Consider the following 119639-nt stretch of genomic DNA (forward strand, 5'->3'; position numbering starts at 1 on the left):
TACATTGCATTTATTCGGAGTCTTTTGTATCCGACTCTTCGGAGATCAGACCGACGTTTCCGAGACTGCCAGATTTTCACAGTTCCTATCTGAACATGGCGCATAAGAAATAACGGTTACCTCCCCTACAACACCGGGTTTGTAAGAACACTCTTTACAATGGTTAATAGATTTATGTGCCTGTTCATAATAATAACTCAACACATAATATACCAAGCTGTACACGCGTAATGGCTAACACTCGGGACTTTGAATCCTGCGATCCGTGAACAAGTCTTGGAAGAACCTGTAACGTGAACGAAGTGTTGGTACTGATCTCGACATCTTTCAAATTCATAGCGATGTGTGAATAGAGAGAAAAAAAACTGTTTATTATGTCAGATAAACCGTAACAGCGATTACGAAAAGACTGGCATTTCTTCGTCCAGTGGTTATTGCCTAGCTCTATGGTTCTATGACGTAATGGTTAGCACTCTGGACATTGAATTCTGTGACCGAATTCAAGTATCGGCAGAACCTAAAGACAGATCTAAGAAATTCAACTTTAGACTTTGGTTTGGATTTTAGCTTCTCTCAAATTCCTAGCGATAAAAAAATGATAATAGATACTATATATTGTGTCAGTCAAACCGTAACAGCTGTTACGAAAAGACTAGCATTTCTTCGTCCAGTGGTTGTTGTCCGCTTGACAACATCTTCATCGAGTTTGGCGGTAAGATCTTCCGACAGACTATTGGCATACCTATGGGAACTAACTGCGCCCCTCTGTTGGCTGACTTGTTTTTATTGAAGAGCTCATCACAAAGACCTGGTAAAGTCGTTAGATTTCACTTTCAGACATATTGATGACGTCTTGTCTTTAGATAACAAGAAATTTATTGACCACGTTCATCGTATAAATCCATCAGAATTGGAAATCAAAGACACGGCACTTCTACATCAGCTGCATATCGCTGTCTTCTCCGGCTACAACGAAACCAACGTGGACAGGGTGCTGATTTCAATTTCCCAATTTTGAACTATAGCAATATCCTTGCATTTCCAAACTGTGATATTAACATGTCACAGTTCATTCGATATTCAAGGGCCTGTTCGAATTATCACGTTTTTGTTCAAGAAGTCGTCAACTGACGAACATGCACGTAACACAGAGATTCAAAAGATGCAAATTAATGAAGCATATGGGGAAGTTTTGTGGTCTCCCTAGTGATCTCATTGAGAAATATCCTATTTCTTTGTGTGATATGGAGCTGGACGTTGTTCTCATTTGAGGACGTGATATTATTTACTTGGATTGACCAAAGTCTACATGGCGGGTGTTATCAACTAAACAGAAGATGTTTACTCTTCCGGAACACTTAGTCTTATTCTCCTTATACTTTTTACAGGAGTCTCCGTGTAAATCTTTCTTTTGTTCATATTTGCCCTAGTTTTATGGAATTTGAACTTGGATTATGATTATGTCGCCATGTAGGTATTTACATGAAACACAAGAGAAACAGCATATTTCAACCGATACCTAACTAAAAATTTAGCAACAGAAATCAAGATTCGAAAATTTGCTTATGAAATATATCAAATGGATCTGAAAAAGTCGCATTACAATACAGTATAGCTAATTCATTAACAAACTGCGTTACACATCTGTTTCGTCCTTCTTATATTTATCAATGATATGTTTTGCTAGCGTGGGTGTTGCAATATACGCGGCGACTTAGAAAACTCAATATTTAAATTTACACGGGTATGCCCTTTAAACGCATTGTATTTTGATCAATATCCTAATTTTGCCGTAGCAGTACCTATATACTTTCTTGTCGTTGCCATGGGTGATATTTTTGTACATTAGATTCGCCCTTTATCCAAACATTTATCCTAATTTAGCGACGAAATCACCAATAAAATTGGTACACTCATGTTGTGAAGGGTATGTCGGGCTTCACATTATTCTTCATTCTTTTTTTTTTAATTTTGAAGTTTACTATTCGGATAGTTGGTCTTGAATCTGCGTCTACATTTGAAAAGCTGCCTTACACAAGGATTTTCTTAATGTCAACACATGTTTCGCAGAAACGCGAGCACTTTACCATGAGAATGTCTTACAGTTTCTGTGACAGCACGATACGAGCCTTATGATACACGATATTCAGGGAGTTTGTGAACACATACTACATGGGGACATTTCCTCAAAATGACAAAAGGTCAAATCAGTTCACATTTCGCATGTACCTATTTGACTCCACTTAACAAAGCTCATTGAAACATAAATATTCAGAGATAAATATGCTTATTATGTCTGATAAAAAGTCTTAAAGATAACAGAAGAACTAGCATTTGTTCATCTTCATTTCTTCATAGATGACTAGCTATCTAAATGTAGTGCGATTTCTCCAGATTTCAATGTACATGTACTAGAGTGAGATCAACGTCTGTATTGACACTATTCATCCAGTGGTTGTGGCCTATCTGTTTTATCAAGAACAGACGCTTCCTATCAAATGGTTCTATGGTGTAATGGTTAGCACTCTGGACTCTGAACAGGCTGCGATCTGAGTTTAAGTCTCAGTAAAACCTGAAGAAAAGTACTTATTTTGAACGGCCAACCACGCGAATAAATATGATATCAATTTGCAGATTCATTTTATATATATCAATCAGAATATATCATTTACGGAGAGATTTATTATATATAGGTAGGACACATATATTTATAACTTGCAATGTGTTACATTACTGTATGCGTTATATATGATTAATATAATTTCAGGATCCATATTACAATGTTGTTCTGGATGGCATACAAGGGGCCTCCTGTATGTTGTTCAGTGAGGTATCCACTAGCTACGTCAGGGAGACATCGTCTCAAACTGACCATGACTGTTTACGGGACGATGAACACAACAAATAAACGATTAAATGACGGTAAAAATTACTTACTTTTGGAGACTGAAAACTTAACTGACTGATTTTCCAGATGTAAATTGATATAATTTCATAATTAATTCTAAAGTGCTGTCGTCGGGGAGACATTTTACGTAATTGTTCTAGATGGCATGAAATGGCCTTCCGTATGTTGGTCAATGAGGTGGTCACCAACTACCAAAACGAGACCCTGGCAGTTCACTTGGCGTTAAACCCAGCAGAAAAATAAACATTCACAACGTGAGGATTAAAATCAATCATCTTACTTCACCAATAATAGAAATTATATCAATCTGGTTTCAATCTTATTCATTGTGTTGATTAACATTCACGTTTTTTATTAGTATTTCACTTGATTATGGATGTCCTATTTCTGTTATGTCCATTTTATATCAATCATTTCAAAATATTGAAACACGTAAACTAGCATGATCTGAAATACAAGTAAGAAGCCATCTCATGCAAATTTTCCAGATTTTGATATACACGTACTACAGTTAGTCAATGTCTGACTTGTGATTCTTCAGTTCGCCAACAATGGAGAAAGCTTATTCAACATACAAAGAAAAAGAAAGAAAAAAAAAGTGTGGTGAATAAAGCGTGGTGACGTCTTTATTTTAAAGCACATACATTAATGATAATCTTCGTTGTCATTTTCAGTCAGAAATATTTCTGAAAAACATCCAAAGTAAAATTTAATTAACAAAAGTTAAGATACGATATTAGATTTGATCTGTTAGACTTTCGGTATTATGCTTTAATGACATCCGGCTTGAGAAAGGCTTTTCTATTGGTAGAACACTAGTTTTTTTATCAGTAACATTGCATCCGATTGGCTAGATCAGTGTGTTATAAATACGTCTCTTACTTCAATAGATGCACAACATTTTCTCGAACGAAATTTTCGTTAGCAGTTAAAAGAAAACATTGTTTCATCTTAAAGTATCTATGATTGGTTTTGTACCGCAACGTTTAAAAAAACATCTCACAGCCAAGCAAAGTTTTAATCTTATTTTACCAAGAACTGACTGAACATGAAATTAATAGCCAAACAACATCACATATAACATAGAAAACATGTACTCAAAAATTAAAAATGGGCGCTCAAACATCGAAAATGGGCGCTCAAACATTGGAAATGGGCGCTCAAACATCGAAAATGGGCGCTCAAACATTGGAAATGGGCGCTCAAAAAACAACTACACGATGATAGCATTATGCATTACCATAAATGAATATATGAAATTATACACGAGTTTCATGTCAGCATAATGCGTCAAAACATTGAACTGATTGTGAATTAATCGCCGATTTTTTTCAGTGAATAAAGCAAGACAAGTTGCGTCAAAAGAAATCTATGGAATCAAGATTAACAAAATGTTCGGAAATCTTTTCAATAAGACATACTAAAGTATTACATGACAACAATATTATCAATATTTACATAAATGAAGAAGCGTCAACACTTGCTTCAAAAAGTGACTATTTAAACAATATTTCTTTCGGTCAATAAACGGCAAACAGTCTTATACAAAACATGTATTACTATATAGGATGTGAAACCATAGAATATTCTAAAATGTTTTAATTAAGCGTAAGGTGCTTCGAATTCTTTCACAAAAACTGGCTTTTTAAAATTTGAATAAAAACGATTTCTCCTTCTCTTCCTAATTGAAACAATCTTCCTAAATGTTTAGTTATTATCACATAGCTAACTGCTGGGCGTTGACTAGCGCGGAGTACACTCCCTTTTGTGCTATAAGTTCTTGGTGTGTTCCTTTTTCCACGATCTGTCCGGAGTCCATGACATATATGACGTCAGCGTTTTGTATAGTAGACAGTCGATGAGCGATGACTATGCATGTACGTCCCTGTTGAACGTTGTCTAAAGCAGATTGCACGAGCTGCAAAGTACAATTTAAGCATTGTGTTGTTACATAACAAAGTGAAAAAAACATATAATTTAAATTGAACATTTTCTTAGCCGTGTAAAATTCTCAAATTCATAAAGATCCGGCATTTATATAATTAAGGATACCACTAAGATCTTCTAATACTATCCCCATAATATCAAGGATTCTGTGTTTGTGTTTACATTTTCCGAAATCAGTCACAAGACACCCTTACGGATATTAGTTCAATCAAACAATAGTTTAATGGACAATTCAACAACATTACACATAACATGTATTACGTTACAAATGTAGATAAAGGTAAACGAAACATTTAACCTGTCAACCGAAAATGGCGCGCTTTAAACATAAGGAACAATATTCATCTATTTACAGTTGATTATGTAACAGAATTTGATTAACATTTCATTTTTTAAAATTTTTATATTATGAGAAACCTTTTAACTTAGGTATACCTTTTCACTTTCAGTGTCTAATGCAGACGTGGCTTCGTCCAACAGGAGAATTTTCGGATTTCTGATGAGAGCACGTGCAATCGCCACGCGCTGCTTCTGTCCACCTGAGAGTTGCGTCCCCTTCTCCCCTACAGTCGTATCATATCCCTAGATATAAAAAGAACTAATATTTTAAACTCTTTATATATAACTTATGTGAATTCTTTATGGATAATACATGTGTAAACGATCTTCTGTTCGAAAACTCACTCTTACAGAACCATTAGTTTTTCAATTAGTACAAAAGTAAGCATTGAGAACATTCATATATCTTGACTGGTGTTGGTAGGTCAGATCTAGACAATTTATATGAAGAGAAAATTAAGTTCACGTCTAGATTTTTATATAAATTGTATAATCCATTACTAATACTAGCTTTATAACTCACCATCGGCAGTGTACTAATGAACTCGTGGATATTTGCTGCCCTAGCTGCCTCTATAACCTCGTCCATTCCGGCCATGCGGTCAAGGCCATATGCAATATTGTCCTTAAAGCTGCAGTCAAACAGGATGGGTTCCTGGCTGACCACGCCTATGTTTGATCGGAGATTGTGCACGTTAATTTCCTTTATCCCGCGTCCGTCCACAGACTGAAGTAAAGGTTTTTTGATACAGTTACAGACTTGACAAGTGTTGGTGAACTATTTGTATAACTCGAACGATGAAAGTGTAAACCAAGAACAGGATGAAATCTGGCCGATTGCATTACATGACCAAAGACATTTTTACAAACAATTGTGTATATTAAACTTTCTCGTGAATGATACTGGGACGAGTATAACAGAGGAGACATCAATAACTTTGAAAATCTTAACAAATCAAGTTGAATTAACTTAGCCTTGCTGTGTTTGTGTATCATTTTCTCCAAACGTATATAACTATACCTATGAAAAAAAAAGTAAAAAGCTGAACAGTTTTCAAATCAAATATGTTGAGATTTGATATTTTAAAACCAAAACGCGTGTTAGAATTATTTATAAATGAAATATCACCTTACATAGTATACTAATTTTAGACCAAAATATGAAGAAAACTGTTTTTATTTACATCAGTGACAATCATAAAAAGCTGAGTAATTTTCTATCCAACACGAATTTTTTTTATATAATTTATAAGTTATGTGTTGATACTATTAGATAACAACAGTAAAGAGAAGGAGTTTGATAACTTCACAGCTCAGTGAACAAACTAGTAATATTGATAGACGTATATCTACTAATTATTAATCAAAGCATACCAGGCCTCCGTCCATCGGGTCGTAGTACCTCTGGAGAAGGGAGATAACTGTGGATTTACCGCAGCCACTAGAACCGACGAGTGCTACTGTCTGTCCTGCCTTGACTTCAAACGTTAAATTCTTTAACACTTTGACCTCACTTCTCCAAGGGTAGTTAAAGTTGATATCTTTGATACTGATCTGACCATCCATCTTGTCCTGAAAAAAGAAATGACATGTTTGGCTATACTTGTGCTGTGTGAGCTATTATTATTATTATTTTTTTATTTCATTTATTTATTTTTATTTATTTATCTTTATTTTGTTCGTCTTACACCGAATACTTATTTCACTCATCTATGAATAGCATTTCTTTCTTTGACAAACCAGAGACGCACAATAGATGTTGCGAGAGCAACCAGGATCATATGACGATGGGTGCCGGGACCGACACAAAAAGTTGAAAATAAAGCACATTCAGAAAGAAAAGGCAATATAAGAAAGAAATAAAAATATAAAAATTCAAGATGTTGCAATGGGGTGTATTGGTCTCTTCAAAGTCCCCTACGTAGGAGACACGAGAAGAAAATATTCTGAAAAAGGGGTAGAGGGAGACGCTTAGTCGATCAAGTTTGCCCAACTGAATAGTCTTACCGCGTTTCACAGTAACATTTTATATGATAAGAGCTGATGTTTAGCTAAGAACATCGAGACTCTCTAGATTTATCCTCCCATATTCCGAATATTTCTTCTTAATCCAAATTATCTTGACGCGCTATCGACTTTTATACTATATCGATCTGGAGTCTATAAAATAAATGTCGACCCTAGACCTATATATTTCTCACAGGTATAGTTTTACATTGCAATTTTATGTAACAAAATTTATCCCAGATGCATATCTTAAACTTATATCGAAATTACGACTTTCATCCTGCCGCTATATATATAAGAATGTTGTTATCGTAATATTCCGAGAGAGAATAGTTATGTCGGTTTTGTAATGAAAACCAGATAGGAGACGAGTTGTTCCATTTTGTTCTGATCTGTCCACTATATGTAGATATTCGTAAAACGTTTATCAAAAAGTATTATTGGAACCGTCCATCATATAAACAAAGAAGTAATTTTGTGACTTGTGAAATTATCAGCAATCAAGTTTATTAGTACGGTCTAAATTCCAACTTTAACTTACTGTATTTTTTCACTTTGATTAACATCTCATGAATATTGTTTGTCTACAGAATTGTATATATCGTTGCCGTCCATCCCCTGACTGCACCGCTCTTTACATATGTATGCCCTGTTCGAGCCTTTGTTTGATAATGTTGATAGTAAATGTCAATGTGTTTTATCATTCTATTCTAGCTTATGTATTCCTATGTAAGGTCAATGGACACTTATGTTAAGGAACTATACAAGAGCTGTCCATCTTCCGTAAATGTCTTTCTTGTACATGATAATGACAGAGTATTTAACTAAATACGACGTACAAGATTATGCTGTACACATGATGATATAATGTCTTTGTATTTCATATTACTTATGTACCAATTATATGATGTTATGAATGCTTATGAGCTGTAAATAAACAATGAACAACAGACATAGATAAAACGTCAGAATAATTCTGACTTTCTTTCTGTGCTCTGAAGATTTAAGGAAAATCTATCACCACAGGTAATTAGTATACTGACCATATAAACACCCCGTTTAGAATAGATGTCTATCGGGGGGATGGTGTCGATGACTTTGAAGATGAGCCCCGCTGCATGCTTGGCTTTCGAGTACTCAGGCAGGAATGATGACGCTTGACCAATAGTGATTCCGGTAAATGCTATGGCGAAAAACACCCTGTAATACAAGTAGTATATAGTAAGGTCACTTAAGTATATCAAAGTTGACCGCCTTTTTTGAAGGGACGAGTGTGAATAGGATAAAGGGGGATGTTATCGTTTTTTGGCAGAATTCATGCTTTATATATTTTGTTGATGTCATATTGAATCAGTGACCTTAATCCATGTATGAGACTCAAATTTTTGATATTGGATCTTACATGAAATTTCATTTCACCGTATGAAAATCTCATATGATATGAAAACAAATTTAAGAGTCTTTTTGTTTTTATCACCTACATACTATGTAGCTCAGAAATAAGCATTTTAGCAGGTTTTAAAATAAAAATTTGACGACAAAATTAAAGGAAACAGTCGTTTTGATGCGCCATTTTCAATGCCAGACGTAACGTCAGTGGCCATATCATGACATCACAATGGATTTCTGACTGATGTAGTTAATGAAAAACGTTCTAGTGACACTAGTGACATATACAGTAACAATATTACATCGGTGAATTCACTTGATAACAGATAGATTATATGATAAATAACAATATAAACAAGCACAAATGTTTGGTTGATAAAAAACATAGGTTAAGATATTTACATGCAGCAACACGAAACAGAACCGAGTTTCTTGGTATTATAGACTGAAAACACAAAACACACACTAAAGCTTAAAATGTATAATGAGTAAGGATATTTCATTGTAAGGGCCGAGACCAAAATGGTAATGGTTCTTTCGTTCTTTCCTTAGTGGTCGGGGGATTTCAATGGATGATTACCGTATATTGCCACGCCTACCATTTCAAGAGTATGTTTTAGTTAATGTTATTTGTGATATCATTGACTACCATCCGTACAAGGAGCTCGTTAATTATCAGGGAAGATGATGTGTGGTCTTCCTGACGAGACTGGCTCATGTCTTTTAAATAATCCATACCATTCCCACGATCTCTCTGAACGACCCAGTAAACGATCGTCTAGTCTCCCCATCATACAGCCCACAGGTATAAGAAGGGCCACTGGTAAATTAAAATATTTCATCCATCTTTTGTTATTTCGACCTTTTAGTCTTTCAACAGACGACGAGAATGAGATACGATGTGGGAGGGAATACCATGGTAACTAACTTACAACACCTGTGGTTAGAATATATCGGGGTCGGGCATCATGATCTACCAGAGTAAGGCCCCTTTGTTTCACTGACTATACTTCGAGGGATTTATCTATTTAACAGGTTTTTAACTCCAATATAACGGCCTTTTGGCCATTCAGCACTGGCGGGTGTACAATGGGGCCGAGCGCCTGTTTATATTGTGATTAAACCAGGGATTGGGCCGAAGGAGATGAATTTTGTTATCTTCTTGTTGTTTTAATTGAGTTGGTGAACAAAAGACTTGTATCCGGGAACCCTAGTTACAAAAAAACAAACAAACAAACAAACAAACAAACAAACAAAAACAAATAAACTTGTCCACTCCCATTCCTAAATCTTTGATCATCACAGTAATCTGTCCAGAATTTTTTTTAAGTCCTCTTTCTTCTCCTCCCCTCCTCCTCCCTCCGTCTCGTCTCCCCAACTCCCCAACCATTTCGTGTCTTGAAAACTATATCGGACAAGCATACTTCACGGTTACGCCTTAATAGCATTTCATTTTGGATGTAGAATTACGCCAGGATTTATCTACAAATAGCTACTGTATCATTAATATGTTTAGTTTTATTAACCAGGGATCTGGGCGTCCATGCTTCCAGCCTGATGCACGGTTTTTTATGTACATGCTCTATCTGTGCGACATTTTAGAGCGATAATTAAACAACTGCTTTCCTTTAATCGGTAACTATCTGACATTTTATGAAGATAACAAAACTATTAATGCCATAAGAAACAGCCCCTGTAGCCCAGTATCTTGTAGCGCGTGCTGAGCATTAACGATTGTGATGTATGGTGCATGCATAACATGTAATGATTTAGTGGGGACTCCTCTATCTCTTCGTTCTTGTTTTCTTAAGATAGAAAGTAATTACTATCATACGTCCATTGTTTTAACCATTGACTTCGATATCTCGATATCGAAATCCATGTATTCATGATGTTGATCGTCTGATAAAAAATCACATCCGTTAGTTTGTCTGGTCTCAAGACATGGGTTATACGTATCACGCAATTTTATGTATATATGATTATAATTATATTTTCAATTCAGTTCAAATAGTCTCGCCCTCAGATAAACAACTATTATGTTTACGACATAAATAATCTAAAAATACATAGATGTCACTCTATTCAGAGTTACATAATTGCATACAAATGTCTTTAAGTCTAGCCAGAAGCAACATTAAATTCCATTTTGATACCACCTATGAGAAAATCAATTTTGAAGGAAATAGCAAAATTCAAAATGACGTGTCTCAGCTTGATTATTGAAATTGGGAGGAAACATAATACAGAAAGGAATATTACAATTTGTAATTTGTGGAACATTGATGACGCTAAAAATAACTTTATACTTAAAATTTGAACGATATGAATATTTAAGGTAACGTGTCATAATGAAATATTTTTGAAATAGACCTAGCACATTTATATTTATCCGGCTTGTCTTTAATGATTTATCAAATTCATCAAAACGTGTCAGTATGAGTAACAAGTAAAGAAAGGATTTAACTTTACGTGCGTAATATGTTGAATTCTTTCAACATCGAGCTAATTGATGGTATTTGTGTGTGTTGGGTAGGGTTGTGTTTTGTAGTTGCTCACACCTGTATATGTTGTATGTTATTTTAAACTGATGAGCCGCAAGGCTAGGAGTAATGAGAAATTGATCAGAATTGGATCTTTAGAGAGGCTCTCCATAAATCTCACCTGTAAGTTACCTGAACACTGCGTGATATCCCTTTTCATTGAAGGGTAGCTCCCAGGGATACTTTTCTAATACGTCGTTTTGTACGTCGTAGATAAGAAAAATCTAACCAATGTATTTTCAGAGCAGAGATTTTCCGAAATGATAAATATCTTTTTTTCCATTAGAACATTCCAAAGTCATTACAACATGGAACAAAATATAAATACTCGATATGTGAACATTTATTGCTAGTATTATCAATCTCCTTCAGCTTCTGTCATATTGAATGAGAAAAATACAAAGAGGATATAAAAGAAAATGTAACAGGAAAAACAACACACATGTTTACTTTTTAGCAGTTTTGTGGTCCAGTTAAAAATACTAGTCACATGACAAGAGGGAATCCCCCTACTGTGATAAGTTACTATAATTAATCCGCTCACGTGACTAAAACGACCAATCGGATTTTTCGTCACATTTGAACTCAGAAAGGGGGACCTGCTACTGTTGAGCGAACAGATGCCAATATTAACGAAACAAACAAGAGACGAAGAGGAACGCTGGTCGTTTCAAGGCTGAAGGTAAGCTCTTACTCAATTCCTCTTTAAATAAATTTTGATAAAAGGTTCTTATATGATGCAAAAATTCTAAATATAAAAAATTGAAATGAATAATTGGAAATCGGTCAAAACAGCATTACGTCGTTCATAGGATCAGCTGTGGATGACTATGACTTGCAATCAATACTCAAGGACCAACATGTGTCATGTTTGCTGATCACAGTGTGGTGCCTGTGGGATTTATTATGCAGCAAGTCACTAGAGTGCTACATTGCAGGTCTGTCAACGTCGGTTTACATCGTCGGTCAACCACAAGTAGCCGTAGACATGTACAGTAGCTGTGAATGTGTAACATCAACAGACGGTGCACGTGGTTAGCTACAAAAAACTAGCAGGGGTGATTTCTCTTCTTCTCTCCTTTTCTTGCGTATCATACAATCTATTTAATTTCAGCGAAATCTGGGAATGATTTTAACGAAGAAATCATTTAGAGCTTGTACCTGTATATGCACATAATGAACACAAAACTGTATAAGACAATCTATATACAGTCTATATATAGACTATCTATATACATGTATATATATTGCATGATGTCGTAACATGTATGTACACCACAGAGACATGTGGTTCAAATCTCTATAACACACACTAACTTGTTATAAGCTGAGATAAATAACAAACTAGTGTGAGTTGTTTAGTTTTGAACTTTATTACATGATCATGATTCTGTGTGTAGATAATTGTGTTATGTGCTATTTTCTCAATTTCACAACACATCATTATCACCACTGGGAACTTAAGATATGTTATACAAAACCAAAAGTAGATGAATATCATTAACAAAATGTACCTCGTCTGTTATATGATAAAATGGGGTAAATACCAAGTTTGCTATATATTCGTATTAGAGTCCCTTCTAGAAGCACTGAGAAGGGACATGAGGACTGACAGATGAGGGCAAACCTGTAGTCCTTCTGGTAGTGTTGGTGGGAAACTGACAGATCAGGGCAAATCTGTAGTCTCCTCAGGTAATACTGGTTGGAGGATGACAGACAAGGAATAATCTGTTATCTTATCAGCTGTTACTGATGGGGGTGAACAGACCAGGGCAAACCTGCAGTCCTCTCAGGTAGTTCTGGTGGGAAACTGACAGGTGAAGGCAAACCTGTAGTCCCCTCTTGTAGTACTGTTAGGGGGCCAGACTGACAGAGGAGGGCAATCATATAGTCCCCCAGGCAGTACTGTTAGGAGACCAGACTGACAGATGAGGGCAAACATGTAATACCCGCTGGTAGTACTGTTAGGAGACAAGACCGACAGAGGAGGGCAAACATGTAAGTCCCCTCTGGTAGTACTGTTATGAGACTAGACTGACAGAGGAGGACAAACATGTAAGTCCCCTCTGGTAGTACTGTTAGGAGACCAGACTGACAGAGGAGGGCAAGCATGTAGAACCCTCTGGTAGTTCTGTTCGTGGGCCAGACCGACAGAGAAAGGGCAATCATATAGTCCCCTCAGGCAGTACTGTTAGGGGGCCAGACCGACAAAGAAAGGGCAATCATATAGTCCCCTCAGGCAGTACTGTTAGGAGGCCAGACCGACAGAGAAAGGGCAATCATATAGTCCCCTCAGGCAGTATTGTTCGTAGACTAGACTAACAGAAGAGGGAAAATGCGCCGTCCCCTCAGGTACATTTGATAGTCTGGATCCCTTGGAGTAACCACACTTAAGTTATACATATTTTAATTCTTATTTCTCTGTAGAAATTAAATGTAATGGCTGATGAATATTTCTGCACAATACAGACTGTTTAGTTCATTTCAGTAATGTCTGATCTCTCTGTGTGTGATTATTTCTGATGATCAGTGAGATGTGACACAACATTACAGTGTTATCTCTGTAGAATTGATCTTGCACTTCCCCTGTAGAATACCTACAGAGGTGTTGGGCTATAAAATCTGCCACAGAAATCAATAATCTTGGATTGCTATCGCTGAGCAAAATATGGAATCTACCTATGTATGTATTAACATACAACACACCAACATACATAGTTGGCATTGCCCCTCCATCCCCCCGACCCCTCCCCCCCTCCCCCCCTCTATATCTCTCTCTCACCAACCTCTGTCCCCAGCTGCAAAATAATAAATCTAAATGAATGCAGTTTGCATCTAATGAATCATTTTTCTTCATCGATTTACAATTTAGAATCAATAAATGACAATTTGAAACAAGATCCCTTGTATTAAACAGAAACCAAATTTTGCTTCTTGTATAGATTTGCATTCTAAAAAAGGCATACAATTCTTTGTTTACACAAACAGTTTGTTTTCTAGTAAATAATGATGTAGAGAACCTTACATTACTTATTGTATCACTAAATCGTGTTCCATGTGAGAATAAATAAAAAGTTTAGCTTGGAAGTTTACCAGGAAGATCAGATTGGAATCAAACACACAGCTGTTGTATAGTCTTTATATATGATGCTTACACGAAGGCAAAAGGCACCAAAAATTGTGTTCTTAGGTCTGGTTACACAGTTCTGGCGTGTAAGGAGGTATAGAGTTTGTTGTTGTAGACAGGTTGTGAACTCTTGGGAATCGGAGGAAGTAATACTAATATGTAGCCCTCCCTCCAAGTGTTTATGGGATGAAAAGCTAATTGATCTGAGAAACTCTTAATAAATGGATGTAACATTCATGGTCTTGACTGGAACGATGAATACATGTGTCACTAAGATTGATAACAGTAAATTTGGCAGTAGGCATTTCAGTATGCTTTATAACAGCTATATGAATTTTATATAGTAGCAAGGTTTTGTGATGATGTTATAGACTTAATCTTGGGTATATGAAGGAAGTCTGATGATGATTTTGATGTATTTTAATGAGGCTTTGTAATATTTTATCCCCCCCCCCACCCCCATTTCTTTTATACACACTCCCGTCCCCCTATAAATTTGGGGTATGGGCCATTGTCTGTGTCATTCATGTTGTGTCCCATCCTGTCTGTCCTGTTTCAATGAAAGCTATGAGCAACTTCATTTTTTGACTTTGGTCAAACTTTATGCAAGATCAAGTATGAGTATTCTTTGGACATTAATGTGTTTTAGGAGTCAAGGACAAGGCCAAGGTCATTCTTGTTATATGTATAAAATCATCAACTGATTCAATTTTAACACCTAGCAACTTCGTTCTTTCATGGAATGTGGTTAAACTTTATGCAACAATCAAGTATCAAGTATGGACATTTATGTGTTTCCCAGTCCTATGTCAAGGCCAGAGTCAGTGCACATGGTGCCTTACCTATAGAAAATATAGATGGGGGCATTTAAGTCTTACAGACATTTTCTAGGTATCATTTATCCTACCATCATAAGATGTTGGGATATTCAAATCTCTCTACATCCATCTGTCCGTCCGTCCATCCATCCATAACCAGTTATTGTTATGGCTATTTTTTGAGAAGTACTGGATGAACATTTCTCAAATTTCATATGTAGGTTCTGCTTGGTCCCTTGTTGTGCAGATTTGATTTTGGAACTGATCAGAAAAACAAAATGGCCGACAGGTGCCATCTTGGATTATCACTTTGAAGTTTGTTATCGCCATTTCTTAAGAACTTCAAATTTCATGTGTAAGTTCCCCTTAGTCCCTTGTTGTGCCTGTGTGAATTTGGGACTGATCAGAAAAACAAAACAGCTGACCGACGGCTATCTTGGATTTTGACTTTGAAAGTTTGTTATCAATATTTTTTGAGAACTACTATAACGTCTTTCTCAAAGATCAGGTGTAGGTTCCCCTTGGTCCCTTGTTGTGCCTGTTTGATTTTAGGACTGATCAGAAAAACAAAATGGCTTCCAAGCAGTCATCTTTGATAGGAAGTTAAAGATTATTGTCGCTATTTTTGCAAGGGAATGTTCAAATTTCTTATCATTAAGAGCAAAAAGAGAGGGGAAAAAATCAAACTTTCAAAGAACAAATGGTTGGCACCAAGATCCGTCTTTGATATTTTGTTTCTCAAATTGTTTGGTAAAATCAAATGATTTCACAGGAAAATGACAAAAGGCATTGCATATATATGCCCTCTCCCTAATATTTTGTGATGATGTTGCATTAAACTCAGTTGTTGTGATGTCTATATGTGGAACATTCTCTTTGGTAAATTGTATAGGAATTATTGATGATGCAAAACGATCTGTGTATGTTCTTCAAAATGTTGCATCATTTGATCATGTGCAATTGTAAACCGAGTTACATAAATGAACAGATCACTTTTCAATGTCAACTTTTTTTTTGTTTAAAGCTTCTGGTAATGTCACATGACTCCTCTTTGAGGATGTCAGATATTAATTAACGAGAACTTGCTCATTACACAAGGCGTTATAATGAATTCTCAAAATACCCTACCCCAGTATGTATTTTTAACATTGTACTATTATGAAGAGAATGTTTGTGTGTGTGTGTGTGTGTGTGTAAGGTTGTTGGGACGACATGCTCTCCAGTATTGATCAAAACACTTAGGTAGAAGGTTGGTGGCAGGCCTGATTTTGCATACAGTCATCTGCATTAACCTTTCAATTCTGCATGTACATTATGTAATATGTGGACTTCCTGCATGCAACATGAAAGCCTTTTCTTGTAGTGGTATAAGCTTGAGTGAACTTTCTTTGTTAAAAGCTCCTGCATTACCATAACCATGAGTTCTTGTAAAGTTACATAGGCATTTATCCTATGCCTTGAGTTAAAGTCAGAATGTTGCTGTTGTCATCAATAATAATTCTTATATTTTCTCTTGTGGGGGAAGGAGGAGGGGGATGAAAAATAAAAGATAAAAAATAAAAGATTATAAATTTTGTAGAACCATTAGATTAAGAAAGAAAGAAAAAAATTTGAATTTTTATATTCGTGAAAGTAGTGATTTTTGTAGGACTCTGACAAGCAAGTCCACAGCACACATTCCAAAATTTTGATTATATTGTTCTTGTACTAGGAGAATTTGGCGTGAGTTCCCCAGGAAAAGGACTCGAATACTTGAGTACCAAAAATCACTGAGTCAGCGAAACACATTGAAGTGATGTTAGGAATAGTGAAGTCTAGCTACACTTACAGGGCAATGTTATCTATTGAAATTTTGATAAATTCTTCAGTGTATTATCAGCATCCGTATTGATATAACATACAAGATCAGTCTTACTGATGCACATGTACATAGGATTTGTAAACATATGTGGATACGAAGGGGAGCATATGCCGCCTCTAAAATCTGTCAAGTGACCATTATTTCCTGGACTAATAAACTAGAATTCCATCTTCACAACTGCATACACTTCTAGCAATACAACTCTTCAAAATCACATACGAACAACTCAGTTTATGGACATTATTTTTTTAGTAATTGGAGGAAAAAAAAGGGGGGTGGGGGTGTGGGGGAGGACGTTGGGCGATGCCTCCTAATCCACCATCATTTTGTAGTTTTCCTTTGATTACAGAAGAATGGATCCCATGGGGGTGGGGCACCTTGTCATTTATTTGCAGCACAGTCCCTTCAGTGATATTATAATTTTAGTTTAAGAATTTTTGAGGATTGGTTTGCTACATTTGTCCAATGCCAAGCTTGAACAATTTATAATGTGTAAAGTTGATATATATATATATAAAAGGAAAAAAAGGAAATGGAGAGGGAGGCAATAAGAAAAATACTGTCCAGTTACAAAAGATGTCCTCCAGTACCCTTAACCCCAACTGGAAATCCTGGATCTACACCTGGTTATATAAGTATGAGTATGTCAGACAAAGAACTCGTTCGCTGAAAGGTCGAAAGGCTGGTATAGTGGACGCAAATCCCCTTAATAAATTCAGATCCAGGAGCTACCAATACAACCAGTAAATACATGGTTAGAACAACAGGGCATTACAATTACTTTTGTAAACTTTTGCATGTCTGTCCAGAACACCATTTTTAAGATTTAATGAGTCCTTTACTTTGAAATATAGTTGGCTCCTAAAATTTGGGCAAGTCTAACTAAAAAATATAAGTCCAGAACTCTAAACTGTATAGAGCAGTTTCTGGTCCATCAACAGAATTAATGTACAAAGCACTTGAAACGAATTAAAAATTTCAGAGTTCAAGGCTGTCTTTTCCGTTTTGGTTTAGATGAACCATATTATTCATGTAAATGAAACTGAAATCTTAAAGATATAAAAGAAATTTTCCATGATGAAGTCAATTTTGGATAATCTATTTTTTCTGGAAAGGTTATCATGATGAACAAGGTTGACACACATATATAGGGAACAATTAAAGTTTATTGGTTACAAAGTAATCAAATTAAAACTTCATAAAAGGAGCTGGCATAAGATTGATAATGATCTCACATTCTTTATATAATTGGCATATTTCCTGATTTTTAATGGTAAAAGAAAATCAGTAAAGTGGACTTACTTTAATGGTGCATGACTATCAGATTGAGTTTTATGCCTAGCCAGTTTAAAATAAGTGTATACATACTTTAGGGTACCAATGGTCAGACAGGGAAGAATATTTTTTCTAAGTAAATAATTCTGTCTGAGTATTGAATGACAATCTCAGTCTCTTTGAAGGTCAAGAGATTTATGGATTTTAATTAAAAAAGAACAATTTTTTCCAGTTGAAATATAGAACCAACTTGTTTCCTATTTCTGTTTGGAACTCTTTAGTGATGCTAAGTGTGTGAATTGTAAAACTAGGAGGCCAGTGAGGAAAATTCAAAATTGCTTGAAATGAATGTAAAATATATAATGGGGAGATGCACTGATACTAAAAATCAATTAATTTTGTAACAATAAATATTAAAAGGCTTACAGATTATGGTATACTTTGTGGACTAAATGTCTACCAGGATGTACAAGGTACACAAGTGCATAGCAACTTTCATAGATATTTTGAAAAGAGATTACTTGAAAAAAACATTGTTTTATATCAAATATGTATAAACTCTAAGCATTGTTTGAAATGAAATTCATGTAAATCATATATATATATATATGATATTTATACATATGTAGGTACTATATCAAAAGAGGTTGAAACAACAGATAAATTTAAGCATTAGCAAATTTCTATTTCAAATTCCCATAGTATTTATAACTAGATACATTATTACTTTATATATTCTATGATGTCATATCAAGGGTGATTAAGCATGGAACTAATTTCAGTTGGCATTCATGCGCATATGAATGCCATAAGGTTAAGACCAAATTCAATGAAGAGCCTAATGTTGAATCTGCTGCTATCCTCTTGGCTTTGCATTCATTGCAAATGAATGCCAACTAAAAGCAGTTCAATGACTATATTTTCTGTTTTCAATTTTCATTGTATCATAAGGAAAAGGCAACTTAGATTTGCTTACATTTCTTAATATTCATGTATTGTTGGCAGTTCATGAACTTGTAATACATAACTGACTTTGATAAGGTTACATTGTAACAATGCAATGCAATATGAAATATATGCTTTGAAATATGAAAATGTACATTGATTTTTGCCTCTGTTTGAAATGTTACAAAGTTAGGTATCAATCAATGACTTAGTATAGCTAATGATTCCTACATTTGAATGTATAGTAAGAAACTTGTTCTGAATTATGGTTGAATGAAGTTGGAATATATGTAACTTCCCCAGAGTAGGAGTAATAGGGATCCCAAATGGGGAGGGTATGTTTTCATTTTTTTTTTATTAATTTTTTTTTAATTCTTTACATAAAAAATTGTATAAAATTATATTTAACTGAAACACAATAGTGAGTTTTCTACTTTCTTTCACAGACTTATTAAATTTCCTATGACTAATTATTACACAGCTCCACTGGCCGATCAATATCCAACATGACAGACATGACGTCATTTTCATGGGAAGGTGATTATAAATACACTAGTAGACATATTTACATGCAAGTGTTTTTACCAATAGCAACACTAGATTCAAGCTGGATAAAATAATGAAAAAATAATAAAGCAACTGATATTGACTTTTAGGGTAATGATGTCATGTGGTAGAAGCTGAGGGTTACACATTTTTTGTTTACATCATCCTTATAACAGATGAATAGCCAGTTTATTTGTGTATGTGTACAACCAGCACTAGTTTTGTGTACATTGTTATATTGTTTTATTTGATCAGTACCAAGTCTACCACGATCCAGTTATAAATATGATACAGTCGACTCTCTATGTTAATGGTGTGATTCATCCTCCTTGCATTATTGTCTCTCCGTACTCTACAGTCATTCTCCATGCAACTTGATGCAGGGAACATGCAAATTATTCCATTCCGATAATGTCACTTTATATATTTTTTTACCGTAATTATTCTTAAAAGACAAGAAAGTTTTATTGTTTATATTAATTTTGGAAAAGTTTTAGTTATCCACTAAGATAATTATGACACTGAACGAAGTATTTTTTTTACCAATATCATTCTTAAACCAAATGTGAAAAGCATTCCTTTAATAACATTACAGTGCCATTTCAAAAATGTATATTGATTGGAAAACTACTAAATTTGAACCCCACAAAACATCAATTTAATTTTTCTCCAAACCACTAAATTAAAACCCCACGAAATAGCAATTTAAATCTTTGTCCAAACCACCAAATTTGAACCTCATAAAATATCAATTTAAGTCTTTTTCCAAACCACTAAATTTGAACCTCACAAAATTCCATTTCAAATCTTTGTCTAAATCACTAAATTTGAACTTCACAAAATATTAATTTAATCTTTTAACAGCCATCGTTTTTCACTGATGTATACACAATACAGACATATTGAATATAGAATATAATGAGCCTATATTCAGCAGTCCTGGTCACTAGATCCCAGATCTAGGAGCCATTGTGATATATCAGTAGTCAGCTTGGGGTATGCATTTCATCAAGGGAACCCGTTCATAAGATCATAGAAGAACCTGTCTAGTATCCTCGGCCTCATTGGTGGTGATGAGGAAACCCTTTATTTGATAACTCTCTGATACCATGGTCTGCTCTGTAGTGTTGCCAACAATTGTCAGATATATCTATGGTTGCTTAGGAGGTTGGATAATGTCTTTTAGTAAAACTACATAACTTTTTCCCAGTATCAAACAACTAAAGGTGAGTTTTGTTAACACACTTGTCTTTCACCCAGACATCTGGGATTCGATTTTCCCAATCTGAGGTGAAAACATTTGTTCAGATAATCCAGTTTCCTTCAATACTTAGACCTGGGGGTATAAATTTCAGTTTTCTGGTTTGGGCTACTTCAGGGTTATTTCATTTTGTGTTTATCAATGACTTTATATCAATATATACAGGAATAACAGATCTTTTCAGAGATTTTCATAAAAATGTTTGTTTAGTACTTTACTTATAGATTTATTTTTGGCCTTGTCAACGAAATATTTTTTAAGTTGCATGATATATCGCCTAAACAAGAAGGTTGCTTTGACTGTTAAACAAGGCCTGGTGTAATACACTGTTTACATCAGGTCTAGATTGCGTAATAGATATGTGAGGTAAATGAAAGTTGTTTACACTTATTTAGACGTCAAGGATATGTGTCAACATTTGTTTTTAACTTTAATGTACCTGGAAATAGGGACCATCTCAAAAATGATTTCTTGACATCTGAATAATAATTTATGTTTCAACAATCTCAAAACAAAATACTGAATAACATTATCAAAATTTGAAATTCATTTAAATGTTTTTGAGTGTGCCACACATATTTCTTTCGATCGTTTATACAATTGGGAAATGTGCACTATATGTGGGTAATAAAAATGCCCTTAACAATTCCATTTCCCCGTCTTCTTACCTTGTTATGTCATATTTCTGTTTATGTTACTGACCTAGTCAAATACATATAATGTAATATTACATAATGAGACAGGTGTTAGCTGGTCTTCTTCAGTTAAATAGAAGGTACTTACGGTAAAAACCACAGATACACTTGAGATGTAACCAAGCCATTAAGTGCCCAGATACAACATACCTCTTCTAGTAATTTTTAATATTGGATGGAGATACTTAATTTGGTACAAAAACAAAGTGGATGATGGGAATTTATAGTCAGCTTTTAATGACGGCAATTAAATTCCCTTCCACAAAACTTTATACCATGTGCATTACTTACCTTCTCAGTTGACAAATGCTGATGTTTTTTGCTGATTATATTCATGAGCCCATATATTGCATTTGTTGATTGTTCAGTTAAGTGATAAAAATAAAAAAAAATCTTGATCAATTCAATGATTTCAGCCCAATATTGATTGCATTGCACTCATCTTAACACTAACCACCCCCCCCCCCCAACCCCCCACCCCTTCCCCCATTTAAGGAACTGAGTAAAAGATTATCATACTGTTCTAATGATAGAAATAAACAAGACATTGTAGGTATATGGCACATTGTAGCCTCAAAGTAAAAGTTTAGTCATATACAGGAATGTGTCAAGTAAAATTTCGCAGCAGTTGTTAAAACACATTCCACCATTAAATTATTTGATATACTCTGTTGTCATTGTACGAACTACATTTACTTTATAAACAACAACAATAATTCCTGGTCTGGACAAGTGTTATTGTTAGGGTAAGCTGTCAAGGAAGAATGAAGATCAAGGTGACATGTCAATTTATGTCAAATTATCCTTGCCATTCAGTCGTTGATTTCTAATTTCCAGTGAAAATACCATGGCAGGTTAATTTTGATTGAATGTGCATCAAATATTTTCATGTCATTTAATAAAAATTAAATCGATGTTATTAGTAAACACCATAAATTATGTATTAAATGAAATGTTAGTTACTCACAACACCAGACAAAAATTTATGAAGTTGGACGCTGGCTGTGCACAACACCAGATAAAAAGTATCAAATAAGAATTTGGTCATGCATAACACCAGAAAAAATGTATCATATGAGTCACTGGTCGTCTACAACATCAGAAAGAATGCATCAAATGGGACGCTAGTCTTGGGTAACACCTGTTCAAATGGGACGCTAGTCTTGAGTAACACCAGTTCAAATGGGACGCTAGTCTTGAGTAACACCAGTTCAACTGAGACGCTAGTCTCGGGTAACACGAGATCAATTGATACGATGGTTGTACGCATTTCTAGCACTATTTCACTAACAATCAAAGTTGATGCTGGAGGTTACAAATTCTTGACTTCAACTGGTTGAAAAAATTATAAAGCAATGATCCATGCTGTCATCATGATAAAAGCCAGAACTTAAACAGTGCTAATATTAAAACTAGAAATATTCTGTACAAGACACTAAATCAACCACAAGTTCTTAGTTTATGTTATATATCAGGAAACACAAAGAGACTCCAAATACTTAGTGCCACTGGCAAACAAACTTATCAAAAGACATTTATGTCTTCTTTATGGAGGAACTCTTTTGTAAATGGAGATGTCTAAATAAGGTTACACTGATGTCCTTAAGGTTGTTTTAATTTAAGCTTTTACTTTACAGATAACTATTATGATAACATCGTCAGATTAATTTTACACGACTCTGAGCATACTTATATCTCACATATACATGCTCATACAATCATTTCATATAATCATTTAATTGCACTCTTAAAATACATATATTTTCCATTTAAATTGTTCAAAAGATTTCTATTGACAAAAACTTTTATTGTATGTTGTGTACAAACATTTAAATCTAATTGAACAATTTCCCTTTGACAGACCAAGATAATAACTCGTAATTGTATGATTGAAGTTTCAACATACATCATGTACACGACAGATGAAAACCTTTTTACAATCTGGGTAAAGTTTACCTACAAATATATATAATATGATGTGTATACATATACACATTAAAGGTCTATAGGTGTACATGTGTTGTATTTACCTTAAGTAATTACATTGAATGTTCGTGATAGAAAGAATTTGATCAAATAATACATGGGGAAGGCTGTAGACCTCTGGGACATACATAGCTTTCTATAAACACGAGGTTAGGCAGACCTACTACACAGTGATCAACATGATGTTTGCTAGAAACATATGGTGTAGTGATGTGAGTTTTACAATTGGAATACAACACTCATTCCTGTGATTGATCTACAAGGAATACTCTCTTGAAGTGTTGACATGTGCTAGCACAAGTCATTTCAGAATCGGTCTGGTTTTTATATGTGTTCTTTAATGAGAGTTGGTGTTAGTATGGAATGCTGAATACGGTAAGTGGATACATATACATTTTGTGTTTACATAGTGACTGAGGTAAACAAACATCACATTGATATTTTTAAATGTACAGTTTTTTGCAAAATCAAAGGTGGCATATACCCCTGGATCATTAGCAGATACCAAATAAGAAATTATAACATGGAATTAGGTTCTGTGTCAATAGATGGCCTGCTGGAACCCTCTTCCCTACAACCCCATAGTTAAAACTCACACTCACCACACACACTTTTAGATAAACTTTATGGTACCCTGCTCCACCCCTCCCCCTCCAGAAACAACAAACATCCTTTATATGGGTCGTGTGGATGCCCTGCACTAGCTGCCTCCACCCCAAGATCACCCCTCCCCCTCCGGATACAACACAAGCCCTTTTACATGGGTCGTGTAGATGCCCTGCCCCCACCCTGTCCATAACCCCTGATCTCTCCCCCTCCAGACACACCACCTGCCCCACCCCTTTCCTTTCAAACACAACACACACCCTTTTACATATGCCGTGTAGATTCCCTGCTACCACCCCTTTCTTATCTCTCCCTTCAGACACGAAACATACCCTTTGGGTATAGATGTTCTGCCCTCACCCCATCCCCAAGCTTCAACTTCTCCCACCCAGGCACAACACACACCCATTTAGAATGGTCTGTTACCCTTTATCCAATGAGAAATTACATGCACACTGATCTGCCCCAAAACATGCGTATTGGGAGGTAATTCTATATGTATATTCTGGTATCTCTGGGTGCTTTGTAGTACCTAAGTACGGATATATAACACTATTTATATTGACATAAATCATGTAAGATTTCTTTTTATAGTCTACAGATATCAACTCCTGTCTAAGGAATTTTCTTAAACCAATTGAAAAGGGCCATGTTTTGGATAATGTAATGACCCTAAAGATATCAATCTAGTAGACGAGAATCGACGTCATACTTGTAATGATAACTATCTTGTAGACATATATACATGTTAATTTGATATGTAAACGGCAGTTGAAAATACATGATTAACTAGTATCATTTAAATGTTTAAACTGTAACTTGATACAAAATAAGCGTACTGTATAACTCTGTATCACAAAGTTTTTCCAAGTTTCTAGGGATTGCAAACACAAAACTTGATAAATTTTGATGTATTTTCTAATAACTTCAATGAATAAATAAAGAAAAATAAAAAAAAGGAAAAGAAAATAATAAAAAAGGAAAAAAATACATACTTGTCAGGAAATTTGTACTGTTGCATATATCTTTGATGCCTTTTTCATAAATATTCATGAGTTAAACCATCAGGGGAAATCATCAAGAAAATGGTTATGATGTATGTAATGGAACTGGCTGATTTCTATTATTGTCTTCGCTGAATAAAAAAAAAATGTTGAAAACATGGTGATGATCAGTGATATTGAAAATAGGATCATATGTTATATTACAAAAACTTAAAGCAATTAGTGGAATAACTATCAGACCTGTTAAACTGTTCCTTTATTATAATCTCTTGTGTTTAAGTGTTTCATACACAGACTTAATGTTCGTTTACACACTAATACTGTAACAGTTGTTTGGTGATAATCAGTCAATTGTTGGAGCGAGACAATTGAACTTTGTGTTCGGTGATTGTAAGTAGTAGTGTATGTCACACATGGTTGGATACACCTGGCCGATATAGGTGTATAAGTATATAAAGTCTTGTTAGGAATTTAAAAGGTCAACTCTGTGCCACTCAACCAAGAACCATAATGGTAAGTCATTTTACATATATAAAGTATATAAAACATAAATGGATTTATGATCAGAACAAACATTCATTTGCATACATATACTTTTAATTGTCTTTCTAGTCGTAAGCTGCTTCCCTGATGAAACAGCTTCAATATTAAAACATGAGTAGAGACCTTGTCTATACAAATGCTACGAATATATACATATATATTTGTCTTACCGTGATATTTTTTGTTTTGTGTTTTAGGTTGGGGTAATGTGGGGGGTGGGGAGGGGGGGAGGGGCGGGTTGTAGGCCCACCATTGACATTGGGGAAATGTGGGGGGTGGGAGGGGGGGTTGTAGGACCGCCATTGACATTGGGGTAATGTGGGGGGTGGGGAGGGGGGGGTTGTAGGACCACCATTGACATTGGGGTAATGTGGGGGGTGGGGAGGGGGGGAGGGGCGGGTTGTAGGCCCACCATTGACATTGGGGTAATGTGGGGGGTGGGGAGGGGGGGAGGGGCGGGTTGTAGGCCCACCATTGACATTGGGGTAATGTGGGGGGTGGGGAGGGGGGGTTGTAGGACCACCATTGACATTGGGGTAATGTGGGGGGGTGGGGAGGGGGGGGGGGCGGGTTGTAGGACCACCATTGACATTGGGGTAATGTGGGGGGTGGGGGGGGAGGGGTTGTAGGACCACCATTGACATTGGGGTAATGTGGGGGGTGGGGAGGGGGGGGGCGGGTTGTAGGCCCACCATTGACATTGGGGTAATGTGGGGGGTGGGGAGGGGGGGGGGCGGGTTGTAGGACCACCATTGACATAGGGGGAATGTGGGGGGAGGGGGGGGGGGGCGGGTTGTAGGCCCACCATTGACATTGGGGTAATGTGGGGGGTGGGGGGGGGTGGGTTGTAGGACCACCATTGACATTGGGGTAATGTGGGGGGTGGGGAGGGGGGGCGGGTTGTAGGACCACCATTGACATTGGGGTAATGTGGGGGGTGGGGAGGGGGGGGGAGGGGTTGTAGGACCACCATTGACATTGGGGTAATGTGGGGGGTGGGGGGGAGGGGGGGGGGCGGGTTGTAGGCCCACCATTGACATTGGGGTAATGTGGGGGGTGGGGGGAGGGGGGAGGGGTTGTAGGACCACCATTGACATTGGGGTAATGTGGGGGGTGGGGAGGGGGGGGTTGTAGGACCACCATTGACATTGGGGTAATGTGGGGGGTGGGGAGGGGGGGAGGGGCGGGTTGTAGGCCCACCATTGACATTGGGGTAATGTGGGGGGTGGGGGGGGGGAGGGGGGAGGGGTTGTAGGACCACCATTGACATTGGGGTAATGTGGGGGGTGGGGGGGGGGGGGGTTGTAGGACCACCATTGACATTGGGGTAATGTGGGGGGTGGGGGGAGGGGTTGTAGGACCACCATTGACATTGGGGTAATGTGGGAGGTGGGGAGGGGGGGGTTGTAGGACCACCATTGACATTGGGGTAATGTGGGGGGTGGGGAGGGGGGGAGGGGCGGGTTGTAGGCCCACCATTGACATTGGGGTAATGTGGGGGGTGGGGGGGGGAGGGGGGAGGGGTTGTAGGACCACCATTGACATTGGGGTAATGTGGGGGGTGGGGAGCGGGGGGTTGTAGGACCACCATTGACATTGGGGTAATGTGGGGGGGGGGGAGGGGGGGGGAGGGGTTGTAGGACCACCATTGACATGGGGGTAATGTGGGGGGTGGGGAGGGGGGGCGGGTTGTAGGCCCACCATTGACATTGGGGTAATGTGGGGGGTGGGGGGGAGGGGGGAGGGGTTGTAGGACCACCATTGACATTGGGGTAATGTGGGGGGTGGGGAGGGGGGGGTGGGTTGTAGGCCCACCATTGACATTGGGGTAATGTGGGGGGTGGGGAGGGGGGGGTTGTAGGACCACCATTGACATTGGGGTAATGTGGGGGGTGGGGAGGGGGGGGCGGGTTGTAGGACCACCATTGACATTGGGGTAATGTGGGGGGTGGGGAGGGGGGAGGGGTTGTAGGACCACCATTGACATTGGGGTAATGTGGGGGGTGGGGAGGGGGGGGGCGGGTTGTAGGCCCACCATTGACATTGGGGTAATGTGGGGGGTGGGGGGGGAGGGGGGAGGGGTTGTAGGACCACCATTGACATTGGGGTAATGTGGGGGGTGGGGAGGGGGGGGGGGGTTGAAGGACCACCATTAACATTGGGGTAATGTGGGGGGTGGGGAGGGGGGGAGGGGGCGGGTTGTAGGCCCACCATTGACATTGGGGTAATGTGGGGGGTGGGGGGATTGGGGGGGGGGGTTGAAGGACCACCATTAACATTGGGGTAATGTGGGGGGTGGGGAGGGGGGGGGGGTTGTAGGACCACCATTGACATTGGGGTAATGTGGGGGGTGGGGAGGGGGGTTGTAGGACCACCATTGACATTGGGGTAATGTGGGGGGTGGGGAGGGGGGGGTTGTAGGACCACCATTGACATTGGGGTAATGTGGGGGGTGGGGAGGGGGGGAGGGGCGGGTTGTAGGCCCACCATTGACATTGGGGTAATGTGGGGGGTGGGGGGGGGTGGGGTGTAGGACCACCATTGACATTGGGGTAATGTGGGGGGAGGGGGGGGGGGCGGGTTGTAGGCCCACCATTGACATTGGGGTAATGTGGGGGGTGGGGGGAGGGGTTGTAGGACCACCATTGACATTGGGGTAATGTGGGGGGTGGGGAGGGGGGAGGGGTTGTAGGCCCACCATTGACATTAACTTATCTTACTTTTTTAGTTGTGGATTTCAATATTTCTGTAAAGATTAATGATAACTTATTATAAAATTCAATTAGCCCACCATCGTCAGGTGAACATATAGTCAAAGAAAGCTGATAGTTTGTTGGGGGAAGTCCATGTGTGATGTTACAGTTATGGCTTGAATAAAAAAGAGGATGAAAAAATCTTTTTTGTTCTTCTTTTGAATACTCAGAAATTAATTTATCAGTGGACCAAACATTAATGCTGAGATTTCGGTGTAGACTATATAACAAGTTTCATTTCTGAATCAAAATGATACTCGATACCATTTATTACACACTTTCTGTGAAGTCAAGACAATACCCATATCTACGGCTCCATATCTGGGAACCTACATGCGCTACCGAATTTTCTACAAGTTTGTCTATTAATAGGGTTCTGCAGATAACTAGGAAACTCCCATCAAACAATACTTCTTTATATATTCATTGTGGTACAAAACATTTCAAAAGCTCCGCAGTAATTAGGGAATATTGTTAAAAGGATTCGTTTGCATGCATGTGTAAACATTTCAGCCGGCATGTTGGATATAATTGGACATGTTGTGTGTTATGTCTGTGAAGATTTAGCATTGTTTCTATCATAACATGTCTGTTACACATCTGTTGTAAACACAAGTAAAGGTCAAGTTGTCATATTGCCTAGCAGGCTATTAGGTGTTGAAATCTTCCAGACTCTACTGTACAGATGTTCGACTTGAGTATACAAAGATGGCTCTAATAACTAGAATCAAAAGACAGATTTCTTTCATAAATTGTCTACTCATAAACATTTTACTTTTGAACAACAGTTTATTGTGTTGGAGATCGAGGGAAGAATACAGGGTGCATTTTATCAGTAGGTAAAATTTTTGATAGATTGGGAGAAGCTGATCATACTTTAAAGTACAGTCAATGTCCCTGATGGTAGAATACCCAACTTTACCACAATGGCTAAAGCATTGTCAGCTTAATAGAAACAAAAAGTTCGTCACAAAAGAAACAAAAATACAAGTATGTACATTTCAATTAGATCTCTTGTTTTAAGTAAAATAAAATAAGATTCAACATCGATAAAATAAAGTATTATATGTATTTAGAATATACCAGTAATTGTGAGCATGTGCTTGTAAATTTGATATCATTGTGGATGTAGATGTTCTATTGTCTAATGTGTAACCCACATATAGCAACCACAGAAGTAAAACTGATATCTATATATATAGAACATTATCCTTGGTGTAAATCAGATTTTTTATACAAATTTGATTTGATGCATTTAATATGAAATTGAAATATCTTTGCAAAATATTTCTTCTGATGTTATGGTTTTTCTTTCGATTACCAAACTATAAATAGATGTTAATATTCACTGTATGTATAGTGATATGCATGCAAAACCCTGTGCAATATGTTGAAAGGATTTACCAGTTTGACAGCAACTCAAAAAATCATAGTTTTATAGCAACTCAAAAAGAGTCATGGTTGTATAGCAACTCAAAAATTCATAGTTTTACAGCAACTCAAAAATTCATAGTTTTATAGCAACTCAAAAAATCATGGTTTTATAGCAACTCAAAAAGTTATAGTTTTACAGCAACTCAAAAAGTTATAGTTTTATAGCAACTCAGAAAGTCATGGTTTTATAGCAACTCAAAAAGAGTCATGGTTGTATAGCAACTCAAAAATTCATAGTTTTATAGCAACTCAAAAAATCATGGTTTTATAGCAACTCAAAAAGTTATAGTTTTACAGCAACTCAAAAAGTTATAGTTTTATAGCAACTCAGAAAGTCATGGTTTTATAGCAACTCAAAAAGTTATAGTTTTACAGCAACTCAAAAAGTCATAGTTTTATAGCAACTCAGAAAGTCATGGTTTTACAGCAACTCAAAAAGTCATAGATTTACAGCAACTTAAAAAGTCATGGTTTTGCACTAACTCAAAAAGTCATAGTTTTACAGCAACTCAAAAAGTCATAGTTTTATAGCAACTCAGAAAGTCATGGTTTTACAGCAACTCAAAAAGTCATGGTTTTACAGCAACTCAAAAAGTCATGGTTTTACAGCAACTCAGAAAGTCATGGTTTTACAGCAACTCAAAAAGTCATGGTTTTACAGCAACTTAAAAAGTCATGGTTTTGCACTAACTCAAAAAGTCATAGTTTTACAGCAACTCAAAAAGTCATAGTTTTACAGCAACTCAAAAAGTCATAGTTTTATAGCAACTCAGAAAGTCATGGTTTTATAGCAACTCAAAAAGTCATGGATTTACAGCAACTCAAAAGTCATGGTTTTACAGCAACTCAAAAAGTCATGGTTTTACAGCAACTCAGAAAGTCATGGTTTTACAGCAACTCAAAAAGTCATGGTTTTACAGCAACTCAAAAAGTCATGGTTTTACAGCAACTCAAAAAGTCATGGTTTTACAGCAACTTATACTGACATCTTTCTCTAAGGTTTATTGTACTTTAATTCATCCTCTCTTTATTTTATTTTATCATACGAATGAAAATATGATGATATTCAATATTACAGCGTAGGAATGCAAGGCGTAGACAAAAGCTGATCCAACTTAAGCTAATTACATGTTATTCTAGACTCAGTCATATCCTGTCTTAACACCTGAACGCTGAGGTTCAACCAGTAGAAAACCATATTTATAGACCTAAAAACTGACCCATCAGTTACAGTTAGGTAATATATTGTCATTTAGGTAAATAAATACTATTGTTTACTGCAACCTGTCCGTCTCATGTTTTGTAAATTACTTCTGATTTATTGTATTTTAGTGGAGGATGTTAGGGGTCAGGGGCTAGAGGGGAGAGGATTTTGACAATCATTAACAGAATTCTTCATTGTTATTAAAAGTAAAATTTGATGGCATGTCGTGTTTATCCAACCAGACCATGCCTTGTAATAAGCCCACCTACAGGTATATCTTTCTGTGTTCAGTAGCATTACTATTAACCAGCCATTGCAATTTTTAAAATTATTTAGCCCAACCTGTGAGTCAACTGTGAGTCAGAATTTTAATTTTGAGACTTCCACAGCGTTTTTGATAATAAACATGGTATGGTGTTATTGTCATTTAAAAAGTGGAATTTTAAAAAACAATATTCATTTTGCAATTGTCTGAGACATGAGTTAAAAATATGGTATATTTTGTAGGTTTACTGGTGACAAAAAAATGGTTAAATGGAAAGTCAGTAAATTGTTCATGCTGTAATGTATCGCAGCCATTACTTGTGTGTAAACAGTTTTTTAGCTATTAGTATAAGACGGCAATGTTTTTTGATTTATTGCTTTGTAGGTGAAAATGTTGGATAAAAATTTGTGTTTGTTGGGTGTTTCCACACATTCAAGATATCACCACCTCATCCTGCAAGTACAGCTCTGTAATTGATTCATATGAATCATTTACGCTTAACGAGACAAATATCTGAGGCTGTGTCCGACAATAACCTCAAAATATCCATCACGATGTATTGTTACTATGAGTAACAGGGAATGAAGAGGCTTCTATTCGACAACAAATGTACATTGTTTATTATGAACTCCCTAAGGATCTGTAAGAAATCAGTTCAGTGTGTGTAGACGAGTTTGATGTATCGTTAGTGTTGTAGAAGATGTTTCTTAACAGGAGAAGAGTAATGGTTCATGTGTGCTAACTACATAAACACTACATCAGAACAGGATGAATTGAACATGATTTTCTTTGAATTATTATAGTTTGACTAATACACTATGTGCACGGAAATTTAAAAGAGTTTTTGTGACTTGGAACAGACAAAAAAAAAGAACATAAAACATTCTCATCCATTTACTCGTTTTGGTGAACTCTTATTCTGTTATTTCATGATTGAACAAAAATATTTTGTTGATGTGAAAATTTTGATGATCTATCAAACATTTTCCAGCAATATTAGGTCAACATGAACAAATGTTGCCCACATTTAGCTTTGTTTAGATGAGTTTTTGTTGGTCTCATGAATCACATTGACCTCCTTGCCCCTTCCTAACTCCAATAGTATTCTAATGATCTGAGTCACCCACCTACACTCTTCCTCAGACAATTTTCATTTCTGATCCCTACCTTGCTAATGGTATTTCTGGTCATTGTTGTTCCAACTGTACTTCCATCTGACCCCACATTTGATTGCTAGCTGACCCCCCCCCCCCCTGTCCCTCACCTCTCCATTGTATTCCCCTGACCCTCACCTTCCCAATAGGATTGCTAGCTGACCCCCACCTCCCCATAGTATTCCACTGACCCTCACCTCTCCATAGTATTCCCATCTGTCCCTCACCTCTCCATAGTATTCCCATCTGACCCTCACCTTCCCATAGTATTCCCATCTGACACCCACCTCCCCATAGTATTTCCATCTGACTCACACCTCCCCATAGTATTCCCATCTGACACCCACCTTCCCATAGTATTCCCATTTGACCCTCACCTCTCCATAGTGTTTCCATCTGACCCTCACCTTCCCATAGTATTCCCATCTGACACCCACCTCCCCATAGTATTTCCATCTGACCCTCACCTTCCCATAGTATTCCCATCTGACACCCACCTCCCCATAGTATTCCCATCTGACCCTCACCTCTCCATAGTATTCCCATCTGACCCTCACCTTCCCATAGTATTCCCATCTAACACCCACCTCCCCATAGTATTCCCATCTGACCCTCACCTCTCCATAGTATTCCCATCTGACCCTCACCTTCCCATAGTATTCCCATCTGACCCTCACCTTCCCATAGTATTCCCATCTGACCCTCACCTCCCCATAGTATTCCCATCTGACCTTCACCTTCCCATAGTATTCCAATCTGACCCCCAACTCTCCATAGTATCCAATCTGACACACACCACACTGTAGTATTCCCATCTGACCTTCACCTCTCCATAGTATACCATCTGACACCCACCTCCCTAATGTATTCCCATCTGACCCTGCTCCCTTACTAAAGTATCACTTTTATCACTTCTAACCCTGGCTCCATCCTATACATCCAAAAGGTTTATATACAGGCCTGGCCTCTGACAAGTGTTTACTGCTAATTGCATTGCTTGATTCTGGTGCCTGCTTGCAGACAGGGCAGATAGATTGAGTCATAGCACACCAACTGATAGGAGATACAGATCAGTATGTGTATAATGATCAATTATCATATCAACTATCTAATCAGTTTCTAATAAGTAATTGTCACTTCAGACAGGATTTGAACTCTAGTATGACCCTTGACCCCTGTCTATCTACATTTACATAATGGATAATTCCATCACATGGGTTAAAATTATGTTGGAGTAGGTAAAATACCATAATTGTTCAAACAAATGCACACTTACTCAGTATACCAATACACATGGATATAATATGGGCATTAAACACAATGAGGATATTTCTCAACACCAGTCTTTAGTGAGACTCGATGGTAGATACTTCTTTTGAGACAAGTTTAATTGGTGGGCACAGAAAGACATGACTTCTCATCAATGCAATGCAGAACAAAATGGTGCTATCACATAAGTTCAAGGGCAGTGACAGAAATGATGGTCTCCCAACAAAGGTTCTAACCATAACAGAACTTATGGCCTTTCAATACAAGTTCTAATTCAGTCACATAAAGGATGACTTTTTTGGCCTCAAGGCAGGTTCTAAAGCATTGATGGGAAGCCATTTAATCTTGGGTCAAATTCTGTGGAAGAGCCAAAGTAATGCCCTCTCATTAGAGGTTTTAGAGCACTGACAGAAGTAATGGTCCCCCAACACAGGTTCTAATAATGACAGAAATCATGGCCTCTAAAGGCAAGTTCTAGGGCAGTGACAGAAAATTTTGATATCTCAAGAGAGGTTCTAGTATATAGTGACAGGAAATGGCCTCTCAACACAAGTTCTATGCCAGCAACAGGAAGCTGTGGCCTTTCTAGAGAGGTTCTAGTGTAGTGACAGACATCATGGCCTCTCAACACTATGCCTAGGTTATTGACAAAACATCCTGGCCTCTCAAGAGAGGCTGTATAGTGACAGAAATGACAGCTTAACTTTTAAGATAGGTTTTGGGTCCTGGTTTACATGTAGTTTGCAAGAGGACAGAAGTGACAATGGTGGTTGGTAGGCTATAGATATTGTGTCTCTAATACATGTAGGTCTCAAACTAAAATTGTAGCTTTCACTTCCTTTTCTGTCACAACTTGTGTCTGTAATAAGGATTCCCCACAGGTAACTATTCATCTAAATTCAAGTCCCTACGGTTAGTTTGCAATTAGCCTTTGAGGTGACAGTAATTACATCCACTGGGACAGGAACATGTTATCTGGGTAAGTCAGTGACAGGTGATCCTACCTGTTAGTCAGGTCAGTACTTATAGATAGTGAGAAGATGGACAGGCACACAATATACAGACACTCAGACAGTACTTATTACAGTACATGTATATAGGTGTTACAAGTTCAAAGGTCAAACCCATTTAGATCATATATTGTGTTAGCAAGTCATGTTCATATATACATGTGATGATATTAAGGGTGGGACCAGGTGAAAATACCTGTAAACCTGGCTTAACATTAACTAAATAATGATAGGAGATGTCATAGGCAATATACCTTTTGTGTCCATCAGACCAGGTAAGTGCAGATGTTTTAAATTTGAGATCAATAAACATGTGTTATAGGTAAAGTTTTCTCTAAAGTTGACATAAAATTCATTCACACCTGCAAACATCAGTGAATTCAAATTTAAACATTCACTTTTGTGTCTTACTTGGAGGGTGATTTTTAAAAATTTTTTTTTTGGGGGGGGGAAGAGAAAGATTAGAAGATTAGATACATTAAGTGTGGTAAAACTGTATACAATAGGAGTTGTACAATTTACACATGGATGCATCTACACTAAATACAGTTGTTATTCTCATAATCATGGCATGTATGTGCTTGTGATACAGGGTGGTTATAACCATGTTTCAGGTGCTCTGCCTTATAGATATGAGAGTATGTACAGGTTGTGGGAGAAGTTCACGGTCGGGGTTGAAAGATGATACAGGCATGTTCTTGTGGGGAGTGATTCCCCATCTCTCAGCCTCTGTATCTGTCAGTGTAAGCTACTATCTAGCTGGTATGACAGATAGCTATCAAACATGACAAGGGGTCTTTACACTTGAGAAGTTGAGGAGGCCTGGTACCAGTTTACATAAAACTTACCTTGTTTGTTTGGAGAAGTCTGTAGGCGTGTGTTTATGTCATCCTATACTTTAAAGGCTGAAACCCCCCCAGGAGTCCATGTGAGTATGTTTAGCAAATATATGTGATAAATGTTCTGACAATAATGGATATTAATTATAGTAGAAAGGCTTTTTTTCATATAAATGTTTGCTGTTTTTTAACAAATTTACAACATTATATAGGAGATTGTACAAAAGACATGAGTAAATAACACTTTTCAATACAAATATAGATTTAGATACAGTAGACCCAAAAGATGTCCTAGAACTGGGTTATTGACAATAAAGGGTCTAAATTTTATACACTAGCCACATAATTCAACAAATTTCATTATTTTAGGAGAATTCCAAATACATTTGTATATTGTTATGAATGTGATCATGGCGATACTGGAATCAGTTCATTTCATAATAATCAGTCTGCTTATGATAACCATGGTAACATTGAAAATAAAACAATATTATAAACCAATATTATTCATACCACAGAAACAAAATGAAACATTCAAATGATATCAAACGCATAGCTTTGAATTTATATTCAAAACTGCAGCTAGAATACAAACAAAATTAAATGTAATATGTTTGAACAGAAAGTGTTATTATCAGTCAGGAGTGTTTCTTGCTAGCAAACTTTCTCTGACTTGAATACAGATAGCACACGATGTCACATATATATACTGAATTCTGATTGCTCTCAGGACAATATATTCTACTTTTATAATTATGGTTTTATGACGGGTTCAGATCTGTTTAATGTTATTGACTCTGACAATCTGAGGTCATATATTCTGTAATGTAACCCACACCCTAATGTTTATACAAAATGATATCTGTTAGGAGGAAGTAGCAGTTGAATAGAGAAGAAAATGTGAAGAAAACAACAGCTACAAAAAAACAAAAACAAAAAATTTGCCTCAATGTGGCTAAACAGTATTAAGTTGTTTTATGACTACTAGACTGAACTTTTGACATTAGGTGTAACCTTTGACCTTGTTAATATACTTCCCTGCTGTTTTGGCCCCATGCATGGCAGCTTGTCACAGCTTCAAGGTTAATTGAGGACCAGCTGGAGTTCTACCTTTCACCAGATAGAAGTTTGCCAGAAACATTTGAAATTAGTTGTATATGATTAGCATTGCCCTCTTTTGCACTGACTATATAACTGTTAAAAATCACGGGAGGTGCTATGATACAGCATTTTTATAGCTTTCAAGGAAATAATTTTTAATGATATAAATCATGAAATACAGAGATCAGGTTATGTTAAGTCATCAGTAAAGGTGATATTAACATCATGAGATCTTCCCTCCTATCTATGAACCTTATCAACCTTCTATATTCTTCTCTCTTCCGTTTCAATAAATGAGCTCCACACAACATCAGTTTTTGTAGCCATATCTCAGTAGGCCAACTTCCATCAATAGAGCCTGGCCTTCCCTTCCTAAAACCTGAGCTTATATCAATATAATATGGTGTATGATAAAATCCAGGCAATAAATGACGCCCTTCCTCATGTCCCTCCCCTCACCCCTCCATATCCTGTTCATGTTGTTTTTCTGTCTGTCTGTCTGTCTGTCTGTCTGTCTGTCCAACCATCCATCATCTAGTGACCAATTAAGTCCCTTCTATTAATGAATTGTCTCCCCTGACAAAAAGGCTTCTCTCTTCCTTCTCCAATCAATTCCATTCCATCAATTATACTTCTGCCTGTCCAGGTTCCTTACATCAATCACCCATACCCCCACAAGATATAGAAGGTAGCATTGTGCTCAGGCGGTAGTGTTATTGAACTGCAGGACTGTGTTTGTCTGTTGTGTGATTCTGTAGTGTGAGAGGAATTTTAAACCAGAATCTCAGGAGATTGATGGAAAAGTGGCCGTGGTGTAACCTTCTTCTCCACGATCGATTTGTTTATATTTCTAAGACATGGATATTTAAAGTACATCCTTGCATATGCTTGTGGATACGTGTGTTTCTGTAAGGTAGGTGTAGTAAATGATGTGGTGACCTGGTATTCTGTGATATATCAAACAGAACAGATTGAAAAGAAATAGTATATAAATAATTCATAATTCTCTCAGAACTTGTTTATAGATGTTTGAAATATAGGTCAAAATCTATTCCTGTTTCCATATTAATGACACTTAATCTGTCTATGGTAACTGTGCTGTGGTTAGGTGGAATTCAGGCCAGAAATTAGTGTGATCTATGATATACCTACATGGTATATGGCTTACATTTGTACAACATTGCTGTAAAATAGATTAAAATATCATAATGCTTTAGAGTCTGTGCAGAATTTTTTGGTTTGCCTTTTCTGATGAAACAAGTAAAAACATACAGAGTAGATGGTTTTAATATGTAATCTTGTATCCATGTGTTATAGTTGTTGTGTTCATTCAAATCATTGATCACAGCTGTTTTTAAACAATTTATTTTATCAAGCAGGTTTTTTACTTTCTCTCTTATAAAATTCCTTTTTGAAACAGACATATCATTCATGCATTCACAGTATATATATAGTATTACCGTTACCATAGTTACTCTGTAGTGAGTCCAGGGTGCCAACACATTACCTTTGACTCATAGTCTAGGAGTGGGCTTAGGATAGGACACTGGTAAAACATCTCTTGGTAATTCTTATGAACATTAAAAAATCATTATTAATGTGTACATAATAATATTCATTATTAGATATTTTCCCTGAATTAAGGCCACACCCAGTAATAAGCCCATTTACATATATATTGCTGTTTCTTTAGAATATCAACAAATGCTATGAAGTAATGTTTGTGAAATGTATCAGATACAACAGACAGAAATCTCACTATTTCACATCATTATTATGTATTATGTGTATCGTATCAAATCAAAAAATGAAAATCTCACAATTTCATGTCATCAGGAAGAGCTGTTATTGAATACTTGAAATAGAATTGTGATGGATTCTATTCTACATCATGTGATATGTTTAATCACCATGACAACCTTTCCAGACCAGTTCGCCTGGATGTTTGTGATGTTGAATTGATCCAATGCAGTTACCAATTAATCTTGTGTGGTAGGAGACTTTGCTGGTAGACTTAATAATTGTGTTGTAAGGATGGATATTACACCTACAATTTGTATGTGAATGTAAGTGGCTTTTTGGTTCAGGTTTATAAGGAGTATTAACAGGTAACTGTTATGGTACTAGATTCCTTTCTGAGCTGAGGCTGAAATTTTTCAGACCATTAGAAATTCTGCATACACATATCAAACTTACACACATGCATGTAGATAGCCATGCAAACTTGGAAAATGTGATTTTGTTTAAAAAGTCAAAATATGAACTATGTAAAACACGCTGAGAGCCAAGCTATGATACATTTGTAGACATCTTTTAGATACTTAGTCTAGTATTGATTAATGAAGTGTAAAACAAATGCTGAGATCCAAGTGATAATTAATTTCTAGACACTTAATCAAGTACTACATAATGAATTAGGTCTTTGGAAACCATTTAACTTCTCTTCGGGTAAAGTGATTTTGACGAAATTAGTTTTTGAGAGTCCTTGGGTGAAGAGGATTCAGTTTATATCAATAACCTCCCTTATTTTGTCCATCGAAATAACCATCAGCTACTTCATTGAGCTTGCACCACATAACCACAGGGTGAGACAGGGTGATTATTTATAAACAAGCAAACAAAATCTTTTATTCTAAAGACAATAAATCAAGATAAATTTTTTTTTGAGTTTTCAAAAAGGTGAAGTGTTTAGGGCACAAGGATAATGAAAGTTGGTGGGTACATTAATTATACAAAGACAATGTGCAGTGTATCAAATTCAGGACCCTTGACCTCTCAGTTCCAGTGTGATTGCCTGTATAAAAAAAAATCTTTCAGGGATCATAACTTTGCCAACAAAGTAAAGCAAGGATCACGAAACATTGACAATATGTGCTGTGTACCAAATCCAGGGTCCATGACCCGTCATTACAGAGTTATTGCCCTTTGTTAAAATTTTGTGTCATGAGCATAGCTTTGTGTGCATTAAAACTAGGATCATTAAACATTGGTCAAACTAAGGAAATGTGCAGTATACCAAAGTAAGGGCCTGCAACTCCTTAATTACAGAATTATTGCGCTTTGTTAAAATTTTTTGTCCAATTAAGTCGTTTTTAAGGATCATTCATCAGCTTCATTGATACTCTTGTTTCTCCTGTTATATTATCTAATATGCAACAAACTTATACACCGCTATATATGTGTGTCATTATGTGTCTTTCAGGACACTCTCAGTACCAATATTCACCACTAATTAAGGTTTTGATGCTGTTCTATACAAGAATTCACAACCACACCAATTCTACATATAATACAGCTGATTAAACAAAAGATAATTTTCTCATTATGGCAGCAACACATTGATCAGCATGTTGGACTTAATCAATGTTTGAATCCTATAGCAAATCTATAATGGAATCTTATGCAACAGCTTGACACTTTTCATCTAGACTCTTTGACTGCTTTCTCCATTTTGCTGTAGATAGACAGATTATGAAGATGGAAGTCACATTCACTCATTGATTTTCTAGATAGGTGTAAAGGGTATTTGGAACATTTAATGTTCATGCAAAGATAAATGTAGCTATCTGAAAATTTTTAATCTATTTTCATATTTATGTATATCTTTATTAGATATATATATATATATTGAAATATGACAGCTTATTTACATACTATACATGTAGTACACATACCAAGGTCAAGGTCATCACCAGAAGACCTTCACCTAAATTAGGTCTCTTTTATGATAGGTCATGTGATATATCAGTTATGAATATTCATAGGCATTTTTATTTTTTCTTGGATTTATCAAATTGCTATTTATAACTTAAGTACCTTGAGGGTTTTATATCATCTGTGTGAGATGTATATAGATTAATGTAATGGTTAGTAGTCTCTTAAATAATTTGATCTAAATTGGATCTTTACTCAAAAACTGATCACGTGAAATGGCATTCCTTCCAAGTAGTGTAATGGTAGAGGGCATAAAAGTTATCATAATTTAATCTTGTTTTTAACTGTATATTTATGGGCTCTATGAATATGAAATGTAGATCATGAATGAAAACATATTAATTCATTTTTTTTTTTTTTTTCATGGATGGACAAATAATTATTTGGCTATCCATTTTGGCCTAATAATCTTAGTGGGCTGTCATATTTGTATGATACCAAATTTCAAACTTCAAGACTTCTTAAAACAATCTATTTAAGAAAAATGCATCACAAACAGTCAAACCTGGTTATCTCAACCTCATTTAACTTGAAGACCTCGTTTAAGTTTGTTGATACCTTGAATAGTTTTGTGCTATGATTCAGACAAAATTATGACGGACGGACAAACGGACGGACAAAGAGGCGACTGAAAGCTCTTCCTTCAGGGAGCATATTATTATCAGTTCCAGTTCAAATCAGCTACATGTCTGATATTTGTGCCACATATAGAATATGAATTTTAAGTTCAAGGAGTCCAAAGGTCAAATTCATGGAAGTTATTTCGTGGTTTTCTGTAAAGACATTAAATAGATGAGAACAGATTTGAACAACAATAAATATATATACACCAGCAGGGTAATGCTGCTCAAGGATTTGGGATGATGTTGGTGGTGTTTTTGTTGCGGTTGTATCAATATCATTTTGTATCACAGTCAGGTAGAGTATCTGTGGTTTCCATGGAAACATGATAGCAATGGACCAGCAACATATACACAATCCACTATAAACAAGATTTATGTGATTTATAAACAGTAGGTAAATCTCACTACTGTTTTTCTTGGTAATATAATACTGTTTCAAATGTAGAGCCATTAACACAACTGATATCAGTTACAATATATTGTAAGAGAAGCAACGTCTGTGTGGCTTGTACACAATGTTAAAAGTGGTCTCTGTCACATCAGCTGCTGATCGTGCATGTTTCTTTCTTTGGTTCAATTGGTAGAACGGTGGATTATCACACCAGAGAGACCCAAGTTCTGTTCCTGTTGAGAAACCCGGTAGGAATGACTTTTCCCCTGTTCTTGCAAAACCTTATCCCCTATGGGTTGCCTTCCTTTGTAATATGCTTCCCATGGAACACTCTGAATAGGACAATTGTATAATTCCAGTGCACGTGTACTCAATACTGGAGGTAATAACCATGTGGCTCAGGACCAATATGTTGTATGTATATTATTGATAAAAGTAAATTGATTTTTACTGCATCATTTTGTGTATATGTAGTTGAATCTTGTAACTTAATTTGAAGTCATTTGATACTTTTTATTAGTGTTCCTTCCATATTTTAGTTTTTTATATATAAATATTTTTTCTCTTTTTTTTGTAGAATGATGAGTTAGCAGTCTCCTCTTCCAGTTTGGCTGGCTATTCCAACAACTTGCCTTCCTGTCTTCCTCAGCAGTCATGCTGACAGAACAGCTTCCTACCCGACAAGACCTGGTTGAATCTCTTGATTCTGAAGCTATATTTGATTATCTAATTCAACATGGTGTCTTGGATGAAGGAACAAGGGATGGCATTCGAGAGGAGACAACCAAGGTGCAAAGAAATACTGCATTATTGCAGCACCTCCAGGGGAATGGGGACTCTGCAATTGCCTTATTTATCAATGCTCTTCGACAATCTGGTCAGCTTGTACTAGCCAGCTCTTTGGATGTGACCAGCAAAATAAAACCAACCTATGGATCAGGTAGGTCATGACCTCTGCCCTGTGTTTTGTCTGCCTTTTAGTTTCTGACCATATCCATGGTGAATTCCAAATTGTGAATATTTACTTTTTTTCGAAATTAAGTCATACAAATTCCAAAAATCTTTTAAAATTGTACAAAAGGCATACAAGTAAATAGCACCTTTCAAAGGTCTCAAAATGGAGATGTAGATCTCTCTATGACTAAGGATGGTTGTTAATCACATATAACTTTTATGGTGTAATAAAGGCTGAGTGGATGACACAGTAGTAAAACACTTGTCTCTCACCAATGCTTCGAAGATTCATTTCCCTAAATGGACATGAAATGGTATGGGTTACCTGCCTGACCCTGTCAGCTTTCCCCGTATACTCTAGTTTCCTCCAACAGTAAGACGCTTTCATTTCCACTGACTAGAGTGACTTATATAAAATGGAATAAATTGTTTCACAGTTGTTTTAGAATAAGTAAAGTTAACTAAAGGCTTAATATGTGTTTCCTCTAATTTCAGGTTATCTTGGAAAAGAGCGATATAAAGGTGAGAGTATACACTGGATATAAATGACAAGATTTAAAGATGGCTGCACTAAATCTGTAAATTTATATAAAAAAAGCGATGATTCATAAGTTTATTGTTTTTCGGCCAGTTCAGTTTGAATCACTCAGTTGGTGGCCATTTTCCTACAAGGAACAAGCAGTGTATTGAAGCACCACTGTAACAATCAAATTGTAAAATCACATTTCTCAAAGTAGCAACTTCATTTTGGTAAATGTAGTTTTAGGATAATTTCACATGTTAGAGATGAATTAGTTATGAAATGATTATTTTTGAACATTTTTTTTAATACAATATCTCCCAGAATGCATTGTTATTTGTAAGAAAAGACAACTCTAGTAGAGATTATGTTTAATGCTGCCCTGTTTCCAAACATCAAGTTTCTTGTAAAAAGCCATGTGATTGTGATATCATTGAAGACAAGACACTGATTTTATTTAAATCATCACCATAGTTTTGTATTATTACTAATCATTATTTCATCAGTAATATATCAACGTTTTTCAGGTCAAGTAACTATCAAGATTTTAGTGGATTCCATCAAAGGTTTTTTCCCGAAGTGGGAGGAAGGTGACCAGTTGGAAGAGAAACACGGCGATACCCCAGAAAAGGAAGTCAAACCACATGGGGGAACAAACCATAATGACCTGAATGTGTTGCTAACACCACGCCGCATGCATAAATCGTATGAAAATATGACAATGATTGACGGGATAGGCGATGGTTCAAAGTCAAGGATGTGGCGAATTCATGAATATTCATACGAAAGGGAGGGGTATGACACAGCTGGTGAGGAGGAGGAGGATGGAGCAAAATCTAATGGGTTCTGTTGGTGCCTATGTATTCCCCGGAAGAAGAAAGCCAAAAAATACAAACAAAATTATCCTGAGCCACCTCGAGAACGACAGAGAACTGAAAGTCCAAGAAGTGTTCAACCTCGTTCCAAGACCTCAAATACTAGGGGCAGTAGTCCATTTTCAAGCGATATCAGTGCCCCTACAAAAGGTCAACAAAAGGTCAAAGGTGGAAGCTCTAACACGTACTCCCCGAAAAGGACTGATGTTTCTATGCAACGGAATTCGAATGGAAAGGATAGATCAGTATCCGGCAAAGTGCAATATAGTGTTAAAGACACGACACCCTCAGTCACACATTCCAAAGCAAAACAAACAGGAAAGGACCGCACAAAATACAAGGAGAAAACTAAAAATGGTGTCAACCAGCGGGGCCGTAAAGGTGAAACTGGTACGCAAGGACATAGCTCTAGGTCAGAAAATAAAGAAAACACTCCCCCAGTCGTCTCATGCACCAATACGCCTAAAAAACATGGAACTAATGTGAAAAACATGCAAAGTCCTAGTTGTGATTCAGTCTTATCTGAAGCAGAGGAGCCGGTAGAATTTTGTGTCATGTGGAAAAGTCGTGGTCCAACGTTTGACCAACATGTTGACAAGTTCAATGATATAATTGATAAGGATGTGGCGGTTAAATCGCAAATCGTGAAATATTTTGAGCAGGAACGAGGGACACTTGTTTTGTCTGTGTATTGTAGTGAGGACACCCTGATCATCTGTAATATATGTATGACATGTGAACAGGTGAAAAATATTCAAGCTGATGAAAGATCTGGACTTCTGAATGAATTAATTGAAGGCATGATGCTCAAAAAGTCTGTGATTGATGCACTAAATGTGGATGAAATGAAACTACAGGTGGCCGTTGATGATAATGAAATCGACCTTGCTATGGATGACTTAAGATAAAGAAAATATTGCACAAATTCAACATTTCTGTGGTTGGACATCTACCACTGACCAAGAAAGACACATAGACCGCTGACCAAGAAAAACACATTGACCATTGGCCAAGAACAACACATAGACCACTGACCAAGAACAACACATAGACCACTGGCCAAGAACAACACATAGATCACTGACCAAGAACAACGCATAGACCACTGACCAAGAAAGACACATAGACCGCTGACCAAGAAAAACACATTGACCACTGACCAAGAACACCGCATAGACCACTGACCAAGAACAACACATTGACCACTGACCAAGAACAACACATAGACCACTGACCAAGAACAACACATAGATCACTGACCAAGAACAACACATAGACCACTGGCCAAGAACAACGCATAGACCACTGACCAAGAACAACCACTGACCAAGAACAACACATAGACCACTGACCAAGAACAACGCATAGACCACTGACCAAGAACAACAGATAGACCACTGACCAAGAACGACCACTGACCAAGAACAACACATAGACCACTGACCAAGAAGGACCACTGACCAAGAACAACACATAGACCACTGACCAAGAACAAAACATAGACCACTGACCAAGAACAACACCAAGAAGGACCACTGACCAAGAACAACACATAGACCACTGACCAAGAACAACAGATAGACCGCTGACCAAGAACAACGCACTGACCACTGACCAAGAACAACACATAGACCTCTGACCAAGAACGGCCACTGACCAAGAACAACACATAGACCATTGACCAAGAACAACACATAGACCACTGACCAAGAACGACCACTGACCAAGAACAACACATAGACCACTGACCAAGAACAACACATAGACCACTGACCAAGAACAATGCAATGACCACTGACCAAGAACAATGTATTGACCACTGACCAAGAAAAATAGACCACTGGTCAAGATCAGCACATAGACCACAGACCAAAAACAAATTTTAATACACATACCTGGCAGTATATGGTTTAAGATAAGTATACCAATTCAGTTTGACTTTACCATTAACCAACATTGCCAAGGTTAACCAATAACAGTCAATTCTCTGTGGATTAATGTTGCATCAAATCCTTGATTGAAGCATGCCATAACATAATGAGAAATTGATGCTGAAATCGCAATTTTGATAAATATCCATATATATATATATATATTACAGTGTACTGATACTTGTCAAATATGTGCCCCATAATATTTAATTTCAGATCGATTATGTAATTCCAATCACCAGTGAATGTTTACAGACATGTTGTTTGTTTATTTAATGCTGAAAAGTTCAATTACTTAATGATTTCATATAAACACAAATGTAATTTAATACCTAGATGAGGAGAATTCATGTCAGTTGATTCTTGATAACCAATATTTTCGTTTTTTCCCCCATCCCCAGCTTGGATAATTTTTTATTTCATGTTGTATGACATGTTAACATGCGGATGCTTTACAAGTATGTGTATCCCTGTTAAGTTTTGTCACTCTTTGACAGGAAAAATTATCAAGGTCTTTCTACATTAATATATTGAATTATCTTGACCTTATATTGAATTGAGCAGTTTCTCATTACACTACATCAGATACAACATGTCACCATCTGGTATTTGTTAATCCCTTGGTCTTTTGTTATTATTTCCATAAAGAACACTTTGTTTAAAGATTTTTCCTCCATAGATCAAATGAGAACTTTGAAAGAACTAGGAAATGTGTAGAAATGATGTCATGATTTGATGATACAGGAAATGAGGGGAAACATTTAACAGGGAACTTAAGAAGGTCTTAAGATTGTGGGCACCAAAATATGACAGTCTTAATGGTTTAAAATTTCACTAATTGACATATGTACATAAAATTGTAAATTTGCAGAATTCACTTTTCATACTTTTATGTGCAATGAGTCAATACATATATTTTAACAGATAAATCAGAATAACAAAACTTAATTAATTAATTAGATGCATTCTAAAAATGTTCTGCATTAAGTATAAGGGATTACTTTGATGAAGACAATGGTGGAAAATCTTTTCCTTTGAGATTGTAATGTTTTGTTCTGTAGTAATTTTTTGTTTTAATTTTACTGCCAGATTTTTGTTTTCTTTCTGTGTTTTTTTTTCATTATACTTTGTGAAATCAATTAAACTCCATCACAATCATTTATGAAATATTTCATAAATAACATGAAGACATATATGTTATTAATATGATTGATGTAATGTTCAAAAAAATGTCTTCGCAATACCTATACCTGTCCATGCTTCCTTCCCCCTTCCCTCTGGATTTTTTTTAAAGTGTTTGCAGTGATAAAGCACTCAGAATCAATTTTTTGGAGAAATTTCCTCATTGTGTAGCCAATCCATTTATTGGCATTATTCCATATGGGATATAGTTACAAGTCATTTCACATAAGGTCAGACAGGTGACCTAACCACCAGCTAATAAATGATGGAACAGATGGTAGACAGGAGAGAATTGTTGGATGATATTTTTGGTTTGACAGGACTAAATACAGACTTATGTAAAAAATGGGATTTTATCAGAATTATCTCAAGTCTTTTGTTCCCAGGAGATATTGATTATAAACCAAGTACCTTGTCAATACCAGAATACCACCCATAATACTACAAGGGGATATTTGAATGGAGAAATATTGTCAAAAATCAGTAGACAACCAAATTTATGAGACATTGGAGGTTATGAATGTTCCCGTGTAGTAGTCTTCACGACTCAAATCATAGCCTTGCTTCTTCCTAATATCAACTCATCTTAAGCCTCAAGATATACATAACAACAAGAATTTATTTGTAAGTTTAATGATTATAAAAGATCAGATAACCTAGACAAACTGATCTCACCTGTTCTTAGTAAAAGTTCAGTTTTGTTTTTCAGCATGAATATTTCGTGTATATTTCTGAATTATATGTGAATACCTTTTGTGCAATACTGCCTTTCTTAGCACCTCACAATGACGATCTTGAAACTGCACATCTTTTAATGTAGCATCTATGTACACTGCAGGTATTTCTACATAAGGCACAGAGAGTTATTTCCCTTTGCTTGCAGCTTGATTTATTATTTTTTTTTTGTTGATAAACAGAATTCTAGAAACTGGAATGTTGCATACAAGAATGTTCATTTGGAAAGAATTAATTTTGCTCCATCTGATTAAAAGATAATACTTTTCCTGCGAAACTCATTATCCCTTCAATTTTCTTTATTTATCACAATTGTAATTAATTTTCCCTCAATTGATTCGTTGGAGAAGTTCAAAATCAGGTATGATTTATTTAGTATAACTTACCACTATGTATTTCCAAGGAGTTTTGTAATTTGTTAATTACCTTGACAAACAATTTCTCAGCATAAAAATGAAAGACATAGACATATGAAGAGATGCAAATTAATTCGCTTTGATATTGTATCATTGCTTTCAGCACATGAAGCACATGTCTGTATTAAACATATATCATCTGCACCGGTGATTACCAGTTTTTGACAGTTTTAGATGTGGTTACTATACTATAATTTTAAAGAATAATTAATTTTAATGAGATTTTATTGAAGGCCCATCATATCTTGTGTGTCCCTGGTTGGAGAAATACTATTTGTTTGACTTATAGCTTTTGTGAATGATGCGTCAAGATGTTTTTGTTGCATTATATTGTCAATAATCACTACGCTATGCGGTGATTAAGCTTTTTGTATTATTTTGTATCACTGATGGTGTAATTTTGAGAACTGCCAACAACTGTTTGTCATTAGTTTCAAGCATAAATGGCCAGAGTTATAATATTACGATATGAATGTAAATGTTACATATCAGATCAGCGATGTATATTGTAAGGCATACATATATTAGCAGTATCTTATTTTAGCGCATTTTGTGCTAAAAGTACTGCACTAAAATATGATTCCACTAATTGTGATGTCAATGTGAAATTACATCATAGCACTAATTTGCCAAAATGTGAAAATGCGATAAAACGTCATTGCGCCAAATTAGGTATGCTTACAGAATCCCGATACCACTAAATTTACTTCGTGTTTTCTACATTTTTCTATGTTGTTAACATTTTTTACCGGTTGTGCATTAAATGCATTGTAACAGTTGATTTATATGGGCATATAGGGTTTGTCCTTTTTTCGAAATTTCCTGCGTTAAAGAAGGGGTTGTCATCCCCCGTCAAATTATTCACAAATTCATTTTAAATGGTGATCATGTTAATTGCGAGATTAATCATTTACTTTAAAATCACAAGTTTTCCTGGGTGATTTTTTTCATATATTTTGTGGGTACCTTAATCACCAATTCATATATTCATGAATTGCCAGAATAAGTATGAAAGATTGATTTAGCTATCATTTATCTTGGAAAACCACAAAAATTCAGCCCCACAAAAATGTATGATTTCAAAGTATATGAAGTTCATATTACTGTATCATGTTTACATTGTATATACTGCTTATATTTTATTTTTTAATGAACCGTGACCAAATTTATACAATGATCATTAATGCTTAAATGATGTGTTAAGCAGTTGTGAATGATTATATCAATTTATTGACATTTTAAATGATAATTCCATCATCTTTTCAAAATTGTATCATAATAAACATATCTTCCGCTAAAAAACAATTATGATCTCATACTTTCATTGACTACATGTCTTGTTATCATTAGACCTTGAAAGTCATTTTATCATGATTCAATTTTCAGTGCATGGCCTATTTCATTTCATGATCAGTATACACATGGATTTGCCGGTTAAATTTTAGTAAGATTAACAGTTATGCGTTTTTGTCTGGCCTGTGAGGTAAAGTTATGATTGCAAGACTAAGGTGTTACCTTGTTTTAACAGCACAGTATAATGCTAAACAGTTTCATAACTTTCAACAATTACATCTATTTGTTGACTGCTATGTTTAAATTCTGCTGTAATTGTGACACTGTATTTATATTCAACATTGGTGATCAAACTTGAAGTAACCACTACAGAAATATGCTGTTGAATATATCATTTAAATGAACTTTGAGGATATTTCTTTACCGTGTACTACCATTGATAGACCCATTAATGTTGATTTGCCAAATTAATTTGTACAGTGAACGTGGTTTCACTAAATTTTGTACACAAATGAAAAACACATTTCAACCTTTTGGTAAATTTAGTTATGGAAAAAGCAGAAGACAATTAAAATTGCATCAAACAACTGTTTCGTCCTTTCAGGACTTGTCAGTGATAAGGACCGAAATTGTTGTTTTTGAGGTGACGAGATGTGTGAACATGATTGCTGGTCGCTTAAGATGTCATGAAGTTGTGATGTCCTAACGGATGCTTTGTGCAATACATATAGATGTTCTGGTTACAATGTTTGTAGTCTACTGTGTAAATTATCTTCATTTTTGTTATCAGTGAAGTACCAACAAAACATATTGATATTTTCGTCATATCTTTGTAATGAACTTTGTGAAACAGCCGGGAACATTCACTTTCTTTTCATATTTTCTGTTGAAGGGACATAACTCTAGATATAAAATGGATATTACTGGTAGCCACGCTTTTATGATTTTACATTTTTTTTTAAAGCGTTGTTTTACAAGATTTATGGCAGTCCATTTATGTTTTAATCAAATAAATGAATTGAAACAAGTAAACAAGATTTGTTTTCATTACATTTAACAGTTAACATAAGTTAACATCTGGATATCTGGAAATGGAAGAAATCATGTTTATAATATTCTGGCATATTTTAAAGATAAGACACTCTTCTGTGTGAATTTGAAAATAAAAAAAAAATTGAGAGAATGCCCTTCTTGTAGCATCTTGGAATATTAAAATTTGATTTGCAATCCATGTGCTCCGAAACATTCTTCCAACAATGCATAGTGCCAGAAAAACATTATCATTAGAATTAAATATATTTGTAGATGCTGTTTTACCTGGATGCGTTTACTAAAGTCAATATCCTGAATTCTGCCAAAACTTTTTGCATGAAGTATATTGTGGTGGACATCAGGTGAATACAATATAAACAAAATCACAACAGCTGTTACATGTAAAAATTAGTTTAAAAGTGACATACCGGTAAACATTTGAAGGTTCCATGTCTCCTAATTCAACTTGCCAGGCACCGAATCTAAAAGCTCCACCATACATCATGAAAATAATCCCTTGTGAGAAACCGAAAGCAAAGCCAGCCATTTGAGCTTGTTTTAGGAAAGTCCTGCAAGAAATTGACCATGAAAACTTTAGTGTTCCATGTGTAAAATGACCACAATTACATCATCCTAATAAGAACAGAATAATTCTGTTGGAAAATTATAACATGAAACATTTCTGTTTGAAATTTTTGACTCATCCACTTTGATTATTTTTTTTTCATTCTGTCTGTTCGCTTGAATTCATTGTGTTAAAATTTATATTGTTAATAAATTATCTAAATGACATTAGGATAATTTACTTTGAAAGAGAATATTGTTTTTTTGTCGTGGATTTGAACAGACCACACATTTTTTTATCCTTCACTGAAGTGAAACATGAAGAGAACATGGAACCAACTAAAGATAAATAAATACTTGGTGTTATTCTACATACCGGAGTGGTCCTTTTAGACTGTCATAATATTCTTTAAAGAAGAATTCCTCTCTGGACAGCGTCTGTACGGTTCGGATATTCTCTATTGCTTCACTAGCCACCTTAAAGACACAAATGGTGGTACAAGTGCTTATTGAGTATATAACATACAGAAGATTTTGGTAAAATATACATGTATATTGGTGATTTTTTTGGTAACAATTCAGCAGTTAAAACCAGACATGACAGTTTTCAAAACATAAATAAATGTTGTGATGACAAATTCCTTTATTCAGATAAATTCTAAATTCAGTTGGAGATTCACTAAAGCAGTTCTGTACACTTTGCATATTGTTCACAAAGTAACAAAAGGTATTTCAACATAGAAGTATACTTTTTCTTGCGTCATTTGACAAAACAAAAGTATCTGTCGATCTTTGAATGGCTAAGTATTTATGTCCCGACTCCATCTAATTCAACAGATAGTTTATCTCTAATGTGGTACACGAACGCATATTGTAAAGTTAATTTTGAAGAAGTCACCAGCCTTTCGTATACACAGGCAGTTACTCCTTTCTACTAGGAATATCTTATTTAGAAATATCATTTTTTTGGTCACCTCAGAGACTGTTTTCCCAAACTGTATGTAAAATATCATGCATTTATACATAAAATATCGAGTTTCTATACACGTAAAAGATACAATTTTAAAACTTGATTTAAATTATTCCTTAACACGAACACCATGAAATAAACTAACACTACAGTCATAGTTCAGGTAGATGGAAAATTAGATACCTTTCCAGCATTCTCTAATGTTTTCTCGTCTCCTTTGTGTTGTCCAGTGATAACTTTGAATTGTAAATATCCTGGAATGGAATGATAAAACAAACTTAAAACTGAAACATCGGTAACATTTTTGATTTGTAATGTTAATTGATATTATAGCAATGCCTATGATCATCCTATGTTAATAAACGCTGCTTTGATGGATGTTAACGAGAAGCCCTGGCCGCATTGTCATAAAAGGATAACGTCATGATAAGAGACGCCATTTGTGATTGGCTTAGCAAAACGATAACGTCAAGATAAGAGACGTCATTTGTGATTGGCTTAGCATTTAAGATGGTGTCATGATTCCCGAGCCAGATGATAACTTTAGGGATTATTCAGTGAAAATATAATTGTGGTCAAATGTACATCGTTGTCACAAACATTAAAACAATTATACTGTATATAAGATATCTATAAATAAACCATGTACCAGCTGCAGCTAGAATAGGTACTCCACCCAAGACGACGAGAGCAAGTTTCCATCCGAAGATAAAAGATATGACTAGGGCTGCGACCAGAGACACGAAAGATGACACAATGATTGATAACCGTATACCGGTGACCTAAAAATGTGAAAAAAAGGAGAAAATGATGTCATATCGATATTTGAACGAATAATGTGTCACAAAGTCAAGCTAAACAGGGCACACGATATTGTTGTATCTTTATTCAAATTACAGCTAGCTGAAAACTTAAGCCTAACAACTATATCATAGAGATACAGGATTATTTTCAGTATAAATGTAATCTGACTAAAAGGTAAATATTAACGTTCTATTTTTTAACCCTGGACAGGTATATACAGCCATTTTACAGGCATGACATTTCCATGTCTCACAGACGTGGAGATTTTCATGTCATGGTAATGATATGACGTCACACTATATGTGTAAAAATGGCTTCATGGCAAGGTTTTGTTTAAATATCATACCTTCAATACTTTCCATAAATTTATCTTTGAATCATCTAATTAATTAATAACGGCAATGTGTAATATATAATGAAAAAGTATGAAAAGGGTACCATAATTCGTCATTTTTCCATGTACAGGATGAATTTGCCACATCAGAAATGATCTTATGGTATCTGTTTTGCAATACTATTAAGGATTTATACAACACACAATGCATCAATCTTACAGTTTGTAGAAGAGTGGCGTCTGTAGCAAGTCTTGTGGTCAGGGCACCAGTGGCATGCCTTGGGTCATCGAAATAAGCCACATCCTGTCGTAACAGGGCACTAAAGGTATTCAAACGAAGGCGCAATGTTAAGTTTTCTCCAGAGTGGGCAAAACAAACATTCTACAAAACAAGAAAATAAATAAATAGACAACACGGAATCATTACAAGAACAAACAAAATATTCTATTATATATATATTCTTCACAACTGATTTTCACCAAGAGTTCAATTTCGCAATTTAAATAATCTGCTGTCAAATATTCGTAACCTGTCCGCACAGATAGCCGATATCCTCCAACAATTCGCCGATGGATAAAGGTTGAGTTTGCATATAAAGAAGTGTATGTTATAAACATAAGCAATGATTTACACCCACGTTTGTTCACGCGGACATTCCAACATACTTTCAAAACAGGAATACATCTGTTATTTCCTTCAGTTATTCCAAACTCATTGTAACCAAACTTTTCAACTACAAACAAACGCTGCAACAACTGAATGTAGATGACCTAAGAATTAGTCCTTTGTCAACTTGTTCTTGTTCTACCTCTTTAATTATCGTCAAACTTGGCAAATAGCAACTCGTGATTTAAGCATTATTCCAAATGTTAAGCTACGAGAGTTTTTCATGAAGTGTCCTTAAAAACGTAAAATCCCGTCTGTCTGGGTTACAGTATTACTGTGATATTGAATAGTCAAGAAGCAGAATTAATAGTATGTAAATTTCAGAGAATTCCAATGAGCTTTTGACCAATCCTCCACACCCTTTCCTGAAAGACATTGCTTCTATAAGATTTGGTTTTGCAATCTTGTCAAGACGTTTAATTTCACTTTCAAATATACTGATGATGTCTTTTTTCGATTAACAAGAAATTTACTGATCACGTTCATCATATATACCTACAAGAATAGTAAATCAACGACACGACAGACTCTTTTACATCAGCCGCTTATCTCGATCTTTTCATACAACGAAACCGAACATGGACAGCTCTCCACCAAGCTGTATGATAGCCGTGACGATTTCAATTTCCCTATTGTGAATTTTCCATCCACAACCTCTGATTTTGACAGGTCTAATTTGAACCGTTATTCGAGGGCAATTATCACGATTTTCGTGCAAGAAGTCGTCAAATGACGGACAAACACGTGGTTTCAAAAGATGTAGGTTGATGATAGGGAAGTTAAACGTTCCTCAAGGCGATCTCATTGAGAAATATTCTATTTCTTTGTGTGATATGAAGTTGGGCGTGTTTGTATACAATTTGGTTCCGTTGTTCTCCTTTGAAAACATAATATTACTAGCTTGAACTGACCAATATTTACATGGAAGGCAACGTCGATTAAACAGAAGATGCTTACTTTTCCAGAACACTGTGTCTTACTCTTCTTGTACTTTTCCAAGAGTTTCAGTTAAACTTTTTCTTCACATTTTGCACTTGTTTTGTTGAATTTGAGGTTGGAGTACTTTCTTTGTTTTTCTTGATGTAAAACGTTGATTCTGTTTAATGCTGGGTTTAATAACAAAATGTTAACGATGTTTAAGATTATGCATAGTAGGTAAAGTCTACCATTAACTTGGTTACATACCGATATCAGCTGAACAATGAAGTTTAGAACACCGAGACCGACGAACATCATGCTCCACAATACACTGTCTTCTCCTTGGTTGATAAACACCTAGAATGCAGTAAGCAACATGTTCATACTGTATCAGATAAAGACAATGCTGTTGATAAAAAGTGAAATTGTTTAATCGTTTCTTAAATTACACACCAATCCACACACCCACTTATACGTTACCTTAATCATTTCGCTGAAGAATATGGCAAACGCTGGCATCGTGCATCCACCTATCCCTGAGGCGATACAGCCAAGCAAAATAAAATGCCACTCTGGAGCATTCTCCCGTAAAATACGTAAATACTTCGGAGGGTCATATTCTTCTTCTTCAATTTCCTGGTGATTGTTAAAAGGATATACTGAACATGATATGCTCTTATACAAACTGACTATTGTCTTGTACTGTAACTAATGTATACAACACTTGCAAATACACTGTGAAAAGGATATCATATCATGAAATTTTGCTCTAATCATCTCGCAAATATCAGGCACTTCAACCTCTAAATCTGTTGTAAAAACAACCTCGAATTCAGAAAAAGCTGAGCACATATATCTAGTGCATCGTCTTGTTTCTTAAAACATATATCATATTTATTGTCAAATCTTATGATGTACATGCGTATTCAATTATTAATCATTAACATTTCACGAGTACAAGACAAAACCTTTTCATCTGAATAAATAACTGCTAATCAGCTGATAGTGTCTAAATAGAGAAACCTACCTCTTTTTCTTTGCTCTCGTTGTCCGTCTTTCCTTTGTCGTTGATTGAAATTTGGCGAGACATTTGTCGGGAGATTTGTCGTACTGGTTTGTCAGAGGTTGATGACTGATATGACACTTTTCTTGATCTTTTGGCCTTGAATTTAGCTTCTGTGTGGCTTTGTCCTATTTCTAATTCGGCAGCTTCAAAGTGAACAAATAAGATATACATACTTACAAATTCTAATATACCAATGTTTCAAGAGACGAACTATGCCTTATCTTACCAAAAACTACAATTCTGTCTCTTCTTATCTAAACTTATTTTGACATTTACGTCTGACTTCGAAAGAACGTGTATAAACATTTAAAAACACACAAAATTTCATTGATTTTTTTATTCCATTTATTGCTCATTGCGTCATCTTCATTTGGTGTCGTGTGGGCTTCCAAATCTGCGATAATTGCCTGTATTTGATCAGATGGCATACTCCATCATAGATCATGTCAATTTGTACAACCACATTCCAGACTGGAATAACTCCAGGCTACTGAAGAAAGAGGATATATGGGAAATGCGAGAGATCAAGGAATCAATCTAGATACGTTAGGAACAATGTGAAGAACAAAAATTAAGTGGGCACTGTTTGAGTCATCTTGATGACGCAAGGCGCAGACGTTATGGGGTGAAATAAATGAAACATGAACCCTCAAACTGCTTGCTTAAGATGAGTGTTGTTTTGACAAATTGACAAATAACTACACTTTCGATCATTAACCAAACAGTGAGCTGTTTTCTATAGATGGTCATTAACATACTTTGCATGATAAAGGTAACATATGATTTCGAAAACTCGCAGCAATACAGTTTGCAACCACTATTTATGTCAAAGAATAATATCTCATATTCAAACCCGAAAAGTGTTTCTCGTGTCGGTCATTCCTTTTTATTTGCTCATGGTATATTTTGGGCTAAAATGCCAATCTTACATTTATGTGGGTTTAATTATAAGACAACTTTATCCAAAAATTCCACTGTACCTGAATCCCTTTCTTCTCTTTCGTCTACAGGCTTGCTATCGTCTTCATTATGGTCTTCGTCGTCGCTTTCTCCCTCCGCTAGAGCTTGTGCCATTACCAACTCATGGTAGAGTCCTTGTTTGTCCATCAGCTCGCTGTGTGTGCCTTGCTCAAATATTCTGCCATCGTCTACCACGTAAATGACGTCAGAATTCTGTATTGTCGACAGTCTGTGTGCAATAACGATCGTTGTCCGCCCTTTTCGAGCCTGCATAATGAAATGTGTCAAAGTTATTTGTTAAATACAAAAGTGTATTACTTTCCAAATGGGTTTTATTTTCATCTTAAATCATTTCGAGTTGTTATCTCAATATTTCGGGATATTACTTCAAATCATTGGGACATTATCACATTATTTAGGGCCAATTTCTCGATCATGTCGAGTTAATATCTAATAAGTTGGATTAAGTATCTCAAATTATTATCAAAAAGTTAGGTTATTGAATTAACGATATACGGAAATCGAATAAGCAAAAACGATCTTACATAGAAAATAAATGAAAATTCATGAGTTAAGTTTATCTAATCAACCTACATTCTGAATGTATCTTTTATGTTTGTGTCTCTTTTGATAACACCATATATATTTTCTATGTATTCTGTAGTAACAAACAGACTGGTAAATGTGGAATTTATCACGAACTATAATTGAGTTCTCGGACAACATATTAAAACTGTTTTGAATTCTCAAATCTTTCTTTTGAGATTTCTTAAATGTCATTGAAACTTTCTATCAGTATGTTTAATACCAACAATTTTTATGTTCTAAACATTGTAGAGTTCAGTTGAACTGGTTGTCGTAATGACGCGTCGCCTTTGTCAGCGACCAGTAAGTAGATAATATGATCTCAATTTTATATATTATCTCCGTAATTTGAAATTACGGCTTAACTGAAATGGCAAATTAAAGTAAATTCTCATCACTGCAGATCGATGGCAAATATTTTCAATTATTGCTCGATGGATACTTAGCATCTCTTTGAGACGTTTAAATTAGTTAAAATACATGATTTATTTAATATTCCCCCCCCCTCTCCTCCAACCCCGTAACAAATTAAAATTTAAGATCACTTGTGAACTTTTATCTCATTGACGGTATTTTAAAAGAAAGTTAAAAAGAGAGCTACCAAGATTTTTTTGTATGTTTCAAAGATTCCATGAAATGAGATGATTTAGATTTTCGAGTAAAAGATGATTAAAGACCAATTAAGATCTTTATCTCAGTGAAAGTATTAGGTTAAATAGAGAACATGATTTTAAGATTTCATATATGTCTGTTAGACTCGGCGTAACGAATTTAAATGTGTCCTTTCTTACCTTATCGAGAGCGTCCTGAACGATTTTCTCGCTCTTGGAATCGAGGGCTGATGTCGCTTCATCCAAGAGGAGTATGCGGGGGTTCCGAACAAGGGCACGCGCAATAGCCACCCTCTGCTTCTGTCCTCCGGAGAGCTGTGCACCTCTCTCGCCAACCATTGTGTTATACCCCTGGGGATAATGTTTTGATTATTAATGAGGTACTTAAGAATATATGCTGTCAAAGCAGATTGTCAATGTGATACATATGTAGTAATATAGTAATGTTAATTATTGTAATGATCAATTTGAATGAACAGCAAATGCGTTAGATAGATCAGAGTACCTTTTGTACGAATTTCGTAACTCTCCCTCCCTTCCCCATTCTTCTTTCTCTCTCTCTTTGTCTGTCTATCTGTCTCTATCTGTCTCTCTCTCTCTCTCTCTCTCTCTCTCTCTCTCTCTCTCTCTCTCTCTCTCTCTCTCTCTCTCTCTCTCTCTCTCTCTCTCTCTCTCTCTCTCTCTCTCTCTCTCTCTCTCTCTCTCTCTCTCTCTCTCTCTCTCTCTCTCTCTCTCTCTCTCTCTCTCTCTCTCTCTCTCTCGTTTACCTCTGGTAGAGCTGCGATAAAATCATGTGCATTTGCAGCTTTTGCTGCGTCCTCTATCTCCTGGTTGGTTGCGCTCGGGTTTCCGAGTCGAATGTTCTGTGTTATTGAGTAGCCGAACAGGATAGGTTCTTGCGACACGACTCCTATGTTTCGTCTCAGCCAAGCCACGTTGAGATCTTTAAGGTTTACACCGTCAAGGAGAACCTGAAAAAACACATCATCTTCATCATATCAGGGTCATCGGTGTGAGCCAGATTTTTGTTGATGTGTGAGTTTCTAATAGTTTTCCATCTTTATTTTAATCAAACTACAATGAAATATTGAGAATGGTTCTAGATCTGTTTTCTAGCAAGTACATCGTAGTTAAAACATTAGAAACAGGTTCAGGATTGGTCGTTAGCAAGTTTTATGTGTCATCATACAGGACTATACTAAATTGCAAGGATTGTTTTTTCTATTTGATCAGTATATAACCTACCTCTCCACTTTTTGGGTCGTATAGTCTCTGTAGCAAGCTCATTACGGTCGACTTGCCACATCCGCTGGGCCCCACTAACGCGACAGTCTGGCCTTGCTTTACAGACATGTTAAAGTTCTTTAGAACCTAGAATCGCACAAGAAATGAATTAATCAACAAAATTCTGGATTATTTTCTTTTCCTTCACTTATGTATCTCTCACTTTCACATACACATCTTCTCATGTATAGATGCTTTACAAGTTAGCAAAATCATAGACGTTAATTTTTGTATATTGTTGCAGGTAACATTTTAACCTGTAATTTGGAAAAAAAGAAATAACACACACACACACACACACACACACACACACACACACACACACAAACACACATACACTCACACACCCTCACCACCAAGACACGCAAAAGACTAGTGTTACCTACCATAATTTTGCCAAGGTTAATTAAGAAATTATTTCTAATAGTGCCAAAGATTTCATATCCAAGGCTTTCTAAGGCGACGAAAAACTTCATGATGAAATATGATTAAAGAAAGTTAGCATAGCTCCATGTTTGCATTTTTCTCCGAATTCTAACTCAAGCACGTCACAGGATATCAACGATATAGAATCATATAAACCTCTACCTTTGTCTCTGGACGCTTTTCCTTCTCTGGGTAAGAAAAGAAAATATTCTTTAACTCTATATTCCCGTCAATATTTGGCGGTCTCTGACCTCTAGGAGACGAAGCATCGATATCAGGCTCCTGAAGTAAAACAGTAATAACAATTGTACGAAAGGAACACAAGTGGATAGTGTTTTTTCATACAACTAGAAATGTACAGTAAAGCTAAATAATGAGCTAAACTGAGTCGTACAGATGTTTGTCTCCTTAGTGATGCTAAGGGATTAAATCGTAGAGCCCTCTAAGACATATGAGGAAAAATAGATATCTATAACCAGTCTGGGAGTTGCATTAACCACTCACTTCAATAAATTTCTAAAGTTGCAATATTGAATGACGTTAAAACAAAACTGTGCCTTTATTCAAATGAATTATGACGTGGAGCAAGTACCCAAAACAATGCCCATTTTTCACGATGAGTGTTAATTTATGCTAATAGTAGCACGGATCAGAATATACACAAGTACAAGACTATCTTTTAAAATGATAAAATTCATTAAATTATGAGACCAGTGCACCTCCCCATCTAGATTTAAATATTTTCTTTTATCAATTTAGATTCGGTTGCCTCCTAGGCTTCAAAATTTAGGCATTCAGCTTTTTGTACAGTCTGAAAAATATAGATACATCTGACTTATCATTTTTACGATTTTTTTCGAATTTCTTCCTACGGTCAACGAATGGTAAATTTTTTAACGGAAAAAAAAGTAAAAAAAAAGTGTTAAATGCTATAATCCTGTTATTAATAACATAAAGACTAATAATTTTCTGGTAAATTGGTTTTTAGTTTTATATCGGCGATGAGCGTATATGTCATCCTCGATATCATCGATTCCAAATGTAAGCCGTAAACTGATGGGAGTTTACAAGAATACATATATATGTACGTTTGGAAAGTTTTACAGATTTAGAATTAGGAATAGTGGAGTCAAATAATGAATTAAACTACATCATACAGCCGTCTCGTCTTTCCAAAAAATAAAAATGAAATTTACATACTCTGAAATGTATGAGCTCATTTGGAGTGGAGATCGTTTAAAATTTGTTTTCGTTGAAAAGCATTTTAATTCTGTTTACAATGCCTTTACAATCTTATGGCATAAGTACGATATAAATGTCAATTGTCACCCAAAATTTTTCAGATTTGTTTTACTTACACGATCAATGATTTCTATCAGAACTGCTGCAGAGCCCTTGGCGATGAAAACATTGCCTATAGATGGCGCTGCATTTCCAATTGAGAACGATCCAATCATAACACAGAAAAATACCTTGAAATAAACAACATGTATACTATTATGATAAATAAAGGTCGTTAGACTATCCTGTATTATATGTATATTTGTACAACACCAATAATTTGTAGCGGAATTGGAATCTACCTTCTTACCCAATATCGATGTAAAATATTTGATACTACGAACTAAGTTAGGAGTACTGTAAAATGATTAATTTCGAAGGCAATTGATTTCGTGGGTACTCCGGATCTATGAATTGTTGTGTTAAGTATAAGTTGTTTTTACATATAACTATATATAAGTATTAAGATATATATTTATGTACGAAATCAAGTGCAGAAGAAATAAGAATTTTTAATAACTTCGAAAATTAGAAAAGCTGACAAATGAGTAATCTTGCGGTCCTTTTTCGACTGCATAAAAATCTGATGAAATATCAGTATGTCTCAGTAGGTTGACAGATACAGAATACAATGTATAGTAATCCTAATGCCATTTTACATCAGTTTGGAGCAGGGAAAAAGCTTAATTATTTATTTATCACAATAACGCTTATATGTATTATTTGTAAAATAAATCAAAATGACATTTTCGTCTTATTTTGAAGACCTATTTAAGAACAACAAATAGAAATGGCAACTTAAATATTGAATCCGGCCTTTTTCAATACACTTAAACTTAATGTTTTGTAGTAATTTATACTTATTCCTAGTATCTCCTAAACACAGTATTGCCATATGATTACAGACAGAAGTGACGAATGTTGATAAATCAAATAACATATATTCTTACCCTCTTTATTCTTTTTCTGGAGCCTGCATATAAATCTTTCTTTTATTCATATTTAATTTAAGTATTTTCTTTATTTTTATTACACAATCCCTTGAGTTAACTTACAGTTAAAACTGTTCCTGGTTCTATACCTTCAACTCCGTTACTGGTAAAATAATCCTTGACCAGTTCAGTCCCGTACCTTCAAAGTGAAGTACATATGTTAGAAATCTCCGAAAGTGGAATCAGTGTTTCGAAATCGAAACGTCAACAAACACCATGTTTGCACATACAACGCAAGGGAGACGTAACGAAAAAGGCCTCATTTCCCAAACACTTCCCATAGAAATAGAAATAAATACCTCGAATTGAGTAGGCTTACAGGTAGGAAATTATTGACTTTTAGTTCGATGCAAATCAATAAGTTAAAAACTTATGACTTGATATTAAAATCAGTACAAAATATATGAATATTAGCAATTTCAGAATGCAATTATTTTTCCTGACAATTGGGGCTCCACTGATTCGCCTATGGTGACAAATTGGCCCCTCTTTAGGTTGTTTGTTTGTGTTTTGATAGAAGGCTGGATTTATGTAAGACCTTATCAAAAGAGGACAAAATACCTTAGCATAATTGTAAATTTAAACGGCACTCCTTGTAAAACCCATTTTTGTTAATATTTTGCCATAGTTTAATGGAATTCGAGTTTGAATTAAGGTTCTGTTGACAAGTCGATATCATCTTTCTCATTTTCAACAATAAGCAGTTTTTATTTTCTTACAAAAAGGGCAGAAGGCGCATAGAAAATTTTTAAAAATGCATTTTAATGAGCAGCCATTACCATCTACTGTTTGTAATAGGTAATTTTACTCTGCAGATCAAGTTCAAAAACTGTTTTTTTTTCTACGAATGAGAATTTGTTTTCCATGAATTTAATCATCGGTTTGCTCATAAATTTGCCCTTTTGTAAGCACTTACCCTTCTGGAACACCTGGTCCTATTCTCCTAGTACATTTTTAGGATTCTTCGGGTTAATATTTCTTTTTGTTAATGTTTTGCCCTAGGTTTATTGAATTTGACTTTGGATTATGATTATATTTACACGTTTGTATTTTTCTTGTTGGTTATTTTCCCAAAATATCAATCAAACAGATTAACAGTACTATCGTAGTGTTCCATATTAACTCTTTTTATGGCCTGATATGTAGAAAATGTTTGTATTTTTTATTGTCATCAAATAACTTTGAAGAAATATACAAATACAATACAAAAAAAGAAACAGTATATGTTATGTTTTGTTCCGTGGTTGGGGTGTACGTTTTTCAGAAGTTATAAAAATGCCCAGAAATTAGTTTTAGTTTCTGATTTTTGTAGTTTTATTCTGACCTTTAAAATTGCAAATATCTAAATAGATAGAAAAACAGAATAAGAGAATCCACTCCAAAAATTTTAACATTTTCAGTACAATTAATTTATAAATGTGAACGTATGTGAACTTACCAGAATGCTAATCCGTAGGATGAAAACATGGTGATAAAGACAAATCCCATTAAAAGTCCTTGTATCACGCCCTTTTTCACGCCAATCGATTTACATATTTTCAGAGCTTGTTCGTATCTGCAAGCAGAAACAAAATCTATATAACTCGACGTTATAACTGAAAGCGGTCTTATACATGACTGAAATTTTATAATTCAATTATATCAGGCAAGAAGCAATCAGACAGTTGCTCACAGTTTTTATATATGTGCTTCTCTAGAACTGAGGTTGGAAGTTTCCCGTAATATTTTCTTCCATCTACCACAGAATTATTAAATCTTAAACAAACACTCCAGTACAGGAAATGGACAATGGAAAGGAGATACGTGACTAAAAGGTAAGGGGAGGTAAATTGAATATGTGAAAACGAAATCGGGAAGTACGCTATCTATTCTTTACTTCTGTTCATACTTCATGTCTAAAACTGAACTGATAGATGTTGAATTGTTGTTTGTCATTCAAATAAGATCTAATGACTATGTACATTGATACTTTACAAGTTCTTACAGATAACAATTTTTACGACATCCGCAAAATATATCGAAATTAAATCTAAAATTTACAAAATCTCTTTTATTCTTCCTTGTGAACAACATTCGGCTAATTCAACCTCCAATGTAATGATCATAAATAGTGGATCCCAAACAGCAAACCGACGTATAAAACAAAACCAATCGATATTACAGTAATGACATAAATATATCTATGAGTGATGGACGGATAGAAAATGGTCTGTTACTTCTAAAATAGGAACAGGATGATACATACCTGTTTCGTTCCTGTTTTTGTCCATTATGGGATATAACTGTCCTGATACATGATAACACTTCTTCTGCTATACTGCCGGCATCACTGTATGATGCTTGCGCATTTTTGGATAGCGATTGCATTTTCTAAAAACAATCATGCAAACAATTACTTATCATGCGATACATATTTCATACCGCAAATTAATATACATATATATATATATATAGTGAAAATATGGTAAATTCTCCGTGTCCAGAAAACATAAAAACTTAAAAAACTGGAAAACACGATGAGCTGTAAAACATAAGCGCTTTCATTTCTTTTTCAGATGTTTTACATTGTGTACATCGATGTTGTCATATAGATCTATGTACACAATGTAAGACATCTGAAGAAGAAATGAAAGCGCTTGTGTTTTGCAGCCCATCGTTTTTTTTCCAGTTTTTTAAGTTTATATATATATTCAACCAGTTTCAAATGTCGTTTAACACTGTAAATAAACTTTTTTTTTCTCGTTGCTATGAAATTTTTTCTGACAATATTTACTGTAAATGAAGAATCATTGTTTTATTTAAATATGTTTGATATACGTGGTTTCTAGTTTCCAATTAATAACAACCTATTACAAAGGGCTTTTTGTATCCAGGGATCTGAACTATTTCATACTCATTTCATATTCATATCGTACTTTATATACCTGTGATATAACCGATAAAAGTAGTGCATCACTGACAGATTATTTAACATAACCGAAATGACCATACTAACACTACCGAGGTATCTAACAAATTTTATTGTTTTCGTTTCTAGACTGAATATAATTAAGAAAAGAATTCTATGTAGTGTGAGGTACAATTGCATAATTCACCTCGTGCCACTTAATAAAATTAAATACCAAGACGTAGTGAATGTTTGAAATACTTGATTGATTTAAGAAAGGATCGTTTTGTCAGAGACTTTTCTGTCATGTATAGGTGAAGTGTACCAGGATTGCATATCGCATGTTGTGTGGTGAGACAATATGTATATACCGAGTGTGAGAATTATGGGAGTTAATTAAAGATCTAATTAACGTTACCTTTGAAAACATAGCTGCGCAGATGACCATTAAAGGCGTTAGCGACATCATAACCAAAGTCATCTTCCAACTTTTCCAGAAGCCAATGGAAAAGCCACCGAAGAATGCTGCTAAGTATTGTATACAGAGACCGATCTTATCACCGATACCTTCCCTTACCCTCTCAAGGTCACTGTAGGAAATAGGATATTCACATGGAAAGTCAACAAATCGGTATTAAAATAAATAATAAGTAAATTATAGTAGATTGTATCACGAGAAAAAAATCTTTGTTAATAAATTGGGTACATTTACTTGGAAAACTCAATTATGCGATTAGTTGCATCCTAAAATTGAGAGACCCGAGTAAATAAAAAAACATGTTTTTCTTAAAATAATTTCTAAGATAATTTGATGATGTAAAAGACCATGTAAGTTAAAATCTGATAGTTGCAGTCGGTTTATTTTTCTAGCAAGGATAACTTCATGTTAGACTCACAATACTTTACATGTGAATTATTCATAACAGATATTTTGGTACCAAAGTTATCCTTCTAAAGCCATTTCCGCGAATTTGAATATGGTCTAGAAAACGCGTACATCTGTATTGATAAACAATAAACACATTGGTAAAGATAGAAAGAAGTAGAAACGTCTTTACTCGGCCAATCTTGTGGTCAGTTCCCCACTCTTCTTTTGGTCAAACCAGGCAATATCTTGCTTCAATATGGACCGGAAGAAGCTGAGTCGGATTTTGTTCACCTGTCTTTCGCATGCTGTTGTCCAACAGGATGTCTGTAACATAAACGTTGATACAGAGTAAATATAATTATTTATTCAATCGAAAGAAATGTACAACATGTTAACCCGTAAACTATTTGTGTCGCATTTAACGGCTTTATAGAGCTGCAAACCCAAATAGAATATCAGATTATTAAGATTGTTTTTTTAAAAAGTTGCACATTATAATCAAATGGGTTATTGATATAGTATAAATATATGGAAACACATAAATTTAGCATATCAAAATTATTAAACAGACTTAAGTTCGTTTCGTTAATTATAACGTTAACTACTTATCCACGTGTACAGGCAAAGTGCAAGAAAACTATGAAAAATATTTTTATCTAGTGCTGACTTTTTTTTTATATTTCAAAATTAAACTGTGCGTTTTACTCTTTTACTCTTCAAACCTGATAGATGTTATGTACATTGTTAAACAAGACAGTATCCTTCCGATATATTACTAAATATTTACCTGTAGATCTTGGTGTTGAAAATTGCTTCGGCGAAATAAAATATTTGAAACTTATATAATACTCAGCAAAACACATGTTATTTCATACAATGTTTTCCCCTAAGAAATGCGTTTTATTAAGAACATAACAATTTGTATATTAATACTATTGTCTCCCTTTAGATACATAGGACATGCTTTACCTGGAAGTATGCAGCCACGAACACAGCAGCTCCAATGTACACCTGATACAGGGCATACTTTGTCATGTTATCACTGAATTCCTGGTTTGAGTCTGAACTGTTCACCACTACAGACGATGAGTCATTTTTCGTGTCGTTTGTGCCTCCTGGACCTATAAGTAGAAGTAAAATTTATCTGATTAGGGACAAAATGTTTTCTTATGTTGTTGAAATGATGCTAATGTAAGATATTATATAATTTCTTTTAGCATTACATTACAATAGGCTTTTTTCAATTAATGTAGAATGTTCCGTGCGTATCATGGACTAGGTTGTACAATCTTTGAGAATGCAAGTGGTGGACAAGTTTGCCGTAACCGGCATGACATGTTTTAATTCACGAATGGTGACTAGTTTAGAATATAAACAAATACTTGTCGTCGATCCAAAGTTATCAGATGCACGAATATTGCGAAATATACTGAATCGTGGGGCTAGTGCACATCTCCATCAGGAGTTTGACTTTTCTTTCGATCACTTTGAGTTTTCCCTCAGTCGCTTCCTAGGCTTCAAAATGTATGCCATTAAGATCAGTGACGAATCCTAGAAGGACGAATCATCTCCATGATGAAGTTTAATTTATTGTTTGTCTCTATTGTATCTAAGTCTAATTTGTATTTAATAGTTCTATTCACTTTTGTGTCTTTTATACAAACTTGTGGTATACACGTTTATAATATCAATTATTCTTCCCCTGGAAGTCACAAGGAAATGGTCAATTTTCCAGTTATGAAATAAATGTGTATTTGTTTTTTTAGTTTGTTTCCTCTATTTTATTTTTTATTTTTTGATTTTTTGTTTTTGTTTTTGATTTGATTGTTTTCTTTTCGAGGGGTGGGGGAAGATTGTTTCTGTTTGTTTGAATTTTTATTATTCTTATCTTTATTTTTCTTTTTTTGTTGTTGTAGGGGTTGGTTATGTCTTGCTTTTCGCTTTTGTTTTTAGTATTTTGACAAGCATGGAACTTCATTTTCATTAGTATTAAATTCAGAATAATTGACAAGGCGTGTCAATGGCATATGGTTTTCCCAGATTTTTTGCCTTTCTAGTTTTATGTCTGGTTTTGAACCTTGGGTCCTAGTGTATGTTTATTTCACGAACGATTTTACACTCAATAATATATTTAATGTATGATGACTGAATAATTATAGACTAAATATAAGAGACTATGAGTTGGTTTAGAAGGTAAGTGTACTTGTATTCGTCAGCAACATTTTACTATATCAAACGCCACTCTAGACAATCTTATTTCAAAATTCACCCAATATGATTGAGGTGATATTTTGTGAGTGTATAAAGGGGTTAGTCGAGTATATTGCAATGTTTTTCAAATACTTTATAGGCTATTAACCTGATAGTTTAGATTTTGATATACATTATAGAGTCTATGTTTTGAGATTATGAACAATTGGTAATCTTACTACTTACATAACAATGTTTTATTCAATAGATTTTCTTTTAAATGTAATACAGTAATCATCTACACATATAAAACATTTGACGTGATTTATACCAGGAGTATAATAAGCACGTTAGGTATTTTTACGTCAGCCTACAAAATGGTATCGGAAAAAAAAAACAACTAGAGATTCGAACGTGCAGCTCGGCGGTGTGCAGTGCAACTGAAAATATATGAAATTATTCATAATGGGACAAGCATTTTTTTTATTTTTTTTTTTTTTATTTTGTTATTTCTTTGCCTGAAATTTTTCACATGAAAAAATCGTTCGTGGAGACATAAAGGTAAATAGTGTGACCCTATGTGGGCTAGTGTGTCCAAGTAGGGTTATGACTTACCAAACACAAACTCAGTGGTCATCTGTCCGAAGACAATAGAGAGTACCGGCCATCCACCGCCGTGCACAATCGAGAATAGTGACCCGAGTAGCATAAGAAATTTATCCAAGCAAGTAGCATATCGAAACTGAAAATGAAGGCAAATCATAAGTATTCCATGTGCGAATAAAAATGGATATCACTTTTTAATCATTTCAAATAAAATTTATAAATACGTTAAATGTTTGTCTACAAATGTTTTTGTATGGGGTACTTATAATCTTTTTACAATGTCTTATAAATTTGTAGTTAAACATTTAAATTTGGTTGCAGCTGTATTGTTGAAAATCGCTAAAACCAACATTAACTTCCTCTTTAGAACTGAAATGATAATACATACCAGATCTCCAAATGAAGCTGCCTTTGGCCTGAAACAAACAAGCATAGGTGAGAGTGGGACGTTGTTAATCAATTGGATTTAGGTTTTCATAACTTTGTGTAATTATGATCAATAGCCCCATTCAATGAATTTTGTAATTTCAACATTAGTGATAATTCTAGAACATATGTATATTCTGAACCGTGCTTCTATTTGAATGAATTAAAACGTGGTATGCAGGTTACAGGAAACCTCGTGGGCTCTTAGTTCACCAGCGCTGTATATCACCTACAACTTCGAAGATTGTACAAAAGAAACAGAAGTGAACATCACATTTAGGTACAAATTCACAGTTAGATACAGTAGAGCCAAACAATGCCTCATACCACTCTTTAACATGTCTTGAATTCCTTCCTTCATTTTTCTTTAAAAAGAAGTTGAATGTCTGTTTATTTTGATATTACAAGGAAAGTTTGTTGCTAGGCATGTATTTCCAAATATTGAAAAAATAAATGAAAAAGATAAATAAAAAACAAATATATTTTGGATTTCATTTACTTATATTTAAACTTACAATGTTTTATCACTATACACCATACAATACTAGCATAGTAACATTGACCTTTAAACTTGCGCATGAAAAGTTACAGGAACTACTTTTGCCGAACACAAGAAAATAATTACATTTTCTTATTACTTGTTTCAAATAAGACAAAAAATTTGATTTTTAGTCAAATTAAATATGATTGTCTGTGAAAACGCTATTGTTTTGTTTTGTTTTTTTTTATTGTGAAGAGGGTCACTAATGGCTGTTCTCATTAAACTCCTGACCACCAATGACAGACTTTTCCAGAGTTATTATGTCACGTACTAACAAGGATTTCTCTACAGTAAATTTTGATGACAAGCTACTGACGTGGAAATATAGGGATATGATTTAACTTTTATGTAAGCATACCTTTATAGAACAATTCCTCTAAGATCTAAAAATCCAATAACTATTCATAAAGGTGGCATATTTCTGTAATGTGAATATTGTGGTCTGGTCACCGTGACCTGGACGATTCGGAAAGCAAGTCAGTCTTAAAAATACGTCTTACATGCCTTACACTTAGAATGGCTTAAAAACAAGTTTCCTTGAATTTATCGATTTTCCATTGTATGGAGTTAGAAGATAATGTAGAATCCTCACAGACTTTCGTAATATATATATATATTTCAAATTATCATGAACTTTCACCCTTCAGCTATATAGTACAGATGACAAGACGTAACAATATTAAGTTATGGTGTGCGATCTCTTATTTGGCGTCGGGTGGTAAAGTGGCGCAGTGATAACACCCTTGGTTACTCTGGTTTCCTCTCACAGTACTATCCCACGCGCTCTTTCATCCGGGCAAACAAGAGTGATTAATATAAGTTGGAGTGAACTATTTTTGTCCTCAGGAAGATTGGTTCTATAATGTTTTGTTAAAACAACAGGTATGTTGATAAGTTAAATATTTTGCACTAATTAGAACAATAATATGTCTTTTTGTATGAATTATATTATCAAACATTCTTTGATTACTGTGACACTTAATCCCAAGACAGACAAAAAGATTTCCCCAAAGGGAGATTACTATTCAACTGCAGCTTATGGAGTCAAATGCATGCAAGATGCTGAGTAATAACAACTCTTATTCTACAGGACATATTTGATACACTAACCTGGGAGTATTTTCGTCATTGTTCATTTTGAAGTGTGTATCTTGTCGATTACGTCAGCTTAATTATGCCTGGAGACTAATCGAAACCTTCGTTGTGTGAATGGAATTACACTTGCACAAAGTATCCTTGTAAGTCTTCTTAGAACGTAGAAATCATTCGATTCCGAAGAAAACGGTGTACATAAACCTACACCGATTGAAAACCCATAGTGTTGTACGCCCTTCACAGGTTTACCTTCATACACCACCAAAAATAGACCCGTAAGGTTCGTTGTTGTTATCTCTATGAGTAACGAGTAGTCGACTTATCAGTCCCTCCGTGCTAAGCTATACAAAGACCAGTAGCTGATGATAGCAAATCTTAAATGTCACACATTCCGGCGTGGAGGTACAAACTGGTCGTTCAAGATTGAGTCCCATGGTTAAATTAAAAGTTTTGGACTATGAGACAGTGATGATTTGGAAATTTCCTTATTTACTTTCTGTACCTGCATGTGTAGTTACCAAAATACAAATACACTTTGACAGAGTACAGAAAATGAGTAACATTCCTTATATATACATCTGATAACCATTAATTTTGATTTAAAAACCACCAGCTATACTGAACACATAGTGAAATCAGCGGTTAGATCAATGGAACGGAAGCAGTATGTTGCAGAGTCTGGGCTTCACTGACAACACGAACAGAGATAGAATAGTTCCGATAACAAATAATTTAATTCCGCTAAATACAAAAATGGGATTTTTAAGCTTCAGCTATGCAACGCATGTGTAAATTATAAAGGTTCTGATATGCTTAGGTCTCCATTTTTCTTTTTTCTGATAAGCTTTGTCACAGTTAAGGAAACCAGATACAATGGATTCTCTCTGGCCGCAACGCTCTTGGAACTGAATAATTTGGCCAACATATAGAAAATGGAATGCTGTTTTCCAAAGTTTACCACAAGTCGGATTCCATAGGGATTCGTTTATCTAACCAGGTGTTCGGATTAGAAAAATGCCTTGGATATTGTCGAATTCTGACTCTGGAGGAAGTTGGAGCCCAATAAATTTTGTTTTATTCCATTTGCACCAAATGGCATATACATTTGAATATAAAAATCAACCACCTTTTAATATATAACAGATAAACTTGCCATTTTGTTTAGGTTACTAGAACTCAGGTTGATTTTACATTATTCAATTGGTGTTATCCACTGATATCCAAAACAAAACAATTTATATCCATATGTTTACAGTTTTTCTTATTATCGGCCTTAAATATGAGATCATGGAACGGACTTTTGTTTCAGTCTGATACCAGAGTAACAAAAAGAATATTCAATATTTATGTAACATGTGATAAATACAAAATTCCAACCTTTATTCTGTCGCGATTCCGTTGAAATAATCCCCAAACGTTTGGGAAAGATTGGCATATGGACCATTTTTAAATGGGCTTTATTTCGGGAAATCATTTTAAAACGCTAGAAATTCAAACCCAGTGAACGATACCATGACGTACAAGGGAGTCTGTCATTTGTAACTTCATGATACTTGTTTAATGAAACGATCATGCAACGGTTATAAAACTAATTTCATCGAAAAATGTAAATATCATTTATACAAGTCAATCATGTAGATTACGTTAAAAATGGTATTGTTGTGTTTTGCTGTACTATATAATCATTGTAATTTCAATGCAAAGTTGGTGTGAAGCTGCTTCCTCGTTGTTTTAACAACACAATGCCATATTTCTAAATTACAGGTAAAATTTATTTTAAACATGTTCGTTCTTCATATTTAGGGTTTCACTATGTACCATTTAAAAGAACACTAAGGTCGAAATATGAGAGTCAACAGTTCAAGAAATCCTGGTCCCTTGCGATAATTAGGTATATGAAACAAAACGTATATGATGTCAGATGTCATTTTCATGTTACGACAAAAAATGTTAAAACCAAAATCCAGAGTGTAACAAACATGTCTTGTTGATTGCTATCTAGGTTAAGGGTAGTCGGTTGGCAGTAACGCACTCACGTCAGACTTTTACGACCAGAAAGTCTATTTCCCAGTCAGACTTGAAAAGGAGATCACATGCATTAAAACATGAGTTTACCAGTTTTCCTTGTCATCCAAATGTTGTACTCAATTCTTCCTCCATTGTCCTCTTTTGATTAACCAAAGACAACTCATTTCATCTTTCTCTAAACAGTCAAACATTTCTTTATGGTTTCCACGAGCAATATGCAGTTATAAAAATCTATCCTTGAGTTGAATAAGATATTTGTTACGGATAACAGACGTCTTTTTAAAATAAATATCCTATTCATACATTATAATCAGGTTTTTGTCTGCTTGTTATCTGTGTGGATTCAGCACAGGGGAGTGAATATGCTCGGGAAATGTACATGTGCTGCATTCTATTCAATGTTATTATAATTATTAAATGATTTTTAAAACTTTTGTCTCAAATATGTATGTATCATTCATTATGTGAATGGTGTGCATGTCTGTTTACAATAGCAATGAGGAAGTTTTCATAGGTTATACCTGTTGCCTAATTCTTTTTGTCTGTAAAATCCTGACAATGATATATACTGAAATATGAAAAGAATGAGGTTTCCCAGGGTTATCCGCTTTTGTCGCCATTGTTATCACACACATAAACATGATAATTCTATTTATTCCCAGACCAATGTGATGAAATCCTTCAAAATTCTTACACTAAGTGACATTGTTTGGTGCTAGGTTGTGCAGTACACTACGCGAAAAAAAACCTTTACACATACGGCCGAGGTTACATTCCCAGATTAAGATCTGAAGAATTACAGATATAATACAGAATGCATTTTATCTATGACGATGAGTTTACACTACTGTCAATACCAATGGCGATGTAGATCAGAGATCAATGATAATCGATCCCCATCGATAATGAGAACGGCATCAATTCCCCGTGTAAATCATAACAAGTACACTAGCTTTACACATATACGTTGACAGACATGTAGTGATGTTTAACCCGACTGTATACACAAGGTAGGTATGATAAAATGATGTAACAATCTATTAGAGGCAGTACAACTTTCTGTAGGCAGACATTCCTCGGTTGTAGAAGTCGCAGAATCATTGCATAGCATTATCAAACAGGATCGGGGTAGCGCGATTATAAAACAGTGTTCCATTTCTCCCTGCAATTCCACATGTACAATAGGTACAACTGAACGCGGGTATTAAACGTTATTTTTTTCACTTATCCTTGACTTCCTAGGTGAATGCTAGTCTGAAATTGTTTTCTATTTTACTTTGCCTTTTCCAATGTGTAACACAAATAGGTTAGCGTTAATATGCACACGTCAAACATGGAATCTATTAGGTGATTCTAATACACACGGTACTACGTTAACACATCGAAATGCTGAAGCGATTTTGTCTTTTTTTATTTTTTAATATAAAGGTCGTATAATCTCCAAATTTCTTCAAACCACGATAAACAGTAAACACTGCAGCACGGAAGTTGTTATCTATTTATTTATCTATATATCTATGTATAACGTGAATTTACATATTGCTTCTTATGTAATTTTACTACAATGGTAAACGGTGCTCGTACGTGTAGAGAAATCTTATGTAATTTTACTACAATGGTAAACAGTGTTCGTACGTGTAGAGAAATCTAATGTAATTTTACTATAATGGTAAACAGTGAACACACGTATAGAGAAATCTAATGTAATTTTACTACAATGGTAAATAGTGTTCGTACGTGTAGAGAAATCTTATGTAATTTTACTACAATGGTAAACGGTGCTCGTACGTGTAGAGAAATCTTATGTAATTTTACTACAATGGTAAACAGTGTTCGTACGTGTAGAGAAATCTTATGTAATTTCATTGTAGTGGTAAACAGTGTACACACCTACAGAGAAATCTTATGTAATTTCATTGTAATGGTAAACAGTGAACACACGTATAGAGAAATGTTATGTAATTTCATTGTAATGGTAAACAGTGTACACACCTACAGAGAAATCTTATGTAATTTCATTGTAGTGGTAAACAGTAGTCATACGTATAGAGAAATTTTATGTAATTTCATTATAAGGGTAAACAGTAACTCACGATAAGAGAAATCTTATGAAACTCCTTTCTGAACAATAGTCATCGGTGAATACATTTACTTTCTAACCTAATGAAAATTCTGTCCAGGCAATAGAAAAGAAGGAACACGGTTACGGCTTAGAACGTTTTCTCTTGACACTAGCTTACAATGAATACAGCAAGACTTAGATAAAAATTCTCTCATTTAAACAGTTAACACATCTACACTATTTAGCTGGAAGAGCTCTTATAAAATCTTTACATTTTTTCAAGTAATAGCCAAACAGGTATTTGTTCTATTTCGGAATCCAATATTGTATTATCGTCGGCTCTTGTGTTCATATCATGGTTCACTAGATACAGAATTGTTTTGGACACAGAAACATTGCCATTACTATTCCACTGATGAATGCGCAGCATCGTGGTAGTATAACGACTGGTTGGCACATCGTCAGTATGATATGACTGATTGTGTTGTCATCTTGTATATTTCAGTGTGATAGCAGTGTACAATAGGTGCACCACAACGAGGATGCTTACATGAACATATTTCAACCGCACTCCAGAAGCTTTCAAGGACAGTAGTCTTTCAATAACCATAGTTGACAATAAGCTGTTGAAAGGATGTTTACCAATATAAAATCAAACCAAAGGGAAACATTGGAATATTGCTGAAACACAGAGAGTGAAAACAGCGAGAAGATCTGTGTAATCGTAAGTTTCCTCTGGGACTAAGCAGTCTATACCATTATCATTTGTAACTATGGTATATTTATACGTCAGATATAACTGTATGACAAAACGTAGTAGGTCTAAGAGACACATCATGCTCTTGGTTAAGACATGTTAAAATATAAACTTCCTTAATTTTTCAACAACTGCGAAACAAGGTTATATTGATCACTCTTGTTGGCTCGGAGGAAATCCCACGTGGTCGGGAAGGTGACCCCATACCTTTTGACGTCCTGTTCGGAAATAGAACCCCGAAACGTTAGGTGAAATCCGAGTGCGTTACCACAGCGCCACCCGACCATATGTACATGTGTTTTTGTTCTCGAAATAGGAATGTCCTGGTACAATGGACATGTCAGTTACATACGGGAACAATATAAATATATAGAGCATTTAAATAATTACACAACATTCCCTTCTGACGACGGTAAGAAGGGTTTACAATAACATTATATATATATAACACTAGTGATTATGAGTAATGCCTGACCTTGAATAACCTTAACCGATTATCATTGACCATGAACCAGAATGATCATTTCAGTGCAGGTGACCTCGGTATAGAGCCTATTTTCCACTACTCTCATAAGTCATGAATTACACGGAAGGATATCACTAACATTTGAAAGGATTTTAAAAAATTAAACATTGATATCTAATAGTAGTCTAACGACAAGGAATTTAGGGCCTACCATCAACAAACTAAGGCCATGGAGACGTCTTGGTAGGTCATATGTATGTTATGTATGTATATCGGTTATCAGCTAGGCGAGACTTTTAAGTATATATCGATAACACGTAATAAATGCAGTATACAACCTTTGTATTCAGAGGAAATATTTAAAATAGTATTGGTGCATTATTCTCCTATGAAATCTATTTTGATGAAACCTCAGAACAATATTTATCATCCTTAGAAGTTCCTCGTTTAGAAATTGTCAACTAAAAGAAGGAATTTCGAAATTGATTTAGTTTTATCTCCCCTAAATTATTTTCTTGACCAATATTCATCATAATATTTATAATATAAAACGACTAATTCGATTGGTAGAATAACATGTGACATAAAGGGGAGGTAGGGGAGGGTGTTGCTTACTCAATTTCATACGCGACCTTATCAGAGTATTCATTTATTAAAAGAAAAATGATCGATAAACGTACTTCGTATATCAAAGAACACGTTCGGATCACAAATATATATTTGATCGTATTTTAAACATAAGGCTATAATTACTGTTTTCCTATTTAAGTATGGTATTTTGTCATCAGTGAAGTCGTTTAGCCTATCCTAGTCAGACCTTCTGGTATTCTTTGACATTTGTCTTACACACGGGAGGTAGGTTTGGAGCTGAGATGTGACAATTGTAATCAATATTCCTTAAGACAACGTAATAAACTTCAGTTAATTGATCCAAACAAAGAATACATTACATAGCTCCTCATATACAAATCTCATCTAACTAATTCCTTAATATGATTATAGTAAATGAGCATTGGATTTTGTAAGCCGAATATGAAGTAATTGAAATGTTCGTTGCAAAAATAGCGAGGCGTTGCAGTACCCCAAACACAGATTGATAAAGGTAATTATCATTTCTTTACGACTTCGATATCTATTGATAAACACTCTGATTATCCATATGAGTTATAACTAGACGTGTTATTTTTCTGCTGTTTGTTTTGTCGAACAAAACGTTTACTTTTATCGTTCTTTACTATTTCTTTCTATATATTTACAGGTCAAGTTCTTCGTTTGAACTCTCGGGCATCAAGATATCATTCCTCTCTTATATAAACATTCATGTTATACCGGGTGTGATGTAACAATTTGATTGGCTGACAAGATGAACTTTGACTGAAAGAGTGCCTTTAACACTTACGGAAATTAGAACGCACTGTAGGTAGTTCATGACTGTTATTGTAAGAATTTGATTTTTTTTTTTTTTTATTTCTAAGGTTTTTTTTGCTTGGAACGAAAACAAACCAACTTCAAAAGTTCAAATTTGTAATGACTTATAATATGTCAATATCTCCACGTATCTGAAAATGTCTGTCTTGCATATCAAATAGCGGCTTTTCACTCAAGGTTATATCATGACGTCCCAGCTGGTGATGTAATCAAAACACACGTTGATACATAACAGGTCAGTTTGATTTCAGAATAGCCTTTTTTATTGTGGTAGAAACAGGTCACACACACACGTGGTTGTTACATGTTTTTCACTCTCATTAGTGATTTTCCAAGTCACGAAAACTCTCGCTAAAGTTCGTATTTTGTTTATTTATTATTATTTATTGAAAAAATAACTAACTCGAGTGAAAAAAATACCATATACAATAACTTCTCGTTGTATATTGTGTGACCTATATATCTTTACTATGTCAGGTTAAAGTCGACCTGATGAAACAACATCCACAGACTAATGCATTATCAGATACGGTGACCGAGGATAATCAGTAGATATGATATTCTCGTTAATAGACTAGGTTATTGAGCACCGGAGTTCATGTGTATAATATACAGGAGAGAATCCGGCGTTTAAATGTAGTATTTCAGTAAACGTGGAAAGGGTGTCCTCAACCTTACCTATAGTATTGGTGTGACAGCTATCGATGAGAACCGTTAAAATCAATAATACCATGCAAAATAATAGAGCGAGTCAACCTTACCCGACAATTATGTTTACAATAAAATCAATACTTTACCAACATACATGTTAAAAAAACACATATATCATCAATGTCGCTTTTATTTATTTATCTATTTACTTATTTATTTATATATTTATTCATTTATTGATCTATTGTTTTGCTCAAATTTGTTTATTTAACAACAACCCCTAAACATGTCATATCCATTTACTCTCTTATTTGCAAATAGGAATCACGCGAGTGTCTTACTGCGGCAGATTACCCACATGCAATAGACCTCCGGGCCACTAGATTAATGATTAGTGTGTTACCAGTGCGGAACACGACCTCCTTTTTCACATGCAGTTTCTGAAGTATGTTTGATTTGAAATCTATATCTCACTTCATTTACATTTTATACGGTTACCTGTCATCTATTTTTGGCAATATGAACTGGTCTAGCACTAAGCTATATTGTGATCAGCTGTAAGTCATACAAGGCAAATGAAAAAAATATTCACGATGGAGTTATAGATATGGTGTAGCAAAGCGTTAAATCTAGTTCGTAACATCTAGTGAATAATTCAGATATAAGGTATCAGTTTATGATAGATAAAATGCAAACAGCTGACTAATTATTTAGAATATATTTAAGTATACTTACGTCGGCTTCGTATCCTTTGGATCTACATGATCTTGACTTGTTTCCGCATTTTCTCCTAAAAGAGGTTGTTTCTCGTCCGTGGAATCCATCATATTTCTCTAATAAACTTGCTTCTACACGACAATACTGATGAAGTAATTGCGGGCGACGAGAGCAATAACTTTTACCTATGATAGGAAATTTCGAAATGCTGGTTAAGACTATAAAGTGCTATATTTGTACATGACAGACTAGCATTAGAAAGGTAAAGGTCACTTCCCTCTTATTATGATACCTATTGGCTGTTATATGTCTTTACAGAGTGAGACATCAAAGTGCAAATTTGGGTAGGTACATGTATGGTTGTAACTCATATAAATAGAATCTCCTTATATGGTAATGCTCTTTATTTGTCGAGCAGTGATCACGTGATAAGCGATAAAATGTACATGTAGCTGTCATCTTTGATATCGATGGCGAATATGTTATCACTATTGTCAGGTGTGGTTATTAGTAAAATTAGATTAAGGATATCACTGAATCCTCCTATCACCACTTCTGTATTCATTATTAAATACAAATGTAAGACGTATCATCAGGTTTAACACTCGCCGTCACTGAAATCAAGTTGACAAGTTTTCTTAATCTTCACATTGTAAAAAGTTCGAGTTCAAATTATATTAAAGTGGCAGGCTTTCATCCAGAGGGCATGTTCTAATGTAAATTAAACTTTTTTGAGTAAGGCGTCATTATTTTTCTTAGCATTGTCGACAGTGCCTATTTGTAAACTAAAACTACACAACTGGCGATCGGTAAACTCGGGTCGTGATTGAGGTCGTCCTACACCTGATAAACTGTATGTGTAAAGTCTAGATATAGAAATGGTGCATCACAGTGTACACCTCCTTTGTAAAACTGTCTTGTTGTTCATGACATTGTAGCGAGTAAGTACAATAGACCGATTTTTTATCAGTACCTAGGTTGTATTGGTATCCATATCTAAATAGTGACTCAGACTAGACCCTATGAATAAGTAGTGAAGGTGTGCCCATAACTTGCTGGTTATCTGGAGACTATATTTAGGAGTGACAGTGGTGAAATTAATTTCATTTGATATAAAAATTTGAACGATATGAATATCTAAGTTAACGTGTCAATAAGTAATATTTTTGTTATAGACCTGGCATATTTATATTTATCCGGCTTATCTATCAATAAAAAAATATCAAATTTATTAAAACGCAGCCATGTTTATCGTAAGATCGCTTGCGACTGATCTCAAGTGATCATGTATTCTGGACCGAGTAACACTCAAACGTCCGGTGAAGTTGAAGAGTCCTAAACCGGCATCGGAGACCTTTGAAACGCCCCGTGGAACAATCCGCGACGCAACCTACAATATTTCCTGTTAATCGCTAAACCTAACCGTCCATCTTCCCACGTTCTACAGGAATCGAGCAACAATCCACCTCAAAAAAACGAAGAAAATCGTCTTTTCTTCCTAATGGAAGAGAAATATGCCATAAAGCATCCGGTAGCAAAAAGGTAAACAACGGGGCTTTTATCAGAGACAATACGCCCATTCTGTCTCGAGGTTGGCTCAGTTATGCTGAGTGGAGTAGCCTCCTCTTCCGAATGACTTTGATACACAGTTTTTGTTGAATGGGAATAAGTGCGATTTCCATATCATGTATAATGAATTTATTGAAAAAACCAATGCTAGAAGTAGAAATAGACAATTACTCTTCATGTGTTTGCTCTTTTCGTGAAGTCGAACAACAGACATCTCTTGAACTCTCAAATGGTTGTTACGAAGGAACGAAAATAGTGAATGCGTTAATGCCGTCCCCAAGCCCAAAAGTAAAGTAGCTTAATCCATGACGCCAGTCAGCCTGTTGATTTCATCGTTATTGATCATGTTTTGTTGGACAGTTCATGTTCTTACACGGATTTGCGCGAGGCTACTAACACATAACTCCTGATTGTTTCTAAGCAAAACTGGATCTCAGTAGTACATACCAATCCATTTCTATCCACCATCAAACTAGCAATTTACAGGACACGTGTAGACTTTTAGAGGTAATAAATGTTCAACTTATATGTATGTAACTTACCACTTGGTGGAAACAAAATGCCCCCAGATATTTCAGAGGATTAGCAGTGCGGTATGTCGAATTCGTCTTCACCATTATGGGTACAAGGCAATCTCGATGATTTTATTTAATTTGGAAACAATTATCAGCAGTGTAAATATGCTCTCCAAGCTCTCTCCACCATTCTTATAAAGCTTGGATTCCGCATTAACTATTCAAATGTAGGTCCGTCTACAAGGATCTATTTCTTAGGTGTGCTTATTGATACCGTAAATATGACATTAAGTTTACCTTCAGAAAACATAACAGGATTTAATGAACTTTAACATATTTCACTTCAAAGAAGGGAGCAAGTCGAAAACAGAAACACTGGCAAACTCAACTGGACAGCACATGTTATCTGTAGGTGAGAAACCTTACCTCCTTAATTTAAAGGAAACCGTTAAACAACCTAGTCATAAGAGGTTGTTGTCTGCTGTGTTTTATATGGAATGAGTTTGGTGGTTACATTTTCGAAGTGTTTAAACACGATATGTGCCTTTAGAGATCAGCACTCTATCGCTACTATAAAAACTGATGATGTATCGAGGATGCAGGAGGCATCTTCTGTGCTGATTATTTTTGTATCAATAAGGGTTTAAATTTTCTGTCCGCAAGATTGGAGCACATTGATGTGAAAGAACTACTGGCAATATTCTTCTGTTTACCGTTGGAGATACCTATGCCGTAACTCATGTATATTGATTTGTACAGATAACAAAGTAGCATCAGCCTGGTTAAATAAGGTTATGATACAGCAATGTATGTGCTTTGTCTCTTTTTTGATCACAGCTACTTGTAATTTTACTATCAAATGTATGTATTTTCCAGGTATTCAAAACGTTGGTGCTGACACGTGCTCTCAATGCATTATTACATTGTTGCCTTACTTACATGCCTACTCTTTACTGTCTTATCTTTACAAAATCATATGTCTCTGGCATTTAATCATTATAGGTGGCCTGGGAGTGTCAGAGGATTTACTTAGAAACTTACTAATCACAGATAAAGTGTTGCTTGTCATTTTGTGAAAGGTCACCATTCGGTAATTCCTGTCTCATCACAAAAAATCCACGTGTCCATTGTCTACCTTGCATCGGTGAAAATTATTCCCTATAGTACAGTACGTCAGTATCTAAATATAATTAGTCATCTCCACAGATACGCGGGATATGCTGACCCTACAAAAGAGGGTTATCAAATATCTCAAGAACGATGCTAAACATGTGTTGTGTACAGCTAACACTCCAGTAGACACCTCATGTCATCATAGTAATTTAGTCTACACTACATTTGAACAATGTTACAAATTTGGTTTTCTGGTGTGCATGCCTGATTGCCTTTTACAGACTTCTTTGCCCAGATAATATGGTTTTAAGACACTCTTCTTGTGCTGTAAACCTATCACCCACACATTTTGGAGTTTTGTTGATTCAGAATGACAAAAACCGTTCAGTTTCGTCAAAGGACCCTTGAAATTATTTTCCTGAATTTCACAGTGACAATGTGCTTTATATTATGTTAGGGCTACTTGTGCTTAACACATTTAGTAAACCCGTTTGGTCTGCTGCTGCTAACCGACTCAGGCATTTTGTTAACTTATAAAACATGTATGACATGTTCGAAACAAATTATGTGTTCAGCAGGATTAGCTGCCTCCAATTAGAAAGGAGAATTCTTCCGCCGTGGAGGTGCAAATTGGCTCCATATACTTTGGGTTCCGATTGAGCGGATTAAATATTGGTTATTGGGCCAGTGTGTATTATTGATCTGTCATTGGACAGAGAATATAGAATACTTATAAATTATCATTTTACTCTCTAGTCAAGTGCATTTTTATTATTTTTTTTATAATTATTTATTGCTATTTTCTATTTCATCCACTTCAATATCACTTCTGTACATCTATATCAGAAGTTCTTTACAATCAAATTTACTAGAAATTGTCAATACTCTACACTGCTGGGCTGGGGAAAGTAACCATTTTTCTATCATTAGATAACTAAATGTATGTTATTTGTGTATAATTGATTTTGTGTCAGTGCTTCTCGAGTTTTGATTTTACAATCAGATTAAAGAGCCGCAAGGCTCAGTGTAATAAAGGATCGAATTGATTTGAAAGTGTTTAAAAAAAGCAAAATATGTTGGTCTGTATTTTTTCAGTGTGGAGTTAAACAAAGACAGAAGATCTCGTCTATATAGGATGTCGGGCTTTACCAACAGAACTCCAGCTTTATAAGCTGAACAATTTATTGCTTCGGTAGAATAATTGGAATGATTTTTAAAAAGTTATGTTCATGAAATATGTGATTTATATACACTAGAGTTACCTAGTAAATGTATGTTGGCGTCATTTTTAAACACTGTTTACAATTTGTTTTTTAAATATTGCTTTGTAATCCAGTATTATAAATTTCATTTGTAATCCTCTTATGTAAGTAGACTCTATAAGTACACGTTAAATAGCAACGCGTTACCTTTATCTACGTTTGGTATTTACAGTCCATATTTACTTTTTACTTCTTTGTTAATTCCAGTTTGCTTTTACCAATTGTTCTTTCTGTCTAGATTTTGAATTTCCTTTCGATCACTCTAGATTTTCCTAAGTCGCCTCCTAAACTTCAACATTTAGGTCCTTAGCATCATTGAAGCGTCCTAGAAGGACGAATAGCTGTATGATGAAGTTTAAGCCATTGTTTGACTCTATTTATTTAACTCTAAATTTGTATTTATACGTGTTATTCCTGTTTGTTTTGTGCAATCTTCGGTTAAGAAAACCTTGATAACATTGAAAGACGGATGTGTATTGTGTGTGTGACCTTCAGCTTTGTGATACATGCTTAAAAGTTATGATCGTGGTTAGATTTCATAACTTTCCATTGTACAATACCGAAATGTTTACAGCAACAAAATGCTAAAAATAAATCACCAAGACTTGATATGAACAACCCTTAATTGATGCTTCACCAATTTTAATTGAACAACATTTAATTAATACTCCAAGTAAGCAGCAGTTGAAGAACATTTATTTAATATAGATATTATTATTTAGAAATTCAACTACATTTTCATGTCATCAAGTGCAAACAAAACACTATTAGTCATACTTATATATCAACTTTATCATACACAAATATACAAGTTTTAATTAGCACTGTAATGCATCATAATAGCATCTATTGGTTTTTGTTACACAATAATTCATAAAATCATGTATACCAGTCTTTATATTTGCGTCACGCTTCTTCCCAAGGAAAAAATAAAAATGAATTATATTCACTTAAATGATAAAGAAACGCAACTTCTTTATATATAGCAATAAGTAAGAGGAATATTAGGGTACCTTATCTAATCCCCTAATAAATGTTAGAACTCTGTCATCCGTAACAAAAAATTAATCCACATTCGGGTCGTCTAAATTACCAATATCCCGTGACTGTACAAATGCATGCGTTCTTTTCTGCTCAAACTAGTATCGATTTTTGACTTTCACCTAGACGCAAGATCGCCAATACATTGGCAATCCATTGGTTTTTTTTTTTTTTTTTACAAATATGCCATGCCTATCCCAACCTTGATGGGAGGGTTCTCGCAACGCTTAGGGGAATTAGTACTCAACGGCAGGTCGCTACTCACTTACGAGTACACAAATCGACTACAAGTCGGTTAGTTTACGTTTCAACCGGACGGGAATTTATGACGGACAAAGACCGGACATACACGTGTATCTTCGCGACGTCAAGATCCGTTCATTAGGCTTGCCCACTTGTGTGACAGGAAATTAATGGCAGCCGAAACGGCACGAAATACTGTTGGTAATGGAAACTGACGAACCCATCAAAAATTTTAGAAAATATACTGTACGAGACAAATCAATACGTTGACGTAGGAGATCCATATTCTTCACGAATGAATCTCAATTCACGGTTCAGATGGCCACTGACTTGTGTACCAGCGTCGAGGAGGAGATCTTGCAGACGCTTGTGTAGATTTTTAGTCGGATCAGTTATGGTTTGGGGAGGCATTTCTAATGATTTCCATTGTTAAAAAGACACCTTTAGTGATCATTAACGGTAATATAAAGACTGCACGATATCGAGATGAGATCATGAGGCCTCAAAGGGCACTATTTGACCTTTCAGCATGATAACGTTAGGACGCACGTTCGGAGAGGGCACACACGATATTAGGGATGGATATGACAACTACCGTTATTTTAACTATGTGTACATTAGGGTACCTTAATTCATGGCGGCCTTATAAAGCCCACATTTCATTAAAAAAAAAGTAAAGACGGATGACGCAGTATTCGGAGTTAACTATTGCATTTCCACAGATGCATATTGCTTTAAGGTATAATTTTAAACCGTAAAGTTGAAGTTGTGTCTCTTTTACCTCCTCTTAGTATAATTTGTGATGACATAATCTGTATTACTTATGTAAGTCTGATAAATACTCGGCTATTGAGATCGTCTCTTTGACTGATTGAGCGTAGGACTTATCAGCTGGAGATTCCGCGTTCGAATCCATTGGGAGGCATTGCAATAAATAATAAGCTGTGTTGCATTAAAATGTATGAATCTAAAGGACACAAATCGTTCATCACTTTGGAATTAGATTCTCGTTTAACACATTTCCACTGTTGAAAAGTAACTACATTATGAGACGACGATACAGATACATTGGTGTATGACAATATAATCTATTTTGTTTGTCTTGCATGTCGTTTGGTTTCAATGAAATTATGTATGGTTGATTGTTCGTTCTTAAAAATCAGCGGAAAATGAAAAAAAAGGTTTTGCGAGTGACATATCGAAAACTTGTCAAAGTTGTTCCCACGAGAATTGTACAAAAAATACAAAAAGTAAATATCGTATTAACGTATCATGAGTTAAGATGTGCTTGGAATCCGCCATTACTATTTAGTTGTTGGAATGACTACTTCGTTAAGAAACTGTACACGTTTGAGAACACACTTTACAACCAAAATCAGATTGTTTAATGAAGCAACGGACAAGTAAATGTTTCCTGTTTTGATTCCTTCGGAGCGTAAGTAAGATTTCCGGTCACTGTTAAACTTTAAATATTTCTAGAAGTATGCACTGGGACTACTTGTCTTGAAGGGGAATATTTTCCCAAATCGGCTGAGTTACATTTGTTATATATATGAGATACATATATAATTGAGAAAAACACAAATGTCACAGTTACGGTAGAAGGGAGTTAACTCTAGTGTTATGCTTGTTGAACTCTATAGGAAGGAGATTAAAAAGTTGTTAATAAAATGTATGTGGAAAGAACTGAAGACACGGGTCATCTCCTTTATTTGCCAAGTTCTAAACACCACACAATCTATGAGACTGTCAAATTTTTGAGGACAGGTTGTGACGTCATAGATAGGTGGAATCATTTAGGGGTGGATCGTCATTTTCTGTACAGTTCATGTGGACGAAAACTCTATCCACATGTTGTGTATTCTCCAGCACTTTTTCTAACGACTCCCCGATCTTGTGTGCGGCCTTCAACGACATGTCTTCCGGAAGTAGAATTCCAACTTCAACAACAAATGTGTATCCACTATGTACTGCTTTGACGGAAGTGACGTACCGGATGTCCCTGTGATGGTTCAAGCAGATCCATATGATCTTACTCAGAAACTCTGGTTTAGCTGTCAGTCCGGTTATAATCCGTACCTGAACTGAAATAACGTGAAGAATTCATTTTTAAGATGCACTGTATCTTACACAATTTTTTTTTATTTATTACAATAAATATTCTAATCAGTCTGTATGTGTTTGTTTTGCGTAATGTGTACATAACTAATCACTCCAGTATTAATTAGAATTTCGCAACATGAAAGGAGCAAGTAAACCTTAACCATCATACATAATGTTACTGTTATTTTGATAATAAACGACAATTTCGAAATTGATTAGATTTTCTGGGTGTGACCTCAATACGAAAATGCACTTTTAAATGATGTTTATATCCATAAAAATGTAGAGCTTTATAGCTAAGAGCTGAATAAATATTTAAAACTTTTAAAGGTTATGTCGTCATGCTGTATTTTAAGTTCCTCTCGTGTTCAGATGATATTGATGAAATGTGATGAAATTATGCTTACTTGTAACGAATTAGGTAAAGATAAATGACCAGCTCTGATTTTAATTTTTAAATCTCTTTAAAACACTTGTATCTGATCAACAATTCCACTTTTTCTGAAGTAACCTAAATTACAACCATTAAATTTGATCAAGGTGTGTCCCAAGTCGTAGACCGACATTCTATTTGGTGAATCGGCATTCACTAAAAAAATGTATTCAACTTCACTTTGGGACTAAAACCTTTACACCTCTGTATAGTTGTTACTTACTTCGACCAAGAATATACCACGTGATAGCGATGTACAAACAAATCAATATTGCGCCAATAGGATCTAAGTATGCCAGACTTAGAATCTTTGTTTTTTGTCGCATGTCCTTTGAACCTGAAACAACAACGGGAGAAATAAAGTATTCGTTGATTGCCAATATCATTTCAATGTTATTCGCATAATTCAATATTTTTTTCCATTTATAGCATCGAACCTTGCGTTTTTCAAGTTTCATTTACAATTTTGTATGAATGTTACATGAAGTTTTCGATTTCTTTCCCTGTTTAGCTAATGGAAAGCTTGTTTTCAATTGTTTATATAATATTGTGCTATTTTTCGTCTTGTCTAAGCACGCCTTTTCCATGTGAAAGTGTTTATCCCGAATTTTTAGAAAAAGTCTTAATACATAATGCAGTGTGCATAATATATGTGTATGAAAGCTGTATCAAAACCATATTCTGTATGAATCATATCCAATCACTGGCATGGTGCATAGTTGTTTTACGTCCTGGTAACATTCGGGCTCATTTAAGGATGAGCTATGTTTGGGTGTCCGTTTTAGCCTTGAATCAAGATAGTAACAAATTAATCGTATGTATACCTTGCTTGTCTTTGATTTTGCAATAGTTTTATAATTTGTATAATTTTCACAAAAGTATAAATAAACAAAACCAAAGCGAAAGTACAACTGAAGCACCTCTGAAGGCTCTATCCTTCCAATGTAATTATCGAAAGCGTTACCAACCATATACATGTGTCCGTACGTCTGGCATGTGACTGCACATCTATATTATCGGTTATAATAAATAACGTTTACACCTTGCGTAAATCTACAGCACAGCTGATGTTACAGTGTTGATAACCAAGTAAATCTTATCTAAATGTTAATGATGACGAGCTGCCGTCTGTTAGACTGTTCGGAAATTATGAATTAAAGCCCTTTGGCCCCAGTTGCTCGAAGTTGGGATCAAACGAACCAGTGGTTAATGAGTAATTTTTCTTATTATCATTTCTCATGTGTAGATTTTTGTTATATTTTGAATGTTTGTTTTGCTTTGAAAGATCTTTTTTTCAGTGATAGTAATGTTTTTTTCATAACCACTGGTTATACCTCTTACCTAGCTTTGAGTACCTGGGTCCTGTATATAAATTACCTATATAGCCGAAGAGGATGGCGACTGTGTTTGAGATAACGTCGTTTCTATGATCCTGAGCCAGGGCCTGTATTGTCGGGCTCTTTATTCTCCGACACAACAGAAATAAACCAAACTTCACCACTGAAACAACAAAGATATTTGGTCATGGAAAATCATCTGTACCGCTGTTCTTTAGACCGAAATACATGGAATATTGCGATATAATTTTCCTACATGAAAAATGAAGTGAAAGTCTTAATATCTGTGCTATTTATACCACAAGTGTTCTGAAGCAAAGACATCCTTGAGCAAAAATGATAGAGACGGGATTTTTTTTTCAAGTGCGAGAACAGACAATTCGGCGATTGACACCACACATATTATCCTATGAAGAGGGTAGGTCTTCGTTCATTTGCTGTTGTTTTCACACCATTTCGTTCATATGTACCGATCAAAGACTTACCTACAGTTGCTACGGAAATAGCTATAGTTAGTGCATCCACCACTGGAGGGTGCTTTGTTCTGTTGGCGAGTCCAATGATTTTGGTGACAGACTCCTTAATCAACTGAAGGGAGGCTACTCCCATTATCACCGACAGTATGATGATAGCTAATGGCTCCAACCGGTTCCTGCCTAAGTTCGTAGCAAAAAAGACATGAAGCTAAGTTTTATATGTGAATAATTGAGTCTTAAACGTGAATACCGACGTTTTATGTGCGAGTAACATGTTGTACGTGAGTAACTGAGTTTTATACGTGAAAACTGACTATTTAAATGCGAATAACATTTTGTACGTGAGTACCTGTGTTTTATATGTGGGTGCCACAATTTATACGTGAGTAACACTGTCTTCTACGTAAGTAGCGGGGTTGTTTACTTGGGTAAAAGTTTTATTCGTCAGTAGCAAAGCTTCATACTTGGGTGCTACGTTTTAAATGTGAGAAGTAACATTTTATACGCGAGTACCGACGATTTATTAGTGAGCTGCTGAACTTAATACGTGATTACCGATGTTTTATAAGTGAGCTGCTGAACTTAATACGTGAGTACCGACGTTTTATAAGTGAGCAGCTGAACTTAATACGTGAGTACCGACGTTTTATAAGTGAGCTGTTGAACTTAATACGTGAGTACCGACGTTTTATAAGTGAGGTGCTGAACTTAATACGTGAGTACCGACGTTTTATAAGTGAGCTGCTGAACTTAATACGTGAGTACCGACGATTTATAAGTGAGCAACTGAACTTAATACGTGAGTATCGACGTTTTATTAGCGAGCAGTTGACCTTAATACGTGAGTACCGATGTTTTATACGTAAGCAGCTAAACTTAATACGTGAGTACCGACGTTTTATAAGTGAGCTGCTGAACTTAATACGTGAGTACCGACGTTTTATAAGTGAGCAATTGAACTTAATACGTGAGTACCGACGTTTTATAAGTGAGCAGCTAAACTTAATACGTGAGTACCGACGTTTTATAAGTGAGCTGCTGAACTTAATACGTGAGTACCGATGTTCTATAAGTGAGCAGTTGAACTTTATACGTGAGTACCGACGTTTTATAAGTGAGGTGCTGAACTTAATACGTGAGTACCGACGTTTTATAAGTGAGATGCTGAACTTAATACGTGAGTACCGACGTTTTATAAGTGAGGTGCTGAACTTAATACGTGAGTACCGACGTTTTATAAGTAAACAGTTGAACTTAATACGTGAGTACCGACGTTTTATAAGTGAATAACTAAACTTTATACGTGAGTACCGACGTTTTATAAGTGAGCTGCTGAACTTAATACGTGAGTACCGATGTTTTATACGTAAGCAGCTAAACTTAATACATGAGTTCCGACGTTTTATAAGTGAGCTGCTGAACTTAATACGTGAGTACCGACGTTTTATAAGTGAACAGCTGAACATAATACGTGAGTATCGACTATATAAACACAAGTACCAGCTTCTGACCTTGAGGATAAGAGTAAGGGTTTCCCTTCCTAATGGCCCGGGCGGTGATCCACAGGACAATACCGGACGCCAGATCCACGACACTGTCCACTAGACTTGTAATGATAGCCATGGAACCAGATATACCTGCAGCTATACTTTTGGCAATCAGGAGAAGCTAACCGATAACAAAACATATAATCGATAACATATTGTAACAGATTTAAGAATGAAGATTTCTGTATGTATTCTACCGGTTGGTTTTGAGACGCAGTAAGTGATCCGCCTTTAGTAGAGGGTAAAGACAAATATTGCTTTGTCATCAATAACAGAAATAAAAATTTCTGCTGTTTCTTGTCGATCTAAAAAAAATGACAGAAAACTTCCAAATAAACCAATTCAGAGTATAAAATATTAAACATTAGGAATATAACGTTACACCGATATCTGTATCTATATGGCTTATCAAGAGCTTACTTCAACGAATTAAATAATAATGTGCATAATACTTGGTATAAAAAGATATATCTAAACGTAGAATAACATTATAATGAAAATCATTCTCAAGTTAAAATATGTATCAGGTATTTCAGAGAGAAAAACTTTGTAAAGATGATTAATACATAGCTACGTGTGTTACTTTTGAAGAAAGGTTTAACATATGTTCCGACATCAAGAAATAGGTCAGTGAGTCGACCTTAAATGATGCAGGGCGTATTTGCATTAAAACTTAGAAGACAGTTGATTACGAAACGTGAGTTTCTTGACGAAGCGCATGTTGAGGTTTCATTACTTTTTGTGACACGAATGGTGGAAATTTTCTTGTAAAGTGGACATTTTCCCGAACCCGCTGTAAACCCTGGGTTTCACAACATCTTGTGACCACACGAGAGAAAAATTATATTTAATGTGTTCTTCCCAGTAAGGTGATGGGGTACTTACCAGATTTGCAAAGAACGTGAGTTGAGAGTAGAACGTAGCTTTTTTTAGTAGATCTGCAGCGTCTTTAGCATTACAGGACTGGTCGTCTCTACTGAGGCTTTCATAACTGTCAATTAACGCTGCCTGCTGTTTGTAGAATGACCTAAAAACATTAAAAATACCATTATGTATCTAAAAGTGGCTAGCACCTAGTCATTCGGAAACTGATATATTAGAAACGATAACAAAAATTGACTAAATTCACCCTCTTGATTACCATACCTGGTATACACAATTACTCTTTATTATAAATATTCGGTACTCCATATCAGAAATATATATTAATGTTTTCCAGAAGAAATGTATTAAAATCATTATAGAGATAAAAATTAAATACTTTAAAAATAAAATCTACAGCTATCTTGAGGTAGCGTGTTCACCTCTCTAGAGGATCTTCAAATGTGAAAGCGCTAGTTTAACACAGCTGTTAATTGATTTATTTTACTATTATCTAGATATTACCTATACACAGTCAGAAATTCCACACATATTACTAAGGTATTAGAGAGTAAAGCACTACAAGTACGAGTCCCCTTTACAGGCTTGACTGTATGTAAAGAAAAATTCTGCCAGAAGTATATATAATCTTTATCTATTTCGCAACAATTTCGAAATAAATTATAAGAGGAAAATCGAATTATCCATGGAAAACCCACGTGGTCGGGTAGGTGACCCCCTCCCACATTCCATTTCACGTCTGATCGAGGAAAAGCAAATGGATACCACTGCAACATTCGTGTGTTCTATTTTTAGATCGTTTTATAGTGATCTACGGACGATTATCTAAACTTATACACTAACATGATTTCTGCCAAACAGAAAACCAATATCGATATATGGAGATAAGCGAAGATATGTATATCAAAATCCAATTCCCCCTCCCCACTCCTTTGTTAATTTTATAGATGTATAACGGTACATCCAACACTTATGTACTGAATCTGCCCCTCTCTTTGTCTCCATGTCGCCAATAATATAGTGTATGTATTCTAGTAAGACCTGATCATTATTATTATCTTTTTTCTTTTTTTTTTTGTATTTTTTTTTTTTTTTACTTTCGTTAGGTTACATGTATTAGGAAACATTTCTGCTGTGCTAATGATTTTGTATCATGTACCCTCGTCTTGCTTTGCTAAACTATAAATGCAGTGTACACAAGGCACATATAATAATCCCCATCCCTCCCCCGCGCCCCTCCTCCACCCCAAATCATGGATGCCCCTTTTGACATCCTCTTCTCTTTTACCTTAATGACTTTGGCAAATCTTTTTCACTTTCTAATATTTTTCTTCCACATTTAAACTGGTCGAAGTTGATTTTCCATGCATCGTGTGAACCTGAAAAGGAAGAAATCGTAAACGAAGACAAATGATGAGGGATATCGGTGTAAACACAGACCGCAGGCGTAAAGGTAGCGAAATTTAGATGTGGCTTGTTCAATGACAGAACCACATCAGTACAGCTCCATTTCGGATCTTTTGGTTACGTAAGGCAACACTTTACCAATAATTCGATTTGAATTTTCAAAAATATCATTGCCTCATATTATCCTTGTGAATGTGATTATCGATGCATCTTATGATTATGAACAAGTATGGTGCATTTTACTCTTTCCTTTAAAGCATAACATATCTTATTTCAAAGAATTATCATAATGATTTTTCAAGGAATTATCACTGTATATTACCATATTTACTAACTACAATATTTCTTCTACAAAAAGATGGAAATGTTTATGTTACAGCAAAAAACATCATTACCAACCTGGAATATTGGTGATCTTTGATTTCTGCTTTTGTTTTGGTAACCGGAAAGAGGACGGGGCAGACGATGACTGTCTACGTTTCCCACCTTCTTTACCAGAGAGTTCTGCTAACAGGTGGGATCTCTGGCAAAAAAAATCGTAGCGTGAACGCTTAAAAAACTATTTATCTGATTAAAACAGTTTTAATTAGACAGTATTTGACATATTTCAAGGGATTAAATATCGTGTTGATCATTTTGAAAAGCGATGTTCATATCTGTAATGAGCTAAAAGTATACCTTACCAATGATAACACGCATGCGTCGTCTCCACGACCCTTTCCTATAACCGGGTTGTAATTTCGATCGTACAATCCTTGTAAATTTGATTCCCAAATGCACCTCTTGCAATTGTCCGTTCCTAAAATCTCACACGTATGTTTTATATGGCATTTGTACGAAGATCTGTTAGTTCCGAAAAACCCTAAATCTCGAGTCAAAAAGTTTGGTTTGTCTGTGGCATCAAATGTTTGATTGGTATAGCCATTAACACCATTGTTTAACGATGAACCGCTGATCACACTGACGCTTGAAAGTGACGTCTGAAAAAAAGAAGAAAAAAAATTTAGAATCTTCTGTATTAGTAGTGTTTATGTAGATGCATCCTGTCGATTGATGACAATTTAGCTTTAATTATTTCTAGTGTTGTTGTGAGATATCCACTATATCCCACTGACTGACGAAATATTTGCTTACATGTCTCTCTTAGTAGACAAGTCGTATCTGTAAAATTCCTCAATATCCTCATTCCAAACTTTTCCATACCTTAATTCTCTATAACGCCTGTCTGAATTACTAAAATCACTGCCAGACATAGGAAATCCGAAATCATAGACAAAATAATAAAAAAAAGTACAGTAAATTTGGTCTAGTCAACATCTATATTTTCATAGCACACTATTTTAGCAGTCTGATGTAGGCTACTGTGAAAAAACTTAATCACGTAATATACACAATTCAGGTGTCAGATAATTATTCACTTACAGAACATTTTGACACTGAATTCAACTATTATTCCCTTGCTATTTCTGCGAAATTATTAATTTTTGTGAGTTTATTTTCGTTGATTTCTTAGGTATTCTTAATCCATGAATTAAGATGTTAAAATAACCGCAAGTAGATTTATTGCGACATGGTTTCCACGAAACCAACTCTCCACGAAATTGTAATTTTGAAAAGAAAGACAGAAAAGCAAAAAATGAAGCCCGAGAAAATGTATGGTTTTACAGTAACCAGTATAAATTAGGCATGATTGAAGCTAAATCTGATATGTTCCAAATCTAGTACTTTTTGATGGTTGCTTGTAGTCCAGCTGTTGTAATAACTTCCCTATCATGGAAGTAAGTCCCTATCACGGACATGGTCAACAAATAAGGTAAGATCGAAGTGGGAATCCCTTTGTCTTTATTCGAGGTTGAGATATCCCGGTCCACGGAACAGACCCATGTTTGTTTGCTGGTTTTTCTTTTACTAAACTTTACCTTACGAGTGTCGTCCTTGAAGCAGAAGACGCTTACACTTCCGGGACACTTGATCTTAGTCTCATTGTATATGTTCAGGAGTCTCCTTGTAAATCTTTCTTTAGTTCATATTTTGCCCTAGTTTTAATGAATTTGAGTTTGGGTTATGATTATGTTAACATGTCGTTTTCTTCTTTGTTCTTTTTTAACCTCCTGTCGGGATAATAGGTTATAGTACAAAGGTCAACTGAAGTTGAGATAGATTTGACATATGAACAATCTGATGATCGTAAGGAAGTACTAGAGTAAACATGTCAGTGCTGTAAGTACATCTTTGAAGTCCAATACACTCCCAACTTTAACATGCATTGGACACTCGGACACAAAGCATAACACTTTAAAAACACGATATCTGTCGTGCGGATAACCTCGGATTCAACTCTATCGTCACAAGTAAACACAAGAAATACATGTAATATTGTAAATGGATAGAAATTATGCATTCATCAAATAACAACCACAAAGGAGGAAATAAATTGATATAAAATATTGTGACGTCTAGAGCAAGTCCCGAAGACGCCTTGCTTTGCCTAGGATTTTTAAGTACACCTGAAAGTCATTCCTGAATGTTTGCAATATATTGTTTCATCCGATATTACAAAACGTGTAGATGTCCATATTATACACTTGAACAGCTGACAAATTAAGTATTGAATATGCAGTCCTCTGGTTGGCAACCTATATCACAATTTATTTGGAAATTATGATGGACGTTAAATAACCGAAATTGCAGCAAATAGATAAAGGCTACATATCTTTCGAAAATCTACAATGACTCAAGATTCATCCTTGGAATGACAAGTTGCAAACTGATTTCGCTATGTGAGAGTGCTTAAATATCGATCCAGACGAGCTGTCATACACCATGGTCTACCAGATCGAGGTCTATCGATGACGTTTCCGGTCATCTGAAATCGATTCCATATTAATTTCTACTGAATACTTCGTTGAAGATATGTTTTATTAGTACTATTTTTTTGCATAAATTTTGCTATAATTGCGTAAAGTTAGTGACGTGGACTACTGTGTTATTAGGCCTACCGATAAAGAAAATAGACAATTTAGTGCGGACTGTGACCTTTTCTGAGGTACTATAGCAGTGTTCTATAACTTACTGGTTCATCAGACGATTAGCGGTCTGTAATCAGCTCCATGACCGATATGCGGTGTATACTGAGGTATACGGGGTGTGATACAGTAGTAATCTATGTAAGGTGACGAGGTCGCAGGAAGCCTAACCGACTCTCATGCAATAATATACTGGGTACAAAAAGTTGGGTGTCACATTTTATTTATATTAAATGCAAACACTTTTTTGGGGATATGAAATACAAGAATGAAGTCAAACGATAAGAAAACAATTTTGAACCACTTAGAATCAATTTCATTCAAGCGTGTCGAGTATAAATATATATATTACATATAAATTTCATAGTCCCAATGGCGCTGAAAATGTAAAATGATTCAATGAGTTCAGCACCACTATCAATAGTGAGAATGTCCTCTGTTGGCCCCAATAACGGCAGGACATCGGCTTGACGCATCAGACGCCGTATAGCCATTTGTGAAATTCATGGCCATTCTTGAAGAACATCAGCAAGCTCCTGTCGGTTGACAGGAAGCCGGTAATGTTTCCGGTCACCTGGAATCGACTCCATAATCGAGAAATGACACCAAGTGATACATTGAAGTGTGCAGCCACAGTTAGTTGTGATTGTCCTGCTTGCAGCATCTCAACTGCTTCGCCAGGATCTGTAGCTGTCATGTGACGTCTCATGCCAACAAATGTTCAATACAGGATGCAAAATGACAGGACTTTCAGAAGAAACACAAAATTTGTAGGTTGAGTTGACAGTTAGTCCACACAGACTTTAAATAAAACCACAATCGACACTTTGATTTTTGCGCGGGCGAAAAGTTATTGTGCATACATTGTTTATGAAGCATTGATGAAGGAGTCTCAAGCTTCTTTGAATCTAATGGCAGAAAAAAACAGATATATCTGTAATTCTTAACTTTTTGTGTCCAGTATACCTTGTTACCGCCCAATGTCACCGACTCGACATGTTCTCAGTATATTTTTACCACGTCACGCTACATTCCACCTTAGTTTACGTAAGATCCCACTGAACCGAAATCATATGAGTTTATCAACATCTCGTATACTGTATACCTTAGTGAAGGTCATTCCTGTGATGAAGGTGACAGTATATTTAGAACAAATTCACACATATTTTCCTTCAATGTCTGGTCCCTCTTAGACTCCCCAGTGATGAGATGGACTGAATGATAAAGCGATTTTAAAAGAAAGCGCATTTATATGACCACAAAGAAACGATACCTGGTTACATATTCGAGGATTTTTTAACTACAACAGCGAAATTGATATATTTAGCCTTAAGGCAAATATTGTATAAGACATAAAAGTGAAAATCCTATTTTAAAACAAATTTCGAGTTAGATCGAGAAGCGTTAAATAACGAATTAAACCGCTCCATACAGTTGTTTAGTCCTCTTAGGACTTCTCCGTGATGTTAAGGGTTTAAATTGTGAAACCTAGGAGGCGACAGAGGAAAATCCATCTACAGAAAAACCAAAATATAGACGGAGAAGTATAATTCGATAAATTTCCGAAGTTAACTAGTGTATCTTTTGTATAGTCTTTTATTTATCTGGTAATTGCAGAAGAACGCCAGGTGAGTGTGTATGCTGGACTGTGTCACTACTAAAACAAAGTGAACATGGATAAGATTACTAACTCAGCGTCTAATTTCATATTACACAAGGTGAGAGTTCTAGACCATTCTTTATCGTTATTGCATCTGATTGAGGGGTCCATGTACACCGGATGTCCCTGATGTACATCTGTTTACGATCTAGCCATAGACATTGCATGTTTGTTACCAGTAAGACAGAGACCCGATGACCGCTAATAGCCAGGAGTCTTCGTCAATATTCAAGTCCAGTGATTGCCCGAGGGAAACGTGAAGGTCAAATTAGATACACAGTATTGGTCAAGTACAAGCATGGACACCATCACATGTTTACCTGTATCAATGGAGCAGCCACGTCATCAACAGGTTTACATACCTTGTCAAACTGTTCAACTCCTTGTCAGCTTAATTCCAATTAAAAAAAAAAACCAACACCAACCCCAGTAAAAAACAAAAAATCAAAAACAAATAAATACCTGCAATGGGGACTTTTGTGATAAACTAACATCAAGCTGACAATGCGTTACAGAGGGCCATTGGCTAGCACTCAGAGTAGACATCATTCTCTCTTAGTTATAGTTAAACTCTTCATGTTCTGATCTGCCGTCATAAGCATCCATAATGTACCCCACATATAATTACCTCGATGACGACGACGATGGTGACAGATACACGATGTCAATACTTGAGGACTTTTTTTCTAACCGCACTTCACAAGAAATAAACTCTGTATAGACAATTGAACACTTGAATTCATATCACTTACTGATAGATTCAAGTCGTGGTGACAACGTTGGGAGATTTCATCCAGTTACTAGTGTAAGTGTTTACTTGCGGTTTACTGTGAGCCATTTGTAGCTTCTTGATATACACTAGATATAAAAGTGATGAAGATGAGATGAAACTAAATATAATTCATACTGATCTCTTAAATACTGATTTTGACCTTGAACTTTGGGAAAATTCTGCTTATGATTCTCCTTCAAATTCTAAAACCATCGTTGAAATAGCCTTCCTGTTAGCAATACTTCATCATACAGACAGGACGATATTGATACCATAGCCATTTCCTTTTCTCCACTTTCATCTTCAGAAGTTTTCTCAATACTACATCCTCTTTTTTCTTGTTTGTTCACAGCAGTAATAGCCTACCTCCCTTTCTGTCTCAGTAGAAACACGGCATTTGCATCTTCAGGTGTTACATTAAACCTTGAAATATCCCAACTTTCTTTTTTCATTAGAAGCACCTCACCATTCTCAGGATTAAGTCTTTCTTTACAAAGTAGTAATGTACCTTTCTTTACTAACGAAAAGTACATGTTCAAGAAATTCTCCTGCTGAAAAAACAAGGTGATTATCGATCCAATTTCAGTAGTAAACACACAACACAGGATATAGAGAGATGCATGTTAATGAGGATAAAGGGAAGAATAAATAGTTGTTATGATCTCACAGGGAAGTAATATATTGTGTTGTATGAAGCTGGATGTGTTGCGTGGTCGTGAGCATGCCTAGTTGTTCCATTTCTGCTGGGATTAACTGTGATTTACATGACATGTGTCGTCGATGAATTAGATGACGCTTACCCTTCCGGAACGCATAGTCTTATTTTCCTTGAAGTTTCTCAAGGGTCTTCGTGTAACAGTTTCTTCCTTCAACCATCCCCGTCCCCTACTTCCCCCAATATTTTTCCCTAGTTTTATCCTAGATTTATTGAGTTTGAATTCAGATGCTCTTGATATTTCAAGGTCGTTATTGTCAGTAGGTATATAATTACCGATGTATGATCCCGTTGTAAATCCTACGAAGATTATGGACAATCTTTTGTCTATGAATAGAGACTTATGAGAGTCGATCTGAAATGGGAAAACGTTCTCATACTAATGTATGACCTGATATTTATAACCTTAACATCACTGTCTACACCTAGAAGGACAAAACAGCTGTGTGATGCGGTTTAAATTGATTAAATTTTGTTTGTCTCTACTTTATCTATTTCTAAATTTGTATCAAAAGGTGCCATTAATTTGTGTCTTTTGTACATTGTGTCTTTTCCTTTGTTCTAAAGACTGCCATGTTCCTGCATCGTAATAAATCGAGTTTCTCGTGTAGGTTTGGATGCACCTGCTTTAATACACAGACCTTCTTACTGTATAATTCAAAATGCAAGAGAAAAGTCTTTTTAAGCATATCAGAACACTGCACTGTTTATAATTTATTTACGAGTGCTCTTCAAAAGCGAGGGATCAAACTTAACTTGTTAGCATTAATATCTGAATATGACATGTGGTGTCTTTGTTTTGGTCATTAAAGACGGTTAGATTGTTGGTTTGACCTTATCATTTGCTCTTCAGACGTAATAAATCAATATCCATACCGCGGTTTGTATTAAAAACACAAGTTCTGCCATTTATATGAAACTATTATGAACGTTTCTTATCGAAAACAAGTTGCAAATATATATAGAGAAACTACGAACAATTACACCGTCGCGTCATGTGAAAAAAACGAAAAGACAAACTTGAAAAATGAAATGATTTTTAGCTCTGCATTCTGAATTCAGACGTTCTACCGATTTGGAAAAAAAACATATAGTTAAAAGTTTAAACTTTTCTCTTTTCTTGTCAACACCAGACAGAAAAGAAATTCGAAACCTTTGATTTTGAAATGAACGAAAGACATGATATGAGTTTAAAAATAAATCATTTTATTTTACTAAACGTCGTGATAGCTTCGCTGCAATGTCAGCTTTTGTTTGTATCACAGTCACAGAAACGTCCGTTATAAAAATATATTATATAACGTCATTGTCCAAATCATGACGTCATAATAGATTTCTAACTGGCGCAGCCAAAGGAAACGCTCCAAGGTATACAACACTAGTGACACATATGCAAAAAAAAAAAAATTACATGAATGAATTACATGGATAAAAGGTCGATTATGTGATAGATATTTATCAGCCGGATAAAGTTAACTATCATACATTTACAGTGATGCCTAATGGTAACATTTTATTTGTTAATTTGATATATGCATTTAAACTATATTATATCTGTAAAATACCCAATTCCCTCACACAGAAAAAAATCATCCTCATTTATTTACATCCCATCATACACATTCACACGCAGTGTGTCAATGCATGACTCAAAGGAACACATGACTTATATTACCAAATAATACAGGACACAACACTCTGTCGGAATTGTGATGAAAACAGAAGATAAATGAATGGATTTGCCGCAAAATTAACAAACATCAGCACACGACACACTTCTTCAAACACATGGAATGACGGTGAATCCATAGGGTGAAATCCGAGGGAAACAATATCTCGAATGTTCGCAGGTGTCGTCGTTATGATATACACTATAACGATGGCCGTCACCATACGGGACATTATCCTTGTGACGTCAGCGCGCGTGGCTGCAATTGAATAACGAAGTTTGGCTGTTTTCATGAAATGTAGTATAAGTATTATTAGTAGCGGAAATAGAGCCATCACAATGGTAGTGATGATATTGAAAACAAACGCCAAAACCGGATGTGATGCCGCCATGAGATATACAGTCACAATATAAGCGGAAATAAAGATACCACATCCCAACCACACTCCACCGGAAATGGCTAAAATCTTCTTCGCTGTAAACCACAAATATCCTTTCAGAGGATAAACAAGTTTGAAATACCGAAACGAGTACAAAAGCACAACATGATAAGCGGAAGACGCACCACATATAGTTGCAAGGGAATCCATAACGAGGAGGTAGAGAGGCGCATTGGTAAACCCGTCGTAAAAGAAATGGAGCACGACAACACTGTTGTATTTGAGAAGAATGAAAAGGAAGTCGGCGAAAGCAAGCGCAGCAAGTGCGGTGAATGTTGGCGTCCTTAACCGCGGGTCAGCACATACCCGAACACACACGAGGGCGTTCGCAACAGCCCCTGGGATGGCTATAAGTGAGATGATAACCGCTACAGCACGGCATCCTGATGTGACACATGGACCAGCATGGCCCCCATTGCTAACAAAGGAGATGTTGCCTGTTGCATTCACAGTTATATTCATGTCTCAACACAATTGTAAACTACACGTAATCAATTATGTAACATAATCCGAATGAGACCGTCATGGTCATTTTCTTTGAATACATCAATTGCACCAGCAACATTGTGGTCTTAAAAAAGATTCCATACAATTTTCTCACCTTTTCAACACCTTGGATGGCATTGTCAATTGGCGGTGTGATGTTATTCGCTCTCCATAGATTTACATAACACTACTTGACAAGTGGCCAAAGTTGACCCTATCATGTGATCTTGATGTAAGCACTATTGATTAGTCTGAAACAGCGCTAAATTATTCCTCAGCTACGTAAAACGGTAATGACTGTTATTGTCCTCAGGACACCCACACTTGTGCTTCACAAGACGTGGGCTTCAATACTTCGTTATACTTGCACAGACCCGTTTGTATACCTTGCTTTGATCACCTAAGGCTGTTTTACTTTCACACACTGAAATGAACACCAAATGGGATTATCTGTTGGAAAGAATGCAATTGGCCAAATCTAGACCAAAATCTACTGTTCACAGCGAATCAGTACGGTCAAATCTAGGTTAAATTTGTATGTTTATAAATAAAACATGACCCATTTTCTAAAACCTTATCACCACACGTTCAGATGTTTCTATATTATGCTAATTGCAGCCTACTATATCATATCCCATGCTATCGTGCACACACTCCAGTAGAGTTCCCATTACGATAATACCAAGCTGCAGAGATATCTGTATTTCCCTTTCTGCATCTTCAGGAAGATTTCCTCTTTCATATTATCAATCTGGCACTCCTGCTTTTTCCAGGTCAACGTTTCTTATTTTTATCAAAACTGTTATGTGTTTTTAATCTGCTAACTTGATAGCTTTGTATTTTCATTGTTGTTTTGGATTATATATTTCATTGACTTGCAATTTTTAGCTTATGTAAATCACTGTTAATGTGGTGAGGTTAAAAGGTTGGATTAAGTCGGTCAACAGAAGACAATCAGTCTACACCTTGGTAACTTTTTCTCTCGTTATACCTTCCTGAGAAATATTTCTAACATCAGATGTATGTATATAAACCATACCTCTCTAAATTGTTTGTCATGCCAGAAGTTGGATGATTTGTCTTGAAATTAAGAAAAAAAAAACTATCATTGAAGATCTCTTTTAAATGGTAGCTAATTAAAAATACGCTGAAACGCACTCTCTATGTCCTTGTATTACTAAAATGATAATTCCACACTGTGATAACTATACAGTTAAATAGTATTATGAATGAATAGTAACTATACAAAATAACAAATTGTTTCCTTTAAAAAACACTATAAAATGAAAAGTTGATTATCGTTTCTGAATATACAGAATAGCTAGGTCAGACCGAATCAGTTATGTTTTGTTTTCCTTCTCTCCGTCAAGATGATATTAATACCTTACGTAATACTACATTGCCATTAGGTGTAACAGCTACAGTGACAGGATAATTAATCTCAATTAAATATGAAAAGCACATGTTTTAATTGCGTAATGAATTTTTTACTTATTGATACATGTTGAGGATTGTACAGAAGACACAAACGAATAGCACATTTCAATACAAATTAGAAATCTAACAAAATACATTTAGAAAACGTCATCATAAAGCCTAATTTTTAAATCTAGGAGGCAACCGAGGAAAACCAAAATATCGGTAAATATCCAAGTATGGATGGTGCAGTGCACAAACCCCATAATTCAATAAGTTTCGAAATTTTCATGTATCTGATAATTTCAGAAGAACGTCAAGTACATGTTTATAGTCTTAACCATGACACTGTTTAAATGAATCATAAAGTGACATCCAGGTTACTGTAAATTTTGGGGACTTGAAGTCCGTCCACCAGCAGTGTCTACCACTATCTCGGAGACATACACATACTAATGATAATCAACTAGTTATGCAAACACACAAGAGAATGAGATATTCCTTTGGATGTATAAGAATGAGCTAAGCTTGGCTATGTTCTTGTTTCATCATTACAAAAGGACAACGTTATATTGTCCTATTCTGCCATTACACAGTAACAATAATTAGTGAATCAGTTTTGTTTTTATTTTTTATTTCACATTTATTCATTTATCTATTTTTTCTCTTTATCTTATGTAAGTATAGTTATTTTGACAAGAATATCTTAAAATGTTTCTCTTGTTACATTGTTACATTGTTATGTAACTCAAATACAATAAAGAATACCACCTTCATTTTCTAACCATATTGGTAATAGGATGTAGTATGTGATATAACCGATTCCTATAAAGTCAGTGATATTCCATTCCAGGTACTCTTTTTCTACTACCAAACAAAATATTTCAGTTTCTCTCCGACATGCTTAACAGAATCTTTAAATCACATACAAATTATGCAAAATATGAACAAAAGGAACTCCTGAAAAATGCATAGAAACTCCTGAAGGGTAAACATCTGCTTCATGTACGATACCCGCCAGGTAAATGTAGGTCAATCCAAGTCAGTAATGTCATTTTCCCAAATGAAAACGAGGTATAAAACAACGAAAGCAACAGATATCACATTTCCAGCTTTATATCGCACAAAGAATTATATAAATTCAAATATTTGTGTCAAAACTATTATATTTGCATCGCAAGACCATAGCCTTACAGTGAAAAATCATAGTTACTAATTCCTATACAGTTTCCATGCTTCGTCGAATGTAAAAAAATTCCATTGCGGTTTCAACATTGGAAAGGCTTTGATGGATACCTAGATAACAAGTACAGTAAGTGGTTTGAATGATAAATTATTAAAACTTTTTACTGTTTAAACTTTATCAAGACCAACGACCGAGATAAGTCAAACCCTGAATAAGATCTGTATTATGTAGTGATCACCTGAAGAGCACATACTATTTTAACCGTTTGACCACTTGCAATTGGCTAAAAATCAATTTCTGTGTGTTTTGCGTTGCCAATGGTTGACGTAATGGTCTGTGGTTTACACGTGAAAATTCTTATCGCGTGTTACATGTGCATGTCATTCAGGCGACACGTATAGTGGCAGGCAGACTAAAATTTTTACTGGGTTATAACAAGATTATGAAAGTAGTGGCAATGCATGTGGAGTGACTTTAAATGGTATACTTAAACAACAGAGGGAACAAAGGAGTGAATTTAGGGTGTATCTGGATGCTAGGTTGTGTAAATAAGAAGCAAATTAGGACGTGTCCAATGAGTTGAAAAACTTAAAGGAGGGGGGTTTGATATGATACTTAGTTTGGTATTTGAGAATACCGGAACACCACATCACGGTGCATTAGACATATTGAAGTATGTCCCTGTAAGAATACTGGATGCCAATGAGTTCTATTGAGCGATGATGGTGTATTTAAAAATACAATTTTGGCTAAATTAAATAAATTGTATGAATTCCAGAGAGCCGTGTTACTCCCCGTAATGTAATAGCATCGTCTCAGTGGTTATTGTGTAGAATCCTGGGTGGGCGTGCCACATGGCATGTGGAGTCAATACGAGGTAGGTCAGAGTTCAGCTTTCCATTGTTTATCCTATTAGATAATTAAATAGAGAACACCATTTATTGTTATTTAAAGGGTCGATATTTCACGAAGGTGAACTAGTTTCAAACACTGGAGCAAAGTATAAATGTGATCAAGAATTTAAATATCTCCACTTGGTCTTTAAGGATTTCAACATTCTAGCTCTACGCCCTTCGCTTTATGAGATAAAGACAAATATCACTCACTGATGTGCAATTTAGTAGTAGGAGATGCAGCCAGTATAGTGCGTATAGTTTAAGCTTACCTAACTATTACAACCTCCCGCATAATGTCGGTCGATTAATACCGATAGTTTCCATTGATAATACATTGGTTAAGAAATAAAATCAAACTAATTTGTAAAATAAATTTAGAATCTTCAATGAGATTTCATTCCATATTAGGTTATATGAAACGAGTACTAATTTTTTTCGTTTTTGATTTTTTTAAACTCGAAAAGCAAATATTAAGACTTCGAGACGTGTTTCGTAAAATCTCATATGGAAAGAACAATGATTTACTTTTTATCTAACAACTCAGAAAACTTTAATTTTGACAGGTCTTAAGATAACAAATGAGGATCGAAATTATACAGAGAAAACCGTTTAGCTGCCCCATGTTTCAATTCATTACGTAACGACGGTAACTAAATTGTGATATCCTAATCGATTTCTGACTGATATAGCTACTGTTAAATACAGCACTAGTGACATATACGGAAAAAATGGAGGAATTTCCTGGATAACAGGTGGATTAAGTTATAAACAATAAATGTTTACTCACATTTTTTAATTCTAGTTCATTGGTCGTTAGAGCATATAAAATCAAGCTATCAACAATTAATAGTAGGATTTTTACATAAATGTACCATGTACCTTACTTCTGTGATGGATAACGTATTAATAATCTGTTTACAGACACCTGGGGTTTTCCGTCGTGATCCCTGCTGGCTATCATTGTTCTGTTACCACTGGTATCGTATAGAACATGCTTTTGGGGACAGTTATCGGTACGAAACATGCATTCGTGTGTTATTACAGGTAACTGACCCCGCCCCACACTCATATCCATCATTACACGTGATTTGTCTTTTTATGGTCAGCGTGGAAGTATGTTGTAACCTTCGGCTGACATTTGTGATAAAAGAAGATGTATCAGACACTGATATGATATTCTATCATGTCGTTATACAACCACTAAAGCAGTGTGCAGACACGCGAAACATAACTTCGCTCGTTGGCCGCTCGTGAATTCAAACATTTCTATCAGTTCTACTTCCATTTAATATACGTCCCAGCTATAAAGTGTGCATGAAGATGAAAGAGTCTTGTGTAACATACAAATATGGTACTTTATTAAAGATATCTTAATGATAACCCAATAACATTGTTGACAGGGCCTGTACATCTCCCATCTACACACTTTACGTCACTGACGAGTCATACAAGGTCGAATAAACTCTGTAATGTAGCTTACCTAGCTAATTTGCTATTCTGAGCCTAATTCTAAATTTGTATTGAAATGTGATAATCACTTGTGTGTCATTTGCACAATCTTCAAACAATAAAATCTATGAAATTACAATTATGATTTTCACGGTTCGAATGAAAGAAACCGGTATTTTAGTTTATACAATGATTTTTTTCTTTATGTTGTATATTACTTGCTAAGTCACCTGACTAGATACAAGTTGGTGTTAAAGATGATCGCTATGAAGACTTTTATGTATTGAAGCCGACAAACCATCATTAAGATAAGTAAAGCGTATGCGATTTTTATGTCTTTTTTTTCTATCCTAGGCAATCAAAGATTTATACTTAGAAACGAGTTTCATTAAATCTTGTTTGAAATAAAAACAAATCTAAGTTGTTTTTTATCCATAATTTATAAAAGTCTGTTTTGACAGGTTTTAAAGAAAAAATCAGGAGGACATGTTCAAACGGAGGCAGCCATTTTTTGTTACAATTTAAATTTATGACGTAACGTCGCTGTTTATCTATGACATCACAATCGATTTCTGACTGGTGCAGCCAATGAAAACGTTCTAGTACGGACGGATTCGCTGGATTGCTGTCGGATTATATGAGAACTTAACAAATATTCATATCACTTACATCTGTTTTATCAAAAATCACTTCAAACTTCTTAAAAGGGTAGACAACTCGCTTCTGACAATATATAGAAATTATTATTTGATTACTGTTTGGACATCACAAATGCGAAGCACGTTTATGGCACTTAAAAAGAAAGAAAAAAAGTTAAACGGTATCTTTGTTTGAAAAATGCAGTTTTAATTAAGTTGTATATTGTTTGACATCGCGTAATAAGGACGGTACACTTCCCCTAGGACAGTGTCTTTTTTATCGTTTTCTGTGACTATCTGCTAAGAATTGTCGTCATCAACGAACACGCTTCTGTAGAAGTGGAAAATCATTCATTGGTTTAACGTTGAACTGTATTGTATGATATTGAAATATGTCAGTTATACAATGATGGCATTGAATCACAACAACTATTACGTTGATAAGCAGTATGTACAACTCTGTGAGCTGCGTGTCCGTATTCCGGTTGACGTTTTTTCGCGTGCGTTTTCGCTCTTCAATGTAAATAGAACTTATAACTCGAATATCATAAACGTAATAGATTTTAATATTAGTAAGATTTTCAAAATACACTGTTGAAGCCATGATTGTGATGTTCCACTAGACACTTCCTTATGTCTTACACTCACAGCTACCGAATATGTAACTCTGCTGTTCGTCCAATCTACTTCATATCTAGACCGATCAAGAAATCGCTGTTACTCTGTAAAACTAGTCGACATGATTAACATATGGTAGTTTTAACATTAATGTACCTGACATTCTTAAAGTAAACAAACAAGCAAAAAATTACCAGCAAAGTTAATTCTTTGTAATGATTTGTAAATTTGGTTTTGGCTGGACTGATGACGTGCAGTTCTGACAAGGTATAACACCCAAGCAAGGTCGTTACTACCATGGGCGTCAAAAGTACCGCTTTATGGAGATGTAGCACACTCGACCTCTACGTAACCTAATGTAGGGTGCTATTGTTTAACGGTGCAACAGTTAATACTATGGAATGGTGAACGTGGGCTAGGAAAGTAGGACGAGTACACTTTATTCCTAGAAGAAACATAGAAATCAAGAACATTGCATTTTAGCAAATAAGGTAACCATTTAATGTTTTCTTATTTTCGTACATTCTCTAATTTTCAAAAACGAGAAGGGGAGAAATGGGGAAGGGGAGAAGCGGAATGAGGAGGAGGAGGAGAAGAAAGGACGAGGAGAAAAAAAGGATAGAGGATTTTTTAAATCAAATAATCAATTAAAGTTAAAGAAACTCGTATCAATAGATACCAAAATAAGGGTTAATTTAGCATGGTTTTACATGTATATTTCTGGAAACAGATGAATTTTCATTGTGTTACATTTCGTTACCTTATATGGGACGATAAGGTATAAGTGAATATTGTGTTTCGTTCTCTATTTCCACCTGCTGTATATATAGTGTGTATCCAAAAGAAAAAAATGTTTACGTCTCATCTAATATCAGGAATAGACAGACAATAATGGTTTATAGATAGGCCTCCAAAATAGGTCAAATCGATGACGAATGCTGATCAATAAGACACGGGAGAGGTTGTCATTGATTGCATATAAAGTAATAGAGAGGTTTGTTATTTTTATTATTTTCTTTTTCTATGTATCGATATATTGGTTCTGAAATAAGCTCTCTGTTTATTTGGATTTTATTGTTTTTACAGAAACTACATATATACGTACTCTCACGCAGTCGCATGCTGTAGAGTTGGTAATATTTGTGACGGATTTAAGTTTTGCTATTTTCGCGCTCATTAAAGATAATGTGAAATTCAATAAGTAACAAGCATTTGACGTTAAAACAAAATCTCAAAAAGAGGAAACTCATTCATATCTAAAGAAATGGTTTCCTGTTTACGTTCAAATATGGAGTATCGCGAACAGTAATTATTGTGAATTAGATAAAACCAAGACAAACGCGAAATATTAGCTCCTCGAAAATAACCGATTGTAACATAGATCATAGCTGACCACATTGGGTTGGATTCCTTTTAGAAACTTTACATATATTGCTCCATCCGTTTTTGTCAGATATATATCAAGTGTTTCAAACGCCAAGCAGAAATTTTCCTCCTGCAGCAAGAAAGAACTAAAACAATATCAAAAACAAAGGGAAAGCATGAACAAAGGGGGAAAATACAAGAATACGACCAGAGGTCCCGGTGTGGAAAGCGTCTTCCGCTTAATCGACAATACCCGATAATAAAATATCCCCATATTCTTCATTAATCTGCCTCTCTCGAGACCCTGTTGCAACTCTCTTTTTCAGCTGTCAACGTCTTTCACCAAAGTCGTAATATTGGATGATCGCCTTTCACTTTGACTTCTGATGTTGGATTTCCCGAGCGCACGTGAAACAGCATGGAGTCACTTACAATTTAGGATTTTAAGTATCAAGTATTGCAAAAAAGTAAGTACGATATTTCTGAACACAGTAGGCAGAGGAAACAGGAATGTTACTATCAATCTATTAAATTCAGATATATTTCACTTCTCTGTTTTACCTAGCAGTCTGGTGGAAAACAGTTTTTGTAATAGTTCATTCTATTTAACGGAATTCATTTTCTATTTGTGTATATTTCCTTTCTTTCTTAAATTATACAAAAAGACACACAAGTGAATAGCATCTATTTGTACAATTTTATAATTTGATACAATAAAAGCAATCAATGAATTAAACTGCATCATACAGCTGTTTCGTCCTTCTAGAACTCGTCAATTATAAAGGGCCTCAATATTGAAACATAGGAGCGGTTAAGAAAAAATACCTTAAAGGGGGTGATATTTTGACATACTATTGATCACAGAAAATGTCTATAATGTCAGTCCATTATGCAAAGACAAATCCATATTAACAACGTCGTCACTTTATAGACATCTGAATGTCGTGGTGAGACCTTTCATTGCCTTGGTCCTCTTTATTTGTCAACAGACTGTTATATTCCTCGCGCTTTCGACTGTAACATAATGTTAGTGGAAGACACTGCTGGGGATATTACTCCATCAGGTTTGCCGTAAGCTGCTTGATACGTTTTACTTTGAGTATGAACACGACACAGAATAACTAGATATCCTTTAAGTTGTTCAATTTCCAACACCATGACTTTTTTTTTTATAAAATTTTGCGAAAGTACATCTCCAAAGCTGGTTTCCTCAGCCGCCTGTCGGCATCAACAATTTAGGCCCTTAGCATCAGGGACGAATTCAAGAGGGACGAAACAGCTGTATAATGTGGTTTACTTATTGAAAAGTGATATTATGTATATGTATATATATGTTTACCTTCACTTCATGGAATTCATAGAAGGCAGTTTTTCACCGATCAAGTTTTCTCTTCTAGCTATACACAGGAAAGTTAGAACATTGATATTTCTCTCTGGCGACAGTAACCTAACATCGTTTGATTTATGGTGTACCCTCGAGATGTTTTGGCTTTAACATCTCATCATTTCCATTTGTACTATTCTAGTACGACCAAGTCAAACCGAAGTAGATGTGTAATTCTTCTATATCTGTACACGATATTTGGTATATTTAAAATTTTATGATCTTTAATTTTTTTTATCAGTAACGTCAGTTGTCGGTCCATGGAATTACGCACCATACCAAATGATATAAAAATGTCAAATTCCAAATAGGTTGTTTCAAACATTAACAGTATAAAACGGTTAAAATGATGGACTGCAATCAGTTAAATGAGTTCCATTATTTTACGTAAACAGAAATTTCTGAATCAGGAAATACATATTGATAATCGTGTTCAGTTGTTGTAGTTTACCTTGTTCCAATTTGGGGAACGTGACATTACTTACTCTTGAACTGACCAAGATTAATATGGCGAGCAGTGTCAATGAAGACGCTTACCCCTCCGGAGCATTTGGTCTTATAGGTCCTTGTATCTTTACAGGACTCCGAGAAAGTATGAGAAAGATTTAAGATTATGTTAATATGTTTGTTGTTTCTCTATCGCGTCTCCAATTTTTACTTTGTGTCTCTAAATGAAACCAAGGCACTACTGATGTTGTAAATACGTTTACATGTCTGATTTAATTACCACATGTCAACCATGCTGTTTACATAACAAGATCTTATCTTTCGAATATATTTTAGTCTAATCAATATATACAAATAAATCTATCTCAATTCGTAACCTCGTTATCGTAAATTACATCAAGATCTTTATGAAGTAAAATACTAGAAACTACATGTTTCTAATGAAGTGGAGCGAGCAGAGCTTGTCCTTCTGGCCACTCACCATTAATTTCGGTGTTTTTTCAGAACCATAGAAGTACATTGGCTTTGTTTAGGTTTCACGCCAGACAATACGACAGACTACGTCACTGCTATAGAGAGCTATTTTCAAAGTGTTATCACACTGAATTGTTTTAATAGCATGACGTATCCACTATGAAAGGAGCGAGAAATATGGATATCAAGTCTTTTATTGTGACCGTTCAAAACAAAACACAAACCAAACAACGGTAAATACTTAGTTTTGTGAACTATGGCTTGTCTTTACCACTCTTTGGGTGTAAAACTAATACATGTCACATCGAGCTATTGACAACTGACAATATTTACTGCTTATAACCCATTCCCCAGAATGTAATCCATGTATTCTTTATATCATTTTTCACATTGAAATATAAGATTTTTCGCTAAAAATGTAACAATTTTCCCATAATGCATTGCAACTGGTGTACAGACTGAGACAATATCGCCCTCTAAAATTGGAATTAACTTCAATGTATTGTATCAATCCTGTCCAATCTGAATTTTATTACTGCTTTTGACAAGTGTTGTATTTACTTATTTTTTTTCAATCTTTTGGAGACTTTTGTCTTATAATTAAAACCTTTGCATATTATCCGACAAAGTAGTGATAACCGAGCAAGCAAATACACATACAGGCAAATTCAAAATGACGCGTGAGAAAATAATATAATAAAAAGAATATAATTTTTATCGTGATAAATAACATTTATATTTTATCACTTATAGTGCAAACTTTCAGAAATTATGTTTCACTCGTGCTACACACCCATGAAAAACATCAAAGTTTATACCCTACTAGATAAAAAAATAACAGTTAAACATAAAAAAACCCGAAAAATAAAGTCATGAAGTTTCATCCACGATCTGACCATATGCGAACGAGATTTTTCCTTTACAGTTTCAGTAAAATAGAGCGGTTTGTTCATTTTCCACATCTTATGAATGTAACGATTAATATTGGGTCTCGGGAACATTTCGATTTATAAAAACTGTACGATAGCTGATATATATAGGGTCAGTTATAGCCTTGAGAGGAGATCATCTGAGAGAAAGGAGAGGAAGCGTGTAGTAGGGAGTCAGCCTGTTTAACTAAATATGTAGGTAATTGATCGGCAGTATGATAAGTACATAATTAGGTGATTACCAATATGTGGGTCATGTGATGCACGTATGAATACATAACATAAATGTTCATAAATGATAAATTTAGTTAAAGCTTGATAAAAAGAGTCACATTCCTCCTCTGTACTGATCAATGCCCTACCCCTTCTATGCTTAATGCTCTTAATGCTATGCAAATAGATGTTATGATCTTAGAACTTAACCACAACAATGTTTAATAAACACTTTGTGTATGTACACTCTTATCGTAAATTAAGATGACTGAATGGAAAACATAATTGAATAGATGAAATAAAAAAGCAAAACACAAAAGACAAAAAAAAAAAAAAAAAAAACAGAAAAAAAACGAAAATTAAGATTAAAAGAAGATACATTAACATATTTAATGCGATTTGACAAATAAATTATAACCGGAATCTATTCTCGAAAAAAAATACGATCTAATTCAATGTTCGTGTTAATGGTTGCTACAAAGTTCTATGTGTGCTTAGAAGGGTAACTTCTGTATAAGCTGACACATTTGTTAAATACGTACATTTTGTACATTAAGATATATAATCGAACGACTTACCTGATCCTGTTCTTCTTGTGATGTCATATTTGTTGTGACGGAATTCACGAAATCAAAGCAAAAACTTCATTTACAGTCCACGTGCAGTTTTTACTTCAGTGTATGAAAATTTCCATTCCAGGATTTTTAAAGACATTGGGTTTTTTTTCGCTCGAAGTTTTCAGATAAAATTGTATTTTTCAAATTCACTGAAATTAAATGTTAGCGTCCACTTCTACGTTACGTTATGTAAGTAGAGTCATCTGGCGGTTACCATCAATGTAGTATTTTTCGGTGTATATATGCGGTATAAATGTCACGAAAGATACATCTCACCAGTAGGTATAGTGATCTTTACATCCGCCAGGTGGCAGTTGAATCGCGGGTTATTCCTGACATCGTTTACCGCTGTTTATCGTTATGTTACATACTTTGTAAATGTGTTTTACATTGTCCGGAATTCACTGACCGTCGTCCGGTCGACATGTTATACATATTTGTACATACATTGTCCTCAACATACCTTTCTCAACAAGTAAACAACACAGGTAAAACATCACAGCTAAGAGAAAAATAAGTTAATTTTGGAACGTCATCACCACTTTAGTGCTTACAATATACTATCATACTTATATGTACCACTACTATCATACTTATATGTACCACTATATGTACCACTGCTATCATACTTATATGTACCACTACTATCATACTTATATGTACCACTATATGTACAACTACTATCATATTTATATGTACCACTACTATCCCACTTATATGTACCACTATATGTACCAGTACTATCATACTTATATGTACCACTATAATCATACTTATATATACCACTATATGTATGTACTATCATACTTATATGTACCACTATATGTACCACTATATGTACAACTACTATCATATTTATATGTACCACTACTATCCTACTTATATGTACCACTATATGTACCACTACTATCATACTTATATGTACCACTACTATCATACTTATATGTACCACTATATGTACCACTACTATCATACTTATATGTACCACTATATGTACCACTACTGTCATACTTATATGTACCACTATATGTACCACTGCTATCATACTTATATGTACCACTGTATGGAATAATATTGATAATAATGAGAGTGGAAGTTCGGGATCTCCCCACAGATAAATATTGAAATGGAAGTTCGGGATCTCCCCACAGATATATATTGGAATGGAAGTTCGGGATCTCCCCACAGATATATATTGGAATGGAAGTTCGGGAACTCCCCACAGATATATATTGGAATGGAAGTTCGGGAACTCCCCACAGATATATATTGGAATGGAAGTTCGGGATCTCCCCACAGATATATATTGGAATGGAATTTCTGGAACTCCCGACGGAGTAGTTGTTATAAACTTATCAAAAAGTAATCTCTCATGCGGCGATTTTATATTATCGGCCCCCAATAGCTGTCAAACTTATTGTTTAATCATGTCCTAAGAGAGTGAAACAAGGGCAGTAACTCTGTGTGATCATAATGTAATTTCCAAAATGCGCATGGAAGTTTGGTTGTCAGAATGAACGTAGAGGTCGTTGTACTAGACTCGGTTTGTGGGAATGGCCCTCTTGTCATGTGGTCGAGTATCCGGCTGGAGACCAGAGGGTTCTTAGCGCGGACCCTGTCAGTGGCAAAGTTTCTCTCATTACTATTGTCGTCGGTTATGAAAACCTTGTAAGGCTTGTGTTGTCATGTTTATTATGATTATGAAGAAAAATTACTTGACATGTAAGTTTGGTGCCTCTGACCACTCCAAATATAGAAGATATGGAAGATTGTGATGATTCCTGAAGATATCAAACCGTGATGTTTGTTGTGTTAGTGTGTTAGACTTTGTGAAGGAGGAATGGTGTAGTAATTGAGAGCAGCTTACTAACTTCAGCAAGTGGTACCGGTTATTTTCTACAGCTGGTACCACTATCTGTATAACGTACAGTATCGCTGGTTATTTTCTACAGCTGGTACCACTATTGTATAACGTACAGTACAGCCGGTTATTTTCTACAGCTGGTACCACTATTGTATAACGTACAGTACAGCCGGTTATTTTCTACAGCTGGTACCACTATTGTATAACGTACAGTACAGCCGGTTATTTTCTACAGCTGGTACCACTATTGTATACCGTACAGTACAGCCGGTTATTTTCTACAGCTGGTACCACTATTGTATACCGTACAGTACAGCCGGTTATTTTCTACAGCTGGTACCACTATTGTATACCGTACAGTATCGCCGGTTATTTTCTACAGCTGGTACCACTATTGTATACCGTACAGTACGGCCGGTTATTTTCTACAGCTGGTACCACTATTTGTATAACGTACAGTGTCGCCGGTTATTTTCTACAGCTGGTACCACTATTTGTATAACGTACAGTACGGCCGGTTATTTTCTACAGCTGGTACCACTATTTGTATAACGTACAGTGTCGCCGGTTATTTTCTACAGCTGGTACCACTATTTGTATAACGTACAGTACAGTCGGTTATTTTCTAAAGTGATCGCGAAAATTTAGTCTGTGAAATAACGAGACAAGTATTTATCAGATATCATTTTCCCTTTTCAACTAGTCTGCTTGATATAAAACCATACCTTATTTGTAATCATGACCCACTTCTGTTTACTAACTCTCATCGTCACCTTGGAGGGTTTTTCAGTAGTGACTGCAAATGGCAAGGCAATGTAAAACATATTATTAAAACAGTTTCTTTTAAAGTCTCTTCGCTAAAACAGCTTAATAAGGACACTCTGAATACCTTATATACATTAGACCAACTCCCGAATATACCTCTTGTGTTTGGGATGGTTGCTCTGTTGAAATGACAAATGCCTGGAAGAGGGTACAGTTAGAAGCAGCCAGAGTTGTAACTGGCCTATCCTTTGTTGCCTCTTGTAAGGCGCTTTACTTTAAAACTGGTTGGGTTCGTTCAAAATCTAGAAGAGAACAGTGTAAACTTGCTACTTTTTACAAGATACATAATCAATTAGCACCAGAATATCTTTATAACTTGCTTCCTTTTAGAAGAAATGATCATCATCGGGATTTTCGTAATCCCGATGACTATCAGATACCACGCTGTAGATTAGATATTCTTTAAAACATTAACCCTTCTTCAATTAATTTATGGAATAATTTCGATGATTTTGTGAAGAGTGTCTCATCAACTTCTACATTCAACACCAAAATATCAGCAGTACCACGTGTTTTACCACATTATCTTAACGTTGGTAACCGACACCTCTCTATCCTTTAAGCACGAATTAGACAAAAATGAAGTGGTCTTAAAAGCGATTTATTCCGCGTAGGTTTTTGTGTTTCACCAATATGTCAGTGTGGTGTTGGAAATGAAGATGCGTACCATTATTTCTCGAATAAGATTGTTTGATGCTCTGTCAAACATTGGTAACTATCCAATCCCCCAACTGGATACTCCCTTATGACAAATAGAAACATAGTAATTGCTGTACAGTCATTTATGAAATAAAGTAAGAGGTTTGAAACTAGCTGGTGGACAGCTACTGCAACCAGAACCCCCACCCACCCACATCCTCCTGTCCCCTTCTTCACCTCCACCCCCACTCTTTCTTTCTCTTCTTACTTCTCATGTTACTTAGTAGTTTGTACATATATTGAACCTTTTTGCCATCACGTGATATCTTTATGTTGTCAGGAGAGGGCTTAGTAAGTTGTCAGAATTTGTGCCCAATCCCTTTAACTGTTTTCAACCAACAGAATATGTTGAAACCATCAGATATCTATTTATACCTAGATTGCGTAGTTTTGATATAAAATATGGCTCGGTCGTTTAAAAAACAGCTTTAATGTATGAAACCTGTGGTTCACTTATGTGACCTCTATTTACTGTCAAAAATTTGACGATATCAATTAAATCCCTGACCAACCAGCGGTTCCCAGAACAATCTAACAGGACAATGGTACGCTTGCATACATCATCTTAATACCTGTTTTAAGTCTTTTTCAGAGAATGTCGCTCTTTTAAAATCAAACCATATCAAACGCTCAATATCTAAAAAAAAAAGGAAAGAAAGAAAAAACAGAAAAAAGAAGAATAGGAATAACGACAAAAAACATTATAATTTTTCCTCATTGACCAGTGAGAACAATAACCCAAATATCTTGGTTGAGGTCAGACAAGTCGCATTTAATATCGAGGTCAGTTGGTTCGTACTAGTTCCGGATACTCGCTAAACGTGTGAAGTATGTCAGTCTGGATTTCCGGGTGATCGATTTCCCAATAATCAATCTTCCGCTCACCTGTGATGGAGAAATACCTGTACAACGCTCCAGCAATGCCGTGTTTTAATGCGAACAGATTATTGGCTCTTAATGGTGCTAAATGAAACAAAATTTTTAATGGTTTGAAATATAAAACAATGCGTCTCCAAACATTTGTTTTTCAAGTTTTTTTGTAATAATTTGATTAAGATATGAAAAGGAATGTAGTCAACGCTAGCATAAATAATTCCGATTATGGTTAAAGTACCTCTATGGAGATCAGAGCTTACATTTGTGTGTTGTGTAATCAATTTACTATGCGGGTAATTTCTATTTATTAGATCAGACTTTACTACTTAACTCCGATCATCATTAACATGAAATTTATTATAATGAAAAGTGCATGACGTCTGTTCCATGGATAGCAATATCTAAATGATTTTGGTCAGTTCGGACGTATTATGAAAGTAGTACCACAAGAAATGTTCAAGGCAACCAAGGAGAAGTTGGCAACTGTTAATGTTATTGTGTTTGTTAAGAAGTTTAAGAAAGGTCAATGATATAGATTTAAGTCCTGTCTGCAGATTTTTAAACTCCCGTTGGAATAGACAAGGCTTTCAAAATTTGACCTTGTCATTTTTGTGAAAATTGTTTAATAAAAATTCTTAAAGATAAATGTTCATTGGTCTGGATAAGTTAATTGACCATAATATCATTATGCAACTACATACCAAACTACAATTCTATATGGTTTTATTCTTTGAAAAGTAAATGAGCGGAAACGATATTATGATGAAAGGGCGGTTTGACGACCTAGTGTAACACTTATGACCCCGACCATGACATGACACAGCACAGATGTACGGAGAAGGCCATACAGATGAGCTGGAATATTAATTATCTGAACGATTAGCGCGTTATGGAAAATCACACTGCGTGACCCGTCTATATCATGTCATACATATGATGTCGTATTAATTTAAACATAAGGAATGCTAGATATTAAGAAACATTCTGAAGTAATCCGAATGCCAATAGTCGTTAAACGTGCAGCTTTTACCAATGACGTATGGACCTAAAAATGTGCAAATACATCAATTTCACCATAAAGTATTATTCGGCATGAGTAACGACCTGTACATATCAGGTGTGATTATTCTTGTGGTTTTTTGTGCCCTGGATGATGGTACGAAAGAGGTGGGTTGACCTTCCCGGAAGTACCATCTACCTGACACAGTGGTCGTCCATTTGATATCATCAGAAGTGGTTACACAATAGAGCATTCTATTCTGAATATTGTGTGGTGAACTGAGCGAAATTCAAATGTTGAATTTCATATGTCAGGTCTCACGACCTCCAGGTTAAAATGTTGAATGTCAGTCTATAGAGCATTCGAATTGTGAATGTTGACACACCCACCATCCACCCTTTAGTGCATTTCTCATATTGGTTTCATGAAGTCGTCTGTGTGGGTATACACTCATTTGCATACATAGCACACAGTTTCACTTAAAATTAATAAAACTAATAAAACCAAACTGTCGAGAGGTATTCATGTTTGAAATGACAAATTGCGTTGCAACATTTTCGCGAAAAAGTTGAAATATGGTGAGATTTTGAAGCTGTTGAGTTCTGTTGTAGCGGATCTGTTTTACATACGTTTAATATACGTTACATATCCCGTGATACCCAGTGATATCGTGTAAAAATGACTAAATGAAATTAGTTAAACGGAATGGAGACCTAAATTTAATTTCACAATTTACAAAATGCAATACATGACATTAGTTCAACGTCTGAATAAGTTGACGTCTTTAAATTAGTGTGTTTTGAAATAAATAGATTTGACACACCGCGGTCAGGATTTTTCCTATTGTATATATACTATACAAAAGCCAGATTACAACACGGCTTCTTTTTGAGAGTGATTCTCCTGGCAAACTTACGTTGTCACGTGAACAAAGCGCCCTAAAATAGTGTTCACTTAATCGTGTTAAAGAATGTAGTCGTGGTATGTTCGTTACGGAACACTGAATTTTTATACACCTTGTGAACACATGTTGACCGTGTTCTTATTTTATGGTATTTATTATTGAAATTTCTAATATTGTCTGTGCATGAAGTTAAACTATATGAGATGTACGATTCCAACAATGTCCGTATTTTAAAACGTTTATTAAGATTTTAACTAACAGCTGTAAATTGCATTCTGTGGATATGCTGTGTGATCTAAGGCCCCACAGTATAAGTATCAGTATGTGTTTTACATTCTCTATAAATTATGTATGATCGTTACAAAAACTCACCCTGGGATTAAACAATAATTACTTTCATTTTCATTTGATGAAAAATTAACAAGTTCATTTAAACGTTTTCCTTTGTTTAAAAAAAAAGGTAA

The 119639-nt window shown here is 35.4% G+C and overlaps 4 protein-coding genes across 4 annotated transcripts; 1 reads left to right on the plus strand and 3 right to left on the minus strand.

The window, feature by feature from the left end:
• Positions 1–4625: 4625 nt before the first annotated feature.
• On the minus strand, positions 4626–78789 carry LOC132553504 (ATP-dependent translocase ABCB1-like). The gene is made up of 29 exons (XM_060217755.1): positions 78698–78789; positions 68897–68924; positions 68518–68644; positions 66682–66833; positions 65903–66036; positions 65263–65434; positions 64203–64327; positions 63396–63512; positions 62021–62096; positions 61043–61156; positions 59847–59966; positions 59220–59345; positions 58742–58945; positions 58155–58325; positions 56835–57045; positions 55776–55943; positions 55721–55728; positions 55218–55388; positions 55020–55109; positions 53388–53549; positions 52679–52811; positions 52213–52283; positions 51436–51536; positions 50924–51064; positions 8245–8401; positions 6569–6766; positions 5718–5921; positions 5291–5437; positions 4626–4826 (listed from the first exon to the last, which is right to left on the minus strand). Exons 1-29 carry the CDS (start codon positions 78787–78789, stop codon positions 4626–4628), a joined length of 3921 nt encoding a protein of 1306 aa, XP_060073738.1.
• LOC132553537 (uncharacterized) lies at positions 35766–45978 on the plus strand. The gene is made up of 4 exons (XM_060217785.1): positions 35766–35817; positions 42135–42497; positions 43007–43033; positions 43559–45978. Exons 2-4 carry the CDS (start codon positions 42212–42214, stop codon positions 44812–44814), a joined length of 1569 nt encoding a protein of 522 aa, XP_060073768.1. The 5' UTR covers positions 35766–35817; positions 42135–42211; the 3' UTR covers positions 44815–45978.
• Positions 78790–86198: 7409 nt separating the features above from the next.
• On the minus strand, positions 86199–96342 carry LOC132553505 (uncharacterized). Its single transcript, XM_060217756.1, has 10 exons — positions 96208–96342; positions 93291–93587; positions 93007–93130; positions 92489–92579; positions 91204–91345; positions 90283–90439; positions 88781–88951; positions 88336–88458; positions 87182–87295; positions 86199–86506 (listed from the first exon to the last, which is right to left on the minus strand). Exons 1-10 carry the CDS (start codon positions 96340–96342, stop codon positions 86199–86201), a joined length of 1662 nt encoding a protein of 553 aa, XP_060073739.1.
• Positions 96343–100451: 4109 nt separating this feature from the next.
• LOC132553506 (neuromedin-U receptor 2-like) lies at positions 100452–101351 on the minus strand. Its single transcript, XM_060217757.1, has one exon. It carries the CDS (start codon positions 101349–101351, stop codon positions 100452–100454), a length of 900 nt encoding a protein of 299 aa, XP_060073740.1.
• Positions 101352–119639: the final 18288 nt, after the last annotated feature.

Source organism: Ylistrum balloti, unplaced genomic scaffold, assembly GCF_031769215.1.
Source record: "Ylistrum balloti isolate Yb309-2 unplaced genomic scaffold, AGI_CSIRO_Ybal_v1 Utg370332, whole genome shotgun sequence".
NCBI classification, from domain to species: Eukaryota; Metazoa; Mollusca; class Bivalvia; order Pectinida; family Pectinidae; genus Ylistrum; species Ylistrum balloti.

Coding starts and splice junctions, on each gene's coding strand:
- LOC132553504 (XM_060217755.1), bottom strand. CDS start 78,789: ATGATGGATTCCACGGACGAGAAACAACCTCTTTTAGGAGAAAATGCG. Junction 68,925..78,697: donor CCAAAGGATACGAAGCCGAC/GTAAGTATACTT, acceptor TGTTTGTTTCAG/GCCAAAGGCAGCTTCATTTG. Junction 62,097..63,395: donor TCCTACGGATTAGCATTCTG/GTAAGTTCACAT, acceptor TTCACTTTGAAG/GTACGGGACTGAACTGGTCA.
- LOC132553506 (XM_060217757.1), bottom strand. CDS start 101,351: ATGAATATAACTGTGAATGCAACAGGCAACATCTCCTTTGTTAGCAAT.
- LOC132553537 (XM_060217785.1), top strand. CDS start 42,212: ATGCTGACAGAACAGCTTCCTACCCGACAAGACCTGGTTGAATCTCTT. Junction 42,498..43,006: donor AAAACCAACCTATGGATCAG/GTAGGTCATGAC, acceptor CTCTAATTTCAG/GTTATCTTGGAAAAGAGCGA. Junction 43,034..43,558: donor TGGAAAAGAGCGATATAAAG/GTGAGAGTATAC, acceptor AACGTTTTTCAG/GTCAAGTAACTATCAAGATT.
- LOC132553505 (XM_060217756.1), bottom strand. CDS start 96,342: ATGAGACGTCACATGACAGCTACAGATCCTGGCGAAGCAGTTGAGATG. Junction 92,580..93,006: donor AAAGATCACCAATATTCCAG/GTTGGTAATGAT, acceptor CTTCCTTTTCAG/GTTCACACGATGCATGGAAA. Junction 86,507..87,181: donor GTGGTATATTCTTGGTCGAA/GTAAGTAACAAC, acceptor ACGTTATTTCAG/TTCAGGTACGGATTATAACC.